General features: G+C 38.1%; 2 protein-coding genes and 1 long non-coding RNA gene across 8 annotated transcripts; all 3 read left to right on the top strand.

Annotated features, from left to right (window-relative positions):
• The first annotated feature begins 9,793 nt into the window (after window positions 1-9,793).
• SH3RF1 (SH3 domain containing ring finger 1) lies at window positions 9,794-76,401 on the top strand. Of its 2 annotated transcripts, none has more exons than XM_015861026.2 (12): window positions 9,794-9,879; window positions 10,752-11,241; window positions 48,454-48,729; window positions 50,084-50,179; window positions 55,642-55,944; window positions 56,732-56,842; window positions 62,625-62,776; window positions 64,377-64,547; window positions 64,688-64,947; window positions 67,909-68,267; window positions 69,843-70,177; window positions 73,704-76,401. In XM_015861026.2, the coding sequence occupies exons 2-12, from the start codon at window positions 10,855-10,857 to the stop codon at window positions 73,870-73,872; spliced, it is 2,619 nt and encodes an 872-aa protein (XP_015716512.1). In that variant the 5' UTR covers window positions 9,794-9,879; window positions 10,752-10,854; the 3' UTR covers window positions 73,873-76,401. The 2 variants fall into 2 exon arrangements, with proteins under 2 accessions (XP_015716512.1, XP_015716513.1); XM_015861027.1 differs by lacking the exon at window positions 9,794-9,879 and adding an exon at window positions 10,018-10,062.
• Window positions 76,402-81,546: 5,145 nt separating this feature from the next.
• CBR4 (carbonyl reductase 4) lies at window positions 81,547-102,786 on the top strand. Of its 5 annotated transcripts, none has more exons than XM_015861025.2 (7): window positions 81,547-81,660; window positions 97,627-97,769; window positions 98,294-98,414; window positions 98,872-99,008; window positions 99,672-99,806; window positions 100,769-102,280; window positions 102,507-102,786. In XM_015861025.2, exons 2-6 carry the CDS (start codon window positions 97,628-97,630, stop codon window positions 100,945-100,947), a joined length of 714 nt encoding a protein of 237 aa, XP_015716511.1. In that variant the 5' UTR covers window positions 81,547-81,660; window position 97,627; the 3' UTR covers window positions 100,948-102,280; window positions 102,507-102,786. The 5 variants fall into 5 exon arrangements, with proteins under 5 accessions (XP_015716511.1, XP_015716507.1, XP_015716510.1 ...); XM_015861021.1 differs by lacking the exon at window positions 81,547-81,660 and adding an exon at window positions 95,079-95,197; XM_015861024.2 differs by lacking the exon at window positions 81,547-81,660 and adding an exon at window positions 95,209-95,339.
• Window positions 102,787-104,381: 1,595 nt separating this feature from the next.
• On the top strand, window positions 104,382-121,943 carry LOC107313079. Its single transcript, XR_004307169.1, has 3 exons — window positions 104,382-107,056; window positions 118,121-119,720; window positions 121,759-121,943. It is a non-coding gene; the product is annotated as an uncharacterized LOC107313079 (long non-coding RNA).
• The last annotated feature ends 16,315 nt before the right edge of the window (window positions 121,944-138,258 follow it).

A 138,258-nucleotide genomic window follows, 5' to 3' on the forward strand; every position in this document is an offset into this window, starting at 1 on the left:
CAGAGAAAATATGTTTGGATGATAGAGAGCTTAACTCCAGTAAACAGCATCACAAATGACAGTATGACTTTAGGGTAGCTGTACGTGGCCCCAGTATGCCTGTACTGTATTTCAGAAGGCAAAATGCTAATGAAGACCCTGTGCTACCTTCCTTCAACTGATCTCTTTCAAGGTTAAGGAGTTACAAACTTAAGTGATATTCAGGCAAGATGAGACTTGCAAAAGCATTGAGGCTGAGCTAAGACTTCAAGTTAATTGTTTCACTCCCACTAATATCCCATTAGGTGCCTATAGAATTGCCACCAGTCGTAGCAGCAAAGCTTGGTCATACCTGCTTCGGAAAGCTCTTCCATTCTTGTTTTTTTTTTTTTTTTTTTTTTTTTTTTTTTCCCTTTCTTTTGCCCACACAGTATGAGTACTTTAATTTGTGGATGTGTCCTCAGAATGAAATGCAGTTAAATCAGTAAAGAAATAAAGCTGTTTATAATACAGTGTGGAGGAATAAAAACCTTCTGGGCCTCAATCCAATAAAAACCTGACAGANGTTTATAATACACTGTGGAGGAAGAAAAACCTTCTGGGCCTCAATCCAATAAAAATGCTGATGAAAAATGTGGGTGTACTACTAAAAAAACAAACACAAATACAGAAGTTTTTCCTAAATTCAGTTTTCCCAGGAAGGAAGTAAGGTTAACTTTTTTTCCCGACTACATTAGTTGATTCACTTAATTAAACTGTTGTTGGTAAACAGAATTATTTCATATATTTAAAAAAAAAAGTCCTTGTAATAATCACTGGTAAATGGGCAATTTTGCTCTGATTAGATGTTCAACTCATAATTGCTTATTGGGGACACCTGTAAGAGTCTAATATGATTTAAAAACTACTGTCACATCAGACAAATATGATCAAAGCAATTACCAGATGGCAAGAATCCCACCTTTCATGTACTACACAAAGTATTCTTTCAGCCTTATCTTGGAAGATCTTCTTGTGCTGTTCTGTACTCTAATCCAAATTCTGCAAGTGTAAGATTAATGGAGTATACTTTTAATGCATTGGTACATCTTAATGTAGACTAATAAACTGTATCTTCATGAAGTATTCTCTTTTTAACATATTAAAGAAATAACAGGACTTCTGCCATGCTGTGACATGAGTATATTCAAGTAGCTACCCAACACAAGGAATGATAAAAGCTCCGAAAGCTTCCAATTAGTCTAATTAAATGTCTGACACAGGATGGTAAATGTATTAGCTATCAATCTATTTAAATAAATGCTTTTTTCTGAGTGGGCACTGTGAAGCTGGATTACTTTTAGACAATTACTGATGATGTAAATGACTTTAAGTAACTATTAGTTCAGTTTACACAGTATGATTTCCAGAAAGGAATGGATAATCTGAGCAGCACTAAGGATCAAAATAAGAAAGGTAGTACAGAATACAACAATGAGGACTTAAAGATGCTACTAGTTGAGTTTTCTTATGTATAATTCAAGATTTAAGTTGATATTTTCATGAAAATACACATGAAGTAAGATGCCAGAATTGAACTGAAACTGTAGAAATAGTCTGTTCTTGAGCATCTTCAAGTAAGCTTGGTAACCATTAAGTTTATTGTGTAACAGCAACTCAGGAGCTAGTTAGTTTTCAACACAATTAATAAGCAAGATTAGAAATCAAGTTAGAAGTAGTCTGTGGGCTGAAAAAAAAATCATCATTAATTGGCTATAAGTTGCTACAGCTGGTTCAGATAGGAGTTGCACTCAGTGATGTTTTAGCTAGTTTTCCTTTAACAAGGGATTTCTATGTTAATTAGAGACACAGTGGATAAGTTGCTTAGAAGCAACATTCCCTAGCAATAGGGATCAATACATTACCTTAAGAACCAATGTATTGGATTGGCAAAAGGAATCGATAAGTGATAGTTCTGAAACTTTCCTTTTTTGGCTTCAGTGTTGAACAGTTTTTTCTCTATAGTTTTGCATAGAGGATATAATAGAGTACTTTTATCTTCTACCCCAATGATTTTTGCCTCACAAGAAGTACTGGAGTCACAATAGAATACTTTTATCTTTTGCCTCTAAATGTGCAAGGACCTTTTCCTTGGGTTCCACCTGCAGGAAGTGAATCACTATGGAAATCTTCCAGACTGGGGAGAAGTGGATGGAAGTGGATTGAAGGCCCAGGTGACCCTCTGCGGCTGAAATATTGTGGATGGGAGGACCAGAGAAGACCTCTGCTCAATGTGCACAGTAAGTGATTCTCAGGGAGCTCCCCCTGACCCAGACTCCATCAGGACCAGACACAAGTTCCTTGGAATACAATAAGGTGTTATTTTTTATTGCTTCTGGTAAGGGGTAACAGAAGTCATGTATGGAGAGCCAAGGGTAAAGTGATCCCCAAATTTGTACCCCACACATGAGCAGGGTTATGTCCAGAGTTTGTGGAGGGCTCCATGTTTCCCAGAAGTAACATGGTGAGGAGGTGCTTGTGAGAAGCCCCCCTGAAGAAACTGAATTTGAGTCTCTGTTAAAATGAGTGCTTGAGAGATTCAAGTCCCTCAAGAGAAAATGAAGTGCTTGGTTTATTGGTAATTGTGTTGCATTATGGTTACTGGTGTTGTGATTTTTGTATGTGAACATGGTTATGTGAGTACTACTGTAACAGCACTGAGTTTTTACTTTTTTCTGTCTTTGTGGTGTGTATGTGCTGGACTTGCAGGTTGTGTATAGAGAATAGGGTCTTTGATAGAGAATTTAAGTTTGCTAAACTATAGTGCGTAGTCTTAAAAGGAGAAACAAAACCTGGTGTGGAATCCAAAATGTGGAAGTCCTTTGGAGACCTCAACTTGGAAAGCCACTACTTAAAAGATGTAGCAACTACTGTCTTGTTGATACCGGAGGCTGGAGAATTGTATTTGCCAAAGTCAATTTCAATAACTTCTTGTATTCTCTTTATGGTTACTGCAATACTGAATGAATCAAAAGGGAAGTTATTGGTTATCTCCAAGCAGGATCATGAAGTACCAAGTGGTACTGATGGAACAAGAGGGTATGTAAATGTTTGTGGATGGTAGCAGGTTTGTGTGAGATGGCTTAAGAAGGCCAGGTATGCTGTAACAACCAGAGATGAAGTAACAGAGCCTGAGACTCCAACAATACCACCTCAGCAGAGAAAGCAGAACTCAGTCTTCTTAAGAGCACTGGACCTAGTAAAAAGGGATTGTGCATGGTGCTATCTGGAAAGAGCAGAGGCTATTAACATCTTAGGGAGCACCTGTAAAACATGGAGAAACAATAGTAGAACTGCTATAAACTTGCAATTACCAAAAGAAATAGCTATAATATGCTGTAAAGCTTGCCAATCAAGTGATAATTATATCATTTCGGACAAAAACTGACAATAAAATGCAGCAGAAGGAGTTTTCTTCCAACTAATGCCCCCGAGATCTGAAGAATTGATTAATGAACTTCTGAAATACCAGAAAGAAGATAGAAAAATAACTTCTAATTGTGATTGGAATGGAATATAATCAGAGGTTCACATTTTGTAGCTGGAATTGTTCAAAACCTAGGAAAAAATTTATTGGAATAGCATAAGATTTATGTACTCCATACAGAGCACACTAAACGGAAAGATGGAAAAAATGATTTGAACGTGGCAAAACAAATTATTGAAATCTATTAAGAAACAGACTTGAAATGGCCTGAGGCACCTTACCATGTTATGGTAAAACCACATGCTAAAGAGAAAATTAGTCCTTGTGGAATTGTGTATGGAGGACTATTTCAGGTATAGGCTGGTGGTATTAATGTAAACCAATTAGGCAAACTAAAACCAAGAGAACGTTATCTCCTTAGGGTAAGTTGTATCTTCTATACACAGGTTCATGGCACAGGCAGCACCAACATCTCTGGAAGTCACAGCACTTCCATTCCAAGTCAATGAGTAGGTGTATCTATGGACTTGGAGCTCTAAAGCACCTGGGCCACAGTGGCAAGTAGAAACAACTGAACCATTGAAACTGAATTTTTCATGTAAATGAATGAAGCTTGAAAACAGGGAAATGATGGGGAAAAAAAATCGTATTATGAAATAGAACGTAGTTACTGAGGTGTAGTTACCTTTAGAGTATGTAGTGATCGTTTGCCTTATATTAACTGCATTAATTGATTGCTTATATGTTTGTAGAAAAAATCTTTTGCAGTACTTAAGGGATATGTGTTCTGCTTGTCTAAAATGATAACAATAATTTTAGTGATACTTATGCTTATTGATTACATGGGATCAAAATAAGCACATAAAATTGATTAAAACAAAGGTGTTGGATATGCTCAGAGTTACCAGAATATGAGAGAAGTCCATACCTATGATGCTGGTAACCACTAAAGCAGTTTGGGGATAGTATCTGTTATCAAACCTGTAGGGCACTTTGTAGATGAATAACCAGAATTGCAAACATAGATTGTAGAGGCCCAACCTATGAATAATACATTTTTTCTGATGGACATAGGGACTAGCTAATTAGGAAAGGCTCCAGTAGCAAAATAGCTGCACTGTAAGTGGACAGTACAAATGGGGGAGAAGGAGGATAAATACTGGGAATCAGATAAAGGGTGGCACTTGCTGTGTGGAGGTCAACCTTGGAAGATACCACCCCCATTCTGGACTAGAACCTGTACCCTAGGAGCAGTAATGCCAAAGGTTATAGTAACAGGTAAGGTAACCTAGATAATACAGGCCCAAGCATCCTCAAAAGTCAAGAGAGAAGTGCTCATTCTGCCAATGGAAAGACCTGGCAGATTTCATTCATCAGGTGGTTAATTTCCTTTGTAAGGAGTTGTAGAATTGGAAAAGGCTATAGTGAATGCCTTAGTTATGAAACACCTTGAAACTAAAACTTGAAATGCTATTGTTGCCCTCGAAGTTCAAAGCTTAGCCAGAGTGGTTAAGGGAGTGCAAAATAGAATGGCTTTATATACATTGTTAACTGCACCAGGGGAAATTAACACAGTAGCAAGTACTAGTGGTTGTGTTTATGTAGATCAGAGTGGTAGAACAGAAACAGATGCATATATGGCACCGAACTGGAATACTGCAGAAAGTAAGACAAGGTGATGTAAGCTGAAAACAAAATGATTTCCTGGCTTCCCAAATTCAAATGGTTAAAGAAGTTCTTTGTGGGATAGTGTGTAATCGCTATATGCTTTATTTCTTGCTGTGTGATTGAACATTGGATGCATCTCTAAATTTGAAAGGTCAAGACTGGTGAGTATTAGGATATAAACACTGTAATCCTCAAAAAAGAAAATAGCAATAGGAATTACTACATTAGTTTAAGAACCAATACATTAGGTCAGCAAAAAGATTATTTCTGTAGCAACAGCACAGAGGCCTGACGCCGACCTCTTGCTGGAATCACAATAGACAACACCTGTAAAGGTGATCTTCAGCTTCCCTGTCTTGTTCAGATTGCATAGAGGAAAATAATCAGTATGAACAAGAAGCAAAGCAGTACACTGCTTTCTCTTTTACTAACTTCATGTCAGTTACCTCAATGGCCAGATTAGCTCAGTGCTTTCATTTGGCTTTTGACCACTAATGAGCAGGCTGGCTTGTAAAAATCACATTACTTGTATATTCATTATCACGAATTATGAAACTCTGTATAACCACACTCTTCCTCTCTATACTTTTTTTTTTTTTCTTCCCCTCAGCCTAAGTGTGGCTCCATTTTTCCAAGACCATGGTAGCATGAACAAAGCTGGTTATTATGCACGTCCTAAGAAAAGCTGAGGTTAAACTACTTAAACAGCCTGTTTTGTTAAGCACTCAAAAACAATGATTTGTGCACTCACTGCTTGCCACAGAGAGTTGTGTTTTCTCATTCAGTAACACTGTTTTCTGATTTAAAGAAATCAGTGAGTAGAAATGTAACAGCAAAGCTTTATTACCCTTAAGCAAGGCATTCTTTATTGGCAAGGCTGGGCTAACATCGAGATTATTCTCTAGGAATGTTCCACCAGCTGATCGTTCATAAGCAGGTTACATTTTCATGCTTATTACATCTCATTAAGTTTCCAAATTCATTAATCCATCCACCCCCAATGATTGTCTAACCCTATTTGCCCCTCTTTAGTGTCCTCTAGCATTCTGATGGTCCATTGTTAGTCCTTGGGGGTCGTTTATTTCCTCCCAACACTCCTTTTGTCCCAAAGATTGCCGTGAAATGCAAGGACAGTCAGAGAACTCTCCATAAACATGGATAAGGAAGACAAAGGGGAGCACCTTGATGCTGTCTGTCATATTTTAGTCATTCCATTGTTGCTTCTTTTGCCTTGTCAAAGTTGACCAGCCTTACAGCATATCTCCCCACCTGAAATAATTGATCAAAATTATCACCCACAATATCTAAGGACTACTGTGGTGTTGCAAGCAAGCATTAACAGAATATTTTGTGTAATTACTTCTTCAAATCATTTCCAGTGCCAAAATTATTGCTTATTTCATTACAGCAGAAGTTTTCTGGGTGCAACATTGTATTGAGTATCATATTTCAGCAAATATCTAAGATACAATCAGTAGTTTAGGACAGCAGAGGTCAGGTTCCTTGAACTGCTGTGTTCCAGCCAGCCTCAATCTAGGATGACATGCAGCACTCCTAACAAAAGCAGCCTCCTGTAAGTAGCACTCACATCAAGTTCAGTGAGTACTTACAGTTCATCAGAAATTGCTGCCTAACTGATGAAATTTCCCTAAAGAGTTTGACTCAGTTCCCATCTTCTAGGAACGATTGTATCACTTTGATGTATCAAGCTTACGTCAGCTCAATCACTGTGTAATCAATTATTCCTGGCAAAATTAAATGTATAACAAACCCAAAAAAACCCCTCTGTTTTCTTGCTTGAGCTAATTAGTATAAATGATTTATTATTTTACATGTACATTAACAAAAAACCTTCATAATTTGTCTCACTTGTTTATTTTTAATTATTTTTTATTTTAATTGTATATTTTAAATTTTAATTATATTTAAATGCACGTGGATTACAAAAAACATGCTTTTAAAAACATGAATTAGGGACACAAAATCATGCTATACAAATGCATCTTCTACCTCATAATAGGTGGAATTTGCCTCTTGCTGCAGTTCAAATAGAAACGGATACAAACTTTTCTCCATTTTCTTAAAAGAAGTAGTGACCAAGTAACAACAAATTGCTCAAAAAAATTTGAAGATGTTATGGAAGGCCTAAGGAATCCATTCTGTTTTTTTCACTACAGCTTTCTGTGGCTTTAAATCACCCAGTAGTTTGTAGACACAAAGCTCTAAGAGGAAGCCTCCAGCAACTTCAAGCTTCTTGGTGGGATTCTATAGGCCAGGGTCTCTTACCTTTGAGCAGACATCTGCTTACAGACAGCAGGTTCTGGAAGCAAAGGATGCTTGTAAATAATTCATTTACAAGCCAGCAGTCCTATGCACTAGTGACCAGTGGGTGTAGTTTACAGAGTGTTGCTCACAGATAGGTGCAGCTTAAGCTGTCTATCGTTATCAAGACAGAGGAAGAACTGTGGGTACTTAGAATTGTGTTAGAAAAAAGAATTGCTGCAGGAAGGTTTGGGGGGTAGAGGAATAGCAAATATGACTGCATTGGCAGAGAGGGCTGAAGTCTTGGGAAGGTCTGTAGTGGGAAGCAGAAGCACAGAGGATGCAGGTTCCTAAGAAACCAGGTTTCACCAGTCATGCTTCTAACATCTGGGTTTTTCACGTTCTCTTCTTCCTTCTTCCTTTCACATCCTCCTTTAACCATTGGCTTCCAGATGAAAAGAAATGGCATATACTGAAGAGAAAACTAAGTTTGTACCTGAAAACCAACTTCCAGAGCTCACAACAAATGAGTAAAATAAGTTTTTACAAATATGAAAGAAAAACAGAAAATATAATTGTAGAAATCTAGCTATTTGAGTAACGTGAGGGCCTCTAAACTCAAACTGCGTCTGTTCTCCATGCTACGCAACCTCTTATTTGAATCAATCTGCGTCTGTCACAACATTTGCTAAGTAACAAACTGTACATGGAAACAGAACAGCTTGAAGAATGAGGAGGGGGGTTGTTTCCCTGTGACATATGTGCAGGTGTACAAAGCAGTTCCCTGCTTCTGGCTGCCAGCGAGAATGAATAAACGCTGAACTGCAGAGGGAATTCTGTCGGCCTGTTCTGTCAAGGTGGAGTCTAACACTTCATCCACAAGAGGGCGGTGCTGTACACCGCCATGCGCACCCACTGTTTTTCACACAGGTTGCATTTGTTTGAAAATTAACTACAGCTGCTGCTCAGGAAGTAACGTGTTCATCTGACACTTTTCAGAGTGTTTATTGCTCTGGCCAGTATACTCAAACACATTTAATATTTTACAGACTTTACGTGAAACATTGCCAAAGACCAGCCTTGATAAAGAGCTGATCTTTTTATCCCGCTCCACTGAACTTTCATCTTCCTTCCCTGGTGCACCACCTGCGATTGAAATGCTTTCATTGTTTTATTAGACATTTTACATTCCTTAGGCAACAAACTGAGCTCAGACAACAATAACTGGGTTGTTTACTGAACTACACTGTGCTGGAAAGGCGAGCAGCAAACTGTTACCGTGCAGCCTTGATGAGGTCTTTTGGAAACACCATGGCAGAAAGCTGCACCTACTTGTGAGACGTGTTCCTGTTTTGATGAAGCAAGTCAGCGTTTTAAACTGATAATTCTTTGCGTCATGGCCATGAATGATGGAGGAGTGCAGTGAGACGTGGCAATACTCCAAAGTATCAGCTGTTCATACCCTTCTATTTACGTTACAGTGCTCCCTGAAAAGCACAGACACAGACCAGAGCCCCATCTGTATCAGTTTCCCTAAACTCCAGAACACGTGGGGGAGGAGGCCTTATTTCTTAATGAGCTGTACATATTTATAACTTTTGCTGTTTCTACTAGGAAAAAGAACTCATCACAATCACAGAATGTGATTTCCATAGGAAACAACCCAGAAGCACCACAGGCGGTCTCCCCACTCAGACAGCTTACATGAACTGTGTAACTTGCACATAAAGGCCTTCTATCTGCACATAGAATTCAGTAGAAGCGACAACAGGTGTGTGTGTGGTGAACCCAAACAGCTCAGAGCTGCACACTGGGAAGCTTCCTGATCATTTCCTTCCTGAGTTGCAGCAGAAGAGATGCTTAATGGGACAAACATAGAGTTTGACTGGTCACCACTGTGGACACAGTGCCGCACCCAGCTGCTTCTTGCTGTTTTACGATTAAGATGTATGTACTTTAGGCTTTCTTTGTGCTAAAAGCGAAGTGTAGCGTTTCACAAGGGCTACCTAAAGAGTAAACGCTCATATCTTGGGCGCAGGTGTGTGTCAGGAGAACCGCCTCTCCGGGGCAGCTCCCACCCTTTCCTGGCCGTTCGCCCTCTACCCCCAGGCGGGCACCTTCCGCGGGGCCAGGCCGCTCCCGTGTTCTCAGCAGAAGGCCCGAACGCGGCGACTCTCCCGTCCGCTCTCCACCTCGCCCCGACTCGAAGGCGGCTCCAACCCCCGGCACCTGGCGAGGGGGCGGTGAGAGGAAGGGGCGGCCGTAACGGGGTGGCCCCACCCGCCAGGGAGGCGCAGCCGCTGAGGGGAAGCGGCCCCACGCCGCGCCGGGCCGTGCTGGGCCGGGCCGGAGCCGCCGCAGCCCCCTTGGCGGGGCGGTGCCGGGTGGGGCGGAGCCGCCCCCCGCGTCAGCCCAGCGCGGCGGGCGGGAGGGGCCGGCAGCCTCGGCGCTGGCGGGGTCGGCGACGGTTCCTCGCGGGAACAAAGCGGGGCCGGCGACGTACGGTGAGAGGCCGGAGGGAGGGCGGCTCGGCCGCTGCGGCCGAGGTGGCGTTGACGGCTCCTGCCCCGGGGGCCGCCCCCGTTCGGGCCCGACCCGAGGGGAACGGGGAGGGGGACGGGGAGGGGCGCCGAACAGGGTTGGGGGAAAGAAGCGGCGAGCCAACATGGAGGTGCGGCCCGCCGCAGGTAGGCGCGGGGACGGCGCGGAGTTGGGGCGGGCCGGCGGCTCGCGGGGACTCGCAAGTTCGTGCCGCGGCTTCGCAGCGCTGGCAGCCGCCCCGGGCGCCGCGCCTCTCTCCCGCTGGGCAGCGCGCGGCCGCTTCCTGCCGGGGGCTCGGGCTGCCCGCGGTTCTGTCCGCCCCTCTCCCTGTTTCCAGCCGCGTACGTGCTGCGGTTGTGCGGTCGCTGCCCGCTGCGGGTCTCCTGGTTGAGCGGGGAGCCCCCGGTGGCGCTCGGGGCCGGGCTGTGCGAGGCGCTGCCGTCGCTCCTCGGGGAAGGGATGCAGCACCCCGGGGGTTCCGTGCCGCCCGCTGCTGCGCCGAGTTGTGTGCGATGGAGGGACGCTTCGCTGTCGTCTTCTCGAAAACGCGAATGGCTCATAAAGGTCCGGAGGTACAGGCAGTTTCCGAGGGCTGGAATTCAAACCCCCGGCTGTTATTGTTGGTTGTAGTATTTGTACTAATCGGGTACCTAAGTGTAAGCTGTGGCTATTTTTTAGTGCAGTTCTGAGGTTTATTTGCTATATTGAAAATGCAATATTGAATTAGAGTACAGAGGTGCAATGTTTGGCTCAGTATAGGAATATCCGTAAGGAAATTGGACCCATTGACTCCTTTTCAAGCTTCTTAATGCCTTTCTCCCTCAAAAAATTTCAGAGCGCAGCCAGAAGAGGAATGGATGTAACATGATAGCCCTGGAGTCCTCAAAACACACACAGTCTGTGAAGATTCAGTTTTTTGGTTAAGCACTGCAAAGAAAATGGATGAATCAGCTCTGCTGGATCTGTTGGAGTGCCCTGTGTGCTTGGAGCGCCTCGATGCCTCGGCAAAAGTCTTGCCTTGCCAACACACGTTCTGCAAACGCTGTCTGCTGGGTATCGTGAGCTCTCGGAATGAGCTTCGCTGCCCAGAGTGCAGGACTTTAGTGGACTGCAGTGTTGATGAACTTCCAAGCAACATTTTGCTTGTTAGACTACTGGATGGCATCAAACAGCGTCCACGGAAGCCTAGCACTGCTGGTGGGACGGGGGGCACAAATACTTTAAGGGTCCCCATCACCACTGTCACTAATTGTGGATCTAAGGACCTGCAGAGCTCTCAGGCTGGACAACAGCAAAGGGTGCAAGCGCGGAGCCCTCCTGTTAGGGTAAGTAGGAAGGAATGTGGTATATTTTGTTTCAGTCCTTTTCCTCACAGTTTCAAAATGTTATTTGCCTTTGTTTCAGGATAAGATCGGTCAGGTAGTAAAAGTGGCAAAACCATTTATTTTGGACAGTTGTTGTAGATGTCTAGCATCAGTTCTCTTATCAGTGACGGTTTATTGCTCTGTAAATATCAACAGGTGAGGGATAATACTTTCATACTGGAGGTCTTGCTTTGGCTCTTGCCCTTTCTGGTTATCTGCAAACTTCCTACAGAGTAGGTATGATGAGTATTAAAAATGGGAGGGAAGTTAAGTTTGTGTTGCAGATGATGGAAGTTTTGTCTTTGGCTTCTAAGGAGCTAGGCTTTTACTTTGAAAAAGAAGAGATCCTTTGATTGCCATGGTCTGGTAAGTTTGTTTGTCCTTGAAGTCCTCACCCTGTCAGTTCTTTTATTCTTGAAAGTATTTTTTTTTTTAAGCAATTAGAAAAATCTGTGTGCAGTGATTGGCAAACGTTGTCTTAAGCCTGTTCTCTGGTTCCTTCATGGGATCTATGCGACATGTGAACTTTGTTGTGCCTTATAGTTGAGACTGCAGTGGCCTCATGATTATCCATTCTGGAGCCCTTATCAGGAAATACTCATTTATGAGGCTACTGACCTTGTTCTGTTATATCTGACAGCAAGGCAGATTGGCTTCTCTGAAGGATCCTGTTACCCCCTTGGGGATGTGGCCTATCCCGAATTGCTGTGATGGAAGTGGAATTTCTGAACGATGCAGTGAAATGTCCTATGGAGTTTCAAGGAGAGGGTTTAAATATGTGTTTGGCAAGGCTAGGCTTTATCTTCAAGTACATCTGAATGTTTTTGTTTACTTACCAAATGAGGAAAAGCTTATAAATAGCTCTGGAGACAAATAAGCATTATGACTGGCATCTCTAAAATGTCTTCGATACACCCCTTATGTTTGCATGAGAATTTCAAGCACAGGTGTTCCTTCATTAGATTGTATTGTTTTAGCTGCTGGGTAATCTCATTAGGTTCTTTTCTGTAGAATATAACAACAAGCGTCATGCTGCTTCCTGCTAATGAGTTTTGATCTGTGTGTATATGTTGGTAAGGGAGAGGAGGTGATGTACTTCTGTTTCATAAGATAAGCCTTAAAAAAAGTTCTGTAAAGAAGCTCCAGCAGAATAAAAAGCAATCACCTGGTCTTCTCCATAACCTGAAGGAGTTTGCTATGACATCTTGCATTTTCAGAAGGTCTTCAGCTCAAAATAAAGAAAAATATCTGTGTGATTAGTTTTTGTATGGTCCTGTGTGTTTTCAGAGATGCCTTTTTGGAGACTTGTGGTGTAGCAATGTGCTGCATATGTGAGGGAGTGCACACTGGAGTTTCTCAAAGCTTCACTAGAAAAATAATAAAATGGAATATGGAATGTGTTTTTCTAATGTTGCACAACAGGATATTGTGGAACACTTACATTTCCAGATGTTGTACAGAGTAGAAAGTGATAACGTATGGAATGTTGCTTCAGTTCGTTAGCTGTTTTATACCATGTGCCATTGAAATTGTGACCATGTGGATTTCTCCTGCAATTAATTGATACTCTGTGTATGTTAGTGGTAGACGTCAGTGTTTTACAGTAAGTCTGAATACATCTTTGTTTCTGGAGCTTCAAAGCTGTTTAGAGTAACACAGGCATTCTTGTGTCTTCTTTCCTTTGGGAGATGGGGAAAGATGATCTCTCATCTTCTGTCTGCTTTGTCCAGAGCCTTCTTTTAATGAGGAGGGCAATACTTCTAAGAATGAACCTACTCTGAGGAACGATAACAGGGAGAAAGGAACAGTATTTCCTGTTTCTATATTAGTGTCTATAAAAACAAAGTTTGGAAGACAAAATGCCAGTTTAATGGTCAGTGCTGAAGTGAGTGTTGTACTTCTTTTGTGAACTGTAGCATAAAGATGGTTTCAAATACAGTTGTTCTCTGGGAGCTGGGGAGGAAAATCAGTTTCTAGATGAGTGGCAGAGTCAGATTTCCTGAACTAATTTTGCTGAAGGGGAACTAGTAAATGAAAGTTGCTGTTACGTTAAATGAAGTGAATGTGGATGAAGGCTGTCAAGTCATAAACATTCTGCTTATACCCTGAAGTAATACTAAACTCAAAAATGCCCTTTCAGAGGATGCCATAGCTTAGAGAAAAGGTTAATTCAGCATGTAGTGCAGCGCGATTTCCTGAACTGTATCAATGGCTATGAAACTGCCAGCACTGTTGTTTTAGAGTTCTACCTATATTGCATTCTCTGGGTGAATGTGTTGACACATGGCAATAAACAAACAAATGATTCCTTGTGCCTTAAATGTAATAAAGCTGGGGGTGGTGGGGGTTAATGCATCTTGCACCTCATATTCCTCCCTCTGCAATAACTCTGTTTCTTTCTGTAACCTGTATAATCTCTCACCACTAAACAACTGCAGTTTCTTGTTATGAGTTCTTAACCTCTTTGTGTTCCCTTCTGTCTTGATGCAGAAAGCCTTCTGCACCTTTCCCTGGCTGCCAGTTGGACAAAGGCAGCACAGTGCTGTGCTTGATGGAAGTTGCTTTAGCTGAGTGCCCCGCTCTTCTGCTCTGAGCAGCCACCTTGCCTGGGAGAGCAGGTGGTGGTTGAGCTCACGCTGTAGCTTTCTCTTTGGTGTGGAGAATAATTTGGTGCCTTTTTAAGTGAAAGCTAGATTGACAGTTCAACAGAGCTTTAAGAACTGCATCATGCTGTTAGATCTGCTTGAGTCTGGTCATTAGGAGAAAGCTATTGTGGTCTGCTGTGAGGGGCTGTGTGAACATATCTGCTTTCTTAAAAGGAGTGCGTGAATGTTTGAAGATTACTTTCAAATTTCTGTTCTTGTCATCTTGTCACTTCCATAAAGCATGCCAAACAGGTATTATTGTAAGTTCCTTATGGCAGTTTAATGAGGGCATGCTTATTGCTGGAGGCTTAAGCCTAGCTGTGGGCATAAGTTGGTAGGTGCTGGAGAATGTTCTAGTTGCTGTACCAGAGGATAGGTTTAAGTTGTTAGACGCGTGTCTTGGGCAATACAAATTCAAGGGGAAAAAGGAAGTTATACATTGTCCTGCGAGTTTATGTATGGTCTGAATAGTTAACAAAGTTAGGGTTGTCTTCTGCACAGAATCTAGAATGGAACTGCCTAGATGGTCTGAAATCTTAGCACTGTTGAAAATCTCTTGTTCTTCTTTTGTTTTTCATCAGTTGCCTGGACCAAGTTTAGGCAAAATAGGTTAGTGAGAGATTTAAACATCTAGAAGAGGGTATGAATAGCTCTGAAATTGGCCAAGCCTGATGGAGTTGATGCTTATGCTGAATGAATATTGATGGTGTAATCCGAGTTATATATTCTGTCAGTGAGAAATGTTATAGAGAAATCTTACAGTGTAGGAACTGGAACAGTCTTAAAGCTTTTTCCATTTTTTTTCCCCCTTCATTTTCATCTTAAAAACAGTCTTCACCACAAATGATAATGTTTCCTTGAAACAAGAAGATAAAGGAACATTACAAGCTCATTTAAGGTGCTGATGGGGCTTTCTCATTTCTTTTATAAATTCTTGCACTGTGCATTCCTATAAACTTTTTCTTAACTACTAACATCACAGCTGATTGAGATGTTTTCTTCTAAACTGAGGAGAAAACAAGCCCACAAACGAAGTCTTATTCCACAGGCTTTTACTAATAAATATGTGTCTGTCTGGCATTGAGTTGTAACCTCATGCTTCCCTTCTCATGCAGGCGTACCCCAGACTTAAGTGGCAAGATGTAAGGTTTTAACAGTAAGAGTTTAAACTCCATGTTCTTACTACAACAGCAAACATTGCCTTCTGATATATTTGCTTGGCAACTGCTGAAGCAGCTGTAAGGCCAAGAAGGAGAAGGGAGAGATGCACATTGTCTTTTCCCAGGGGTAGTGCTTGAACTGGGCACAAAGCTTTGGGCAGCAGGTATGATGGGCTGCTTTCTCTGCTATTAGGGCCTGGGGAAGCATGACCCGTTTATCTGTCAGATTTGATGGGTGGCATTGGCAATGAGTTTTCCTTTGTGCTCAAGAGCTCTGAGAAGAGGTCATGCTGGCAGCCTACACAGCTGGACTTTTGTGCAGGATTCATGGACCCACTGGGAGCTAAAGTGAGTGTTGCAGCTGTAAGCATGGTGATCACTGGCCAACTGATACCTTGGCAAGTCTTTGTTTATGTCAGAAGAAAACACTGGAATTGCAAATGTGCTATTCATAGATCTGCAACTTTAACAAAGTACTGAAAATAAACATGGGGTCCAGTTGGGATTTTGACAAAGCATAACAGCAGATGTTGAATGGAACATGTGTTTAAAATCTGCTCTGGACAGGAGTTAGCTGAATGAAACAGTACTGAGAAATGTACCTGACCAGCAGATGTTTACTAATATAATACTTAGAAGAGGCCCATGTTGTGATGATAGATCAGATGTACTTCCCTAAGTGTACCTCTTAGGGAAAAAATCCACTGTTGTAGAAACATGCAGCTGCTAATGCAGTTAGTTTCATGCCTGGTATTCGTGCTGATAGGTTAGCAAGTCATAAACTGGCAGCGCTTAATTTTTGAGGACATTATTTGTACAAAATCTGCTTTTTTTGTTTTTTTTTAAAGTGTAGTTTACTGTTGTCTGTGTAGTTTGAATCATGTTTCTGCATACATTCTTTCTTAGATAAGCAGGAAGAAGCAAGGTGCAACTCAGAGTGATTTGGTGTGACTGCAGGGAGTGGTGCTTATTTGTGTTCAGCAGGCTTGATTAAGAAATATTTTGAGAAGTCTCTCTAAAACCTGTGCATGTACTTCATTTGCCTCTCACACTTTCTGAAACAACAGATTCTGGTTTTACATCTATAATCACTTGTACCATTTTAATTACTTCTTTGTAAGCTTTCTTTATGCTGTGTTAAGCTAGATAAAAATTTAACGGAGATTATAAATATAAAAGGATAACAGACCGTCTCTTGTATTAATGTGTCTGGCTGCTAGATAACTAATTAAGTAGAGAGAAAGAGGACGAGCAATAGGAGAAATTGTCCCTATCTGAAAATACTGGGCTAAGAGTCAGTGCTTCCGGGCTCAGTTCCTGGCTTTCCCACAGATGTCTGTTGTAACCTTGCGCCAAGTCATCCACAGCCCTTTGTGCCTCTGTTTCCCATCTGCAGATATGACTGATAGTACGTCCTTTGTCTGAGTTGCTATTTAAACTGTATACTCTGTAGGGCAAGGATTGACTTTTTATTTTAGATGGATGTGTAGTGTTTTACAATGGGTCCACAGTCTCAGCTGAGGTCAGTAGATACCACAGTGCACTCACTAAATAGTTGACTTACAGATTACTGAAGAGCTGTTGATAATCCATTTCCTGTACCAGAGATGGTCCTGTGCCTAGTGTTGATTTGTTAAAAGGATTTTCTTTTGTATTTGGGTGTTTGATAGTCACGTAAATGTCTCAGTGAAGAAAAGCCAGACACTTAAAAATAGCTGGAAGCTGGTGTTCCATTCTTTATCTTGGGAAATTTGTATCTGACTGCAAGGCTTGTGTGTAGATTTGAGTGTATTTTGGAAGGAATGCAAAGAGAATATCTAATGTGAATGACACCGGTAGTGCTGAAATATTTAATTCCATGCTTTGAACCTTGATAGCAGTCTTTCTCTGCAAGCTAACAGTAATCTGCTTGATGAAATAGGTGAGAAACTACTATGATTCCTTTATTATAACTAATTAGGATTTGAAGTAGCTTGACCTAAAAAAACAAATAAAACGAACAACAAAACAAACTCAAAACCAAATCCACAGTGTTTGTTTGGCACTTAAGTCTTCTGGCTTTGTTGCTGTCTTACATTTTTGCATGTTAATGTTACAGTAGTGTTGTATGAAGGCTGCTCTGAAAGTAATGCCTCCTATTTATGATGTGAGTGCATGACACCAGAGGCAGATATGGGTGGTATGGCAGTAGAGGCTGAACGTTCCCACCAGTGTTCCTTTCATTTTGTTGCTGTGTGACAGACAGCAATAGGACAGCCTAACAGAATGGTGCCTGTCATAGAAGTGCATGTGAAACAAAGGTGTGTCATTGAATTCCTCCACACAGGGAAAAATGGCAGCTAGTGACATCATTGCTGGTGACAAGATGTGGTGTTGCCTCTATGAGATGGGGTCAAAATGGCAGTCTACAGAGTGGTGATGTGTGAATTCCCCATCAGTGGAAAAAGTTCAAGATGCAGCCCTCAGTGGGTAAAGTGATGTGCACTGTCTTGTGGGATTGGGAAGGGGTGAACCTTATAGATTTACTGAAACCTGGACAAACCATGAACTCAGACCTCATCTGATCATGATAGTGATTAAGCTGAAGGCTCAGACTTGAAGAGTCATGCCAGAGAAGAGAACCTTCCTCTTGTAACATGGGAACACCAGGCTCCATAGCAGTTTCAAAACTGTAGTGTACGCTGCCTGTATTGGCTGTTCTGCCCTACCACATCTACCATGTAGTCCAGATTTGGTGCCTTCTGACTTCCAGGCCAATGAAGAATGGACTATGTGAGCAACGTTTTCCCAGCAACAATGCTAGGATAGTGATAGCAGCTATCTCTGCTCTGCTGGTGCAGATTTTTTTTTTAAATTTTTTAAATTTTTTTACAAGTGCAGCATGCAGGCTTTTCTTCACAGCTGGAAAAAATGCATAGCTAATGGTAGTGACTGTGTTTAAATAGTAGTGTTTGTGGCTGAGAATTTGCTCTATCAGATAGTGTTGTTGTGCTCTTTGTGTCTTTTACACTCTAACTTGGCTATTTGCAGGTTGTTACTTTGATCATTCAGGAAAATGTAAACTGAAAAAAAAAAAAGCTTAAAGCCTGGTGGTTTTTTTTTGTTTTTTTTTATTTTTTTAATGGGTTCATGAAGGCATGAAGGGCAGCAGGTTTGTTTTGTTTTGTTTTGTTTTTAAAGGGTATGAAAATATTTTCTTTTTATTACCATAGAAATCAGTATGAATAGAATTATGCAGTTACTTTACATAGGTGGTCCAGGTTCTAGTTTAAAAATAAAAGACACAGTAGTACTATTTTACTGTGTTTCTTTCAGCTTTATGTTGAGCTTTTTATGATTGGTGTCTCTTGTTCTGTGGCTTAATAGATGTGCTGTAAGGTAGGGGAAAGCTAGAGGGGGTGATTAAAACGAGGCTCAGCAAGAAATCTTTCTTCTTCCTTCTCCTTTACCTGAGTGAAGTAGGTTTTAGTTGATCTTTCCTCTTCTTCCTCATTTTATGTGTACATGTAGGCCTGCTGTAGGCCTACCTGAAACTGCAGCTGTAGTAATAAGACTTGGAATTCTTATCTTTATTTGTTTGTCTTTCAGAGGGCTTTCCATTGCAGTGCCTTCTTTGTATGATATTCTTAGCTTCATCCTTTGACTCCATCGTTGTCCTTTATTCAACCATATGATCTCTTGATCTTATGTAGTATACTATCTTCCAAAGAAAAAGAAAACATCTTGCTTCCCGTTCCTGTCCAACTTGCCCTGGCCTATGTCAAACTTAAGGAAAATGAAATAAGCAATGAGGAAAAAAAAAAATGCACTGAAGTGTCTGGACTGCAGAAGTTCATGTGGTGTTTATGATTACCTGCTGAATGAATGAGGACTATAAAGCATAGGTTATTGCTGCTATGTTGATTAGCCTCCTTCAGTTGTGAAAGGAGTGCCTTCTCCTTTATATCGCTGTCTACGTGTATATCTTAGTGTGGGTAGAAACATGTCTCAGTAATTGAAGCTGAAACATCATCTGGTCAGCTTTGTTCACACATGCAACTTCTTACTATGTGCACAAAGGGAAGTGTGCATTCTGTTAAGTCTCAGTCCCAGTCAGATGCCTCTTTTTTTAGGCAGAAAAGCTTCATCTCAGAAATTCAACAGTGAGCTCTTGGGTCAGTTGTACTGTGCTAATTCCTTTTCTTTTCATATTACCTCATTGAAATCTTTTTAAGAGCAGCTCTTTTGGAACAGGAATGTCTGCTTAGAGGTGAGCTGGATTAATTTTAGGAAATAAGCAGCCCTGAAGTGGGAGGATAGTATATGCAGAGAAAGGAGCCTATTCTCAACCTTCTTCACCCACCAAACTTGTGAAGATCACTTAAGCCTTTCTGATATGTCTTGACAAAGCAATAGATACCTTGGCTCTGGTGCATGTTCAGAATACTGAAGAACAGTGATATGGAGTGTGTTATTTATAGATTTCTACCTTCCTATAGATCTGACTGAGGGGAAAAAGCCTGTCTGACAGAAGAGCTTCAAAGTAGCTTGTTAGAAATGATGTATGAGTGCTGTGTTGCAGTTCTGTTATTGGTGGACTTCATTTATGCTTTGATGACTGTGGTGCAAGAAGTGTTAACATAAAGAAACAATAGTTCAACTATCTTAAAAATCCTTTGTTCATTTTTGGTTTCCAAATCTATCACGTTCTGGCCCAGCGATGCTGATAGTTGAAGATAACATCTTGACAGAAGTCTCCTAGGCATTGTGCTGTGTGCAGCCAGGACTGTGGTATGGTTGGAGTTGTCATGTTTGATCATTGGGCTGGGGGCGTCATCCCGCTTACAGCCTTGCTGCACTGTGCTTGAGGAACTGCTTTCATTTGTGCTCATCCTGTAGGTGCTGCTTGTGCCGTGTGTAGGTTGGGTCCCTAGCTGGTTTGGTCAGTACAGAGGCAAACAGTTAAGACCTTTTTTTCCTCTTGTCTATCCTCTTAAATGTCAGGAAATCATCAGGACTCAGGTGCTTTTCTTGAGCATACACATATAATCATTTTCAGTTTTCTGGAAGGTACCTCCTAAGCAGCTAATTAATATTCTGTTGTCTCTTCCATGAGTTAGAAATGTTAGATGGTACTGCGGAGGGGATTAGACTGGGCGAGAGGAGGGAAGCTAAGGACACCATAATCCTGTTTGCACAGATCTCTGTGGCTTCTCTATGGCTTTCTGTTTATAGTGATGAATGTGAGATGTGTACGTTCTACCTGCAAAGGACAGATATGTCTATGTGTCTGTGTCTCAATGGTGTTCTGGTTTGCTGATACTAACATGGAGAGCAAAAAACAAACAAAACAAACAAACAAAAAACTCTACAGTGTTCTATACCTTTCTCTAAAGGAGATGAAATACTTGTCATTATCATTGCAGTGCTAAAATGCCAACAAAAATAAGTGCCTGTTCTAGTCTTTTGTTTAGCAGCTGTACAGAGTTGTATTTTGATATTAACGAATTGCCATGTAATTTCCTGACAGGATGAGTCACTTCCTTGAGAAATAAAGCCAAAACAACAGCAAAACAACAAAAAATCAAAACCAAAACATTTTAGTTCTGCTAAGGTCTGTTTGAGGCTACAGATGTCATTGTTCTGGAGATACTGGTTAATCACTTCAGATAAGCTGAGTCCGCCATTTGGAGTTCTTTGTCTTTGTGATCTAACAGCTGACAACCCTGCTCACTGCAGAGGTGTTGGAACTGGATGGCCTTTAAGGTCCTTTCCAACTCAAACCATTCTGTGATTTCATGATCTGATGCTTGTATGCATATCTTCAAAATGTCATTGAGTTCTGTGGTAACATGCATGTTTGGACTGTAGAATTGAAGGGAAAATGATACATCACAGTTCAACGAAACTCTTTATGTTCCATTTACAGACACTATTGCTAAGGTGTCAGGTAGACTGAGCCAGCTAGGTAGGTGAAAATCAATTGTGGCAAATATGAGCAATCCATTGTGGTAATCATTTACCTGTGTACCTTTGCAAGCTTATGATTGTGACACTCATTTAACACTTACATGACACTCAAGCATGTGATTTTTTTGTTATCCAACACAAGGTTTTTGTAGGATAGGAATATCAACACTTCAGAATTTGAAGTAATTGAATTTATTGGCTGGGTTGTTTTCTCTGTCTTAGGTGACCCTTGATTAATTTTATTTTTCAGTCTGTGCTGTGAATACTTAAACTTGAAAGTATAAAAACAGCCTGGATGAATGTGTGTCTTGTCCTCAAAATGTGTACATGGCTCTCTTTGAGAGCCATTTATAAGCTGTTTCTTTCACGCAGTAATTGTGATTAAAACAGTACTGATCTTCCATGCTGAAGTTTTAAATTTGGTATAAATGTATGGATGTAGTATTCATGTGTTAGCTTTTGAAATGAAAAGTCTTAGAGGGAGAGTTTCACTCTTCTTAGCCCACTTCTTTAGAGCTGAGTGTAGGTTGTCAATTCCTACTTTCTGTAAATATGTGAAGTATAACTTGTCAGTTTCTAGCTGGAAAGTTAACTATTTGTCATAAATGTATTTTGTATTATAGGTAAGCATTTGAAAGATGCTTAACAATTAATACAAATGTCCTCCTCCTCTCAAAAGTGAGTGCCATCAGTGTTGCACAGCACTTGTAGTTTTTGGCAAAAATGAAGTCTGACAGCAGTGAATGTTTTATTGAACTTCCTCACAGCTGAGGCACTCGAAGCAGTGGAACACTTTCCTCATTCTGTAGTGTATTTCATTAATAAAACTAATTTTGTTCATGTCATTGACATTACAGGAAGATGAGGTAACTCTTTTTTTTTTTTTTTTTTTTTTTAATAAAGGAAAGATGTATATATTACCTCTCCTGAATTCCTTTTCAGTAACTAAACTTTGAAAGCATACATGGACATTAAAAAGCTTTTTGAAGAACAAAAGCGCTGTTTTATCTTGTGTGAAGCACAATTTTCCAAGACAAGCATTGGAAAAGCTCTGGTTACAGACAGAAGAACCCAGTCCTACTGGTCTTTCATACTGCTGAACTAAAGGAACATAGTCTTGCTTGCACAGAGATGTAAGAGGATCAATGCCGAATAACTTGAAAAAGGTTTTTGAAATTATTCTTCATTATCATGCTCTATTACTTTAGGTTATATAGCTCATATTTTATTTATAATAAAAATATTGAAAAATGCAGATGGTTCTGACTGATTTATATGTTAGAAGATGATTGGATGACTAGCATGGCACATAGAGAGCATAGCTATTCTTGAAACTTATTTTAAACAGAGTAAAGGTGGAATTGGTGTGTGTTGCAGTAATGCACCTTGGAGAAAAGATGAAGCTTTTATTTTGAAGATTGGAGACTGCTGGAAGAAAACTTCTTGAGGACTTTCACTTGTTTATGTCAGTGCACTGCTGTCTCACGTGATCGTCTTTTTCATGAGCTAGATAAAGATCTGAAAGGAGACTCTTAAATCTTATCCACACTAGCAGAGTTAAGCCATTTTCAAAACCTGTTTAAGTTAACACAGTTTTAAATCCACAGCCTTATTAAGTTAACAAGCCCTCAGCCTTGCCACCAGATTCTGTAATCCTCTTAGATCTTCCGTCTAAGCAGGCCAGGCATAGTCAATAAGCAGATGAATAGATAATCTTTCAAAAGAAGTATAGGTCTTCCAGAAATAAGTCTTGGTATCTACACTGGTTTTTGAAAGTTAAGAAATGCCAATTTGAGCTGCTGTTTAGTATAAGATGTATGGCCACGATAAATAAATGTAAGAGGAAAAGAGTGTGAGAACTATTGCTTATTTACCGGAGGAGGAAGATGAAAAATTTTCCTGTGATTTCATGTATGTTTACAGCACAAAACAGTTATTGCAGTGCAAGAGATTTTAAATACAAAATGGGGTAAATAAAAATAAGATAGTTTCGTTGCCTTTGTCTGTGTGCAAATGAAAAGCTTCTTTGTGGTTATTTCATGAGCTATCTTGTAAATCTTTCAGGCAATCAGTAATCCACTAATCAGAATTCTAGAAACATGAATGCAAATAATGTGGTGCTTGCTACCACCACAATCTGTGCATGTGTACAATTTTGGTTCTTCAAGGTATGTCAGACTTAAGCTGTATCTGTCTCCAGAACAAGGCTGCAGAGGTAGGTAGTGGAGCCAAAGAAAGGGGCTGAGAAAACCACGTGGGGGAAGAAGTCAGCCTAGCTATCTATAGGATCTGTGCCTGAGACATCCACACAATGGAAGCAGGAGCAGAGGAAGTACATGTGGGGTGCAGTCCAGGTCTGGTAGATGCCAAGGGTGACCTTGCACTGGGAGAGCAGAAGAGCTAATTAAGCACATGGAGGGTGTGAGGCACAAAGGCGGTCACTCATCTCATTGAAGGGATGGAGATAACTGATAAGTTATCAATTCCAATGGGTGCTAAAGAGCAGAAAGGTCGCATAACATGGGGTGATTGTGATTTGGGATGAAAGAATATGAGCTACATCAGTATATTTAAAATAAAGCAACGGACACATTGGAGGAGAAATGGAGGGAGGAGACTAGATCACACAGATGACTCTTTACTCACTGTAGTTGAACTTGAGACCTGGGGAGGAGAAAGTGTGCTAGAAACAGACTGTAGAGGTAGCCGTGATGTTTTAGGAAGGTTTTGAAGGGCATCAGAATTGAAAAGTTGCTGTAGAAAACCTGATTAGACAATAGGGAAGAATGGGAGTTATGTTGACTTGTGTGTCCTCTGTATTTCTCTGTTATGTATGTGTTTTAACTTTAAAATAACGTGTTGTTTATTTTGAAATAGCGTCATGTGCTGTGTGGCATTATTAGAACTGAAATATTCTAAATGCTGAAGGTTAAGGGACTTCATACCTGAATAGCAATTGTTAAGACTGTGAGGATTATTTAATACAAATAATAAATAATACATTTAAAATAAAAAACAAATCTAATACAAATAATAAAGTCTCTAAAGCACTCTGAGATTCTTCACAACATTCTGAAAATGAAGGCTTCATTACTAATAAACTATTCTCGCTGTTTTTGTAGATCTAATAAGGCCACAAATTTCAATTATTTGTCTGTTGAACTCAAGAATATTGGGGAAGGTGTGCTTATGTCTTAGGAATTAACAGGGTTGGCAGAAGTTTTCTTGTTTGCTTTGAGAAAAGGAGTCCAAAGAAGGAAGAGTGCATTTCTGGCTTCTGGTTTGGTTGCATTTTCTTTCTCCCTCCTTCCATGTTTCCATATCTTCTGTGTGGTCCTTCTAATAGTGGAGAAGGGTAGGGAGATGACGAACCTTTTGGCAGAATATGGCCTGTTGGCTTAAAAGGGAAACCAAGCTCTACACCAAACAGGATTCACATGGAAGCTGTGCTGCAGCGTTGTGGTGCTCTGGGTTTAGGCCCAGGTTTCAAATATCGAAGCCCAAGCTGAATGTGTTGTTCTGTGAATGAGGTAGCTGGTTGGTGCTATGCTTGGGGAAGAGAAATCTATTGCAGCTTTCTTTCTTCTATTCAGCAAGTTTATTAGAAGAAATGCATCCAAAGTGGTCTTAGGCAAATACTGTGTTTTTATTTCAATAGCTTTAAGACCTTGAGAAATATAAAGGCTGACTTGAACTTTATTATTAAAATATACTTTTAAAATAAACTGTTGGAATACAGAGGAGTGTTAATGGCTTCCATGAAAACAGATCTGGTAAAAATTGACAAATTCAGCAGATACCCTTTAGTAAATGGGCACTGGTGTTGGTGTTCCTGCAGTAGCTGAAAGAACAGCAGCTGCTGCTCAAGGTGCTGATCAGCGCAGTAGATGTACAGCAGAGGGAACTACTCTCTGGTGCCTGATACAAGTGACCGTAAAGATAGTGGGCTGGGTTGTTGAGTAGTGCCTGAGGAGAACCATATTTAGTTGGGAAGGGTGTAGGAAGGGAAAAAGGAAGCAGAGATGCATACAAGCCAGAGAGAACAGGAGGTGCTGATTGAGCCTGCAGCGGTAAGGTGTGTGAGCTGTTGGTTGTACTATGTACAGAGAATCATGATTTTACAAGTGTTGTTGGTAAACAGTGTTTTGAGGTTGTTCTTTTTCATTTTTCTGATGGAGGTACCAATAGCAAGGACTGGCCATTCAGATCTGCACGTAACAAATATGTTGTATTTTAGCTCTGCTTTTTGTTATCTTTGCATGCAGTATTTTCAACAGGCACTGAAAAAAACAGTGGTGCTTACAGAAGTCCTGAGCTTTTTGTGTTGTCATTCTGTCAGGATGCATTAAATCTACCTTAAGTGAATCACCTTAATCAGTGTAATTCAATCTTCAGTTCAGTATTTAACTTCCTGTGCAGATGTATAGTGGAGATTGTAGTAGCCCAGTTATGTGGATTTATGGTGTTGCTTTCTGAAGTTGAAACTGCTCTACTGTGTGAAAATAAAACATCCTTTGGAAAAGGGATTTAAACCCAACTGCCCCCATTCCAAGTGAGTTCTTGGGCCACAGAGCTAGAGAACTGTTCTGTTATCTCTTTGAATGCTGTGATAGAGGTAGTGGGAAATCCTTGTCAGGATATGCACTGGCAGTGGTTTGCTCAGGCAGTTTATCTGGAGTGAAAAGGGAGCAATATGTGAAGTCTCTGCATCCTGGGTGAGTGCACAAACCCTTTTTGTTACCAGGTTAGTCAGAGTGTATTGCAGGTACAGTCTTTATCCAAACTGCATCTTTGTTGCTTTTTCTTAGCCTGCTCCTTTAAGTCCCCAGTGATGTTTTTGCTGAGGTAAAATGATTTTATTTTGTTTAGAAATAAAACAATTGAGTGTGAATGGAATTTTTTATTTTGATTTTTTAGCTATCAAACATAAAATTAGTTAGCTGTGAGAATTCTTATTTTCCTCTGTGTTGTAAAGGTAGGATTGTTTTTGGAGGAAATAGTTTGTTTCTGACTTCTGTGTTAAATGAGAAATGAATATCTCTTGGGATGAACTTTCATATGTTGGAATATTATTGTTTTGAAAGGAACTCATATTTATCAAAGCATAAATTAAGATTTTTTTTCCTAGTCACTCTTAAAAATAGAGTTTTAAAAGCGTGCATAACTTTTAATATCCACTTCAGATCATCTGCATGTCTGTCGTATTGTGAGAATTATATAACTTTTGTTAAATTTGAGAGAGATAGCAAAAAAAATAATTTCAGTATAGCCTTTGTTATTCCTTTAGCAACAACCTGCACATTACACTGAGATGTGTGTGGATCTCATTTTTTTGTATGGTGTTGCAGAGTACATCTAGCCCTTTGCTCTTACAATGCAATGTTCTCGTACAGGAAATCAGTGTGAGGTATTTTCTTTCTAAGTGGTAGAAAAGGGTAATTAAATTTCAGGGGCTTTAAGTTATTGCACGAAGTGTTTGAAAGCCTCGCTAGTGAATATGTATTTAGACTGAATTGCTGAGCAGTGTGATACCATGATATTCTTTTGTTTCCCTTTTAAAAACACAAAATAGAACTGCAGTCTTCTGCCTCCTAGGCAAGGGAGCAACGAGGGCCATACAAATGTAGTGTTATTGAGAATTACAAGTGAGTACTCATCTTACAGCTCCAGGTGAAGTGTAACTGTTGTGCTTTACTCATGCATTTGGGGGCATAATAGTGACTATGCTCTGCTGTATGAAACGTTGCCAATAGAAAGCTGAACTGCTGTTGTGTAAAAATTATCCCTTTATTCTCTTTTCACATTGTTCATTTTCCCTATGCAATATTTTAATTAAAAATCAAAAGTAGAATTTTCGTGGGTTTGTGTCGTTATGTACATAGTTAAGTCTCCCTTGATTATTTTTTTTAAATGTAAATCGTGTTGCCCCAGTTGATTTTCTTAATCTCGTTTGACTTCAAGGTGCTTCAGTGCTGACTCTTCTCAAACTGGTTGCAATTTGTGTTGGTGTCAACTATTTCTTCTAATTTGGCATTTAGAAGGATGGTTGCCAAACAGAATGTGCAGTTAAAAGGCTGTTGGGCTGGCTTTGCACTCCATGGTCTAAGTTCTTCAGGAATAATTAGTACAAGCATTGCTGATTGTTCCAGCCAGGCTGCATTAACACCAAGTTTCTAAGGAACCACTTGCATCTAGTTTTGTTTCATTAGTATTGACAGTGGTAGAAGCAGAGGAGTGTGATGCCAAGGTTATTAACAGTGTATGACCCGAACTTTCTGGGGGTGTGTGAAAGACATTAAAAGAAACTGCTGGAGCCTAGCTTGCATCATTACTCTGCTTCAGAGATAACTTTGGCCAAGGATGGCGAAATCAAGAGATTTTCCCATGAAAAGGAAGGCCAGTACATATTTTTGATCCAGGAAGACCTGACGAGTTGAGTATTGTTCAATGAAAAAAGTCTCTATGTCAGCATGAGGTATACTATACTGTCTTCATTTAACAAAGGGAAAATAAAGGTTTGGTTTTTTTATGCTTGTGGTGAGGTATTACATGACACTGGAGGCTGTACACTAACATCCTGAAATAAGACTCACAAAATAGATGCGAGGTAGTAAAAAGAGAAGCTTTGAATCAGCGCAGACCAGCCCCAGCTCAGGATCCTGTGTAGGCGGAGTACCATGTTGATACATGGTCAGATACAACCCAACTCATTCACAGGGAGAAAAATGATTTTGCTGAGCTTTTAGAGTTTTTTTTGTTTGACAATTTTACTTTTCTAAAAAATATGCCAGTTACACTAGAGGACACAGTTTTATGAAAGCAAACTGTAAATAAATGCTGCTCAGTGCTTACATTAATTTGAATTTTCCAAATGAAAATCAGTCGGATTACTTCAAGTAGAGAAGGAGGAGAGGTGTCAGCATTTTGACTGAGCAAACAAGAATAGCCTCCAGTTACCTTACTATCTTCATTTACCAAGGTGATTTCTGTTTTATTTTTGACACTTTGACGTTTATTCAATTGTGATTTTCAGTTTTGGTATTCAAAGTTGACATGAGTTATTGTATTCAAGTATATATCCTGCATGGATTTTTTTAAACAAATGTTATACAAAATAATGTGAGATTTAATGGAGAAATGCTTTTTTAGATCCTGTTCCCAGCATGGAGAGATGAGATTTATAATTCTAAGCAAGTAAATTTGAGTGGAACAAAGTTAGATTGAGTCCAGTTCACAAGTCCCATAAGCAAGATGCATTTTAAAAACTGTGTGATGTACATTTCTGTTTTGCTGCAGTTTTTGAGTGGTTTATCTTACTGTCAACTGCAGTAACTATGGCAAGCTGTGAAAATAAGGTAGTATTTCCAGAATTCTGATTGAAGCCCATTATTTCCTTTCAGACAAATAATAGGTTGTGTGAGAGAGCTGTTTTCACTTCTGTGTGCATGAATGTAGAAATGCAGACCAAAATATTGGTCTGTGTGTTCAGCAGTGTGTTGCATACAAGGTATGTCATCTCCTCTCCACACTTTTATTTCCTACTATATTGGCACTTCTTCTTCCATGCTTGGGTTTTGTGGACTTGTGGAAACCCTCCATTGTTTTTTGTTGCCTTTTTCTTCCTAGATTTCTTTCACTGCTTTAGATTAACAGTATAATCATCATCTCCCATATTCTTTTTACTGTGGTGAGCTCAAGTATTTGCATCTAGTAAGCATGGCAGGTTTTTGGAACAAAACATGAAATACAAAGTCATGAAGCAAGATAGCTTGGCCTTTTTTTCAGGAAAAAGAAAATTAAACCTTTGATTTCATAGGTGAAAAGAGAAATATGAAGCAAAGTTGATCTCTGATCATGGCTATGGAAAGTTAGCTGTATTTGTTTTCAGCTAAAACTATTGCTTCTTTGGGGGCTTCTATTTCTCAGTTTTCTCCCCTTTCACTGATTGACTCCTGTTTTTGAAAAGAAAGACAAAGGAAACACTACCGTGGAGGGAAATGATCAACTCCAACTGAATTTCCTGGTAATGAGATGACCTTGTGTCACAATTTTAGAGTGAATCCAACTATTTCAATTCAGATTTGTGACATCAGGGTTGCTTCCTAGCCCAGCTCTACAAAATATATGATAGTGTATGAATTAGAAAAAAAATCTGTTTTGCAAGAGATAGCATTCTAGATAAGCTGCAAAGTTTTTTGTAGTTTTCTGTATTTTTTTCCTTGGTCAAAGCTGTCCGTGACAGAATTGAAATGTGGAAGCACTCTAAAAATTGGGGAAGTAGAGGATGAATTCAGAAACTGCATCTTTTACCCTCAGTAATAAAATGTGCTAATGAACAGCATCTTGTAGATAAGGCTAACAAAGAGACTGTGAAGTTCCAGCTCTTAAGCTGAATATGATGCTGGGCAAATTGCTTAGTTGGTATGTGAGCTGAATCAGGATCTTTGACAGGTTTATCTGAGGCAATTTCAGCTGTTATCACTCCTGCCTTCTGCTGAAGGTTGCTGACAAAGTCAGTTGAGGCTAATCTGCAGGTTATGAGCTGGGCCTGCCTATGAGTAAGTTTTTTCCTGTTGTCCTTGCCAAAGGGACAATAGCCCACTGCAGGAAAGTGGGGTAGAAAATAGAGGCAGTGATATCTTAGTTGCTGTAGTGATGTCTTCTAGAGAACAGTGAATTCATTTCTTCCAATGTGAAATGAATATGACACCCTTTCATGCTGTCTCACTTTTAAAAAACTTTATTCACTGCTTGTTTGCCTGGTACATAGGATTGCTGAGGGTGGAGGTGCAGACTGATGGCAAGTCAGAGAAGTTGTGCCTTTGTTTATGCTGTTAAATCTCTCAGTTTTGGTAATCTGCAGAATGCTTGCTGAAATCCATGATGTGTCATTTATTACATACACAAAACTTGCATTCTTTCCTGCTAAATAATTAACCAATAAATACTTATTACCTGATGTTTTGATTCTAGCATATTTTGATCTTTGTGGGTGTAATAGATAAGAAACCTCAAGCGTGGAAGTACTGCATATTGATGGTGTTTACACTAGAATACTGTGTGGTGTTTTTCAGATGATATATCTTGCCCTTGAACTTTAACACAAGAAATTATGGTTGTTTACTTGCAGATGTGTTTTTAACGATTCTGTGTACGTGCTTGTTGAAATGGCATTCATTGTACTGATGAAACAGAATGAATAGAAATTTCCCAATGGCAAGCAGGGTATTAAAAGAACATGTGCAACTCTTGGCAAAATTGGTTACAAAACCCCTGTGGATTATAGCAATATAAATCAGATTTTTTTTAGCATAAATTAGATTAACTGTATAATGTGCTGTGTTTGTGAGCGACTTGATTAATGTTTAAGTGCTCTTTTATCCATTCAGTAAACAGGAGCGTGGTGCATGTCTATCGCTTTACTAGTACATGGTTGTATATTCACTTCAGAAAATTGCTTTTGAACTAGCATGGAGTCTTGTCTTTAGCCTTTTTCACATGGGGTCCTTAATTACTTTCATTATGCCTTCCTTTAATAGGGTTTTTAAAACTTTGGATGTATGTGCGTTTTGATCATTTTCGTTTGTTAGAACCTTAATCCATGTGCAAGAGAGCTGGTGGAGGAGCAGCTCTGTGCTCTGCTGGGCCACAGGGAGATGCATGTGAGGCTGTTTGCTCCTCCTCTGAACTTGATGACATTTTGAGGAGTATGTAGGAGGCTATTTAGTTTTTTTTTCCCCTGGGGACAATAGTTCACATGCTTGCATAGCAGTGGGAAGTGGTGCCCTCTTCCCTGGCTGGCGTCAGTGTTGGTTGCCCTCTGGTAGAAGAGCAGGAGGGTGAACTGGCAGCACCTCGCTGTGTGTATGACTTGGCACTGGGTTCTGCTCTTCCCGATGCTGGTTTTCATGGCTCAGTATTTCAAGCTTTTGGAACTGTAGAACTACAAATAGAAGGAAAAGGGGAGACAAAGACTTCATTTTCCTTGTTAGCACGTACCACAGTCATAGGGAGAGCATCTGGTGAGCTAAAAGAAAGGAACAGAAAGATTTTTCCCTCCAGGGTTGCTCGTTTACAGTAGATAGTTGTAATTTTGGCTACCCAGTGTCTCTTCATCTACATCCTCCAGACAACACCCCTTGTTTTTTTTTGCTGTCTGGATTTAAATTGGGTTTTCCCATTGAACAGCTGTCAATGTGAACAGTGTTGCCTTGTTAATAGCAATGTTTTGTATCATTTTTGTAACAGTAAGTTATTCATAACTGTTCGCATGTAATGCTGATTGTTAGCAAGAGTTATTCACCGTACTTATTTTACTCTGTGTATCTCTGCTTACATTTCTGAGAGTTAGGCTTGATTACTGAGGTACGTTTTAATATGTAGAAGTTTTCAGGAGCATAAAATGTTGAAGTTCTGCAGCTGACATGCTCCAGCAATTTTTGGATGCTGTCATTTTTTATTGCTCATGTCTTCACTTCTCTTAGGCAAAGAGCTGTGGTCAGGGAAAATTGTTAGTCTGTACTGCAGGATGTGAAAATGCCGTTATTATGTACTGGTAGAGGAAATTGAATGGCATTTTTTGTCTTTCAGCTCTTAAGATGAAACAAACTTTTTCAGGTACTTTTTCATAGATATTTTCAAAGAAATGTGGTCCAGTTCAGTCTGCTGGCTCAGCTGCATGAGTGAGCGAGGAGGTGGGAGGTCTGCCTTTGTCCTTTGGCTTCAGAAGGAGCATTAGCAACAATGCTAATATTTTGTGAAAAATGTACTAGTGCAGGCAAGGTTTATGCCTCTACTAAATAAGATTCTTAAGGAAAGGTCTATATTGTGTGAAGGACGTGTGTGGATTGATCTGGGATGACAACACAACTCCTTTTCCATTATCAACTAATGTATGATGAAGTGTTGTCTACAGTTAGTTTTCTGAGTCACTAACTGCACGTGCTTTTGGTAAATGTAGGGTTAAAAAGGCTTCGTAATTACACTGTAACACAATTTGAAAAATTGTCTGGGAGCTCTCACAGGTCCTAATGATTTCCTTTCTCTTTTTTTTTTCTTTTTTCCTTTTTGCCTTCTAAAGACTTGAACAAAAGTGGCAGGAAAAACTAAGGCAATAATGAGTTGCAATGTGCTACAAAGGGATGAATGACATTCCTAAGGGAAACAAAGTAGGAGGGCAAGGCAGAGGTCATTTAAACACTGGACAGTAGCAGCTATTGTCTGCTGGGAAAACTGGGGGCCAACAAAAGGCATATTTCTTCTCAAGAGCTTATATTCCCTGTAACAAACATTCAGGGAAAACAAAACAAATTCTCATCTTCAGCATTCTCGAAGTGCTTCTTCTATAAGAGTCAAGGCTTTTTGCATAGCTGCAAAACTTACACCTATTCCAGAGGAAGTTAAGTTATCTTTGGACAGTGTACATTCATTTATCAAATTAGGGTTTGAGGGATTGGAGTGGAGAATCGTGTTTTCTAAGTTGTGATTTAAAGTAGTCCCTGTTTTGGCTGTATCCAAAATATGCTTTGTGTTCAGACTGTGTAGTAAATTTTTATTGCAGAAAGCTTCTCTTCTGCTTTTATTATCAAGCTACCAGTCAAATAGTTTGTGCAAAAATATGAGTACTAATGCTTTTTCCTCTAGTAGTAAATGTTTAGTATGACTTCAGTAACCCTGGCTAACTTGTAAACTAATCTGATATTTGCCCACAAGTGTAGAGAAACAGAAAAATAATTGATTTTTTTTTTTTTTTAATATGAGTACAAGTATAACAAATGCATAAAAACTGCTATAGTAGGGATGCTGACTGCCACTGTAGTAACAAGCAGTTTTGAAGATGAGTCTGTGTGCATTGTGTGTTTTTAAATCATAGCTTGTTAATTTAGAAAGCCTTTTACAAGCTGTCTTAATGTAGTCAGGAACTATTGAATTAAATATATTTAAGATACTGGTTGATTTTTTTTTTTGGATGTCCTGACATAATTTGTCTCTTTTTTTTTTTTTTTTTTTGGAGTAACTGAAGTCTTGCTGTGCATCTGGAGATAGCTGATTTCTAATTCATAGATCCTTTGAAATGCAAATATACAAACAGTATATAGAAAATAGCTAGCTGATAGGCATTAGCTTTTCCATTTTCAGTTGCCTGCCTCAAATACTGTAATCCTAACTATGAGTCAGACATCAGAATACGCTGTCAGAGTAGGAGAGTATTTCGCACAGTGAATTTAAATGACCCAATTGAATGAGTTTTTTTATAATATTAACTGAGTAGATTTCTTTTTGACTACTGAATGTTGGGAAATACATTTGCAGAGTACAGTTTTTCAGTGATCTTTGCCTTCAAATAGGATGTGGAAGATGAAGGGAGAAATAGGGACATTTGCTTTTTATTTAATCAATGTGAAAGTGTATCACAGTTAAAAAAAAAAATAAATTATGTACTTAATCTTTAAAATTCATATTACACTTGGGTTTGTACTAATGAAGTACAGGTGACAGTGGTTTATAAGGCCGATTCCAGTATTGCAATTCAGTCTCAGTTGTCCTCTCTCCATTTTGAGGAACCAAACAAAAATGAACATCTGATGCTTCTGAAAGGGACGAATGTCCATCACTTCATCAGAGTAATTGCTAAACTCCCTGAGGAGTGGATTTGCTCAGCTAATTTAGGAGGGTATAGGCCTGAGCATGGGATACTTGAGCTGTTGAAGCCTTCTCAGAGGCATCGTGTTCCAGGCTCACAGAAATCACTTAGAATCCTTTCCCACTCCACTTGGTTTGATCTGATGGAAACGAGTGAAGTTTCAAAGGACTGAAGTAATAACTGTAGGTAGTTATTCTGTGTGCCACAGTAGTTATTCTGTGTGCCACAGTAGGAATAATATTTGGAGAGATAGCACTGCAGAAGTACACTGTCTTTGCTTTAAGAATTTGTTCAGGAAATGCTGAAGGAAAAAATAAAGAATCCTTGATCCACTCCATTAAACTAACAGTCTGAGAAGTTTAATGATACCTTTTTTATTATACTACTTTTTTGGAAGCCTTATCAGGACAGGTTGCAAAGAAAAGATGTTCTTGCTAGAAGGTATTGGAAAGAGCTGTTAATATTAAGATAATTAGAGGGTGAAATTGAAGATAGGAGAAACAGAAAGCCCTTACCTTAACCTGTAAGGTCATTAACTCTGCTATGGGATAATCGGTCATATCAATGTCAGGGAAGGGGGAAAAGTAAAGTTTGGCTTGTATTTGGATTCACCATGATTTTACAGCCTCTTAAGTGGAGTTACGTATTAATAACGTTTTTCTTCTACTGCACACCAAACAGCCATGGAAGCAGCATCTTTTTGCTTGTTTGTAGGGTGTTCAAAGTCTTAGGGAAAAAAAATAATTTGTTTGATATTGATTACTATGAGTGTGTAAAAATAAATTAAAAAAAACATGTTGGTAAACTGGCTGGTGGATGTGTGTTCTGTTTTGTGTTATACAGACCAGCTATATTCAAAGTTATTCTGAGTCATTTTTCTTTTGACTTTGTATTTTCATGGTGTAATCTCAAAGGATTAAAGCTGAGAAAATAAAATAGTATTAAATGTATTAGATTAACTTTATTTCTGTATACAACAAAACAAGGCTCGATAATTCAACCTGGAGTCCTTGTTTAACTGGGCTAACTTGGATGTAAAAATTCTAAGCAGAACCCCCCCTCCCCCCCAGATTTTCAGTAGACTTTTAAGTAGCACCTTTGTTAATGCAATATGAAGCATAAGAAGACATCATTAAAGTCTTTTACCCAGCCATTTACCTGCCTGGACGCCTTCCTGTGTGACATGGTGTAGGGAGCCTGCTTTGGCAGGGGGGTTGGACTCGATGATCTCTAGAGGTCCCTTCCAACCCCTACAATTCTGTGATTCTGTGAAAGTGACCTTTTAAGGTGAAATCTAATAATTGTCAGTGCTTACATAAAGTAGCTCAGTACATTCTGTGTTCCAAAGCACAAGCTATAATATATAGCTTTTGAAAAATCCAGACTTTGTATAGTGGATGATGGGCTGGAGGATGGCTTATTTGAAGACTGAGATCTTTTGTCTTTCTCTTTTTGATGTGAGACATTCTGTAAAGTGGCATTTTGAGTATGAGAAAATAGTCAATTCATAGACCTTAAGTGCATGTTTTCTGTAAGATTCTAAATGTAGGTGGTTTTTTTTTTTTTTTGTTTCTTTTTTTTTCCTGTGCTTGTTCTTGAAGTTCATTGGTATGATGAAAAATGATGTGTTAGATAAGGTCATTACAGTCTGTCTGCTATTTCTGAGATGTAAATCTGCTTCCCTGACTGCATGTTAATGTGATGGAAAGTCACAATTCAGAAGAAGCAGTAAATGATTTTCATGGAGTGACTTTTGTACTGCTTTTGAAAGCATAACAAGCTGAAGTCAGTTTAATGTATTCTGTGCCAGAAAGTGAGCTTTTGCATGGCAGGATAACAGGTAGTCCTGATCTGTACTGAGAGCCAGATGAGTAACAAGTGACCTGTGGGACTGCTGGGCCCCTTGGAACTGTGCTGGATGGGCTCTGAAAGCTGTGCAGGTCTCCCGGTCTGAGCAGCATATCAGAAGTTCTTATTCAGAATGGTCACCCTGTTACACATTGCACAGGTTGCCAGTTGAGATTTCCGTTGTTGTTTGTTTGTTTTTTTGTGGCAAATAAGTTATACTGTAAGAAAGAAGAAGCGCCGTTTATCTCATTCATGTAGTAGCGAAGCAGTTAACTACTCTGGCAGCAGTCTGGCCTGAATTTTGGTGGTGGCCTTGTGCATTGGTGACAGCTCCTGCTCTCCTCCTAGCTCAGATACAGTCCCAGTATCATTCCTCTGGGAGCTTTGCTGAGTGAACCTGGTGTGTCCAGCAGCACGGGTCTCATCCTTCTCTAAGAGAGATGGGATGAGCTGCATGCCCTCAGCTGGTGCTTTTTGGAATCTCAAGGTATGCTGTAGTTGTCTCTTTGGTGCCCTACCTGAATGCTTTCAAGCAATTTTCCATTTACTTCCTGATTTGGTTTTTGTTCAGTATGTTGACTGTTAGCTGATGACAAGCCGCAGCAGACACACTGCTCAATAAAAGAAAGTACTGCTTTTATTCTTAGCTATCTATGTTATTTCTCCAATTTGCATGCATGTGACTTTCTGGAATGTTTAAGAGATTTATTTGTACCAACACTGTGGTAAACTCTGATGCCTCCTCGTGTCCTGTGTTAGCTGCTACTGCAGTATTTTGACTCTGATGGCATTCCTTATCACTCCTCGCTTGCCAGCAAGTTGGAGAAGAGACACCTGTGACTGGTGCCCAGCTGTGCCTGTCGGCACCACAGAGCCAGCAGCCATAGGGAGCGTGGCATGAGCACGGCGTTCGGCCCTTCTGCTTGCCTGCTTGCTTTAATGCAGCTCAGTGGAAAGGGGAGCGGAGCCGGCCAAGGCAGCAGGGATTCCTTTTCAAATGTAACCAAGCTCAAAATTGCTTTTGGCTCAACAACAAGCATGGAACGTCTCAAACAAATTGGAATTTTTCATAAAGTCATGATCGGATCATGGAATTTTTGTCCGTGTTATTAAGGTTTATATTCTAGCTTATGCTTACAGCACATGTTAATAATAGCAGTTATTGTTTAGAACAAGTTTCCAAAGTATGTGTGGCTTTTATTATTATTGTCTTTAATGTTTTAAAAGAAAATCAAGAACATGCTTTTGAAATGCATTCTGATTTGTGTTACGAGAATGCTGATTTGTAAAATATGGTTGCTTCATGTATGTTTTAATTCTAACCTCCTCTGTACTGGGATCAAAGACACTGAGCTTAAACAGAAGAGTTGTGTGTAGTTAATTTCAGGGTCAGCTTTACAGATGTAGATTAAATTGGTAAGGAATATTTTTTAACGACTTCTTGTAATTAAATAGCATTTCACACAAGCTTGCATCAGCTGCAAGGAGAACTGAGGAAACCAAATGGTACTGTATGTTGCACATCTGGAAAGGCTTTTACTTGTAACTAGCTAGTGGTCTATTTGCGGAGGCCATTTAAACCAATGCTGTGTTTATGCTCACAAAGCTATTAAGTGAACTCTTAAGAATTTCATACTAGTATAAGGAGCACTGGATTTTCATGTGGAAAGACATACAGTTTTAGAAAATAAGGATTCCTGTGTTAGGACTATTATCACAGAAGACTATTCCTTTGGCCTTTCTTAATTATATAAAGACTGTTAAGGGATCCAGAGAAAACTCATTTAAAACTATTCATAGGAAAGACTGGAGTTTTCCTGAATGGGAGACAAAGTGTGCTTTGAATACATCTGCTAGTATGTGGTTTCTGTCCTGGGCTCCCCATCTCACTTAACAGACATTAAAGAGATTGCTCAGCCTCTGTTACTCGCAGCTCAAAAATTCAGAGTAGAGTTGGAGGGGCCTCCAAACTCATTCAGTAAACCCACCGTTTTGAAATATATATTAAATTTGGAATAGTGAAAATCACAGAAACTGGAGTAATGTGCCGATTTTCATATGCTTCTGTAATTCATTTGCAGTGTTTGGGGTTATTCACATGCTGCTTCTGTGTAAATGCTGCACAGCTTGTACTGGTGTGACTTGATCCTTCCTTTTTTAAAGGAAAAAAATTAATCCCTTATTAAAACTTCCTTTGCAGTACAGCAAAGATAACTATTGATGTTGATGTAACCATTCTGATCTGACAAATCCTAACTTTCAAAATACTTTCTCAGGCTTTGTTACTATTACAGAGAATAGAGGAATTGCCTGCAAATAGCTGCAAACAACAGCTTGTTGCATTGTAAGCACAGTTAGAGCATTTAGGAGTAGACTGTTCTTGCACTCTGGCTCCTGTCTCCTCCAGGTTTCATAACTGATATATATAAAATAAAATAGGATCAGCTTAACTTCGTATTTGAGAGAAGTTATTTTGTTGGGAAATACGAGAAGATCTTAAATAGTATTTGAAGAAATAAGAGAGCAAAGAGAGATTATAAGTAATTAACTGTCAACACTTGTTTTTTAAGAAAGCACCTAAAAGGAAATTAAACTGAAATTTTACAGGATAAGAGTCTTATTCTGAAGACTTTATGTAGCTTGTATTAACTTAATTTTAGTTTCTTAATAATAAAAGTAATTATTTTCCTTCACAGATTATAGGGAATTATATAAAATATGATTGAAATGTAACTTCCTATTCTGAGGCCTCAGTAATTTTTGGCTGTTCAAGACAAGAAGTGGTTGCTTACGAAGAAAATAAATTCTGTAGAGTATAAGCAGCTCCTAATTTGGTAAGTCAAAAGAGATAGTTCTCCATGGCTGGAAAAAAAAATTGAAAGTAGAGTAAAACTAGCAGAGCTCTGGTGGTGGTGGGACCCCAGGCTGCAAGCTGTTCTACCAATATGATTAAACCATGGACAAGAAATCACAAAAGGCTGTGGAGCTTCAGTCAATTTGGGCAACCTGCTCAATAAGTCATCTTGCATCAGATCATGCTAGAGTCTAAATCAGTAATCTCAAAGGCAGCACTAACAACATCTATTTTCCAAATGAATCTTAAGCAGTTTAGTAGCATGAGTAGTTGAGAGAGAATTAAAGAGCCATCAGCCTTTCATTATCCTATCTGATTCTTAACTCTTGGCTCCAAAGCTGTGCTCTCTATTATTATGCATTATGATTGAACCACATGATTAAAATGCTTTTTATCTAAATGAGAGAGTTGTACGTATTCTAAGTTGTTCTTTAGAATTTATTTGTGGGACATAATTATTCTGTGTTCCCTATTAAAGCAAGCAGATGGTTATTTAATTTGCTTACTATGGAGTCTCAAAGGCTGGAGGAGCTTAAACAGCAGAACTTTACAGGCTCCTTAAAGTCTTAGAAGTTAAAATTGCTCAGGAAGTGGCAATGGCCAAGTGCATGGTATTAGCCCATTGGAAGAGCTATCTGTTTCCTACAAAAGAGTTTGTGATATATCTAGTTGGTTCTTACTACTATTTTATCTGAGCAGCTTTACTATCACAGAATTAACTTTTGTGGAATAAACTTCTAGTAGGGTTAACCTGGCTGGAATAAGAAGTAATTTAATTATTTCAAAGAAAACTTGGAGATCATGGCATGTGTCACATCTGAAAATTTGAAGACTGAAACCTTTAGGTTGAGAAAATTTTATTGACATTAGCAAGTCATTTGTAGTGAGAATGGGTCCATAGAGGATAAACAATGGGTGCTGAAGACTGTATAAACTTGTTTTTCATAGATATAGAGACTGATAAGTTGTGATATAAATCCAAGAGTTTTTTTGGACTTCACTTTGGAAAAGACTTTCAAGTTCTTTTAACATTTGGAGAGCTAAAGGACTTTCAGAGAAGTTTGACTGACCATAGGTTAGAGTTGTTGTTAGATTGCTGTTTGAAATAATAAAGTTGTTATATTTTAGAAACGATGGCTTCTTCTAAGGAGAGGCTTTCTGCACATAATACTTAGTGTACCATTTCGTATCTACCAAACACAAAAAACAGTGGGTGAAGATTTCCAGGTGATATAGCCTATAAACGGAGTTGTGATATCTTCTGTGTTGAAACACCATAGTAGTGATTGATTTGTTATTCTTGAATTTCCTTTACTTTCTGTACTGAATGCAAATACAGTTACTGAAAGACAATTCATGTAAATAGTTAAAATATTTCTAATGTCTGTGGTATTGTGAAATGTGTCCTGGTTGTTGTTCCCAAGAAATAATACAATGTCAACAAAGCAAGCAGACTAGAGGAGCAGAACTTGTGTAAGCAAACCCCCCTGGATTAAAGTTCTAGCAGTGTTTCTGTGGTAAAATACTGTGAGATGATCAGATCATCCCTTCAGTATAGGCCTCATTTCCTAGCATTTCTAACTCTTGTACATCTGCAATGTTCAAAATGAAATCTAACAAACCTCTTATATATAAACAAGCGAATTTGAATGCAAAGTGGAAAATCCATTCATGTCTGTACTGAAATACCCAGTTCTGCTTCATGTACCCATTGTGTAACTCTCCCTGCCTTTGTCTGTGGAGATACAGTAATGAGAGATTTTGCTGCATGTGAACTGATTTGGGGAAAGAAAAAGAATAGAAAAAAGAAAAAAGCACTTCTGTGCCATTAAAGACATTGTAGAACTTGACAGTTCGGAACAAAATTTTGCCACATTCCACTGGAGTAATACCTTATTTAGGTATTAGTTCCCTCCTGAAATCAGTGGTGGCTCTCAGTGGAATGAAGGGTTAATAAGCATTCAGAGCTGGATTTTCTGCCATGCTTTCAGAAGTGGTCAGGTACTGCTGGAAATGGGTTGTCTGGCTGAGGGAGCAGGGTAACACCAGGGCCCAGGAAAGCAGGAGACCTGGTCCAGGCTGAGGCAGGGAGTGGGGTGGGCCTGCCAGGAGGCAGAAGGACCCTCCCCAGTGAGCACCATGTCACAATGGAGGCCGTAGAGAGGATGGGAACAGGGTCAGATGGAGTTTGAGGGATTTTGCAGCACTTAGTGTGTAGGTATGGAAATGAGGAAGCCAGAGCCTGGAGACCCGCAGTTGGGGAGGCTGCAGAGAGCAGCAAGAAGGGATTCCCCAAAGGTGCATGAAAAGCAAAAGGGGGGGCGTGTCTAAGAAGTGCCTGTGTACCAATTCAGATTTGATAAACTCCGGACACATTGATTGGTTTTGCATTCCACGCCATTACTTCCATGCTAAAACTGTTCATTTGAGCTGTGTGTTAACATGAAGTGTGGTGCTCTGTTTCAGTATACAGAGAGGATTCAAATCTCTTCTACTGGGACTACACTCTGCAGAAGGCACGTGATAGCTGGGCCATTCATCTACGGTTTACAGTCTGGCTGAAGTGATTGTGAAGTGCAAGCTCCAGCTTGTCAGTGCACAAAAGATAAATGTTAATGTAGCATTTTTCAGGCTCACTCAGCTCTTCTGTTAAAGTAAGGAACATTTCTCTTGTGAAAACTGAGTAATTTGACTAGGATTAGTTGCCTTTTCAAAAGACCAACCAGCTGCTTCAAGGGGAAGGCAAGAAAAAAAGAAAGGATACATAAAATAAATAGCAAATTGAGTTTGTAACTTTCTCTATGCACACAGTGTACATACATTTGCATGTGCAACAGAGAGGTCTAAAATTAGCACAAATCTTTGCTTTTCTGCTGTAGACACAGGGCTGTTGCAAGTCAGAGCATTAAAAGAAATTAAGCTGGTTCCAAAAGAACTTTAAGGAAGTGATAGGGTCTCAGGAGACATTGTATTACTTGCAAATCAAGCTTAGCAGGAGCCTCTCCTGGCAAAAGGTATCTATGTGACACCAGAGAACAACAATGTGTGACAGAAATGTCGAGTTCATCCGGATGATTTGACAGGCTGAACATTTACAAAATACTGAAGGTGACAGGAAATAAACCTTAAAACACTTTCTCATCAGGCAGTAGAATGTCAGATGTTATCTTTTTTAAAATCCAATTCACATAGGATGTCTGCGTGTGATTACTTTATTTCAATTTAATTGGCAGAACAATTTTTAGTCCTTTTGTTTGTTTGTTTTGGCTTTAGAACCTGAACATGATGAAAAATATGCTCAAATAAAGTGACAACCTTGACAGAATTTCATCAAAAAAGATGCAGCAACCTCCTCATTTGCTACTGTTTTTTTTTTTGTTTTTTTTTTTTTTTCCCATAGCCCAATTTTAGGATGTAAAGTACTTTAGAGATTAAAGTTATGTTTCTTCATGCTGAGCTTATCAAGAATGAACTTAGAGAGTCACTCTCTAGTTCAGAGTCACTTGTTGGCTTTACTTCTTCTGTATCATGTTCAGACTCCTTACCTTCAAAGCTCAGTAAAACTTTGCTCTTGGCAATCTAATTTTTTTTTTTTTAATTTTTTTTTTCTTTTTTCTTTTTGTATGTATGTCTTTACATGTGGAATTCCCTTTGCCTTTCTTGGTGCTGTAAGTAAACATACTGGTCTTCATATCAGAGTGAGGAAAGTTTGTTTATACTGGTATTCAAAGTGTAAAACCTTTTAGAACCACACAGAGTGTTACTCTCAAATTTTTACATTGTTGATAAAACCTTTGGGGCTTTTGATTCTTAAGCTGAAACAATAGTTCCTTCAAGCAGGGACAGGGCCCCCTGTGTTTCAGTGCTCTGCTGGTAAATCAATGTTGCAATCTCTTCTGCATTAAGTAGATTAACTTTTTTTTTAATGTGAGCAAATAATGTGTTTTGTGAAGTGGTGTTATAAGGCTTGGATTTGTGAAAGAATTTTAAACGTGCTCATGAAGCTGGCATTCTGAAGACGCTCAGTTATTCATTTTAAAACAAGTTTACAAAAACACTGATATTTCAGAGAACCTGAGTGAAGTGCCTTTGGGAAGCTTTGTAAACATCCCTTTCTAACCTTCTATGCTATTAGTCTGATTGTTTTGGCCCTAAGGCAATATTTTTAAATTCCTTACATTCTCCTGTGTTCCAGTTTTAATTTCAACACTTTTGTGGGAGATAGTTTCTCATACTTAGAGTAAACAACCTTGTATTTATTTCTTGACATCAGACAAGAAGAAGATGCAGAAATATTTTCTTCTGTGTATGCTAAAAACATTTAAGGCTGAGGAAGCAAAAATGTCTTTCATAAACCAATTCTTTTACTTTGAGTTGCCCACTGGTAGTTTACCCCAAAAGAAGATATGAAAATTGTTCAGGTAAGGGGAGGTGCAACCTTTCTAGAAAGTGCAGGGTTTTTCTGATCCTGTCTTGTGGAGTTCTGCTGAAAGTTACCAAGAACAAGGTTAACTGGTAAAGACCTTGCGAAAGTTGAGCCACCAAAGGGCTCTAGCAGTGCATGCAACTCCTAGCTGCTAAGTGATTGAAACCTGACAGTTGTCATCCTTTTCTTTGAGCAGTATTCTGACACATCTAGTACTAGGACTGTCGTCAAGAATCAGGTTAAAACAGAAAGGAAATTACAACTTCTGTGATACTTAGCTGTTAGCAGAGAAACTTTGAAGGTCTGCTAAATAGACTTTGACTGCTGAGTTAAATAGCTGGGAAAAAAAATAAGTGTCTGATTTCTTAATCTTTTTCCTGATTGATTTTTCAGCTTCTCCAGAAGTATAGAAACTATGTTGATGTGATTGTACTTCTTGTCCTTCATCCTGTTTCATTCCTAAATTAAACTTGCTTGTAAGGCACTGCAAATTTGCACAAAGGTGTTGGATTTTAGGGGTGGGTAACCTGGCTAGCTATTTGTGTAAAAAAGCTAGTTTTACTAAAATAAAGAACTATGCTAAGTTATGACAAACAATATTTAGATATGGCGTTTCAAGGCAACTGTAAATCTTTTAACTTTTTAAAATCAAATGTGTAACCACTTTTTTCCAGTTACGTTTTGTAACTGTACTGAGAAGAATGAGAACTAGTACAGCTATCTCATAAACTAATAGAAATGAGTGTAGTCACCAACATTAACATTGCCTTCTTCACTAACCTAGTGAATTGTCATTAGAAAAAAAAGAGTGAACTGTCAGATTTTTCTCATGATGTTCAGCAATAGTAGTTCATATCATGTGAAGGCCATAGGTTTGTTTTTATGGATACTGCAGGATACTGACAACTTGGTAGAACCTCCTGTTGTAGAAATATATCACGTTTTTATCATTTATACTGCAGATAGTGCAGAAGCTCTCTAACTAGTGAACATTTCATTTGCACTCGTGACCTTTGCAGTCTTCCAAAAAAGTTCTGGTGTTATAAGTATGTAAAATTTGTTCCACTATTAATTTAGTGCTGGACTTAATTTAATTTGTAATTTAGTTTATAGTACTTCACTGAGTATCTGACCTTGTTTGTGTCATTCCTTAAATAAGAAAAGTAAAATAAATAAATAAAAAAGAGCTTTTAAGGTTCTTCCTGGACAACGGAAACACTTTGTGTTCTAGAACTCAAAATAAAAGGAGAGATTTAGTTGAGAATGCTCAACGTCTAGGTTTGTGTTTTCTGTAAATCTGGGTGATCGGATAAGATGATTTTGTGGGTAGGACTGAGCAGCTTGGTAAAGAAGGCAAGAAAGGAAAAATGCATGTATAAAAAAAAATGCTATCAAAAGATCTGAGTCAAGATAAAGAAGGAATAAGAAAATTAAAATTAACAGTACTCATTGAAAAGTATTTTTTTCAATAGGAGTCAGAAGGTAAAATCTTGGCTATACCTACATCTGCTGGAGAATGTACATGCAAATAATTTACTTGACCCAAATCTGCCTTCAAAACAACCTAACTGTATGTTTACTGTTTCATGTTAACACTTTTCTTATTTTTATTGGCAACTGAATATGTCTTACAATAGTGACTCTCAAGTGAAAAAAAAAAAAGAGAAGTCACACCAATAAAAGTACCTCTTTAACACTCAAATTGTTGTACTTCCTATTGCTGTGTAATTGGAGATTTTCAATAATCAATTTATCATCTTGTGTTGGATGTTAATGTGACTTAGTTTGGTTTAGAAAACCAAACTGTAGAAAAACAAGAAAAAAGATAGAGGAAGAAAAATGTCATTTTCCTGCCTTTACGAGTAATAAAATTGCAAATAACTGTTGATAATTAAAGATGCTCTTAGAATATATATCAAAATGAGTTTCGCAATGGAAGGGCAGCAGTTATATTGGTAAGCTGGGCTTTTTATAGTGTGTATATATATATATATATAGTATGTATATATATATATATAGCAGTTTTTATAAACAGCTGCTGAGTTGTACGAGCAGACTATCTTTTTTGGAGGCAGATAGTGCTTTGGTTTTGCACCTGGACAGTTCCAAAAAGCTTTTTTGTCTGTCCAGTGTTCTATAAAAAGAAGACAGCCTGCTCCCTTGAAGGTGCTTAGTGTTTGGGAATCTGGGATAGCTGAAAGCTGTGCAGGTATTGTGGGTAAGTTCACCTGGTTCAAAAGGAACTCCCAGGCCAAATTGCAGCCCAGCAGCAGGAAGAATCCTTCTTGGAAAGGGATGACCAGCAGAGCTGCAGCAGAGGCTGTTGAGGAGAACTGCCCGTGGAACGCTTTTCCTTGTGGGGCAGGAGAAGGAGGTCATTCTTGTGCTCCTTCAGCTTATGCTAGTTCTCCAAGTGAAAGAAGTTACACAATGAACTCTGTTTTATGCCAGTGTAAGCATATTTACATTTGGGCTTCTGCCACAGAAACTTCTTTTCGAAAGGAAATTGGATCTCGTGTTTCTGTGGCATAAGTTTATCTTGGCTTAAGCTCATGAAAAATACATACAGTTGCAAACTGTTTGTTAAAAGGGTAAAAGCAAAGTTAGAAATAAGGTGATTGAAGAGAAATTGTAAATCCAAAAAGAGTTGCAAGGGAATTCTGTAGGTTTCTAAGGCAAAATACCTGGATGGGAAGAAATACAAGGATGGATAAGAAATCCTAGCCTCATATAAGTAAATGTATATACACTTCTTGATACTCTTGTTGAGCTGTTTTGATGTCACCATATTTCTTCTGTAAAGGAATCTTGCAAGTGAGAAATTATTTCTATCTGTGTCTACACTAAAACTGAATTTAAACTGTTAGTATGTAAGCATTTTTAATTCTATAAAGATGACCGAGGCAATAATTCTAAGAAACCTGTTTTGCATGGTTTCTTTCTGGGTTTTAACTTCTCGTTTCCTAAAATGCTTCCAGTCTGTACTTTGGTTGCTTTCTCAAAGAGCTCCAGGGTAAATGGCAGCTGTAAACCTCAGGGTAGCCTGCAAAGTTTTTCTTCCAAAGCCTTTCTTTCATGTGTAGCCAAGCGAAAGGCAGGGAGTGAGCTGGAAACTCTGGCTCAGCGTTATCGTGGTGGCTAGCTGGCCTGGTGAGCAGGCTGAGAGGTGGAGGGGAGGCTGAACAGCAAAGCTGTCGGTGCAGCAGGCGGGAGCTGTGGCAGCCTGGTGGGCTGTGTCCTGGGCACGTGTGCCTGTGTGCAACATCTTGTTCCTGCTTCATCCTTTGCCTATTGCAGAAGGCAGTTTGTCTTTCTTTTTCAAATTGTTTCAGCATTTATGCTTAGTTGTTGGCAGCTGGCTGAGAATAAGCTTGTATTTCATTGAATGTTGTTCTTTTGGGAACCATTTTTATTGAATGCTGTGAAAAGGCTTTGGAGAAACTCAGCCTGTTCAACAGTAATTAATTATTTTAGGCTTTGTAGGAAAGTGCTTGCATAAAAAATACATGCAGATATTTGTGTGTTTAAACCTTTGTTCATGTCGGGTTTTGTGATAAACTGTATAAATGCGATATTGAATTTTCTTTGACATAACCTGTTCCACTGGCACTCTATTCTGGTTTCGTTTGTGTATCCAAAAAGGGATTTTTCTTCTGAGCAGTCTTGCAACTTCTTCCCTAAAATAGAGTGACAGGTAACTTTATCCTGGGACAACTCCAGTTATTGTCCTCAGTGCAAGACAGAGACTGTCTTATTGTAGACATGAGTGCTGGGTGCCCTCTTTCTGCCAAGTAGCTCTTGGGATCATAATTTGTGAAGTGCAGCAGGTTTTTTTGTTAGCTTGTTTGTTTTACTGGGAGAGGAAATGGATGAGCAGACAGTGCTTTCTTTGTTATACAGGGGCATGCTGCTTCTGCAGCTGTGAATTTCCATTTCAACCATTTAGAGACCGCAAATTCTCTAGTTGATATCTTTGTCTTATTACCTATCTGGGCTCATATAGGGTATGCTGTTTTTATTGTGTCTCAATGCAGTTAAGTGTGATCATGAAAGCATGTATTGTTTTTATCAGCCTGAAGATCTCCAGATTTTTGTGAACAGTTATATGAGTAGTGATAATATAAAGGATTTACTGCCCATCTAAGCTGCAATAGAATGAAGTGTGGCTTGCCGTATTCCTGTGTAAATCAAGCTGATCTGTACATCTGTTTGTGTATGTATGTATGATAATCCAGTGACATTCATATAGAAAAAAAACTTGAATAAGTTTACAAATAAACAATACCTTTAAAATAATTGCTGTGATTGTAAGGTCATGCACAAAACTTGAGAAAGTCCAAAGAAACTGGATTCCGTTGAAAGATAAAATTTCAAGTGGTAAATATGAAATCAATTATCAAGTACTCTGCCTCCTGTCTAGCGACACAGACTCTGAGAATTCCTTCTGAGAATCCCCTTGCATTGTGTGCTTCTTGAGATAGATTGTAAACTGTAATTGCATGTGCACTGTGCTGGTCCAGGAGAGACATACCACGGTGTAGGCCTTTCTGAGTAATATTTCCAGCAATGAATTTCATTACAATTTGTCTTTTCTTATTATATCTTTAATAAAATTCCATTAAAACAAATAAACAACAACAACAAAAAAACTTGTGCTGTAGTTGACTATGAATGCTATCTTTTGCATGTTAAGGCCGTGTTGGTAATGCACGTTACTGCTGCTTACGTTAGTAGAGGGTTGTACCCTCTTCTAAAAATTTGTAGTTAGAGAGAGAAGAGAGTTTTGAAGGAAGTATCTCTAATGCTAGAGTTCTGTGGTTCACTCTGTAAGAAGGGATTACAGCATTGTTTTGTAATTCGCACATGCATTCAAGAGCAGCACCAATTACCTACAGTTTTCAGATATTATGGAGGGATTGGAAGAAAAGACAAGGATAGTCACTTTTAAGCTCATTTTTTTCGGTAATTCTTTTTAGCTATGTTTGAAAATAAATAAAAGCAGTCATTCGGGATGAAAGCTCTCATCTTTAATAAAGTGAGATTTGTTTTTCAGGCTGGAAAACACCTCCCTTATATCCTCATCCTCATCATTAATAAGCAATCCAGACAGGCAGAAAATGTGCCTCAAAGGTCTCATAGCAGATTTGTTATTCTAATGTTGTATTTTCTTGCAGAATTTTTCTGTCATCTCTCTCAAGTGATCAGAATAGTTTCCAATAGTGCTCCTTCTCCTCCCCCTTCCTCCTTTGTTTGTTTTTTGTTTTTTTGTTTTTTTCAATATTGAACTGATATAGCATAGTGGTCTTGTTTGTAAGCATTTAAGTACAATGGTTTTTATTTTGCTTCTTCACAGTCTTGTAATGCTGCAGTCTTGCTGAAAATAGAACTGAAACTGTTAAGGTAAAATCAGTAGAGTGTACAGTGACATAATTCTATTATAATTTTATATTATATATAAAAATTATTATATATATATGTAAGAATAATAATAATAATAATACACACACACACATATATATATAAAAAAAATTTTACTTAGCAATTTTCTATGTTTACTGTCTTTCATTGTCCCCAAAAGAATGTAATACAAATTCTATTTAGTGATGCTTTACTAACTCTACTGGTCTTTTCTTTTTCTTCTCCTGTAGGGTGTACCTCAGTTACCATGTGCCAAAGCATTGTACAACTATGAGGGAAAAGAACCTGGAGATCTTAAGTTCAGTAAAGGAGACATCATCATTTTGCGTCGACAGGTGGATGAAAATTGGTATCATGGAGAAGTCAATGGTATCCATGGCTTTTTTCCTACCAATTTCGTTCAGATTATTAAACCTTTACCTCAACCTCCGCCTCAGTGCAAAGCACTTTATGACTTCGAAGTAAAAGACAAGGAAGCGGATAAGGACTGTTTACCATTTGCAAAGGTAAAATATGAATAAAATAAATATTTTCTTTGAATAATTTCATTCACTTGGGAAAGAAATAATAAAATGTTTGTAGTCTTGTGTACATTTTTAGTGGGTCCATACAAATATGAAAAGGGCAGATAATTCTGTAGGTGTTTTACTTTCTCTTATGTAAATGAGTTTTGCCTTCCTTTTCTTTCTAATTGCATACAATTTCTCTTAAGATTTTATTTTTGTGGATGGAACTTTCCGTAATTGCAAGCGTTGCATTTTTAATCTCCAATAAATAACCAATGTTATTAATTGTTCCATCTTCTAAGGAAACTCTAGATGTTAATTTTCAGCTATGCATTTTGTGTAATTTTTAGGCTTTAGATACTAAATACAAAGCAGTACTAATCTTTGTCAATTTGTAACATCACTAATTGCCTTTTGGAAGATATTACATTCTTAAATTGTTTCTGTTGTAATGAATTGTCCATCTTTTAAGGCTGTGATTTATTAGAGCTGTTTCTTCCTTGTTTTTGGATCTATATCAGGTTGTACAAAAGTATTTCAGGATCAAATGTGAGCTAATTGCATTTTTGTCCTTGCCTACTGAAAATGGAAAGGATGGCTAAAATTCTAACAGCAAAAGGTTTTATCTCTTTTTGTGAAGTTAGCAGAAGTATGGTTGGTCAGGCAGTGGCTTTTACTACACATAATTATTAGCGTTGAGGATTATTGTCATAAACTTGCATATTTTGATTAGACAGTTGGCAAATTGTTCTTTTTTTGATCTTCAGCTGTGCTTGAATTGGCATCTTATGTTTCAAAATGATTTAACTTACCTACAAAATAAATATGAATCTCAGTATAGCGATGTTTAATATGCACGTGATGCTGTTTTTGTGTCATACTCAAAGCCATATCTAGAAACAATAGCTCGGGATATATCTGAAAGAAATTGTGCCACTTAGCAGTGCTCCTGAATGTTTAAGTAGAAGAGCAATATCTATGGAACATTGGATAATGAGTTAGCTGATATGAAAAAATAAAATAAAAAATAAGTAGAGGTTTTGTGGCTTAATGCCAGTATTTAAAAGGGAAGTTGATAGAGTACAACAAGCTGAGCATGCCTGGATGTTTGTTACGAAGGACAAAATAGAATGACTGAGGTTGGCTGTGGGCAGTTAGTTTACCATTGTCAAAATAAGAGAAGGAACACTTGGAATTGACTTCAGCCCCAAGAATGGCATACTTGTATTACAGAATGCTTTCTGTGTGGTTCTTGCCATGTAGCACCTTCTCTGATTACCCATGCATTGTGGAGGGAAATTTAATTAGAAGTTTAATTAGAGTTGGGAGACATAATCACTGTATGTTCCCACAGGATGATGTTCTAACTGTAATTCGTCGAGTGGATGAAAACTGGGCAGAAGGAATGCTAGCTGACAAGATAGGAATATTTCCAATCTCATACGTTGAGGTGAGTTGTGCTATCAGTAAGGCCGTGCCCACTGTGTACTTAGTCTTCTACAAATGAACTACTGCAATTAACTAATAGCATTTCTAAAATAATACTGTTATACTTTATAAAATAATACTGTGGATTCTAAAGTAACATGAGATAGACTATTCTATGTCTAAAGTTATTTATAAGGTCTGTGTGCTTAGTTTGGGAGAGTTCATGCCTTCAGCAGTTGAATCTGTGTTTTTTACGTAGTAATTTGATACTTGTTTTCAGCAAATGAAATCAGAGTGAAAGTATTGGAAGCAGTCACTGTATTTTCTTATTAATACTGTGAGTCATGTAGTCAATCACAGACCACACTTAACCACAAAATAAAAGCAATCAGCAAGTCAGAAAATAATAAGCATTGCACAGTCCCTCTCAAACAAAATCAGCACAACTAGAAAGTTAGAGATCTTGAAGCCCTTGAAAAACTCATAATTGGCTGTGTTTGTAGACAACTTATTACCTGCATGAATATCCCCAGTTTGCGCTATTCATTTATATGACTGAAACATAGAAAGTCTGTGATAATAATAAAAGCTAAGACTGACAACGATTTGAAAGGTATTTTAATAGTGATTACATTAAGAGAGTAATTTGTTAACTGACTTACATAACATAGTCCTTAATTGTAGACACACGACACTTATTTCTCCAGGTGAAGAATAAATTATGCAAAACATTCCAAAAAAGAATGTCTGTTTTGAAAGCAGGAGAAATGTTAAAACAAAATACTAGAAAAAGACCTCTAGCTGTATTAGAATAAGTCCTAGCTAATATTATCTCAATTACTAAACTTTCGACTGATGGATGGAATTGTAATATATTTGCTTTAAAAGTAGATACAATTCTGAGTATTAATTAGAACATCAAATTTGATATTTTGATGTGGATTAACATTTAGTAAACAGGATCAGAGTCTAAAAGCTATTTATATTATTGCAAGAACTCTTAATAAACAGCTAGAAAGATACAAATGGAAAAAAGAAAGACTGGAAAATCATTATTCTATCAAAATGTCAGTAGAAAATAATGACAGCTTTTGTTTTCCTAAGTTAAGTGAACAACTGGGAAACATCTCTTTATTAATCCATCTCTTCTAGTTGAATCAATAAGTAGTCTTTCAGAAATACAGTGAAGTATTGTTATCCATATCTTGAATACTCATTCATGTTGTAGAACATGAAGTTCACTGTCATTTTAAGCTACTGCATACGTCAACTAACACATTTTCAAAAATGGTAAGATAAGATTTGATGTACCTACTGTGTCAGCATTGTCTTGTTTTTTTCTTTATCAGCATCTTTTCCAGTACTAAACGAGAATGCTTCTCAATATTTTGGTAAATGTGTCTCTACATTTCATACTGTATTTTTAGATTTAGATTTCTAGCATATCTTTTTAAACATCATAGTTACTAGATTCAGCATTCTATCTATCACTGTTAGATGATGTGATTTAATGGAAACACTTCTGTAGCAATACTGACTCAGAAGAATACTTCTTGACTGTTTTGACTGACCAGAACAGAAAATATGAGCAGAAAGTGGATATTGTATATTATGCTTGAAACCAGAGATAGTTAGATTTTAGTAGAAAATGATAGTCTAATTCGCAGTATATTTGAATCTGGTAATCTCAGTGTTGTCATTACAATAACAATTACAAAGTGTTACAATTTTGATCAATTTTCTCTACAAAAACTACAATGCAGAACTACTGAGTTTATTTCAGTAACTCATATAAATGCATCTCTGCTTCTGACAAACAGCTGCTCAAGTTTTGTAAAATGATTCTTCTGCTGGTTTGAACAGAATATATTCTGAAACCTGAATTATGAAGCTGAATTTGGATTTCTAAAGTATTAGCTGTCTTCCAGGGGGATGTTTAGCAAGACCGATAGGGTCAAATAAGGATGATATTTGCCTCTAGTTGCACTTCCTCTTTGTTTGAAAATATATGGGTTAAACTGAAATGCAGCCTAGGAATTTGTGTTTGACCAATAATAGTGTTGGTGATGGGGGGAAAGACAGCTTTTTGATGCATGATAACAGAGTAAAGTTTTGTAAGTAAAAATTCTGGATGAAGAATGTGGGTACTGAGGGAGCAGGCAGTGTTTTGACTTAATTTCACAAAGTGATGATATTTGAATTCCATCTATCTACATGTGAATGAAAAATACCAGAATTCATTTGGTAAATAAGTGCAGTAAAGTATAAGCAGAAGGCTGGCAGTAGCCATTTGTGGTGATCTGTCTGATCATTTCTCCAGGCAGCTGCAAGGATATGGAAGCCCAGAGCTCTGCAGGGCCACTGAGCTGCTTCAGAGCCAGCTGACTGTGCCGTTTCCATCTGGGGAGTTGTTCTGTTTCCTGGGCTTGATAGAGAGGGGGACTGGGTTTCAGGTGACCTGATGCAGCAAAGATTTTATCAATTAAAAATAAAACTATGTGAATGTGAAAGTTAAAGCAGTTTCAATTTAAATGTGTCTCCTCAGGAAAACCTGATAGAAAGCGTGGATACAGATGCAGGGGTATTTGTTGGACAAAGGAATACTGTATTCAAACACTTGATAGCAATGGCTAGCCATTTCTTTGGAAAATGAATGCAAGCTATTGATTTCTCAACTAAGAGATGAAGTGCCCTCTGCAAAATACTGTGCTGTATTGCTGTCCTTAGGTTGTTTCATTGGCAAGGCCAGCCATCCATTCACAGCCATCATTAGGTTGCATGTTATCGTCTTGTGCTTGTTTCTGTCTTTAAGAAAGCTCAGTATGTTGCTTATATCTGAGTCATTCCCATGAGCAGGCTTTAACTTTTATCTAATGTGTTGTTTGCTTTATAGAGTAACCAGATTCTGCAGGCATTTTTAGTTTGAGGAGGTAAACAAACATAATTAGCTGTAACTGTGGTGCCTCGGGATGCTTCTGGCAGTGAGGCATTTTTGTTTTCATTTTGTTTTTTACTCATGGGTGATCCCTTCACTTTTCTGTTAGATAATTCATATTTTATAAATGTGTACTGCCTTTATTTGTCTGATCTACATTATTTGCGAACAAAGTGTTAAGTGATAGAAAATGGATTGGATAAGATTGGTTGTGGCCAGTGTTATAAGACAATGTGGATTACACAACAGGTTCTCAGGTAGCGTGTGAAGAACTCAATTTTGAGTTGAAATAATAGAAAATGACTGACAGTACAAAATATATGAAATTGTTAAGTCTTTGAAAAGCCTGCCTATTCTTCCTTGTTGAAGAGTAAGTATCAGAACAGTCTGTCTTTGGTCTTGTTTTGTTGTTTGTTTCATGTCCTTCAACTTCCTACTGGTGTTTCGTGTTAAAATAATCGTTTTCATTAGTCCATTGAAAATGTATGTACAATCTAAATTTAAAATTTAACAAATAAAGAAAAAAGTAAAAATCCAAAAGATGAATTTGTAAATTAGTTGTAGAAAGCTGTATGGATGCTTCACATACCACATAAATGGTATAAAAATATTTTGTCTATATGATTCATGTCTAGTGGGAGGAAAACACAGTGTTTACACCACTTCTATGAATGTTTATTACTGTGACATTGTTCTCTACTATTCTGCCTTGTGTTTTCAGCTATGTTTTAAAGAACCAGTAGTAGGAACTTGTAGGAATTATTTCTATGTTGTCATCTTTTTCAAATCCTCCTTTGTTTCCCTCTTCTTATGTACTGTATTGTGGGTTCTTTTTCCTTGTTAAAGCCTTTCATAACGTAATTTTTCCTGCCCTTACAACTTCACAGGTTTTTGCATCGGTTCCTCGTTGTTCAGTAATTCCCATTTTGATCCTTATTTCTTCTGTCTATGCATGTCATTTCCTTCCAGATCTTGTCTTTGAAATACTATTTGAAAATAATCTGTTTATTTAACAAATTTGTGTATGGTGTATGTGTGTCTATCTATATCTATCTATCTATAGATATCTATCTATATATATATAAAACCACTTTATGTTATCTACTTTTTTGTCAGAGCTCAGAAAATGTTTAGTATATGAGATACTGATGTTTCTGTGAGACACGCTTAGATGGCTAATGGTTAAAATGGTTAATAATGTGTAACTTGTGTAGTAAAGTTTTTATGGGACAAGATACTTCAAAACTCCTTATCAGCATAGTTTGGTGCCTTAAGACTTTCAGGGAGTTGATTAAAATAAATACAAAAAAATGTCCTGAAAAGCAGAAGTAGTGCTTCTACAGTTGCTAATCTCATTCTTAAATCATGTTGTTCTTGAGATGAGGTTTTTTCCATTCTTCATAATGGATTGAATTACCTGGGTAACACCATTCATACTTAATGGAATGTATTAATGTTAATTTATTTGATCAAAAGATTGGTGCTTGTTTACATCAGCTTATGAATAAATGAAAGTTCTGATGCTATTATTTATAGTACCTTTAAAATATTAATGAGATGAAATCATGGTTTTGTGGGAAATCTAGATTCCCCCCCCCTCCCCTTTCTGTCTAATCTACTTTAACAAGAAAATGTACAGGATTTAATACTTTGTTATCAGAGAGGAAGGATTTGTTTGCATTTTATATCAACTTGTTATAGCAAATCAGCAAATAGGGACTTTTTTTTTTTAAGGCGGGGGGGGAGGAACAATTTCCCCTTAGATAAACTTTAAAAGAAGAATTGATTTTCCACTCTTACGCATAAACATGCTATCGCAGCTTTAGAGAATTAAGAGGCTACAGATTATTAAAAGCTGAGAAGATATTTCCACCAGGTTCTTGATGTATGTTTCTTTTCTTATGCTGTTCTATGCTTGTATGTTACTTTGTCAGGCAGTATAAGAATATAGCTGGATTTGCCCTGCTATGTAATTAAGTTTGTGCTTAGGAAACCTGTTTTTCACTATTGCTACAGTTTAAATAACTGCATAAATTGAAAGGGATGCTAGGAGGGAATGTCTTCAGGAACCTCAATGCAAAGGTTTAGGTCGATGTCATAAACAACAAAAAAGGCTTAAAATGAAACAAAGTTTTTATGTAATACAGATGTTTATATTATAAGGTCAAAGGAAGCTGTTGTGATTTAGTTTGACTATTCTAGATAACACAGGCCATGAATATTACTGAATTAATTCAAATTTGGACCAGTGCATGTCTTCCTTTCTGTGCTGAAATTACACCTCCTGTTGGTAGTCTGCATCAGTCTGAACCTAATCATGCTAAGTTTGTAGTGAAAGACTCATAGATCTGTGTCTACTCATTTGTTGGTCAGTATGGCACATTTTTGAGTTTTTAGTTGCGCAGTTTAAGTTTTACTATAATATGAATAATAAAATTAATTAAGTAGTAAAATAGGAAAATAGATTTTGGTTGTTTGTAGGTGATTTTTATATTATACATTAATTATGTGTGATTTTTTTTTTTTTTAAATTTTTTATTTTTTTGTAGTTTAACACAGCAGCCAAGCAGCTGATAGAATTGGATAAGCCCTCAGGTTCTGCTGTAGACTCTGGAGAAGGTACCTCTGGGGCAGTCCTCAACAATTCAGTCCAAAAGCACACCGATACTAAGAAAAACACCAAAAAACGACACTCTTTTACCTCCCTCACTATGTCCAACAAGTCCTCACAGTCTTCTCAGAATCGCCACTCGATGGAAATTAGTCCTCCTGTCCTCATCAGCTCAAGCAACCCAACTGCAGCAGCACGCATAAGTGAGCTGACGGGACTTTCTTGTAGTGCCCCTTCTCAGGTAATTTACGTGAAATTAAGTATAAATCATGCTTTACTTTTTAAGTAACTAAAAGGCTTCTTGTTGCATTGTTTATTCCAAATTATTTCTAATATGCAATTAATATTACAATGTCACAAAGCTCATCCTCAATGTTTACATTTTAAAGAAAAATATTTTCAGTGGTCCTTATAAAATGATTGGAGATATTTTTGTTCTTGTAATTTTTTTTTTTACTGCTCTCCATTTCTTAAGAATCACAGGTGGTTGTTAAATTTTAGAAATTATGACTTAATTTCTTCATTTTCTTCTAAATTGAATATAATACAGCATATCAATAAAGTGTATGCAAGTAAAATGTAAATTCAGTGTGAAAGCTACTTACATCCCAGAAATGCATCACATTAGTCAGGTGGTGAAAAGTAGTAATCTGGTTTAATTTATTTTTTAATCACATGCTTCTTCCAAACCTTTACTTACAAGCAACAGCAGTTGGAAAGCAATTGTCTGCTTCACATAAAGAATACATTTTGATGGTAGAGATAGTAACATTCAATATGTAGTTCAATACATCTCCAAAATTTCATATATATATATATATGTATGTATGTATATATATTTCCAGTGAGAAGTGTGATCCAGTACCTTTTTCATGAGTTTCTAACCCAAAATTATTTCTATTGTAGAATTTTGTGTGGTTGAATGCTGGTGATTTTGACAATGAAGCTTACAGCTTTGTGAAAAAAAAAAACAACTGTTCCCATAAAGATAATCAGAACTGACTCTGCTTTTGATTTTTTTTCAACAGGTTCATATCGGTACTACAGGGCTGATTGTGACTCCACCCCCTAGCAGCCCAGTCACAACAGGGCCCTCATTTACCTTCCCATCAGAAGTTACCTACCAAGCTGCTCTTGGTGTAAGTACTGTTTAAGGAAACCCAGCCTTCTCGTATGTCTTTGGTCTGTACAGTCCTTCTGTACTTCTTTCTGGAGTTCTGATACACTGATTTGAGATGATGGTAATCTGTGTAATAGATGATAGTATTGAACTACCACAGAAACATTTTTTTATAAAATAATTCTTGCATCATGTTATCCCTATCAGTTTCTCTAGTTTTCCTCAATCTGTTAGATTTCTTTGATCCCATCCTTCAGTAAGTACTTGCAAATACTGGCAAACAAATTCATTGTTGATACCCTTGTTAGGCAGAATACAGTTGTAGTTAATGTATTTGCTGCAAGCATAAGATATTGATTTAATTTGTGAGCAAGATGGTCAGTTTTGGAAAGGATGGGTTAGAAGGATTTAAAGCATCATTTCAAATTTTCTATCAGAAGGTCTTCTTTATTCTTAGTGACCCTTGTTATTAAGAATCAGTAGTTCTTAATTTGATACCAGTGTGGAAAAACACTTTATTTTGGTTTTGGTGCAAAGTCATTAAACCACCTTGGGTGCTTTAGTTGCATAAGCTTGTTCAAAAGCAATCTCACCATCAGTACCCATAGGAATTAAATTACAGTGCTAAATGCAACATGGAGCGAACCTTTGCCACATGATTGTCCTGTATCCAACAGTGATGCTTTCTCTTTGTGATAACTAGGTTCCTGGTTATGTTTCCAATTAGGCATATAATTCCCATTGAGAATCTAAATTATTCTCTGCCACCCTCTTTAAAAGTCAATAACCTTCTGTACATAATGTTCCATTTCTTAACTTGTTTTCTGCACGGTTAAAATACAAGCTGACAGCTCAGGCTATGGTCAGGTGGTTCTTTTCCTATAGGTGATATTAGATGATTTGTAGTCACAGACTGAAATTCATCTTTAGATTCCACTTTTCCACTTGCTTTAGAAATGTATTTTTATTTTAGAACTATGCAGAACAGCTCTGATAGCAGAGAAGGTGACAGTCTTTTCCCTCTCTATATTTTTTCCCTTCTGGAAATACCCTACTTAATATTCTGAGCATTAATTTTAAGCTAAGGAACAATTGTGCTGTTTGATACAATATACCAGTGACTGGCCTGGGTTTTGTTTTGTTTTGGCTTGAGTCTAAACTCTTGCAGTTCTCAAAGCTTCCCTCCTTAGCTTTTCTCCTCATTTATGAATACTATTCAAATAGAATAAATGGAGGGCTGGGATGGAACAAGGAGCATGAATATGATTTAATTGGACATTGTACCTGTTGATTATTTTGGTGTTTATGACACTGTTTAAAGTAATTGATTGTTCTTTGAGAACAAGCCGTTTGATACAATTTGTTTTGCTTCGTGCTGAGCTCAGATAAAGGGAGAAGGAAGAAATAAGGTATCATATGTGTAATTCATAATCAGTTGATGGACAGGAAGCTATATTCCTTTGCTGTAATTAAACTAGATTTGATTAGAAAAGGGATGTACTTCTGTGTGACAGAAGAGCCAGTGAGTACTGTCACTTTAGGGAAGTAGCAGGGAAGAACCTCAAATTGGTCCCAGAGGAATTTGGGAAGTCTAATGCAAGAACATAATGTGGCTTACAGCCCAGCTGAAGTGCCTCTGTACCAGTGCACACAGCATGGTAAATAAGCTAGAGGATATGGGCACCATGGTGCAATTAGAAAACTATGACGTAACTGCTGTCATAGAAACATGATGGGAAGAATCACACAGCTGGAATACTATGATTGAAGGCTGCAAGCATTTCAGAAGGGATAGGCAGGGTAGGAGGTGCGGGGGATTTGACCTCTATCTTAAATGGCAGATAGACTGCAAAGAGCTGCCTCAGAGAAAGCCACAACCAGGTTGAGAGCTTGTGGGTTAAAATTAGGGTCTGCGCCAGTAAAGAACTCTCATGGTTGAGATCCACTACACATTTATCACATTTATCTACATTCTGTTTATGAATCTATAAGTGAAGAGAAGTTACAGCCTGCTCTTACCTTCTGTAAGACAGATGTGAATTTTTTAGAAATGTTTTTACCTGTCTTGTTTAGGTAAAAAGTCACTCATAAAATGACTTCCTAGCTTCCAAATCTGTGACTCTTGTATCTGCATACAATTATAGGATGACACTTTAGTTTATTGCATTGCTTTTTACAGTAGTACAGAAGATGCCAACTGCATTCATTTTATTTTGTTCTCTTTTGTAGATAATATTTGGTACCATAAGTTTTATGAGTTGTGTGTTACAAATTTGTAGCCAAAACTGACACAAATAAGAATTGAGTGCTTGTGTTGAATGGCCACATACGCTATCTGCTTCATGTATCTCATCAGCAAATTTTTATTTGCATCAAGAAAGCCTGTGGTAATTGGAGTTTTATTTTACAGCTTTAAACTAGTTCTTTTGCCAGCAGCATGAAACCTCATTTTGAGGTTTGGTTCTTTGAAATTGAAGAAGCTGTGAACTGAGACAAACTTCTCATAGCTAGGCTTTTGACTGATACTATCACTTGCAGTGTTCTCTGGAACTTCAGACGACAGCTTTGTCCCTAATAGGGGGATTAACTGATCTTCTCTTCTTGGCTACTTGTGTTTTTGAACTTTGTAGACATTTAGTATATTTGAAGTTCTTTATAAAATATGAATAGCAGAGGTCAGGTTCAATAGTTGCTGGGTGAAAATGGGCACATACAATTATGTAAGCCACATTTAGTTTGGAGGGAGCTCTTGGATGTAGTTTATAAGGCAGTTATCTAATGGAGGAGATCTAGTTGCCATCATCTTTGCCAAAAAAGAAAAAAAAAAAAAAAAAAAAGAGTTAGAGGAAGTATGCAACACAAGCCATGATACAGAAGAAAGGTGAAATTAACCACAGCTAAGTTCATTACATTCATAAGCAGCATAAGAAAAACAGACTAACAACAACGGATAGCTTACCATCCTTTCATTCTGTCTTTATATTCTCTTGAGATGTGGAGTGTGTTTTGGACTGCAGTTGCCCAGATATCTATATTCCTACCTATTCAAGTTAAGTATGTTGTATTTGAAATAGTGGTGTATGTAAAATAGATGGTCTATATTTGGATTATTTACATTAGTTTACATACTGACGGTTTCAAAAATGAAAAAAAAATCCTTCTTTCTGGTTCTGTTTGTTCTCTCACCCACCCACGCAAAAATTGCCCTTCTGTGCTAAAGTACATAAGATAGTGTGATCTGTTACTGATGAGACACAAGCTGTGAGAGTTACGGTATACTGATGACTTACAACTCTCTTTCGTGTTGTTCTGGCTGATTCAGTAGTGTGCATCAGGAGGAGGTTTAAACAAGAACTGAATTTAAATCAACAGCTATTCAAATTAACTTTGGCTGGTAAGAAGAAACAGCTGAAAGAAATGGTGAGGTTTTATGTGAGAGGCCTGCTCTTGATAATCAGGGATTTTGCTAAACGTGAACCTTAATTTGTTAGCTCTGAAGGGGATTTTGTGAGTTGTATATTTTTTCCAAGGCCTTGTAGTAATGAAGATAGTTATTTTTTTTTCACTGCTTTGCTTCTTGTTTTCCTTTGGGTGAGCTCATGGCTGGTCTGCAGCTGACTGATACAGGATTGAAGCCTCTATATACTTAAGATCAGCAATATATGCGAGTTTCTGGAACATACTTAAAAGCACGTTTTGAAATTCTTTATATAAATATCAAAATGTTTGGTGCTCCATCTTTCAATTAAGAAACAGTCGCCATGCTTCAGAGATGCATGTAAGATGCCATTTGATGCTGAAAGTACATTTGCTTTGTGATGAGTAGTTCCAGAAAGCTTCATTTTTTTTTAACAACTCAACTGCGTGATATTAAAAATACTTAAAATTATTTTGATATGTGTATTTTATTAAATCATTTGGGACTTGCATATATTCTTTCACAAAATGCTGACTATGGAGACCGTCAAAACTAGCTTGTGCTAAAGATAGATATGTTTTCTAAATAGCTACAATGGTAGCTAAGTGTTGGAAAACTTACTGAAAATTTGTCTAGAGCATTTGGGGCCATTTTATTAAATCATAGCAGTGCTAGCAGAGAAGCAGTTGCCTTCTAAAGCATATCAGGTAGATTGTTTAGATTTATGAGTATTTGCTAAGTCTTTAGGGGTTTAATTGGGCTGTGGCTCGCTGCAGGTTTCATTACCATAGTAATAGGTATGGGTAGGGGAGCAGAACCTGAATGGAGCAAAATAAAATAGAGCTGGGAATGTGCCTGTATTGCTGCTAAAAATTCAATCTATATTAAGTGATTTGATAAGTACAACACCCAACACTTATGGCTTTAGAGCTGCAGGAAGTACAAAATAGTGATGCCTTGGTGCATGGATGTCTACAAAGATTTCCAGCTGATCATCTCTAATGTGAATTTACAGATTCAACAATATTTAGCTGAATCTGCATTCCCCCAGAAACATTTGAATTTATATTATTTAGAGCAGTTGTCTGAAAGTAGTTGCTTACATTCAACTTGCAGTTGCAGTTTACCTTTCTGTTCATATCGAATTAAGCATAAGAAGTTTGATAGAAATTATGATTGCTGTGAGAGACTATCAGTTTTCTCCAGGTTTTGTACTGCTTAATACTTCACTGTGTCTTGATTGACTGAACTAGCCTTACATTGTCATCTTTTTATTAACACTCACGAAATGCAGTGAGGTACTAATCCCACAGTGCAAGACTACTTTGTCTGTACCTTTTTGTTTAGGAAAACAACAGGCTTTTAGGAGTAGGCTGTTTGAGGGGAATTAAAATTACTTTCAATGCATTTATATGCAGATGTACTGAGCGAGCCAGGCAGCGTTTCAGTACATTTTGTTAATTTCTATTTCTGTGGTTTCTTTTAGATCTCAGTCGCCATGAGTTTGAGTATTAAAGATTGATTTTAGTCTGAGATCATGTATGAAATGAATTCTGTTTTACATTTTGAAGTATGTGAGGTTTGTTATTTGTTTGTTGTAATACAAATAATTATTTTTGGAAGGAGGAAAGAAAAGTTCTGCTTTTCTGAGACAATTTTCCCAGGAGTGTCAGTACACAAGCTCCTAAAGGATTGTCTGAGGCTTTATAGAGCAGAAGGTAACAATTGCTCCATTGAATCTCAAAAGGCATAGAATCCTGTAGGCAGAACCCCTGTTAATATCTGCCTGTAAAGGAACTTTGCCTTTTTACTGGAGTGTTTGTTAAAGATTACCAATCTTGATAATACTGAATTTCAAAAGCTAACCCTTTAAACTAGAAGAATAAGTGAAAGCAGTAACAATAGCTCAGTGGCTATGATCTCATATTGTGCTTGCTTTTTGTTACCCATACATCAAAAGAAATTTTCCCCCAAAAGAGGGGTGGTTTGGGGTGCACTGCTTTCAAATAGTATATTATGTTTCAGCTTCAGGTTACAAAACCTATAATGTTTTGAAGTACAGTCAGCAGTAGGATGCAGAATCAGCCTCCTGGAAGGCTTCTGAATTTCCATTGAGTCCTATCCTAAAGATGTTATAGTTAGAAACAATGCCATCAGTTTTTCCTTCAAGATTATTTGTCCTTTGCTTAATTAGCTTCCAAGACTTCAAGATCTAAACTTGAAAAAGCAAAATACAGGCAATCCAACCTGTGTATTCACCAGAAGGTAGTGGAATGTTGAACTTTACTGGGTTTTTTTGTTTACTTGCTTCCTTAGCATATCATTTGTTTGATTAGTTGAAAAAAATATTGATGGTTTTTTGTTTTCCCTCTCAAAATGTCAGAATATGAATCCCCCACTTCCACCACCACCACTCTCTGCTGCAATTGTTGCATCAGCCTCTTCTGGACCTCAGCCTACAGGTGTAATTCAAAGGTCTGCATCAGGATCAGCTGACCAAATGGCACATTTAAGACCACAAACTCGTCCAAGTGTGTAAGTAAAATTGAAACATTCTGCCATCAGAAAGACACTATGTGATCAGGAACTTCATTTTGTAATTACTTCATGTCAGCTGGTTATGTTCTGCTAAAATTCCCAGGAAGTCACATGTACTATTTTAAACAAAAGCAGCAAGGCATACATAATGATAATATCCTCAGATGGCCTTAGTACTGAGTGTTATTTATGTCTTAAGTAAATATAATCAGCTGATGCCATTTGTTTAAAAAAAACCAACTCACTTCAAAAATATAAAGCATCTGTCAGGCAGAATATGAATGAATCCTGAAGTTAGTGATGAAGACTGTATAGCCTGCAAATGGCAAACAGTGGAGTGAATTTATTCAGTGTTTTCTGTTATGAGTGGAATGAAAAGACTGTTCTCATATGGAATAATTCATGCTAAAATATAGGAATGCTGTTCCTCATTTAGTCTGTTATATTTGCATGTCATTGTCAACCTGCTTGTGTAAGTTGCAATTGAAATTTGATTGAGGATTCTACAGTTCAGTTAATTACTGGGTGTCAGTTTGAAATGAAGGCAGAAAGCTGCTAGTTAGTGTTTTCACGCTTATACAAGCAAATGTGCATGATCCTTCTGGTTGAAAATATTTTGTATATTAACATGTACTTGTGACAACATCTTTTTTTGAAACTTCATTATATGCAGTTTGGAGAATAAGAAAGGGGGGGAAAAAGCAACAACAAAATTAAGGAGTCGTTGAGCCATTTGATAGGACACATTTGAATTATACAAGGACCATTATTGTCCTGTCTTTGTATTTATTGTTGCGTCAGGTTTCCTTCCTCTCAAAAGAGTACCAATCTTGTGTAGCAGGTGCATCTGGATTTGGGCTGTTTCTTTGGTGTCAAGCATTTTTAGCATTGCTTCTTGTGGATCATTATTGCTTAGTGCCATTAACCAAGTTCTATCTCATTTATTCCCATCCTCCATCTTCAAAGGATTGCTTTATTTGAGGATGCTAATGAAATTTGGAATGATTTAACTAAAAGGGAAGTTAATGAACACCAATTAAAGCGCATCATTTGCTTTCCTGCAGAGGTTTGTTACAGGACTGGGGACACACACAGTTTTCCACAAGTATCTTTTTTAAAAAAGAAAAAAAAAAGAGTAAAACATTTCTCAACTCTCAACGTAATTTGTGTATTATATAATAATGCTGCATTGCAAGGAAGAAACTTTAATAGGCTAATAACTGCTAGTTAACTTACCTGTGAATGTCAAGTCCTCCTAAAACTTGGCGTGTCATATATTAGAAGCAGGGTAGTGAGAGAGGTGGGTTTTGGTGGGATCTGCAGCTCATCAACACCTATTTAATTAAAAGCAGTGAATTAAGAAAGTGGTCATTCTTACTGGAAGTAATGTACTCTAAAGTGAAGTGTAATTAGGAGAATATTTTTTAATGGTTATTGTGATATTGCCAAATTTATGCTTTAATATTGCAACAATGTGATGGGCCTTTTCTACCACATCTTCTCATTTTTGGCTCTGAACACTCTCTGGTTCAGAAATGCAAGTGATGTTTTTAACTGTTTTAGTTTTAACAACTACATCTGCTTTCTTGTCTTTCAGATATGTTGCTATATACCCTTATACTCCTCGAAAAGAAGATGAACTGGAACTGCGGAAGGGAGAAATGTTCTTAGTGTTTGAACGCTGCCAAGATGGCTGGTTCAAGGGGACTTCCATGCATACAAGCAAGATTGGTGTTTTTCCTGGCAATTATGTTGCTCCAGCTACAAGGTATATTTTTAAATGGGTATCTAAATAGGTTGTCTAGTTTGAGGTCCAAAATGATTGTATATTTAAGTCTAAAGCTAGGTACTGGAAGATGAGTGTCAGTATGCATTGTGTTTCAGCATTTTGTTGTTAAATTTTGACAGGACAGTGACAAGTGCATCGCAAACGAAAGTTCCCATGTCTACTGCTGGTCAAACAGGACGAGTGGTAACTGTGGTCAGCCCTTCCACTGCTAGTGGGACATCTCAAAAGCTCCAGGGGAATGGCGTGGCAGTGAACTCTAGCACTGTACCCACAGCTGTGGTTTCTGCAGCACATATCCAAACTAGCCCACAAACCAAGGTTCTTATGCACGTGACAGGACAAATGACAGTCAACCAGGCTCGCAACGCAGTTAGAACAGGTAAAAGAAAATAATTGAACAAAATATCTTTGTATGTGCAGTAGTATCTTCGTGGTAGAAAAACTGTGTGGTCTGTCTGAGCAGGTGAAATGAGACAGGATATGTACAAATACATTGGGTTTCTTAAGCGTTTTTTAAGTGGTCTTCTAGAGCTGAATACTATTATAGAATTCCAGTGTAACTCTCTGAATTGCTGAATCTTTTATTATTCCCCTCCAATCAATTGCATGCACATACATACTGCTCCTGTAGGAAACTTATATATGGGTGCTTTAGTGTTGGATTTACTTTTTTATTCCAACAGTACCTAGAATGGGAGCATTCAGTGATCTCCCCAGCTCAAGCAGAATTCAGATGGTAATAAAAAACAACAGGAGGAAAAGTGCTAGCTTGTTTTTTCATGTTAACAGCATACAGATAATTGCATAACTTCAGATTACTGTACATCAGCAGTTACTTTTAAATTATCTCTTATCTTTGAAGATTTCTAGAATTCATTCTTTTTTTTTCTTTTTTTTTTTTTTTTTTACCTTTTAGAAAAGGAATTGCAAATGGTATTATCTGTTATTAGTTTAAGGATGATTGCTCCTTATTCTCTCAATATCCATGGACTTGTGGAGCCTGTCCTTCCTTCAGAGTTGTGCACCTTCCCAAACATTTTACATTAGCTCAGATATCAGCACTGGGTCTGGTTTTGAAGGCAGGATCCGTGTATATGTCTTTAGATACCGTGTTTCCTTAATTGGCCTGTCTTCCTACAGTCTGATCTTAGGCTGAAACAGATGCAATAATCCTTTGTTAGAACTTCATTATTTACTTTTAGATTTTAAAAAAAGAGAGAATAACACCAGGTGCTATTGGCAGGTGGTAAGAGAAACTAAGCAAAACATGTGTACTTTCTTGCCTCTCAGGCACAGGTGGTTCCTACTTTAAATCCTTTTGAGCTGTCTAGAAGCTTGCAAGTGACTGTGCAAAGGAGAAAGCACCTGTGGGTTCCAAAGGCTTTTCTGTCTCTGCACCTCTATTATTTTGCCAGGATGAATAAGCTCTTGTTGTTTACTTAGCTGGAAAACATGACAGCATGCTGCCCACCAACTTCTCAGGTCCCAAATGGTAAATTCAGAGCAGCAGGACTCTCTTCACTGGGAGCTTAACATTGGATTGTGGTGTAAAAGTAACTGTTCAGTCACATCTGTAGATCTGTTCCTTGTAAGTGCCTCTTAAACTAGAAGCAATAATGGCTGCTTTATATTCAAATGTTAAAGAGAACTGTGTAGTCAGTATCTAAAATGTGATCATCTTGAGATTTTGCTTTCTGAGTATTACTCTCTTGATGAGGCTTCACAGGCTAATGCTGCAATTTGTAGGGCTCTTTTTCAGTTTCTGTTTAACTTAGGACTTTGAGGATCATTCTTCAAATTATCTTAGTGCCAGCAAAGACAACTGGTATCTGAGGAGTTTGTGTTCCTTAACTGAACTGAACTGGGAAGGAAATATATATTATACCCCTTCCATTAAGGATGAACTGTATGGAAATAAAGGGACTTAAGGTTCCTACCTGCAGTTACAGTTCAGAAAACAAAGCCAGAAAGCAATCCCGTACTTGCACTCCATTGATTGCATGCAAGCATAGACATAACTTGAAAAAGAGCAGGTACTTGCAAGAAAACTGGCTTTATCTCGTGAACAAAAGGCAGTTAATAATTGTTGGATTTTTTGTTGGTTTTTTGTTCCGTGCTTTTTTTTTTTTTTTAATAAAAAGCTTGCTGCTTTTGGTTTTTGGCTAGCTTGCATTCTTGTCATCTTTTTTCAAATGTTTGTGATACTTAGAAAGATCTGATATGGTGGGAGACATCACGTGTCAAAAAGTATATGTAGCATTTAGTACTGCTTTCTTTTTAATTAAGAGCTTGTGTTTCTTATCTCCGAGACTGTAATTGGATATAATGCTTACTGTAGTATTGTTATATCAAACTTATGAACTGTGTCAGTCTTCTCTAAATACACTGTTGGTACAGTCTACCAGGGGAATTTGTAGAGGGGAGACTGAGGAGAGGAAAGCACTAGAGGCTTGATTTCAGGATATTACTTCTGTAACAAGCCTGGAACTCTAAATTGTATCTGAAAAATCAAAATTAATCGATGTATTTGAGAAGTGCATGCACCATACCAGTGGTACAGAGATACCCAACCTGTTTAAGTGAGCTAGAGCATATATTGTTGACAGTATTACTGTAACAGCAGTGTTGCTTCTTGGAAAAGATAAATTCATGTAGAGATCTGTGCTTTGCAGCTGGGCTGCAGCCTGGGTGGATATATTCATTGCTATGCCGCTCTCTGACTTCCAGTGTAAATGTTCCTTTTATTTCACCAGGGATATGAGGAAATCTATTTCTATATTTAAACATCCCAAGAGACAATAGCATATGTTTTCAGAAATCCACTCATAGCAGTAATTGCTGCTGTACTTACTGTTTGAAAGGCCCACTAAGTCTGTTGTGGATTTTGTTTAGGGAAAACAGTCCAATTATATTTTTAGCAGCTTCTGTAAAGGAGTATTTCTTTCTGCATTGTTTTATGTGCACTGGAAACTATATAATAAGGAACAAACAAATTCCAGGCAGTATTTATCTAGCTCTTGTGAACTAAAATGAAAGCTTTGCATCACTCTTTGCATGTGAAGTACTTTGCTTAGTGGCTTGGACATCTCCACAATACCTGCAGTGCTGTTAGTCTTCCTGTTGCATATTGGTTCAAGTACATTACTACACATATGCTCCTCTGTTACTAGACTGAGATAGATTTGATGCTGTGTAAGATGTTGTTATGGTAATATAAATGGAAGTGATACAGTAGGAAGAAAACTTCTTCAAAATCAACTAGTTGCAAGACAGTGACAGTGCCTCATATTTTGCATGCCTTGTGCAAAGTTAATTCTCTCATATTATCCTTTTGTTCTAGTTGCTGTACACAATCAAGACCGGCCTACAGCAGCAGTCACACCCATACAAGCACAAAGTCAAACATGCCTTATTCCTGCAGCTGTGATTATTCCCCACCATCCTGTTGCCTCCCAGCAGCTCCAGTCCCAGCTTCCAAATACTGCTGCTTATGTCACAGCTGTGAATGTGAACCGTTCAGCCATCCCACTGGCATGTGCAGCAGCTTCTTTGAATTCTCCCAACATTGCTGCTTCATCTTTGGAGGGAGATACAAATGGGAGAACTGTGAACACTCACCCCATAGCTCCTGTGGCTCCAGAGAGCTCTCTAGCAGCTGGTGGAAGTGCTGCTGTCAGTAAAACAGACAAGGATGTCAAGGTGCGTAGAGAATCAAATCACTCCCTTGGATGCTCCAATTTTCTTCATGCACACTTCTTAGAGATCTGTACTTTTTTCTTACCTTTGCTGAGTAGCAGCTCTGTAAGGTTTACAAGGCTTAGCCTGAAACTCAGGCAGCCATTTTATGACTACAGCTGTGGGCAAGCCATGGCCATTCAAGAATAAGGACTTCCCATTTGAAGTACTTTGTGTCCACATTCATTTTTACCGTCCAACAGTGTCACTATGTTACGTTGTTGGCAGAAACATTCCAACAAATTTCTGACCGTTTTTGTTTTACAGTTGTGGAGTATTTGAAACCCTTCCCCCACACACACAGCTTTTTCTTTCACAACTTCCTTTAGATCTCAAAGTTTTTAGGCATTACCTTGCTACTTTTCACCCACATACTCTTCTTAATAAAGTTTATGAGGTTTTTAATGATTATAGGCTGTAACAGTAATCTCACCCACTTTTTAATTATTTTTGTTGGTTATTGTTAAAGGTAGAACTTTTTTTAAACGACTTTCAGCTGTAACCTCTGAAAATAGACCAAGGTGCCTGTAGGAAGGGCTTTTAAAGAATAGATTTAGAGTTCAAGGTGAGAGATGCTAATGTATTTGGACTTTGCCAATTCCTTTGAGTTTCTCTTTTTCTTTTCCATTTCGTACACAGCAGATCTTTGCTGAAATAGCTTGAAGTTATTGGAGACTTGGAAAAAAGACAGAGGATTTTTCATTCACAGTTCACCAATTTCACTGCATCCTAAGCTGTAATAAAAGTCTCACATTTCTTAGCTTTACTCTTTCTGTGGTTAGTTTATAGCTTATTTTTGTCTTCGAGGCTTAAAATCTGGCACTTCTCATAAGCACTAAATTCATTTAGTCAAAGAGTTGGTGAGACGATAGCTGCCACACCCCTTAAAGAAAAAAACAACAACACACAAGAAACACAAAAGCAGCTTAAATAATTCTCTTCAGGGTGAGTCCTAGACTTCAGGGATTCCTGTCTGGACAAGTGAAAAGAATGTTTAGAATTCTTCTAGCAGAGCAGCAAAACACAGTACGTTCCCCGTGTGTCAAATTTTTGCTAAATCATGAAGGCCTTCCCTTACTGAAGGAAAATGAATAAAAGACACTTACTGAAGCAGCAGCCTCCAGGGCAGACTTTTCTCTCTGCTTGGTCTGAGCTAACATGGAAGTTTCCAGGAAGGAATAGAGAGTTAGCTATTTTACTTCCTGGATTCCCCTTTGTGGGTCTCTAATGACTTCCTCCTTTTTGTAGACAATTTTTTGGTCCACTGACATTGGCTTTTAAGGTTAGCATTAACTTACCTTAACTAAGCAAAAGCGCTTAGCTGGTTTATGATCTGAATGAGTTTCTGTCCTTCTCTTCAGAGTTTTAGTAATTCTCTTTTATGAATTTCATAATTGTCTCTTGTAATGATTTCTACAATATCAAGCATTTCTTCATTACTAAGTCTCCTCTGGACAAGGTGGCATCTGTAAGAGGGAAGTGCTTAGCTCTTTGTAGAAAACCTTTGTTCTGAAATGAGGCACTGCCCTTTGCTTACAGAAAGAAAAAAAGGGTTTGCTGAAACTGCTTTCTGGAGCATCCACTAAACGCAAGCCACGGTTGTCACCTCCATCGTCTCCAACTCTGGAAGTCGAGCAAGGAGCCACAGAGTTAGTTCTGCAAGGTGCAGTTGGGCCAGAGCTTCCATCAGCAGGAGGTCATAGCAGAGCTGGAACCTGTCCGACTGACTGCGAGATCTCTGGGCCGACACAGGAGATGTTGCAGCGGAAAACAAGTTCCCTGGATTCTGCTGTTCCAATAGCACCACCACCACGGCTGCCTTGCTCATCCCTGGGTCCAGTCTTGAATGAGTCCAGGCCTCTTGTCTGTGAAAGGTGAGTTATCCTCAGCCCCAAAACTTAGGAAAATCAATAAAAAATTGCACTCTGTGCTGTTCTCTATAAGAACTGCTAGCACTCTAATGTTTATATTTGTTTGCTTTCAGTTACTTTAAAGTTTTGGTGTAAATAGATAGTAAAATACAGTGATCTAGCCTTGGAATGAAAACTGAAGTAGGTCTCTTTTGCAAAACATTAACGTTACAGTTTTGTGCATAGGATTATCAAGTTAGACCTCCAGAATTATTAGCAGTATTTAACTACCAACCCAAATTGATGCTGAATAGGTAATTTATCTCTGTGTAACTTCTTAAACTGTTGCAGAGGTGCTTTTCCTACATGATTTCCTTGTTACTATGCACTCCGTATAGGAATTGTTAGGATAACCTCTACATCTTGACAAGTGAGACTAAAAAGCGCACAGTTGTTTCGTCCCTGAAGCAGCCAGGCAGTTACTTTAAAGTTCAATCACCTTCCTTTAGTGTCCACACAATATGTTCAGATTTCAAGGCCTTGGTAGGTTGCAGGAACTGAGAAGGAAGAGGCAGTTTTCTAACTACTGTTTCTTATTATTACCCCTGAAAATAGACAAGCAGGATGAAGACTGTTGAAGGATTTTTTTTTTTTTTTTTTTTTTCATGGTAGCTAAACACAGGGGGGAAAAAAACAGTAGGGTTGCAGTTTAATTGTTCTAAACTGAATCCTGCTGATGTGTAGTTTGTTCTAGTGCTACTAACTCATGATATGTGGACATAGCAGTGTACTTCGAGTCTCACTGATCTTAAGCTACATCTGTGTATTCAGAGCCAGACAGTATATACATCACTTTCTTTTATTTGACTTCTGTCATACTTTTAACATTATTTAAAAGTTTATTACTGTTTCTATGCAGTTTTCATTGAGGATACTTCTATCGTGTACTGAATTTCTGAAGTAGATTACTTGTAGATGGAAAATAAGAAAAGATTTTTCTTGAAAAATAATTATTTTCTCAGAATCATGATTCAGTTTGGCACAGTAGCATGTTCTTATGCTTTGAATACAACAATAATATCAAATTAATTATGATATGGCAATTGAGTATTTGTATAAAGCTATCTGCATCTTCACAGTCTTCCATGATGGAGACTCATTTCTTGGAACTACTTGTTGAGAATAATGCTGTGTACTTCTGTTAATCTAATAATAACATATATGGAGAAAATCCTTTTAATATAACTGTATTCTTCATATTTAGGGAAGTGATAATCACTACCAGAGAAGTACTACCACAAATTCGTTCTCTCTGCCACTTACACAGAGTTACTATATTTTATGTCAGTGTCTGTAAACAGAATTTCATAGGGATTCTCTTTGTGCTTTTCAGGGCAGGTTTAATACTTTTCTTGTTGATGTGCTCTTGTCTCTTTTTCTGTTTCCCTAGGCTGCATTACTTGTGTTGCTTAATAGAACTGTATACTTGTGGCTTACGCTGTACTCTGTTTTCAGAGAAAATTGTGAACATGAATCAGTGTTATTAGTTCTCGGGAGGGATGTGTAGAAAACTCACCATATCTTCAGTTAAAATTTTGGGGAAGGGGTGGAAAATATTAATGAAAGAAACCTCAAAAAGAGCTAGAGAGCAGAGAAATCTCCTGCTAATACTGTTCTGCTCTTACATATCACAATTCCAATCAGAAGCTACAGCCTGTCTGGGAAAAAACCACAACAGTACTCTATTCTGACTTTGGAGAATAATTATTAGTGTTCAAGTTCTGTTTTCAAAGTTGACAAGAGGATTTAGGAGTTATGTTCTGCATGAATAAGAAGCAAAAGTGCCTGAATCAACTCTGAAAAGCACTTGAAAATATTTCTCTGATTCTGAGTTTTCCCCAGAGTCTTGCCTTCGTTTAAAATATGGGAACGCATTCTTCATTGTAATCCCACTGTTTTTCCATTCAGTAAAATTGCCAAGTTCTCTTACAGTATATTTAATGTGTGTTCTGTAGAAATTTGAAGTAAAACTCAAACCACTAAAGAGCTTGTTTGCATTCATACAGAATAAATGGATTAACAGATTTGAGAGTACACAGGTTTTTTGTGGCATGGATTTGCAAATATATACTTCCATACCTGTAGGCATTTCTTAAAAGGAAGGGAAGATGGTGGCATTCCCTTCTATCTTCTTTGTAGCAAACCAGAAGTTTGCTTCCCATAACTATACTTAGTCTTCTCCAGTGAGCTAAGTTGTCTGGCTGTTGGCATCCACTCTCCTTCATATCTTCATTGAGTCCTGATTAGAGAACTGGTTATATCCCAGTATGATTTGGTATACATAGATCTCCCAAGATACTTTAACTATTTACACATTGCTGCTACCCTTTTCTGAACACTTTTAGAGATGCAGACAGACTTCATTTCTGTTACACTATGTCCTTAAGAAGCATGCAGTACTTTAATCTTTCTGTGTTTCAGTATCACAGAATTAACTGGTGTTATTAGGGGTGTATTGAGCTATAGTCAGTATTTTGTCTTCAACCGATTTTAAATTTGTTGTTTTTCTCTTAAACAACAGAAGCAAGAACCTTAATGAGCGTAGTGTTCTGATTTTAATCAGAAACTAGATTTTGTCCAACACATCTCATAGCACTGCACTGACGGCCCTCTAACCTTAGAAGCTTTTGAATTCTGCTGTTACCCATTGATTGTATTCAGCTTCAGCATGTAGCCATTACTGATTATGTAGCTAGAAACTCAGCTATGATAATTGTCTATAGAGCTATAACATGTAAATTTTAGGGTTATGTGAACTCAAGTCATCACAGAAGAGCCTAAATATAGAAGAGTATTAGAAGCCTGTACTAAATGTGTAATGTACGTCGTATTTGAAAAGTGATTTTTACTGTGGAAAAACTGGAAAAATACATTGTTATCAGCTGAGTGCTAAAGGAAATCGTTGGGCTGAACGCTTCTAAAAATGTTTATTTTTAATGAAGTAGTACACAAATTGTGCAGCTGTTTATTCAAGACGACACGCATTCTCTTCCTGAAAAGCTCCAAGATAAACAAAAATAATTAAAACCAAAAGCAAATTAGTAGATTTTATTTGTTGCTTCTTTCTGTTCTTTGCACGCTTCCTTAAGAGCACTCCCTGGGATAACATCATGTTAAACATATAGTTATAAAATTATGTTCAATTTCTGTTCTGAATGCTTTGATTATAGTTGAATTGTTCTTGCTGGAAGAGTCTCAAGCTTATCTTCAAAAAAATGCTTATGGTTTTCTCCCGTTACTTGCCTTTTTTGTTTAGTTTTACAGGAGTCGTAGTTACAAAAAAATCCTGATAGGAGATGCATACTTTTAACTTAGATTCATTACATTATTATTATTTTATGTTTAAGATATATTTAACAGTTCTAGACAGTTTCTTGATAAGCTTGAACACACATAGGGATATTTTGAAAGCATTCGTTTAAAAAAAAACAAAACAGAACTACCAAGGTTTTTTACTGTTGTTTTTGGGTTTTTTCTCCCTATCAAACAGGTACAGAGTTGTGGTATCCTACCCTCCTCAGAGTGAAGCAGAACTTGAACTTAAAGAAGGTGACATTGTATTTGTACATAAAAAACGCGAGGATGGCTGGTTCAAAGGCACTCTGCAACGGAATGGAAAAACTGGCCTTTTCCCCGGCAGCTTTGTAGAGAACATTTGAGAGAATTGATTCCAAGAGCTTCAAATCATACTGTACTGTAAAGTAGCACAAGTATTTTACCGGAAAAAGCACAGTCATGAAATGTTTTCAAATGACTGTAATGTAAACAAAAATATACATATTTTTACAGTGTCTATAGCACAATTACACCAGCAAACAAAGAAGATGAAGGCATCTGCTGGTTTTATCACTTTCGATTCTTGAGTGTAATGTGTGCCTTGTACTGTCTGATTTATTATATAGAACTTTTCTCCCCACGTATGTTACATAAATGAACAATTGTTTACAAGGCTGTAACTAATTTATTGTTGTTTTTTTTTTTAAACTTGAATTTTGTGTAATAGTTAAAAATCTTGTGACTATGATTTTAACAAATTATTAATTTATGAAAGAATAGCTAAGGGGAAGCTGGATTCTCTCCTTATGAGCAAGCAATTATATCTGATAAAGAGCCTCCTCTTTATCCTCTGGACATTTTTCCCCTGCAGTGTTTAACAGTGGAGTAAGTCTCTTGTATGAGTTAATATTGAATGGTGGTGATGTGGTGTCAAATAGAATTTGCCAAGTGGGGGAAAAATTGCATTTTGTTCTTTGGATAGAGGAAAAGAAAGTCAGTGGTGTTCTTGAGCCTAGTTCTACTCTTTCATAAATCACACAAGTGGAGTAATGTTTCCAGGAGGCAAAGACGTATATGAAAAAATGATTGAAATTGAACCATCACAAGGTTAGAGCCTTCTCAAGGTTAGGAAGGAAGAAATTTAAGAGTGTTGATGACAATTTCCCTCTACCTTTTGATTTTTTAATAACTGGGCTGTTCAAACAAAGCTTAGCTTTGTATATTTGGCCTTTTTTTTGGGGGGGTGGGGGTGTTTTGTGCTCAGGATCCAACAAAATTGGAGGGAATTTTAAAGCCCAGTACTTAGAATAATAATATCTTGAAAACACCTGTTTGATAAAACAGAATATGAAAATAAAATTATAAGTTGTACTTGCTGTCTAAAAACGCCTAAGAAGCGTAATTTGCTGTTTTCTTCTCAAACTGATCTGCATGGCCAAGAGGTGTTTTACAGTGTCTGAGCAATAGTGGTGGTAAGTGATACACGCGTGTTAAAGTAAAGGCTGTATGAAACACTGTGAAAATTTTACTAATGTCTTAACGTCATTTCTACTTTGGTATGTTCTGACCTTTTCTTTGTCTTGCATGTGTTACTCAGTTCGTGCAGTAAAATAGCTGTGCATGATTGGCATTTTCCTTTTCAATTACCTGTTACTGGGTTATTTTGCTCTGAAAGTTTCCCTAAAGCCACTTGACCAAAACTAGTGATCAGCTCACTTTCAACCAGAGAAGGTGTCCAGTGTTTGAATTGTTAATATAACATTTTTATTTCCTTGCAGCTGGTGGATATAAAGAACGCAGCCTGCAAGGAAAATGTTTGTCTTTCAGGGTTCTGATTTGACACTTTTATTTTTTGATTGTTGAAGTTCAGTTGTGATTTTTTGCAAGACGACTGAGCACCATCATCTCCAGTTAAATTTGATGTAATTTGGCTGTTACTTGGCACTTTACAAAGGGAAGCCAGTAGTGTGATTCGGTATCACACAGTATGTAGAAAGCGATGAACAAATACACAGCAATGTGTTAAATCCTTACTTTATTTTTTTGAAGTTATACGTTGAAAAATATCAAATGTTAATGACAAGGATTCTTTGCCATTATCATGTAGTATCATTGTGATGGTCTTAAAGATAAGAAAAAATATATATCTATAAATATATCTAGTTGAACATGACAGCATTCCCAAATTAACTGTCTCTCTGAAACACTGTATAAATCAGTTTTTGTGCTTTTTAATATTTTTAAATAGTTTACTTGAATATTCATGTAATATATAAAGGTTTTGTGAAACAAATTTTTAGTTAGAAAGGAGCTGATATCAGCTTTTGTCAGCATAAATTGGCACTAGTGTGTCATAATATCCTTATTTTGAAAAATGTAGTGCATTTTATATTAAAGACTACTAAAGGTTAATTTTTTTCTATTTCTGCTCTCCATATTTTAAACTAAGTGACTAAGTTACCTCTGTTAATAGATTTTCATGGTGTAAAGTCAGTAAAAAATCAGCTGTTAACCCAATAGTTCTGTTAGATGGCATATGGTTTTAATTTTTTTTAACAATAAATGTTTGTAGAAAGGGCTTATTACATAGCAGTGCAATGACAAAATGCAGTTATCCTGCCTTTTTTGTGATCTTTTAGGAGTTATCTTTTTGGTATTGGCTTGGGATGAATTCAGTGTCGAAACAGACAAACCCTGTGCATTTGCTTTGTGTAATTCCATACAAGAAAATTTTTGTAAGGTATTTTATATCTATGTTTGAAGTTCAGTGAATGTTAAGTGTTTGATTTACTATGTTAAACTTCCAATCGTAATAAATATTTTCTTAGCAAACGACTGAATCAAAATGTGTATGCAAACATTGAACATCAATTTCTTGTACAGAATTTGACAATAAAATTACCAGAACTTAATTTTAGAATTTATAGGAGGGTATTTCTGCTCATAGAGGAAGTTTACAGATTCCATAATGTTGGAAGCTTGGGATGATTAATATTATGCAAAAATTCTAGAGAGAACTGATGGCTGATCTTTTCCATTTCCTTATTTCTGCAGGCAACTTCAGAACATGTAGGTAAATTCCATCTCAATCTGATCATGACTGACTCATTTGCTCTAGCTCTTATGTCAGGCACAGAGGAGTTAAGAAGTGTTTTCCCAAGAGGATGAAGTGCCTAGTGTAGTGTGTGCATTGAAGGAGAGTCCCCAGCTCTATGGTTAAAGCAGCTACAGTAAATTTCTCTGAGGGCAGAGGTGTTGGGTGGTAAGAGGCTCCTTTCCCCTGAAGAAGTTTGCAGTCAAACAGTAAAGCCTAACTAGACCTTTTTGTTTCAGATGAGTTCACTGTTCACTGATGGGGGAAAATATCTAGGGGGTTTGGAAGTGAAGCCAAGAAGAAACAGCATTGCTAGAAATGGAGAATAGAGATTATTGATTAACAGCTTTTTTTTCCTACAGAATTGTGATCAGACATCAGTGTGTCCACAGGAAGAAAAAAAACCAAAAACAAACCCACAAAAAAACATGGTAAGAAGTAAAACTGTTTCTTTGGATTTGAGGGATTTTATTGTTGCTTTGCTTTTGTGTTGTAATTATTGAGTAATTCTAACATGTACAACGTTTGGATTACCAGAGGTGCGTGAAATCCTATTCATCCTCACTTCATTATCTCTGCCTTTAGTGGTGCCAGTAGCTTTGCCTAGGCTCAAGAATGTGGCTTCTTAGCATCCTAGCTTTTTTGGTAGAGCTGGCAAAGTGTTTTAACTGGATAGCTCTGTCCAGTAGCTTTAAGCAAGAGTGTTCAAAGGTGAATATTGACTTGAACTAAACAGAAGAAGACATTTGTCTATTTCAAAACCTTTATTTTTAAGAACTGTGACACTATGGTCCCTCTTATGTATTTGTACTATAGTGATGTTTTTATAGGACATGCCAATGCACCCATCTTTTGGGGATTCTTTCCAGGGTGATTCTCAAATACACATATGCCTCAGATCGCTGTAAAGTGCTTTTTTCCTGCATTATGGTAGACAGTTAATGGTAAATCTTCAACTGTCTGGAACTTGGCTTGAACAGAACCAGTGTTGCCTTTCTTTTGAATGATTTATTAATCATTTATCAGCTGGTGTATTCAAAATACAGTTATATAAAGAATAATTGCTGAGAATGGTGATGGTGGAAGATGAGGACCCAGGCATTAAGTGTGAGGAAGGAGTTAGAAGACCTGTAAATGGCACCTGCCTCTTACCTGACTTGTTTGTGTTGACATCTGACATCTGTTATCAGGATCCAGCTCTGTGAAAGGAACTAAGAGGCACTTGAAAGTTTAAGGCTGAAAATACATCTCTTGATCTTTACATAGTCTCTTAAGCTTGTGTTTGTTTGCCTGTGTCTAAAACTACTACTATTTTGGTTGGCCTGAACTGCATAATCGTTCTTATGTAAAAACACATTTGAAATCCCAAACTAGGTATCTGTATTCCTAAATTATCTGAAAGACATCTGGTGGATGTGCTTTGAGAGTAAGTATTGCACTGAGTACTGACTTAAGTTTAAAAAATAAAAATCTAGCCGCAAAAAACACAAGAGTTACAGGTTGTTGTTAATATACAGTGGTAGTATTTGCTTACAGTGTAGTCTATAGGGTATGCTGATATTTGAGGGTTGCCTTTGGAAGTGGTATGGATATGATGAAGTCATTGTCCACAGTGTTATCCAAATTCCTCTTACTTTCTAGAGGACAAACTTGTTGAGACCCGTGAAGTTGGCAGCTGCTCTTCAAAACCTGAGGTCTCATATTTTGAACCTCAGTTTCTTCATGTACCAAACTGACAGTTCCAGTTCTTGTGAGGTCTGTGATGCTGAGCCTGTTTTGAATGTAAATGCTCACATTTCAGTTAACTTGGTGATAAATTCTAAACGATTATGTGTGCCTCCAAACATGATCATCAGCTAGAACATTTAAACCCTTCTCCTAGAGAAGTCTCCTACAGGCTTATTATGCGAGTGAGAGTCTTAGCTGATTTACTGGACATTTGAAGAGCAGTTTGGAATCAGCCTGCTACAAGGAACAAAAGTATGTATTTAAAATAAATAATCTTCCATGTGCAGAAGCCATTGAGTGTTTAACATATTTTATGTGTGCCTATCACATCATGGGAATTACACTGAATATAATGTTAGCAGATATCAGAAAATATGATTTATCTGATCTTTCTACTGTTTTCTTTCCTCCCAGCTGTATTATTTTGCTCAAAATGAAGCAGCAAAATCATCTCTTCTGTTCCTACTCAGTGGATAAAAACAACTTAAACACAGTAACATTACCCCCAGATTTCAATTACTCACAGTTATAACTAGCTTGTAAAAATTCCTCTTAGCACACCTAAATGAATAGTACTCAGCTGCCCTCTGCAACTGACTCAAATGCCTGTATTATGGTCCTGTTTATATGGCACACAGAACACAAAGGCTTTCAAATGTTTGCATCTGGTAGTTAAATCAAAACTGATTCAGGAGATGTGCCCAAACTATAGCTACATTTTAATTTCAGAGTGCTGGGAACAGTGTGTACAGACCAAGGAGTAGAAATTGGGCACAGAAAGAAAAGAAAAAAAAAAAAAACCACTGTATTACAAAGGCAGAAAGATGAATGTCAGGATTTTAATATATCTGTGCAGGTGTTTAACATCCCTGCTGTCTTAGATGCAACCCCATTCCACAAATCAAGTGGACTTTGATTCCTCCTGCTTCAGGCCCCCTACCCCCACCCTCTTACACATGCTTCCCAGAAAGGAAAGCTGTATAAGCCTTTAAAACATCCAAATTCTTTGGCACTGGAATACATGGTTGTACTCTCAATTACTGCTAATCAGTGCTACTTCATTGATTTCATTAAATTTTGCTGGCATACACTGAATATACCCCCTGCTGTTAAATAGTTGTGGAAAATATCTTCCCTGAAGAAATGGCTATATCTGAAAGAAACGAAGCTTGTTGATCATCATACTTGGAAAATAAGAGCTACTAGGGCTGTGTTATCCTTTTCTCAAAAACTGTTCATCTCATTTGTAAGGATAAGGCACTAGATCAAAGTTGATGCCATGTAGCTGCTCTATAGAGCGTAGGAGAGTCGGTTACTTTTCAGTCAAATTATAGACTTTTAAGATCCACAATTACAAAGTAGGATTTGGTCTGCACACAGCTGCTAGCCCCAGAATCTTTTGTGGTTGGCTTGTGCTGTATTTTCTCATGGTATATCTGTGGATGTTTGGAAGAGAAAGATGAGTCAGCAACTGAGTGACTTTAAAGTGGTCACTGACATTGTTTTCCACAGAAGGGATGTGACCTAGGTCAAATATCTTATTTCAGCTGGTTGAACTTCTCAATAAGCTGAAGAATGCTAGCTCTTAAAAGTTTACAGTTCAAAGAAGTTTTCCCCACTCTGGCAGTCAACCCCAGTGTGACTTCTGAATGCATGCAGATCAGGAAAATCTGCTGGTTTTCTGCTCCATTTTCAAAGCTTTCCTCTGTGCATCTGTCCAACTTCTAAGTTAGTCGTACACAAATAACTGTTGTCCTGCCTAGCACTGAAATTCTTTGCATATAGTAATGTACCTCTGATATGCATGATTTATTTATTTTTTTTCCTACAAAATAAAATTTCATAATGCTGATCTGTGCGAAGGTCAGACTTTTCAGGAAGGATGAGAAAGCATGCAAATAGATGAATACTTTATAACTCTTTTTAAAAATAATTTAAAAAAGAAGGTACTCACTCTGGCTATGCATTCAGTATTCTCACATTCTCATATTCCTTAACACTGAGTAGGTGGTCTTTGCTAAAGACTGCTAGGCATAACTCTTAGAAAGCTGGAGTGCTTCTTTTGAGAATGTCTTCAGTAAGCAAGAGGGAGATCAAGAGTGATGTGGTGTCTGATTCCTCTCCTGTGAACCAAAAAGAGGTTCTGAACCAACTGTTACCATCCCAGTTGTGTGTGCCACAACCACATTTCTATGTGGAGGCCTGCTATAGCTTTGCTTAAGAAAATAGAAAATATTGATTTCTACCTGTTCAGATGCAGGATAATCCTTGATAAGGAAATCAATGTTAACTTGGTATTAAATGCTAGTGAGGTTTGGCCATATAAAAGAAAAACAATTGTAGTTTGTTTCCTCTCATTTGATGTAGTATTAATAAGCACGTAAAATACTTGAAAGAGACCTGGAAAATGATTACCGAGTCCAAGAAAATTTAAATACTAAAATATCCATTTCTGTAGGTAGCATTTCTTAGGTGTTCTGGCAGCACAGGATCCATTGGGCTTAAAATCCGTGTTGAGTTTGGGAAAGTTGCGTCAGTTCTCTTGGCATGGCAAGATGGGCCTGTCAGCAGTGTGTGAGTGGGGGATGAGTGAGAGGAGAACAGCCTGGTAATTAAAGAGATCCATGATACATTGTCTGGTTTAACCACAATTGTTTCTTTTTTTGTCACTAAGGTATCTCTTCATAAATGATTCAAGTACTCCTCTCCCACCACCGGGCAGTGTGGTTCCTTACTGGATATGACCTTATGTTTGGATGTCTGAGATCTAAGGGCCACAGCAGAGCTTGACTGCTGTCCTATCTGTGAGGCCCCTGCCATAATCCCCCAAGTGCTGGCACAGGTTAGGCTGAATTGGTGGTGTAGCTGCACGACATCCTTGGATGGCCATGAACTGTGCCATGAAAGCTGTCTGCTCCCAGAGCAGTTGCATTTCTTCAGAGGTTGGGCTGGTGAGAAAAGATCAGTCAGCAGGCTGTGTCTGTCCTCACACCATAGTGTGTTTACGTTGGCAACCCTTTGTTGTGTAGACTCAGCTGAGGCACGTTACTGATGAACAGGATGATGTGGGAATTTTTCCATCTGCTGTCTTCCTACTTTTGCTGATCTATGTAACAAGTTTGGTTTTAACTGTGAAGTGTCACACTCTCATAGCTGATAGTAATAGAGCATGCTCACACAGCTGTGGTTTGATTACACTACAGCCCTGCTAAATCCACCAGAACAAAAGGTATCTTCTGCCAAGCACAAGAACTAACGTAGAGAAAAACTGTACTGAGCTTTTTGAACTTTAACATCAGATAACGCTGGCAGAAGCTGGATCTCTTCCTAATTGTGTGCAAGTCTGAAGGTCAGTCTGCATTTATCTGCATGTTTTTTGTTTTAAAATCAAAAGCAACATTTTTATGGATATAGTTGAAAATTGAAGTAATTTTTGTTAGGGCAAATACTAGATTCTAGTTCACTTCTGGTTGATGTTTTCCCATAAAAGCTGCCAATGCATCAGGCATTGTAAAATAAATAAATAACTAACATGCGTTCTTGCAGCTAAAAGCTCTATTGATGAATTTACAATAGCTTATAGCTGCATTATGCTATCTTTTGTTTTGTATTTAGTAACACATTGTAATGTTCTGGGAACAGATTTTATATGTGGAAATATTGATTCCAAATATATAAGAGGGCCCTAAGGCACAAATGTGATTTCTTGCCTCTAAGTTACTTTTCTGTAATTAGAGCTAGTATGTCTAATGGCTGATTGTGAAGTAGCCTGATGTTGTGCCCAGCTGCCTTTCTTACACACGCTTTTCTGTTAACTTCCTAGGCTTTTTTTGTCATGAAGTATTAAATGCATTGGATTCATTGGAACAAAAAAGCAAACAAAAATATTAAGCACTTTACAGAACAGAAATATATTTAACATGTTTTTAGAAGTTAAATCTGTGTAAAGGTGTTTTGCTAAATCAGTTTTTCTCTGTTTTGAACCATCCCATTTGAGATGTAATGGTCATGGTTCACTGAATTGGCCCAGAATGCTTTCTCTTTTCCTCCCACATTATGCATTAGTCACTGTGGCTGCATTTGGTATAATCCTTTGATGTACACACTGAAGCTGTACTGATTTCAGTGGCAGTTTTGGGTACTTGTGAGTTTTGCTCAGTCAGAGACTTAAATGATGTCTTGGGCCACACATAAGCAAATAATCCCAGGGACTTCTCCAACTGGGTGTTTTTGGACCCAGAGACTTTTCTAACTGAATCTACATGAATAGTAAGAGTATTGTGTCTCCACACAAAGCAAGTTGGGAGCGAAGCCCTTCAGTGCTGTAATCAAGCAGCTCAGCACGCGGATTGAGACTTGTTCCAAGAAATCCTAGCAATGCTGACAATAAATTTGATCTGTTTATACATGTCCAACATTAATCATGTGAAGTCTCTCCTCTGTCACTAGTGCTGGAAAACTGTTGAAGCATGTGATGAGACGTTTTGTAGGCACAGAGTTAGAAATTAAGAGTGCAAATACTTTCTTAAGGAGGAAAGGCAATGAAGTCCTAGATGTAAGTTAGACATTGGCTCAGGCATTTGTTGTATAGGTATACAGCTTTGGTTTTGGTGGCAGGAGAAACACCTGTGGTACCTGGGAGAACTGCTTACTGTGGAGAAGTTGAATATTGTGTATGCTGATAACTTGAATATGTAGAGTTGGGAGAGAAGGGCCTTTTTCTAGAGCAGATGTGGGAAGCTCCTTAATTTCAGGGTAATCAACAGCTTTTATCTTCTGTGTTTTTGGAGCAATTTATGGCTTGTCACATTCAGTAAGTCCAATGGGCTGGATGTATGTGCTCTTCTGTTGTCCAAAAGATTGAGACAAATGATTCCTCACCTTACAAGTGAAGTTACTGAGGTGCACAAAGGGAATAAGATCTAAGAAAGAACTGGAATTGAGTCCGTGAGGGGGAGCAGTAATTCTGGGATTGGTACTGGTGCTTGGTATCAGCTGCAGGAAGGGCTGGAAATAATCTGACAAAATTGCTGTACCTAGAAATTGAACAGCTGAGCACATTGCTAACTAAAAGATTTATGCTTACGTAATGTGCTAAAGGTATGAAAATTATTACAAATGTGTAGCCTTGGTCTGCAAAAAAGAGCTGCCTTTCAAATGATGCTATAAAACGAAATCAGGACCTGTAGCATTGCAACACTTTGTTCTCAAAAGGAAGCTGCATGGACAAATGGTGCACCATTAGTATTTGTATGGCTCTAGTTGTTTTACCTCAATATTTCCGTGCTAATGTGAGTGCTTTTCTGAAAGAACTGAATCACGCTGTATCAGAATAAATTGTAATAATTACAGGAAATAGGGCTGTAGAGTAAAGCTGTGATCCATGCGGATGATCTTTGCTTAGATATTATTTTGTCTACTTGTTTATACTTTGCGTAACATATATCTGCTGGAAAAACAATCTTATTTACAAAACGATTATGTTTAGAGACATGGGAAGTACAAAGTAATGTTACAGTCAGAGAGCTTTAGCCAGATGGTTGAACTGGGCTTTGTGTTTTCCATTTATCAGTCCCATGTGAGTGTAATTCTCCCAAGTTTGGAAATAGTTGGGATGCAGATACTGATAGGGAGAGTACTATCCTGTGTTGTTTTTATTTTTGACAGAAGAAATGAACTAGTAATGTAGTGGGCTGATAAAATACATGGAAATGGTTAGTATTAGTGACACTTGTGGTTTCTCAGCTGGTGTGAAGATCTTTAAATTTATGCTGCTTTTTGAGTTTCTGCAGGTGGAATACCTAACTATGTCGTGCTCTTCCCAGCGTATCCATTTCATCATAAAATGAATCTCTGCATGGCTGCCCTGCACATGCCTGGAGATGTTCATCAGGAACCCAGCAGAGGCTTGTCTCTTTTTAACATAAATTTGCTAGCACAGACATTGCATGCTAATTCCACATACATGGGATTTCTCATCCCTCAGGGAGCAGTCTGTCTTATCAGAAACAGAATGACCCTCCTGTCAGCATTACGGATTTATTAACTTCCAAGAATCTTGTTTTGGAACCTCCTGCTGTGTTGTGAAGTTCCAGATGGCAAAGCACAAGAGCATGGCAGCAATTGTATTTGTCTGTGAGCTCCCCCCACATCCATTAACTGACTTGTCTTTGTTATAGTTTCTCAGTGTCCAGGTACAGAAGCTTTGCAGCAAAATGCTTCCTTTTACAGCTAAATAATAGTGATCACTGCCTTATTTATTTTTCAGTCTTTTTTTTAAGCCCCCCCGTCCCCCCCCAACTGCTTAACAAAATAGGCAGCTGTCACGGGTTACTTAGATTTACCTATGCCCGTGACAGGGGAAGCCACCCCACGCCCCCCCCCGGGGCCCGGAAAGGAGGGGGAAAAGGGGAGTGGGATAAAACAGCGACAATCTAAGGAGGAAAAACTTATTTTACTAAATATGATATCGGAAATACAAGATAACACAATAAATATATAATTAAGGCTAACAAAATGCGAACGAAAACACGAGAGAGAGAGTCTCCGAAAACCGAGAGGCCTACTGTGAACTCTAGGCGACACGCGGCTGGAACGCTTCCCACTCTCCGAGAAGTCGGAGAGACAGAAGGAGGGCACTCCAGCCTGGGAACGAGATTATATAGAGTCCTGGTCCCGTGACTTCATTGTTACTCCTGTTGTTCTCTGGGATATGTAGTCTTCTTCTGTGGACTGCACATTCAACAGAAGTATCCATACTTGACATGATGTTATGATGTGGAATACTGATAGCAAAATTGCAAAATTATAAAACCATGATATTCCACCCCTTGTTCTACATCATTACACTCATGGTTAATATGTACATATATATACATATAATATACAACGTATGTAAAAGTGTGATAGCTAAATAGTACAGAATTGCATGTAACATAACTAAATGTACAACTATAATAACTAAAATACACTACACATGCAAATATATATTATATATATAGATACATAAATTATTGACTGCATTCCCCCAGCATCAAATTCCCTTGTGGCACACATGAACATCCCATACCTTCTGCATTACGCACCACAAGTGCACCCAGTCCCTGGCCAAAGACAGTTTCCACCGGATAGGTTTGCCCTCTTCCAGAAGCTGGAAGGACCAACAGCTTTTTCCCAACATGTTCTTTACCATGTATAACGACCTTATCTCCTTCTACAGTGTGTAGGGGGCTAGATTGACTAGGACCATCACGATTGACAGATCCTCTAGTATTGACCAACCAAGTGGCTTCTGCCAGATTCTTCTCCCAGTGCTTAAATGTTCCACCACCCATTGCTTTCAACATAGTTTTCAACAACCCATATATCGTTCAATTTTACCAGAAGCTGGTGCATGGTAGGGAATATGATAAATCCACTCAATGCCATGATCTTTGGCCCAAGTATTTATAAGAGAATTTTTGAAATGTGTCCCATTATCAGATTCAATTCTTTCTGGGTGCCATGTCGCCACAGGACTTGTTTCTCAAGACCTAATATGGTGTTTCGAGCAGTAGCATGGGGTACTGCGTATGTTTCAAGCCACCCAGTGGTTGCCTCTACCATAGTGAGTACATAACACTTACCACTGCGAGATCGTGGCAAGGTGATATATATCAACCTGCCATATCTCCCCATAGTTATACTTTTGCCATCGCCCTTCCTCCCAGAGAGATTTTATCATGTCTTGTTTAATTATGGCACATGTTTTCACAATCATGAATAATCTGCGCAATAGCGTCCATGGTTAAGTCCACCGCCCTCGGTCTCTGGCCCACTTATATGTCGCGTCTCTCCTTGATGACCTGAGGTCTCATGAGCCCATCGAGCTAGAAATAATTCACCCTTATTCTGCCAGTCCAAGTCAATTTGAGCCACCTCAATTTTGGCAGCTTTATCTACCTGATGGTTGTTTTGTTGTTCTTCAGTAGCCCGACTTTTGGGCACATGTGCATCCACATGACGCACCTTTACAACCATATTCTTTGTTCGGGAAGCAATGTCCTTCCATAGTTCAGCGGCCCAAACAGATTTTCCCCTCCGTTGCCAGTTATTTTGTTCCCACCGCTGTAACCACCCCCATAAGGCATTTGCCACCATCCATGAGTCAGTATAAAGATACAGCATTGGCACTCTCCCGTTCAGCAACATCTAAGGCCAGCTGGACAGCTTTTACCTCTGCAAACTGACTTGATTCTCCCTTACCTTCAGTGGCCTCTGCAACCTGTCGTGTGGGGCTCCACACAGCAGCTTTCCATTTGCGATGCTTCCCTACAATACGACATGATCCTCAGTCTGAATAGGGCATATTCTTTTCATTTTCTGGTAATTCGTTGTATGGGGCCTCTTTAGACACGTGATACCTCTTTTGCTGGTGATGTTCCAAACTTTTTATCTTCAGGCCAGTCTATGATTTACCTCTAGGATTCCTGGACGATTGAGGTTTCCCATTCGCGGCTTCGCTGTGTAATCAGCGTAATCCACTTGCTCCAGGTGACATCGGTAGCATGATGGGTGGAGGAACCTGTCCTTTGAACATCCAGTTCAGCACTGGCAGTCGAGGTGCAAAAGGAGCTGTGTTTCAGTCCCAACTACTTCGGAAGCAGCCCGAACCCCTCATACGCGGCTAAGATCTCCTTCTCAGTTGGAGTGTAGCACTCTTCAGCCCCTTATATGATCGACTCCAGAATCCCAGGGGTCGGCCTCGGGTCTCTCCTGAGGCTCTTATGCACCAAACTCCAAGTGGGGCCTTTCTCTCCAGCAGCAGTATAGAGGATGTTCTTTACATCCTGTCCAGTCCGTACTGGCCCCAGGGCTACAGCACGGGCTATCTCTTGTTTAATCTGTTCAAAGCCTGCTGCTGCTCAGGGCCCCATGCAAAATCATTCTTCTTCCGCGTATACCTGATAAAGGGGCTTACAATGAGGCTGTAGTTTGGAATGTGCATCCTCCAAAAGCCCACTGCACCCAGGAAAGTTGTGTCCTCTTTCTTGCTAGTTGGTGGAGACATGGCAGTGATTTTTGTCGATCACATCTGCTGGGATGTGACGACGTCCATCCTGCCACTTTATACCTAAGAACTGAATTTCCTGGGCAGGTCCTTTTACTTTGCTTCGCTTAATAGCAAAGCCAGCTTGTAGAAGAATTGGATTATCTGCTCTCCTTTTGTGAAAACTTCTTCTGCTGTATCGCCCCACACAACAATGTCATCAATGTACTGCAGGTGTTCAGGAGCACCACCCTGTTCCAGTACAGTTTGGACCAACCCATGGCAAATGGTTGGCTGTGTTTTCCCCCTGGGCAAACGGTTCCAAGTATACTGAATGCCCCTCCAGTGAAGGCAAACTGTGGCTTGCATTCTGCGGCCAAAGGAATAGAGAAGAAGCATTGGCAATGTCAATGGTGGCATACATTTTGGCTGCTTTGACTCCAGCTCGTACTGGAGTTCCAACATGTCCGGCACAGCAGCGCTCAATGGGGGTGTGACCTCATTCAGGCCACGGTAGTCTACTGTCAGCCTCCATTCTCCACTGGCTTTACGCACTGGCCATATGGGACTGTTAAAAGGTGAGTGAGTTTTACTGATCACTCCCTGATTCTCCAACTGGCGAATCAAATCATGAATGGGGAGCAAGGAATCCCTGTTGGTGCGATACTGCCGTCTGTGCACTGTCTTTGTAGCAATCGGTACCTGCTGCTCCTCTTTACTCGTAGCAGCCTCACAACAAGACGGGTCCTCTGACAGGCCAGGCAAAACAGACAGCTGCTTAATGTTGTCCATGTCTACAGCAGCATATCCCAAAGGCCCATCGATACCCTTAGGATCCTTGAAATCCCCCTTCTGAGGTAATCAAATACCCAGTATACATGGAGCCCCTGGGCCAGTCACAATAGGATGTTTTTGCCAGTCTTTGCCAGTGAGCTTATTTCAGCCTCCAGCACAGTCAATTCTTGAGAAGCCCCCAGTCACTCCAGAAATATGGACTGATTTCTGTCCTTCATGACTGGAGGGCATTAGAGGGTGCACTGTGCACCGGTATCCACCAGTGCCTTATATTTCTGTGGTTCTGATGTGCCAGGCCATCGAATCCACACAGTCCAATAACTCTATTATCCCTTTCCCTCCCTGACTGAGGGCAGGGCCCCTCTATTGGTTACCTGTGATGACTGGAGCAACTCCACTGGTGGTTGGTATGTCTAGTAGTTCTTTCACCCGTGCTCGTAGTGCAGACGTGGGCTGATCATGCCACTTCCTCATGTCTTCTCCACGGTCACGTAGGTAGCGCCACATGGAAACACGCGGTGCAATCGTACTGTTGTTCTTTGCTCGAGCTGGGAAGCGTGTGCGTTTAACAGCTGAGACTTTTGATGATGCAGGTGGGGAGTAGGACTGGACTAGTTTGATCAGATCCTTCATTAGACCTGGTGGCCCGTACGAGGATTGACCCCGCGACCTTGGCGTTATCAGCAATCTGTCACGGGTTACTTAGATTTACCTATGCCCGTGACAGGGAAGCCACCCACGCCCCCCCGGCCCGGAAAGGAGGGGGAAAAGGGGAGTGGGATAAAACAGCGACAATCTAAGGAGGAGAAAACTTATTTTACTAAATATGATATCGAAATACAAGATAACACAATATAATATAATTAAGGCTAACAAAATCGAACGAAACAGAGAGAGAGAGTCTCCGAAAACCGAGAGGCCTACTGTGAACTCTAGGCGACACGGTGTGAACGCTTCCCACTCTCCGAGAAGTTCGAGAGAAGAAGGAGGGCACTCCAGCCGGAACGAGATTATTAGAGTCCTGGTCCCGTGACTTATTGTCTATCCTGTTGTTCTCTGGGATATGTAGTGTCTTCTGTGGACTGCACATTCAACAGAAGTATCCATACTTGACATGATGTTATGATGTGTAATACTGATAGCAAGATTACAAAATTATAAAACCATGACAGCAGCCTAGATTGGTTAGAGAAATGAAGGATGTTGCAAGTGGATGTAGCGATGCAGCCAAAATGGGTTATAAAAACATTATGCAGAGTTCTGCTGCTAAAAATAGGTATGCATTGAGTTGGGGAAAATGCAGAGAGGCTGTATAAGGTCAGTCAACACAACCTTACTCAGCTCTCAAAACAGAGAAAATCTACCCACTGTGTCCACATGTTTTTCAGAAGTGCTGTCCTGCTGTATTGGGTGAAGCTTTTCTGATTTTTCCCTTCTCAGTCCATTTGGTTTTCTGCTGTATTTCCCTGTTCTCCCCAGGCTGTTTCTGGCAGATTCTCAGCTTGTTCTTTTCTCTTGCATCATTGTTATCAGGCAGTGTACCAAAATGTCATAAATAGAATTGCCTAACACATATTTAGCACATTGTTTATTTATACACATTCAACAGCAGTTTAACCTAGGTACACATTACCAGAAAAGCTCCATTTTTTAATTTTTTTTAAGAACATGCTTCTTCCAAAAAAATGGAAGTCTAGAAGTGTTTAGTAAATAGGATCAATCTTACTTCAAAAATCAGAGAAAACACAAAGTTACCAAACTTTTATTACATGGTCATTTCTTGGTAAACTCCCTTACCCTTGATTTAGTAGAGGGTTGTTAGAGTTAGGGCACTATGGTTAGGCTGAGGTTGGACTTGATGATCTTTGAGGTCTTTTCCAGCCTGAGTAATTCTATGATTCGTTAATGAATTTGGTTTTGTTTCCTATGAAAAAAATCAGTTACTTTTTAAATAAAAGATAATGCCTTTCCAAATGGGGCTTAAAGTCTGTATCTGGTGATTCAGGTTTTTTTTACAGATGCATTTCTATTTCTACATTAAATCCTAGAAGTGTTTCTTCAAAACAGAGAAACAAAAAAACCCCAACCCTTTACACCGAGATCTTTCCCCAGGGTTGTGACAGTGAGAGCTAACAACCATTTCCTTCAATTAAAGATGGGAGAACATTCAGAGGGGAAAAACATTAAGTGGTATGGCAAGTTGAAGAAACAAAACTTGTAGCATGTCTTCTGAATTGCACCCCTCCTGTCAGCAACCTGGAGCTTTTGCTTCCCATTCCTCTGCTAGTTATTCTTCCTTCTTCATTTCACTTGAAAAATAAAATTGGACTGCAGGCTTCTGCAAATCAGAGCAGCCATCCTGCTTTGTTCTTTGAAATGGCTTTTTATATTTGGAGTTGTGAGAAATTGAAATATAAAAAAACAAAGCTATTTCCTTTTTTTTCTTGCTCTTTTCATTGGTAAATACATATGTTTGTAAGTGGTGGTTGTCGTGTGATTGTAGCTTCCTTAAAACTTCATATTCTGGTGGGTTTAATGAGCGTATTGGAGCCAGATGGCATACCATATTTTTTTTTCAGAAACATTTTAGAGCACATGGCAGACAACCGATGTTGACAGGAGTGCTTCACTGAGGTGTCTGCAAAGCAAATGTGTGACTTGTTGCTATTAGAGCAGAATAATTGTTTGTGAAAGGCATCCTCAAATTGAACAATGATTTGATAAAGTAAACAGGAATGAGTATGCTATGTAAACATTGCACACTGCAGAAATGTTATCTGCTTGCATGGAATGCCTAAAATAATTGAGATCTGAGTGGAAATGGATGATGCAGAGTTGTAATGTACAGTGGTAGTCAGTCCTGACTTAGGCAATTTTGCTTGAAAATCTTCAATCTGTAGGCAATATTATGGGGGGACAAATAATTGTGGATATTAAAGATAACTGTTTCATTTTCCTTTGAGACAGAAAAAGAGAAGCACTCTTTTTCCTTCTGTCTAGCAGGAAGAGGGAAGGAAAGATAGAAAAGCAATGGACTTTCACTGTGCCAGTTAAGGTGGGTTGGGGCTGCAGACACATCATGCCTGATGTTCCTCTTGTTGCAGAGAGTAAGCTGGGAGGAGAAGCCAGCTGTCTGTTTTGAGGAGATAGCAGGATAAATGTCTAGTCCTTGCTTATGTATCTTCTCTGGCATAGCAGTTAAACAGAGACAGTAGAGAATCACTAGCTTTTACTCAGAATTTTACTCTAATTTTACTCAGGATATGCATAATTTCAGCTAAGTAATTATGCAGTGGTATTTGAATGTTGTGTCTGTTGAAAGAAATAGGATGGGCAGGGGGAAAACATCTCCTGTGTTCAAGAATAAAGAAAATGATGTGAAGAAACTAGATGATGAGGAGAGATGAACTTTGGCAGAGTTTATCCACAGAGGGCTGGGGATAATCTTATCTCTGTATCATGTGGAATACACTATATTCTGCATGTTCAGTATAAAAACAATACAGAACCTTACAGAGACATTTTAGACAAGCGAGGATAAAAACAAAAAAGCACTTAAATACAGGAATGAAATTGTTCTGTTCCGGAAGAGCAGCTCAGACTCCTGTAGCACCCAACAGGTGTATCAACTTGCATCACATTTTCACAGCCAGCAGTAAGCATAGTGTGGTAAAGACATACCTTCTTGACTGATCTTCTAAGTTGCTCTTTTCTTTTCCCCCTTTGCAGTTAATATTTTCTATACAATGAGTAACTGTACATATATGTTATTTACAACATTTCCTTCTGGGATTTCAGGGTAGTAGTTTGTGCCATCCTAGGTTTCTGTAAGCCGGAGATTAATTGTGTGGATGGGCAGTTGTGGTTACCTGACTTATAACTGGAAAAACCTAGAAAAACATGTTGGACTTTTAGGAGAATTTTGCAATGAAGTGAGCTCTTGAAAATCCATACCTATGAGAAGTAATTAAAACTGCTGAAATAAGGTATGTGTTTTATATGAACAACAATCACTTCATCTGATATGAAGTGTCTAGAGTGAGCAATAGATCATTCTTTTCAAGGATGCTAATTGTTTATGTGTTTTTTGTTGTTTTTTTAAGGAAAATATTCATTATAATAGGTAAATTAAAAATTTGGGCCAGTAGTCATCTAAAAATAGCTCTTATCATCTTTAATAACCTACTTTCTACCTCATTAAGCCAGCTGATTGTGTATTATTATGCTTTACTACTCTAATGCTCAGTCACTGGAAGGAGCTACAACTGCACTGGCTTCTGTGTCTCTCACAAGGAGAAGTCGTCTTCAGCTGCTTAGTGAAATGCATGAACAGGATGAAATGACAACAGCGTGTTTCTGTGAGGAGATGAGATATGAAACTAGATTTATTTGGGACAATCTGATAGAGAAAATTGAATGTCAGGAATTGAGTTCCTTGTAAGCTTTCCAGATATTACTGCATGTGTTTCAGTCTGTAAAATGAGTAACAGCTGTAAAGAATATTGTCTTTGACATTTCCTGTAATACTGGTGAAGATAAAGGAGGTGAGCGGTCTGTGAGATATGAACGATTGTTGCTGTCACCATCACAGTTGCTATTTATTATGGACCGTGTTCAACACTCACTGCTGGCAGATCATCAGCTGAAGTTCTGCCAGTGTAAGTCCTGGTCAGGATCACAGCTATGTGCAGTTATGGGGGAATGGCTGCATAGTCCCCTGACTTGCTGTTTTCTGTCAGTAAGTAGATGTGCCACCTCAAACCAGGTATTCCTGTGCTCAATAAATCCATGCCTCATTAGTGCTGATCTTGCAAATGTTTTCATGATCCTACACTGAACAATCCTGCAAAATAACTGAAGCTATAAAAAATGGCTTAATGCCATTATGCCTTCAGTTTCCTGATTGAAACAGCCTGTGGTCTCTTCCAATTTGTGCATGTTACAGATTTCTAAGTAGATACTAGGAGAAATCATGAAAGTATTTCACTTTCATGTCCTATTTAATTCAGTCTTGATCATCAGTTAATTTTTTTCCATGTTTATTAACTTCTTTTTTTTTTGCTCCCTTCTCCTTGTTGACATCTCTCAACATCCCAGTTTTTTCCCTTTTCCCAACAAAACAAACTTGAAGATATAGTTAATACAGAGCACTAAATAGAAATATGAAGAGATGCAGAAATGAATTTTGAACTTATCCTGCCCCTGTGCTTGGCACTGCTGAGGCCTCACCTCAAGCACTGTGTTCAGTTTTGGGCACCTCAGTACAGAAAGGACATGGAGGTGCTGAAGCAAGTCCAGAGAAGGGTAGCAAGGCTTGTGAAGGGCTTGGAAAATATGCCTGACGAGAAGTGACTGAAGGAACTGGGGCTGTTTAGTCTGGGGAAAAGGAGGCTGAGGTAAGACATTGCTTTCTTCCAATACCTGAAAGGTGCTTAAAGCAAGTGCAGGGTTGGTCTTTCCACTGGTGACAGGACGAGGGGAAATGGCCTCAAGTTGCACCAGGCTAAGTTTAGGCTGGATATCTGGAAACACTTCTTTACAGAAAGGGTGGTTAAGCACTGGAATAGGCTTCCCAGGGAGGTGGTTGAGTCACCAACCCTGGATGTGTTTAAAAACTGTTTTGGTGCTCAGGGACATGATTTAGCAGAGGGTTGTTAGTTAGGGTTATGGTTAAGTTGTGACTGCACTCGATGATGGAGTCTTTACCAACCTGAGTGATTCTATCATTCTCTGTCAGGGTAGCAATAACTCAACATCATAGTGTGATGGAAATGCTGTCTGTTCATAACATTTTGCTGTTAGTCTTAATTCTGACAGCAATTTTTGGTATGCGTATGAACTAAAACCCAGTTGTGTTTCTGGATAAATATTTATCAAAAATACTAATTGTGCCAGCGATTGGAGTGATATCCAAAGAGGTTGTTGCAGGATAAATTCTTGACATGATTGCCATAGATCTTATCTTGCAGCTGATATAAATATCTAGTGAATATGAGTAGGGATGAGGTAGAATGAGGAAGTTGAGGCTGTGCTGTGATACATGGTGAAGGAGACTGATGTGCTGGCACTGCACTTCTCAAGTGAGGAGCTGATGTATTGAGGAAGGCACAGTGAGATGTCATCTCTGCAATGCTTCCTGAATACCTGCTTTTAAGACTGGGTGTGGTGGTGGGGATTGTTTTTATTTAACGTGTAACATGCTGCATGACAGCCCTGGGAGCAGGGTGCTGGCTGCAAACAGCAGCTGGAGCAAAAGGGATACACCTCCTCAGTGCATGGGTGGAACCTCAGCACAGGCCTCATGCTCAGGTGTGAAATCAGCTTGGGTGTGAAATCATCAGGTTTCAGTGGGGAAACCTGTTTGGTCAGGAGAGCGTGTAAATGGCAGTGACTTGCTAGAGACTCTCATGACTTTGTTCTGAGTGTACATGTTTCGCTTAAGATGTAAGACTTCACAGAATTGTGGCAAATAAGGGGAAAGTATGCTTGTGTATATATTGAAAATGTGCATCTAATTGTGCAAAGCCATCTAATTTTGGCATGATAAAGGCCACTCGTAGAACACAATGAAAAAGTCACAGAGGTTTTTGGATGATCTATACAAGAGCCAAAGGAAACTTCAGTAGTAAAGATGACTTAGGACCAAAAGCAAGGTAATTTGGTCACTCAAACAGCTCAACTGCTGCGGCTGGCACAAATCCCGCGACGAGTGTTTCTCTCCTGTCCTGCTCATTTGCTCCTCTCTGCAAAGCTCCTTTGTGGCACTGCCTAAAGGCCGCCGCCCCGCCGCAGGGCTGTGGGAAGGTGAGCATTGCAACCTGGCGGCTGTACAAGCGACTATAACGCGTGTCTCTGAATATACCGGCAGTGACCACGGCCGCTTTACCGCAGCGCCCCGCACCGTCAGCCCGGCCCAGCGCCGCTACTACCGGCGCTCGGTGCCGCCTCCTCGGGTAGTGGGACGGCTCGTCCCGGCGTGCCCCGCGGCCCCGGGGCGGGCAGCGCTCGCGGTGCCATCTTGAGCCCGACCGCCGCTCCGTGCAGCGGAGCTCCGCCCCGCGAGGTGAGCGGGTCGGTCCGAAGGAATGGGACCGAGAAGTGAGGGGGGAGCGGGCACTGCAACGGGCTGCGTGGTGGCCTTGAGAAGGCGCTGTTGCTCGGGGGAAGCTTTGTTTTCCGTGCCGTTTTTTGATCAGGGAGTTAAGGTTTGTTCTACCGACTGTCCCAATTCGCAACTCCGAAGAATCTTAATGGTGTTTTTGTGTCAAAACGTAAGTTGTAACGGCAGGAGCCTTACGCACGCCCCCTGCAAATACCTGGTTAGTGCACGAGGACGTGGAACATTCCTTCCGAAAGCACGTGGTCGCTGTGCCTTTTGCTTTCCCACGGACAGCAGGAAGGGCAGAATGACGCAGCCGAAGAGGCTGTTTTCCTAATGCTGGAAAAAGCCACGGGAACAGCGGCCCTGGGGGCCCGTACAAACGGGCATCCTCGGAGGGTTTTAGGAAAGAAAATACGTATAGGTCTGCCTGCATCCATCAGCAGTGTAATGCACCTTGCTGTAGTTTATCCTAGCACTGATTCTGGAGACTTGCGGGTACCTCACACTGAGTAAGGTGACCGTCCTTTATTATGGGTATCTTTTGGATATTCAGAACTGACCTGGACACGGCTCAGAGTGGTGAGACACCAACTTGGCGTTGCTTTGGGCAGGGCAGTTAGATGAGACGGCTTCCAGAGGTTCTTTCCAACCTGTTTTGGTCCAGGTTTCATGTGAGTGTAACAGAGTAGGTACAGCGGGTACTGGTGAGAGGAGAACATGGAGGGAGAGATAACATTGTTGCAACAAAAGGACAAGAACTTCCCAGGGTCTGTGTTCATCCTGTGGAAGAATAGATCCCTTGTGGTGGGAAAGGCAGACTGAGACTTCGTTTCTACCAAAATATGTCAACACAATACAACTTGGTTGTGCCTCTATTCTGCTGAGTCAGCAAGAGCTTCAGTTCTTCTGTGCAAAACCTCTCGATTAGTCTGTTGCAGACTAGCTACCTAATGTGAGTATTCAAAGGGTTAGCCTTCCTAATGAGGCTGTAGTACCTGTTTTTCTGACTCAAAAGTTGTCTTCACACAGCACATCTTTTTGTATGTGTTCTTTTGAAAGGATGCCCATCTGAGATAGAAGCATCTATCTTCTTCCTGCTCCTTCTCATCCAGTGTGTTAGCTGGGAAGCGGCCACACAGATTGATTTCAGGCACTTGTGTTCATTTTCTAGTCTGTTACACGGATGGGCTGCTCCCTCTGGCAGATTTTGGTCTTCTGCAACCAGTCATTTTCAAGTCTTCTGTGATTAAACTCATTGCACAGTTATAGGAATTGATAGTGTCTGTGTGTGTGTGTGTGTGTGTGTGCAGTGTTAGGTAAAACACATCAAAAGGGGCATAATAGAACTAAATAATGAAAAGGGACAGAATCCCTACAGTCTTTAGTAGGATATAGAATGGCTTCCAGATGTCTGAGAGTAACTAATTAGACCCGGAAGAGGATACAGGGCATATGGTAAAATGCTGAAGTGTTGTCTCTGAAGTTATGAGCAGAAAGGGGAAGATACAAGGTGAAAAGTGTAGCGTTTTCTAATCAGAAAGCAATTGAAACACAAAATTTTCCACAAATAATGAAACTCTTTGCCTCAAGATTTTATAAAGGCAAAGTGTAATTGGGTCAAAAAGGATTTATTTAGGTGTATGGAAAAGAAGTTTGTTGCTATTTCTTGTATCCTTCCTTTGGCTCAAGAAGTCCCCAGGCAGCTGGTGATTGGTTTGTAGGGATTACAAGTAAAATCACAAATAAAAGCATGTTTTGCAGTCATGCCTATACATCTAAGCTAGCTATTTCTGAGTCCTTTCAGATTTTAAAAAGCATTTTCTTTCTTCAAATGTAGAAAATCAAGCAAACTAACTCTGAGGCTAGCGGTAAAACATAGTATTATGTAGTGAAACTTAGTTTTAACCTACTGCAAATACAGTAGTTTCAAGTCATGTTCCATGCAGTTTGAGCATTCAGCACCAATACGTAGGATGGAGAGAGACCTTGAGGCTAAATTTAGTACTAGAATAGTGTGGAAACAGTATAATTACATCTACCGTGTTGGCACTGAATAAACAGCTGAGTGATACATTATGGGTTTCGGATGCATAAATCACATGTTGTCTCAAATAAATAGGAGTTATTGTAGCACTCATACTGAAGTTCTAGAATAAGTGCATATATATATATGTGTGTATTTTTTCCTAGTTCAGAAATTGTTGAAGTGGTGTCTAATTTACTTCAGCTATTTATTTTTCCACAAATAAAATAAAAAAAATTACAACTTATGTAATCCTGCATTACAGAATGCTGCAAACAAGTAAGGATCATGATATTGAAAAGAGCAGTGGTTGTTCTCTGCAGTGTTTGCTCTGAAATTCATGCTTTATTTGCAACTTGTTTTTTAGGATGGGCAAGGTTTGTGCCATTTTTGGAGGATCCCGAGGAATAGGAAAAGCTGTTGCAGAATTATTGGAACGGAAAGGCTGCCACGTGGCAATTGTTGCTAGAAATCTTGAAGTAGCCCAAAATACTGCACACAGTCTTGGTGGTATGTGTACTGGTTTGCAATGATTTCTTCACTGTCAAATGCGTAGGTAACTTGTGAAAATAGTAAGTCATTAAATGAACCATGTTTAAATAGACAAGGAAACTGGGAGCATAGGGGAAGTTATTTCATTGCACCTTTGTTTTCGCAGTGCTCTTTGGGAAAAATGAATATGTTGCAATTCATATCATGCAGATAGAATAGATTCAAGGAGTTGTTCAAGGTTGCAGCAGGGATTTGGTAGGAATTGAGTCATCCATGGCTCATGACCAAGCTAGAACAGAGGCCAGTCAGATCATGCTGAAGTTCTGACTTCAAAAGGCTGAAAGTATGATGAGAGTTGTCATGTAACAAATTAGTGCAGTTCTTGAAAACTGTGCTGATTTAATTCTCTGGAGATGAAATGGATTCCTCAAGTTATGACAAGTTCAACATCTGTTCTTTCAGTTGAGTTTATAAATTCTTAAGATTTATGAATTACAAACTTCTTTCTACTGTTATCATCACGTGCCTTTATTTCAATGCAGCTGGCCACCTGGCGCTTAGCTGTGATATATCTAGAGAACAAGAAGTCCAACATGCTTTTGAGGAGATACAGAGGAAATTAGGTCCTATTAACTACCTGGTTAATGCAGCTGGGATCAACAAGTAAGTTATAAGATACAAGGCAGTAAGTAATTTGAGACTGCACCATATTGTCATGAGGTGCTAAGTGTGCTGTTAATGAGAGCATCTGAGAACAATATCAAGTGTTCACTGGTATATTATTTCTGTTAGAAGTAAAATTTTAATGAATTAAAACAGCTTTCACTGTAGATTCTGAATTCTGAGTTTATAAGTTCCACCTCTATTTTCTTTCTTCTAATTGCTCTTCCTGAAGTAGTCCAAAGTAGTATTTCTGGCAAATGAAACTTTGTTCTTGGAATAGCAGCGCACTTCTCCTGCTGTGTGTCATCCTGGCAATCTCAAAATTTTTAATGCTGGAATGTATAGAACAACAGAAATCCCCTTTAATATTCTGCTCATTGGTCATGTCTAATTATGAGTAAATGTGATCATTAAGGTGGTGCAGTGAGCTCTTGTGTGTTTTTGGTCTGTTTGTCAGGGATGGCTTGTTACTGAGAACCAAGACTGAAGATATGGTATCCCAGATTCACACGAACCTTTTAGGAACAATGTTTACATGCAAAGCTGCTGTAAAAAGTATGATTCATCATCAAGGAGGTGCTATTGTTAATATAGGTAAATTGCTTGTCTAATCCTGTGGAATTATATGGAAAGTACTTTTTTAGAATGGTTTGGCATATGTAATGTTGAAATGTTGCTTTTTGCAACTGACTGTTTTCTTTATATTTCTTTCTATTCTATGTTGAGCATTTCTTTATGAGTTCTCATTCCTTTATCTAATATCAGCAACTTCTGAATGTTGCTTGACTGCTTGTTTCAGTAATAAACAGCTAACAGTTTAAATATTTCTGGAAAAAGCAAAAAAAAAAAACCACCACCACCAACAAAAACAAAAACAAAACAACAGCAAAAAACAAACAAACAAAAAAAAACAACAAAAAACCCACAATTTTACCATTCCTTATCAGCTACTTTCAGTAGCTAAATCTACCAGCTGCTGGTTATAAGAATTAGATTGGTGTGGTGGTTCCTTTTTTATTTTCAGTGCAATGATATTTTTCCACTTTCCTGGTACATGTTCCTCAGCATAGATATCATAATCTATAATGTAATTATCATAAGAATTACAGAGGGATTTACCTATTGCAATAGACTGTAATGTGCATTGAGTAATATACTTTGATCTACTTTTCCTTTAATCTCATCTTCTATTAAAAATTTTAAACTGAAACAATACAGCTATTAGCATCTAACCTCTTCAATGTTTCTTTATTTTAGGAAGTGTTGTAGGACTTAAAGGCAACTCTGGTCAAAGCATATACAGTGCTAGCAAAGCAGGAATAGTTGGATTTTCACGTTCTCTTGCTAAAGAAGTTGCAAGAAAGCAAATTCGAGTCAATGTGGTTGCTCCAGGTTAGTTCGTGGGAACTTCATAAATCCTCAACTATTGCAGTAAGTGGTCTTCAGGTCTACCTTTGTGTAAAGAATGCTTCTAAAGAACGTTTATTTGTTATTAGAGAAGCACTGAAGACCATAAGAAACTGTCTTGAAAACATCCCTGTCTTTCCTTTTAGTAAACAGAGATGATCTGGAAAGAAATTTCATGAGGATGGTTTCACAAGACAGTCTGTTCCATGCAAACCACCACCCCTAAGAAAAAGCCTTGTATGTCTTTTCTGACATTCTGTGCTCTGAGTTATGTGTGTACTCTGCTGCTCGCCTTGTGCTGCTGTGTCTTTCAGACTTCCATGTGAACCAGTTCTGCTCATGAACTACCTTTTCTTGGTTAGTGAGTTGAACAGCTCATAGAGGAGATTTGTACAGCAGAATGTAAAGCTGAGACTTCTTAGTGGCAGATAGGCATTAGATCAGATCTTTATGAAGCTGCAGCGTATGCGAGGGGAGGTGCAACAGTGGGAAAATTAAATCTCAGGAAATTGAAATTATGAAGGGTTTTCCTTCTAAATTATAAAGAAATATTCCTCAGGGAAATCTGAAAGTGCTGGAATGAGCTCTGAAATTCAGCGAAAGCACTTGCAAGCAGTATATGTATCTAGTTAATTTTTCACACCCATGCCTTTTTATTGTGCATGTTTTGGTGGTGTGTTTATTTTTTGTCTTACAGAGAATATTTTTTGAGCACAATTTTAGAGTTACTTTGTTTTGTTAATACAGATCTCTATTATATCAGTGCTTCCAAAACTGTTTGGTTGGTTAGGTAAAAATTTTTTTCTTTTCTACAAAATGATGCAGACTGACTTCTAAGACTTTGGAGAATTGTTGCTGGGGGTGGGAATGTTGGAGGTTTCAAGGGAAACTCCACTGGGAAAATTTAATTGGAAATTAGGTTACTCTTCATATTTTTCCTTTCTTAGGCTTTATTCACACAGAGATGACTGCTCACTTGGAAGAAGATGAGTTGAAGAAAGCAATTCCCCTTGGAAGATTTGGAGACCCTCATGAAGTTGCAAAAGCTGTTTTATTTCTTCTTGAGTCCCCATATGTTACAGGGAGTACTCTAATTGTGGATGGAGGCTTGCAGCTTTCGATTTAGTTGTTACCTTGAATATGTACCTGCTTACATGTAATGATGGTAATATATAAATACATGCTAATTAAGGAGGGGGAAATCTGTCTAAGATTCATGTATATAATTGGCTTCATATTCTTTAATCAGATGAGTAATTCGTTGCAGTAGAGTCCAACAGGTATGTTTAGCTACCTGAAAGAGTCCATTTGGTAGTATGACGTCTGCATATGTAACAATTCTTAAAGAGAAAAATACGTCTGCCTTTGGTATGGTGAGAGTTACAAATAATTTCCTGATGGATTTTTAAAGCACTGTTTTTATAAAGTCATGTTTTCCAGTTTGGAAAGAGAGTAGAGATTTTAATCTGAATTATTGTGTTACACAAAGGTGAATAAAATGCAGGGCATGTTTATTTGCTGTCAGTTATGATTGCATCAAATTTTTCATGTGTGTTGAAGATTGTGAACTGTATGGTTTTCTTTATTTCTATCATTCTGTTCCTACAAAGTGGCAAAGAGTTTCCTTTGTTTTTTTGTTTATAGCAGAAATTGCAAAGGTGGAAACTTCTTGGTCTCCAGCATACCTGAATTGCCTTTACAAGATGTTATTATATGCAATATATTTTTATGAAAACAAAAACTCAGCAGTTCCACTCTTAAATATATGTACAGTGATTAATTAATTCAGTAGCACTTGATTAGATTAAAAGGCCAATGATTGGTCACTAGAGTTGCTAAGTCTGTAATTTTCTGTGTTCCAGCTACACAAACAATGGTCACTGGTGAATGGTATGGTTGCAGGCCTTGCTGCTGCATGGAAGTCTTTTCACAGACTCAGTACATGCTGAGAAGAAAAGTATTGCTTTTGAAGTGCAAAGTACTGTTGTGTGTCTTCTTCAGCTCAGTCCGACTGTGTTTGGTTGATGTTCTTTAGTATGAATATGTAGTCAATAAAATAGCCATTTATTTTACTCAAAGCAGCTTTTGAAGCAAGGTAATTATTCAGCTGTAAATGATCTTGGATGTTCCTTTCTTACTGTAAAATTACCAAGAGGCTGACCTCAGGCTTTTCCATTGAGATCAAGTAATTTTTGGTATTTGATGTTTCTATCTTCTCTGAAGAAAACTGTGAATGTGGTTTAGGATTTTCTCTTAGCTCCAGTGTTCTTTGCATCATGATCCAGATGTTGATTCAGCTTTTGAAATTTCTTCCCATCTTGGCACAAACTGAAGTACAGAAAGAAGAGATCTCACTGATGATAACTTTGAGTCTTTAAAGTCTGAGATTTTCTTCATTTGTGTGGTTGGGAAGTTTTGTCTTTGTGCCAGAAGACACCAAATTTTCAAGCTTCTCCCAGGTATGTATTAAGAAATAATAGAAGGAATGGTTGTATTTTCAGGGAGTTTTACAGTTGTTTGTCTTTCTTGCTTTTGGAATGTAAAATACCAGTAAACATAGACCTTTTAGGAGGCCTTATCTTACTGATATCTCTGATGAGAGGTGGTGTTACTTGCTGTGAGAAGTTGTGTTGTATGTGTCCTTGTTCAAAAAATTTAACTGCTAATTGTGTTTCTCTTTGATAGGAGGAGCTGGCCAGAAAATAGTAGAATTTCTTCAGAGAGCACTGAAGGTGAAGGGCAGCTGGTCCTCCTACTTTTACTAGTCAAGCAATCAGTCATATGTTGGTAACTTGGCTGCTGCCCATACCTGCCCTTCGTTTTTTACTAGCAAAATCTGTCCGGTGGATCTTGACCAGAAACCAAACATAAGAGACTAAAAATAATTTCCTGTTAGTGAGCTTTCACCCTAATTATTGTTACTGTCTATTCTTTTGTTTAATAAAGGAAATGTTAAGTAAGCTAATAGCAATAGCATTTCTAGTGTTTGATTAAAACCTGGATTAATACCTTTAGAAGAATCTCAGTATGCAGCTAAACAATTTCCTAAAAACACACCAATTCTTCTCTTGTTTTAAAATACGATATAGGACCAGGCTGAAGTGTTGGTAGCCTTTTTAAAATGTGTTTTTTCTCTTCAAACCTGGAAATCAGAACTGAAAGCCATTTAAGAACAAGAATCCATTTCCTAGTTTACTTTGTACAGCTACTCTGAAAAGTAGTGATTATACTTGTCAGGCTAAGTTTCTGTCTGGCCTGGTGTGTTTTTCAGACAGCAGAACTAATGAACGTGTAAGGTAGGTAACAGATGAAGTATGTGGTGATGTTTCTTTAGAACTCTCTTGTGGATGTCTAGAATGGATATTCGAATTTCCCATTTTAGGCATCTAGTATTTATGCCAAACTGTATAAAAATAGTTTGGTTTATCTTTTGTGTGAGCAGTTCTTAAAAAGGACAGTGTGCTTGATCAACTTAGCATGATTTCTCATTTGAATTTGGAAAACTTAATTCTATTCTCTTAATAGTAATACAAAGTTTCCCGGATTCCATTCCTAATGGAAATGAATGATTTATACTCTGATTCATGTGGTGTTTCTTCACTTACTGTATTGCTTAGAACTCTTCATAATCTTTTCATGAAATCATTAAGGTTGTAAAAGACCTCTAAAATCATCTAGTCCAACTGTCTACCTAACACCAAAGTTGACCCCAATTATTACTATTGTTAAGTAGCAGTATTCTGCTACCTTGTTGGTTTACAATGAACTCTTTTAGAAATTCCTGCTGTTCCAACAGTTTCTGCAGTATTCCTAGAAATTTCTTGTTTTTTTCAGGCATGTGCTGAAGCTTTGCCTCAGCATCTGATTTTGGGAGTGTACTTTCAAAGTATCTTGACTACATTATCATCTGCAGTTAAAACATATATTACAGTGATCCTGCCTGAAGTCAGAACTCTGCTAAAGTCTCAGAGCATGTTGTATTTTCATCACATTATGCTCAGCTTCAGACTATAGGCTTTATTGAAGGTTCCTTTTTGCTGTAGATGGTAACAAAGTAACAGAGGTTACCAGAGCTTTGACTGCCATCTTTAAGTGAGTGACTATGACCACGACAACTATTGCAGTATCATGTGCTTGTATTTTTCCTATTAACAAGTCATATCTGGGCCTGGGATATTTTTTGTTCATTTCAAAGTTTGCTCTTTTTTTTTTTTTTTTTTTTTTTCTTCACCACTCTTAAAAAAATTGAAAGATAAAATGCTGAGATCTTTTTCTTTAGTGTACTTTGCCACCATAGTCTCATATTTTGCAATATAAACTAGCATTCCTGTCTTAGCTGTTAAAACCACAAACTCTTACTTGGTATTGATGTTCCCATATCAGGACCTTTAGGCACTGCATGCCAGTAACTCCCATACTTAAATTCTCAGTTTGATGAAAGTCAGCCCCTTAAGAAAGTTCTGGTGTAGTTTTTGACATGCTTTCATAGATCACAGTTATTCTTTTTTTTTTTTTTTTTGTTACAACAGGACAGGATTTGTTATAACTTTCCATTAGATAATGCAGTTGAATGTCTCATTTTCTAAATCCTCCCACTACAAAGGAGTGATACCTATTGGTCTTGTTCCTTGTTATCTGCACAATATGGCAAGAGCTGAAATTTTGATGATCACAAAACATGTAACTGATGTCCATTGTGCAGTGAGTTTGTGAGTGAGTGAGACCACATTTCAGAAGAGGAAGGATAGAATGATTAGAGGGAAAATCCAGATAATTAGAATTGTTTGAATTCATCTTTGTGCATGTTTAGTGAGAGTAATGGGAAGGGAATTGCATTGGGCAGATGTCACAGAGTGAATGTGAACTCAGCAACTGAATGTGAACTCAGCAAGTGGAGTGTAGTTCTGCTGAAAGCTTCCTTCAGTCTTACAGAAAGGAATCATTGCATGTGTTTTATACAGATGGCATGCTTGGTTTTCGGCCATGAAATGGCTCTGCCAGCAGTGAACTGGAACTGCATGTTCTTGTAGCTCATGTTGGAAAGGCACATTGAATGGAGGCCCCCTGTAGTTTTATAGTTCACCGTGATCTTTTGGGGGCACTAGAATGGAGATCTCGTTAAGCTTACTATGCAGTGGAGCTCCGTTCAATTTATTGGTAAATATTAGTTATTAAAGTACTGCATGTTTCTGCAAAGATGCTCACAATGTGTTCTGAAAAATCTTTGTTTTCTTTTAGCATTACAGTGAATTCTTCCTAATAACCATTTCTGCACTATCTGGCTTCCAATAATGCTTATCACGTCTGTACCTCTCATGAATTAATTAAGGTGGTGTCCTTCTATTTGTGCAAGAATCTCGTGTTCTAGATGATTAACATGCAGTGAGTTTTATTCATAAGACGTGGTTTATTCAGTAGTATTTAGCTGAAGCTGTCCAGGAAGAGCTGTTTGCATTGCAGAAGTAATAAGCTTAGTTTTCACCTTAAAAGGACGTTGCGTTTGAGCTCCCCCTACTGTGTTATTTTTTGTAAGCAGGAACTGCATTTCTGCGTTTCTTCAGACATGGCTCTGCTCTGTCAGGTTTCTCGACTAACAAATCGAGCTTAACGCCACCTGCAGGAGTTTGGTTCAGAAAAAGGTGAGTTTGAGATGTTAGGGCTTGTGATCTGCTGAGACAGATGGGTGCTGGCACGAGAACACCCCTCTCAGAGATCCAGAAAGACAGATTCCAGTGTTAGCGCTGGAAGCCTTGGGGGGGGGGGGTTGAAATTGAAACGTGTTAGTTAAGTATTTAAATTGGCAACAACTGGGGACTTTGGACTGGTCAGACTTTTTGTGCACAAAAATGTGCACAAAAAAAACCACACTTCAGTTATTTTCAGTATGATAAAATTACCTTGGGCTGCATTCTGGTAGACTGGTGAAACATAGCTGGGGAGCCAGGGGGTACAATGAGTAAAAAGATGCTCATTAAATATTGTAATCAGTGGTGGTCTCTGTTTAAATTAGAGAGAGGGGAGAAATGGCCTATTAAGGTGCTCTGAATTGTAGCACTCTTTTGCAATTAATGTTATTCCTGAGAAGGGAACATAAATGGGATGGAGTGGAGTACACAGATATATTCTTTACCCTTAAAAAGCACTCTGAGTGGCAGCAGGAATGTGGGCTGGGACCTCCCCAGGACCCTGTAATTTTAGCCCTGGAAAATGAAAACAAAAGAGAAGGTTTTGGCCAGCTCAAGTGATGGTGCTCTGTGTACAATACAGGACAAGGGTGTATAAAATCAGAGAAAGTGAGGAGCCCTGAGGAATTGCCAGAACATTATTATCTTCCCAGTGAGAGTTAAACAGAAGGATGAAGAGAGTGACCAAGAGGTGGGGACCCTTCCTGACAGTCGTTAACTAGGGGTCATTGAAAGATAACTCAGGCTCCATTGTGGAAAACAGTGGGACCAGAGGGGAACCCCCATTAATTTTTTAATGTTTTCCTCCTTTTATCTGGAAACGTGGAAAAAAAGTGGAAAAAAACCACATCAAAATGATACCATTAATGTAAACCACCACTTTCAGTTTTTGATTAAGTAACATAATCCTGGCAGGCTGACATCCAATTGTTATTAGATCAAATGACAGAAACAGAGAAACAGTTAATTTTAAAAACATCACAGGGTTTTGCCAGCGACAGCCTGAAGGAAGAAGGGCAGGATATTAAGGGTCATTTCCCTTTGAAGGACCCACATTGGGTCTTAATTGGGCTGCTGGATGTGATCTTCTGCTAGCTTAATAGGGGATGGATTGTGAAGGGAAAGGAAAGGGCCTTTCTGAAGATGATCAACTGGTCAGCCCTGTATGCAATAAGATAAAGTCCAAAGGAATCCCCATCTGAGTTTTTGTACAAACTGTGATATACCATGAGAAGGCATACCGAGGGTCAGAAATAGGGATGCAACAATTAATTTCCCTGTTCATCATCCAAGCTGCAAATGACATCTGATGAAAGCTGCAGAAATTGAAATTATTACACAACAGGAACTTGGAAAGTTTTCTAGATGAAGCACGGAGAATGTATAGTAATAGGGAGGAGGAAGATGGGAAAAGAGATAAAAGGATGCTGGTGGTGGCTGTGTGAGAACTAGGGAAATGAGAGCTATTGGACAGAGGAAGCCCTTGGAGAAGGACCAGTGCGCCATCTGTCGACAGCGAGGACACTGGAAGAACCAGCGTATGGCAAAAAGGTAAGGATGAAGGGAGGGAGGGTGATCGGGCTCAACTGCAAGCCCCCATTAATGAGGAGTGATGGGAACCTGGGGAGTCTAACCTGCAGATCCACTGGTTAGAATAAGGGCAGGGAAAAACAACAAAGTATGGATTTTTTTGTAGATACAGGAGTGACCTTTTTAGTTTTGAATAATAAAAATTATAACTGTGGATGACAATTTTGTAATGGTTAGGGGAGCTACTGGCTAAAGTCAATAGTCCTCAAGCTCTTGAAATTTGAACTAGGAAAGCAGGTAGGGATACATAAATTTCTGTATATGCCCAATTCACCAAAACCCCTGTTGGGGTGAGATTTATTGGAACAACTAGGATTTGAGATAAAATTTGAGTCAGGAAAGATAGAGTTCAGAGAGGAAGGAGAACCAATCATTGAAATACTTATCCTGGCATTGATCACCAGCCCTGTTGGAATGGGAGTCCCTGTAGAAATATAGAACTAGGTTTACCAGGGGTATGGGCAGCAGAAGCTCCGGGGCAAGCAAAGGCTGCCCTCCGAGTGAGTGGGAACCCAACTGCTGTGGATTAAACAGTATCTCCTAAGACTTAAGGAAAGGAGGGGAATCCAACCTGTAATTGACTGTTTTATGAAATCTGGGTTATTAGTAGAATGTGAATCAAGATATAATACAGCTATCCTGCCAGTTAAGAAGCTTGATGACAGTTACTTGATAGTACAGGATTTAAGGGCTATGAGCAGAATAGTGGAGGATTTGTACTGGTTGACAGCAAATCCTACACCTTGGTCACTAAATTATCAAGTGAATTGGCTTCATTTACCAAACTGGTCTTAAAGGATGTTGTCTTTTGCCTACCTTTGAGCCCTGAAAGTCAGCAGTTATTTGCATTTGAATGGGGAAAATCCCAATTTAGAGAGAAAGACACAACTTATCCTGACAGTGCTTCCCCAAGGGTTCAAGAATAGCCCAACTATTTTTGGGAATCAGCTAGCCAAGGATTTGGAACAATGGGAACGCCCATCTGAGAAAGGAGTTCTGTTACAGTATGTAGATGATCTTTTAATAGCTACTGAAACGGAAGAAGAGTGTGTAACATGGACTATCAGTTTGTTGAAGTTCATGGACTTAATGGGTATCGAGTCTCCCCACAGAATCCCCAGGTGGCCCAGCAACAAGTATTCTATTTGGGATATGAAATCACTGCTGGGCTAGGAACCCTAGGGGCAATGAGGAAGGAAGCTATCTGCCAGACCCCTGAAACATGAATGGCTAAGCAGCTCTGTGCATCCCTGGGAATGACAGGATGGTGTTGTCTACAGATATACAACTATGATATATTGCTAAAAGCACTCTTTACACTTTTGAAATCCTGTCCAAATGACCTCACCTGGAATGAGGAGGCTAGGAGAGCCTTTTGACTGTTAAAACAGGAAGTCATGAGGGCTCCTTCCCTTGTGTTACCAGATACAAATAAAACCTTCTGGGTGTTCTCTCATGAGAAGCAGGGAATAGCTTTAGGAATCCATGCCCAAAATTTAGGGCATATTTTTCTAAGCATCCTGGCGAAGTAAGCGAAGCTTGGCCAAGTTGTCTGAGAGCAGTGGCTGCGTTAGTGCCCAGTTTGAAAGTTTGAAGTTCAGTGCTGTTGTAGAAGAGCACCAATGCTTAAGTTCCTTGTTTGCTCCAGGCTTCTCTTGCTTCAGTGCTGAAAACGTCTAACACCAACTGCAAGCCTGACATGCAGCTGGACATAAGTGATAAGAGGAGCTCTGCTGAGAGGGACCTGGGCGTCCTGGTGGACGACAGATTGACCATGAGCCAGCAGTGCACCCTTGTAGCCAAAAAGGCCAATGGCATACTGGGGTGTATTAAAAAGAGCGTGTCCAGCAGGTTGAGAGAGGCGATCCTCCCCCTTTACTCTGCCCTGGTGAGGCCTCATCTGGAATATTGTGTCCAGTTCTGGGCTCCCCAGTACAAAAAAGACAGGGATCTCTTGGAAAGAGTCCAGCAGAGGGCCACAAAGGTGGTGAAGGGCCTGGAGCATCTCCCCTATGAGGAGAGACTTAGGGAACTGGGTCTGTTTAGCCTTGAGAAAAGAAGGCTGAGAGGGGACATGATCCAGGTTTATAAATACCTGAGGTGTGGGAGCCATAGTGGTGAGGCTGGTCTCTTTTCAGTAGTGCGTGGGGATAGGACTAGGGGTAATGGGATGAAACTACAGCATAGGAAGTTCCTCACAAATGTGTGGAAGAACTTCTTTATGGTGAGGGTGACAGAGCACTGGAACAGGCTGCCCAGGGAGGTGGTGGAGTCTCCTTCTCTGGAGACATTCAAGACCCACCTGGATGCCTACCTGTGTGACATGGTGTAGGGAGCCTGCTTTGGCAGGGGGGTTGGACTTGATCTTTAGAGGTCCCTTCCAACCCCTACAATTCTGTGATTCTGTGATGTGCCCTACAATTTGTTCAGAGCCTCGTGTATGGTAACACTATTGTTTCTTTGAAACTACAAATCTGTTTGTTTGTTTTTAATTTTTGATGGATTATGTTTCTGAGAATTGTCAAATCTCTTTATATTGAGGGTTTTTTTTGTGTGTTTTTGTTTTCTTTGAGAACATGAATGCAGTTTGCTGGGGGTTTTTTCTTTTTTCTTTTTCTCTTGGTAGTATATAAGTTTTTCTTTGTGTGTGAACTTTGTGTGTGTGTGTTGTTCACACACTGATTGAGAATGCTATTAGTTGAACTGTTCTGGAGAACGAATTGCTCATGGAAATACTACAGACTATATGCTATGCTTGTCCTATATGCTAATTATACTATTTCTTTTACGTTGTGGCTCCCCTAAGGCCAGTGAAGTCACATAATTCAGAACTACTAGGACATCCTAAGCGTTCTTCAGGTTCTGAATGAGTAGGCCAGCTTCTGAAAGTCCTTTTCACAGGGGACTTATGAGAAAACTCTATGGGGAGAACTGCTGGTAGTTGCTAATGCCTGGGAAATGGGTTATTTAATACATGGCAGAATATAAAGAGCCCAAGGAGAGCATTTTGATAAGAGTAGGAATAAGCTCGTAGGAATGCTGAGGAACTGGAGGTAGGAAGCGTTCCCAGTTCTCGAAATGTTTTGTTATATTTCTGACTGTAATTCTTTTCTCAGGAGGAAAGGTGGAATGGTTGGACAGGTGTTTGTCTGTAGCTTGCCTGCTCTTATCTAAAACAACTTTTCTACTTATACATTCTTTTGGAGCAATTCTTTTGAAGTTATCATGTATTAATAATTATATTAGCAATTATAGTGAATTTTTTAGTTTGTAATGCTTTGAAAGCTAAGTAAAATCATCTCTAGGACATCAATGGTAATGCTTCCACACATACATAACAGTACTTTGCTGATACAACCTATCTGAGTAAGGTGAAATAATTCTTCTTTTGCAGTGTTTAGGGTGCAACTTAATCAGCCTGTATTTCTAAGCTTAATCTTCAAGACAGGAACAAGCGTTTTTTCTGGTTTGTTTTATTTTCTTGAGCTAAAGCTTTTGTTTCTGGTATGACCACTATTGTCCCAGATGTTTTACAGCACTGTCACTGTGGTTAATTAAACTGTTAAAAGCATAGCAGTGGATTGCTGCTTATGGCATGCTGGCGTGTAGCACAGATCTGTAACGATTACTCAGTTACTGAAATGTTGGTAAGTATACCAATGTGGTAACCCAAGTGTAATGTAAAAGCAGCAGAATGATAGGAATCTTGAGAAAACAAATAATGTCTGCGTCCTGCTAAGTGTGCTGGTCAATTCAGGCTTATAAGATGATGGATACTTTTCTCCTTTTCATCATTGCAGCAGTGAAAGCAATTGTTTTGCTACTTACACGTGTAGTAGTTTTGTATTACAATTTCAATTACTTTAGTTTTAATAACCTATTAAATTTTAATGGCAGATACAATCCAAATAACAAAAAAAAAAAAAAAAAAAAAAAAAAGGAACTTCAAGGCACGTTTTCAGACACTTGTGTTCTTAAATTGGGGAAATAATTTCTCTGTTCCTGATCTTCTGTGGAGAAGCTCCTGCACAAGAGGTAGTGGATTGAGTTTCCCCAAGTTCAGTGCTAGAGTTAACTGGAAGCCCAGAGACACAGGTCTGTCACTGCTTTTGAAACTGTTCTTCTATCTATTCTATTTTCTCATTCACTGTGTTCTGTTGTGAGAATGCTGATCCTGAAATAGAATATGAGCTTGAAAGTGCTATAATTTAAAATTACAGTTGACGTAATGGATATATTTCTGTTGCATACATAGTGTTTAAGACTAACAGGCTTGGTTGGTTTGTTTTTCCTACCCACGAGAGTAAGATAATTCAGCAGAAACTTTTAATTAGCTCTTATATTCTACTCCAACGCTGCTGTTGTCTGTAGGGCAGTAGAAATAAGCTGTTTTATGTAGTTGTTATCTGTGTTTATCACAGTTGCTATCTGTGGTATTGGATCTGCAGAATTTAATGAAATTCTAAATTCTAAGCTGTCTCGCTGTCAAGCTTCTTATTTTTTCCCTACATCTTAGTAAATACTTGAGCAGTTGAATCCAAATGCAGAGTTGAATAGTTAACCTCTATTATCTGGGAACTGATCAGACTGAATGACCCAGCAAACGAAAGTCCTGAGTTTGAGGAATGAAATATATACCTGAAAACTTCAGCTTGTTGCGGTAATTTTATCTTGAGATCGTCTGTAAACCTGCAATAGCATGTTTAATGCCTGCGAATTTAAAGACGAAGGTCAAGACTCTACTTTAGCCCATGTTATGCCGTTGCTGGTGAAGAACTTCCGGAGTTGTCGTCTGAAAACTTCCTCCGATTGCGCTCCGAAAGTCCTTGTTTTGTACGCCTCCTGCCACTAGGTGGAGGAAGACGCCAAGCAAAGCTCTGTCCTGGCACTATGAGACCAGTTACCCGTAATCGCATCCACTCCTCGTCTTCTTGAACAGCGTAGTGCCTAATTTGCCACGAATAAAATTTAATATTGTTCTTTCACGCTATCCAAGCCTTTTCTAAAGTGGACTTCGTTGCAAGTAATTACAGTGCATTTATAATGATACTATTGAAATTGGATAGTTAGCCTGTATTTCTTGTACTGATAATTCCTTCATTTTGCTGTCAGTGAGTGCTTTGGTTTACTATCTTGTCTCTGAACAGTGCTTCAGCAAAAAGCCCTAGGAAGTGCTTTAAGCCTAATTACAGAGCCTTTATTGACACTGGTTGTATAAACAGCTATGCTCCATACTCCTACAAATAGTCCCAGTGGGATCAATGCAACTGTTAACACAAGAAAGTGAATCACAGTCTCATCTCTTTTCCAGTTAGTTTTCTACCTCTTGAAATCAGAATATGTGTGTTATCGTGTTATCCAGGGAATCCATTTCTAGAGGCTAGTTCTATATTAGCATAATGCTGGGCGCTGTTTTTTTTTTTTTATAAATTTTTTTTTTTTCTTTTTTTTTCTCCCCTTGTCTAAAGCAAGGAAAACACCTTGGCTGCAGTGTCCATGGAAGGGTTTTAAGTGGTGATGCCAGTGGAGGGGGCAATAGGGTGAAGTATTTAAGTTCAGGAAGTGTAGCATTGTGTATTTAAACGCACTTCTGGCTCCTCTGTGTGAAAAGGATGAGTTAGCATAGGAAAAGGTTCACAGAAGTGCTAGGACAATGGTCAAAGAGAGAGCTCTTTGGAGAGCACTTGCTGGTTAGGTTAGCCTGGTCTCCCACCTGGTAAACAGGTGGGGTGAGGATGTGGTAGAGGGCTACAGAGTGCTGGGTGGTTTAGACCAATGCAAGCTGTGTGGAGAAGTTGGGTGGGGGTTACTTCTGCTTTGAAGGTGGACCATCTATGAAGCCAGTGAGTGACTGCCACACTCAAAAGAGAGAAATCTGGCACTTTTCTTAACTAATGGCCAGAAATAGCATATGAGAATTTTCTGTTGTTTCAGTGGGAGATGAAAAGGGTATTGGATCCTTAAAAAAATAAAAGAAAATAGAATTCTCACAGCAGAAAATAATTGGAAGTAAGGAGTGTAGTAGAGCAAGCATATGCTTTACTTTCTATTCTCATTCCTCCTTAAGCATCTACTTATGGATAAAATCCTCTGTGCTAGGTGGCTCATTGGTCTGAAACATAGTAGCTGTTATCTCTGGAAAAAAAGAGCAGAAGGAATTGTTATTTAATTCCCTGCAGTTGTTTCTCATTACTTACAAATTATGCTAGAAGTGCACATTACAACCAAGGGACAAAGACACTGCTCTTGTTGATGATCTCAAAAATCTCCTGCTGAACTAAGGTAACAAGAAATGAAAAGAGCACTAGAGCAGTAGTGGTGGAATGTGGCTTGTGGTTGATTTACATCTATGGAATGCCACAAAAGGATTTTTGTTCATTCTTCTTCACACAAAATGACTTTCTTTAATTGACAGTTGTTGTGTGTTTCTTGTCATAAGCTACTTCAGGATGGAAAGTGTATAATTTGAATAGTTGATAAGAGCTTTATTGTTTGTCACCTAATTCTCTGCAGAATAATCTGTTACGCAAATTTGTTTTTTTATAAGACTTCCAGACCATGAGTCACTTATATCCTGCCTTTAGAGGCTTCATTTAATTCATCTTGTGATTATTCCTTCTTAGATGGCATCATCATTTTGTAAATTATCAAAAGGTGGTTATAGATTTGTGTTAATGGTATTTGTTAATAGCATCTACCTGCAGATGTGCATGTGGTGTGTCATACAACCATCCATACTTCACCCTTCAGTTATTGTAGCTCAGCTGTTACTGAATATGGTTTCTGTTTCAAGACAGAGAGCACTTCTGCACCTGAGCTACTTAATAGCAATTCCATCCATTCATTACAATTTTTATCTTTCTTCTGGATATTCTTCCCAGCTGCTGCAGTGAATGGAGATGTCTGCTTGGTAACAGGCTTATTCCCAGCATGCTGTTCATCATGTGAAAGGTGGATTAGTTAAATGTAGTTCACGTGATATGTGTACTGTTCAATATGGTGTGTGATTTTATGGTCACACACCTGAAACTAAAAGCTACTAAATATTAGCGCTGCTCTGAAAATAATGCCTTTTATATTATCCTGTTGGGCCCACAATCTCAGCCCCCCAGAAACCCACAGACCAAACCCCTAAAGAAAAGTAAATTTGTAAGCTGAGTGAATGAGTGAAATAAAAGGGACACAGACATCAGGCTGAAGAAGGAGAGCACTGCAGGCATTTCCTTCTTTGGTGATAGATTTTTTATTTTGTGCCCGAGGATCCTTCAGATGAGTCTGTTTCCATACACTGAGTATTTGTGTTGTCAAACTTAGTGAGATTTAGCAGTCAGGACTGAACAGAGTATCTGAGATAATGAGAAGTGGAAATCCATTTCTTAAATTTTTGCACCTACTTAGTTGATTTCAATAGGGAAGTAGATGGACAAATGGACTGCTTTTCATCTCATTTAATGTGTGGATTTGTTGGGTGAGGCTCTTCAGATTGATTATCAGCATCAGCAAATGATACAGTAATCAGATTCTGCATGTGTCGGTGTCACAGTGCCAAGACTTCCTTTTCAGCCTCACCAGTCCGCTGCACCTGAAGTGAGCTACTTTTAAGATGTGTATTTTGTCTTTTAAAATGAAGATGATTGCACAGATTGTCATAAGTGTTGACTATTTCTCCTAATGTGATGTTCACTGTAATGTAAAATTCTGAATTCCTCTTTGGGTTTTTTCTTCTTCTTTATTTTATAATTATCTTCCTACTCCATGGTTTTTGAATGTGTTCTGAAATACCTGGGTGGTTTCCAACAATGTCTGTTTTTCTACCAAGATCTTTCTTTTTTTTTTTTAATTTTTTTTTTATTTTTTTCCAGATCATCAAGGCTGGAATAACACAACTTTAACTAGAACTTCGTCCAAAACCTCTGTGTGAATTTTCGCTCTTGTTTAGGTTGTGTATCAGCATCAGTAACTCAAGACATTGGTTTAAATGTAACAATGGAGTTTAGTTCAGAAAAGTTGTCTACGGTGATTTTAAACTTAGAAAAACCTACTCTGTATTATTTCTCATTGAATGATGAGTTTTTAAAGAACAGATAGTGCTAACTTTAAAATGTCATGATCCTATTTTACATATACTGTTATTGAAATTTGGCATTTACATGGACAAGTTCATAGCTAGATTATTAGAACTCCTCCTAATTGTATGGCTTTTGCCTGCAGCTATATTGTAACCAATCTTGATCGTAAGAACTTTGTTTGTTTATTTATTTATTTATTTATTGTTAAATTCCAAGGATTATATAAAATGCCTTTTATCAGATTTTGACCTGAAGGTTTTTATTTATTTATTTATTTAGACACTTGTTATCTTTTCTAACTTCTTTTTTAGTTGTAATGTTCCCTAAAACAATAATAATTGCTAATAGAATATGAGGGCTGCTCCAGAAGTAATGCCTCCTATTTTATTTTTCTGGCCTGTGGTATCAGAGGCAGATGTTGGTGGTATGGCAGCCAGTACTGACGCTTCCTGCCAATATTTTGTTACATGTCATTGCCATATGACAGATGGCAGCAGAGGGGCAGTCTCACAAAATTTCATTTGACATGGAAGTACAGGTGGTGCAAAGGTGTGTTTCTGATCTCTTCCATGCAAGAAAAAAATGGCACCCATCGACGTTCATCAATGCTTAGTGAATATTTATAAGGACTGTGCAGTGACTGTGAGCACAGTGAGGCGGTGAGTAGTGTTTTTCAGCAGCAATGACAACAGTGGATCACCTCATTTAGTGCAGATTTTTAAGAGAGCAACATGCAGACTCCTGTTCATTGCCGGTGAAAATGCAATGCTAATGCTAATACAAAACAGTAGCTGAGAATATGCTTTACCAAATAGTGCTTTTGTTCTCTTAGTATCTGTTGTAGGTTCTGTGGAAATAAATAAGATGTATTACTTTCAGATTGACCTATGCAGCTGTGGTCTGTTGTCTCTCAGCATCTAATCTTATAGCATACTAATTACAAGATGTTCTGTAAAACCTACTTTGCAGTGTATGGATATTCCACATTCACTTGATGCACATCCACATGAGTCCTTCAAACTGCACTAGAGATCACTTGAGGATCTTATGCCTTGTTAGAAGAGTGACACTTACAGAGGGTGTAACTGATGTTGCACTCTGAGCTGAGTATGTCATCTGTTTTGCACAGATGCAGACAACAGGAATATGTTCATTTTTGATGAAAAGTTAACTGCTTCTTTCCCTCTGTGTCATCAGCTTTCAGCAAAGTCTACAAGTTTGCTTTTGACATTTTAGGAGTACTTTGGAAGCAGAAGCTGTACTCTTTGATTACACTCCATTAGCACTGATAATGATTATTTTAAAATCTAATGCTTACAAGGTGGCAAAACCTGATGTGCAGTGTGGGTCTAGAAGGCTGAGCGTTAAGAAACATTATGCACTGGAAGAGCTATGCTGAATGAAGAAATAATCTGTTGGCATCTATTACCCATTCTTATTTGATTAGATATGTTGAGCTATAAATTGTAATGAGTTGATATTACACAGCCCCAGAATGCCTATTAGGAATTAAATAGTCATAAGTGCAAACATGTTGGAGAACATGACAGAAAACTCACACCGCAAGTGATACTGTGAAAAAAAATATCAGATTTGTTTGCAATTTTATATGTCCTTTCCAGCCATGTTAAATCAATTCTGTTGCTCTCAGAAATCGTGTTGGAATTTCCTTACAAAAATTATTTTCTTGGTTGGATTTAAAGTGTTTAAGCATAACCATAACACTAGTGTTCAATTCTGAGATTTGCTGAGCAGCATCTGTAAGACTGTCATTAATAAGAAGTCCAGAAGTCCAGTGTAGTATTCCAGGTGTGGTGGATGTTTCCTTTCTGACAGAATTGTCAGCAACAATATCAGAACTGTGTCATTTGGAACAAAACCGCACACCCCACCCCTTACACCCTTCCCCCCCACCTCCCCGACGCCATTCCCCCCCCCCCCCAAAAAAAAAACAAAAAAAAACCCCACACAAACCCAAAACAACCCCACACCACAAATACTTAGTTTTGTAGTGCTTAGTTTTTTATACTTTAATTTTTGGTGCTCTCTTTGTCCTTTTTGCCCTCTGATGCTTATCCAAATAAAAATATAGCTTCTACCTGAAATGTGTATGCACAAGTAGTTTGGCCAATATGCTGGGTACCTGCATCAGTTGACTGATTAGCTGGTTCTTATTAAACAAAATACAAACATCTGGAAATTGTACTCCTCTTTACTTCAGAAGAGCAACTGAATCTTCTGTCTACTTAGTCTTATGTGCAAAATGGTAAAAATTTGTTAATGTGTTCATACTTTCCCTCCTGTGTAGGTAAGATTTATCTGTGAATTTCTGACAAGACCAAGGGAAAAACTAGAAGAAGGGAGATTTAGATTGGATACAAGGAAAGAGGGTTTTTTTACAGTAATTGTGATGAGGCACTGGAACAGGTTGCCCAGGGAGGTGGTGGAAGCCTCATCCTTGGATAAATTTAAGGTCAGGCTGGATGGGGCTCTAAACAACCTGATCAAGCTGTAGGTGTCCTGATCGTTGCAAGTGGGTTGGGGGGGGACCTTAAAGGTCATCCAATCCAACTCAGAAATGATTCTGTGATTTAAAAGTAATCAGAACAGGGAGGATAGGAAAGTTCTTTGCCAGTTATAGATGGAGTGAGAAATTAATAAAGGAATGCAAACATCTGGTTCTTCAAATTGTTTCCATGCCTAGTAATTAAATTCAGAGAAAGAAAAAAACGTTAGCTGATGAGGTTTCGACTTATACTTTGTGTGTCTCTGCATAACTTAAATGTGGATTCTGTTTTCATTTGTAACTACTGTAAACCGTTTGCATGAAGATAAAAGCCCATTGTCTTGAAAATGTGTGACTGCATACTTACAAGTGGTCTTCAATACTGATGAGAAACTGGAACAGAAGAGTCAAGTTACTGTCTAACGATGTTACTTTTCTGTCTATCTGCAGGATCATGAACACCTTTAGGAATACAATGTAAACAAGACTGAACTTTGCTGTTCTGAGATAAAGATAAGTATGTTTTGTCATCTACCACTTTCTGTTCTAATCAGTAGTGCTTGCGTTGCTGCAGGTATTGTAACACCTAATCATGCTATAAACAAGGCTGAAGAGAAATTTTTTTCTGGTATGACTTGATTTTTTTTATACTTATCTGCAGTTAGATAAAGTGGTTGGACAACTTCAAAATTATCCTTTTATACTTAATGAGTCTCTGATAAAGCTGCAGAGGATATGACTAGTGTATCATAAAAGCAGAAGCGCTTAACTGCAGGTGCTAGGCAGACACACATGAAATCACATTTAACTGATTTTTAACCTTATGAAATCCCTTCACTTGTGACATCTAACATTGAAATCTTGTGTGCTGTCTTAAATTATTTCAGTATTGGTATCATTGTTCTTTGCCAAAAACTGAGAAATATGAACTTTGTTTCAATACAGATACTCCAGTGTGGGAGAAAACTAGGCTGCTGTAGTGTATAGGATAAATCAGCAAGTGACTAGGTGAGCTAATTCTAGCCTCACTACACCTTAATTATGAAGATGAAACAGGTTGATTTGGATAGGAAAAGGAAATCACAGGTTCTGGGAATGATGAGAAATGAAGGGTTTTGTTGAGATCAGTGCTTAGTAGAAGTACAACAGACTGTATAGAAATTTAAGATAAAAGCTATAGAATTAGATAATTAATAGACTTTCTAATCTTATGATGAATGGCACCTTTCTGTTAAATCTCTCAGAAGAATAAGAAATGCTGTATTTTTAAACACAAGTAGAACCCATTAAGAGGGGAGAGCACGTGATAGTACTGCTGATGCATACGATGTGCAATAGCAGGAGAAACTATTGTAAGAAACAGAAATACTCCTGCATTTAAAAGTAACAGACTGCCAGTCTCATAAAGGAAGAACAAGTATATTATTGTAATTAGGCATGTAAAAGCCGCTGCATTTTCTATGAGGTCCCTTTTTTGGTTATTTTAGATTCCTGTCAATGTTACTTGTTAACGTTGGCTGGATTTCAAAGATGTCATCTTGAAATTTTACCAATACCATTCTGATAGAGAGACTCAATCAACTCTCCAAAGAACAGTCCCATTGCCACAGTAGAGTTAAAACATTCTTGTCTGATTTCAAAATTGCCATACACACTCTATTATAATTAAAATGAACATATAGGAACTAATTTATACTGTTACAACCATGCTGAAATGAAAAATAGATTGTTTTCAAATTCAGCTTATGCTTTAAAGATGAAAGAATCACAAAGTACTTTGATAGGCCTGTACTTTTCAGTGTGCATATAAATTCATGAAGGATGTAGGACTGGCATATATAAATAATGGGAATTTTTGAATACTATCAATGCAATATATTGCACTGTAAGATAATAGAGATCCATTTAACAACATCTGTAAATGTTTTGATTTTTTAATTTTTTTTAATTTTTTTTATTTTTTATTTTTTATTTTTTGATGAAGGAATGATTGTACATTCAATCTTTCAGTCAGATGCATCAGAGCAGTATGGGGCATGACCTGCTGGAGGTGAGCTCTGAGAGAAGGACTTGGGGATCCTGATGGACAACAGTTTGGCTTTGGCAGGGGGGTTGGACTCAATGATCTCTAGAGGTCCCTTCCAACCCCTACAATTCTGTGATTCTGTGATCTTCAAGATACATTCAGTCATAGATCTTGAAGTCTTTTAAAAAGATTCTATGAAATTCCTTATAGTGCTATTTATTAATTGTAAGTTTAGGAACTTTAAATGAAAAAGTGCTTTCTTTACAGAGTGTTATTAACAAGAGGGATTCTGGATTAATTTAGCAGCCAGGTTTGTTCTTTCAGCCATAAGCCATGCTGTCAGGGAAACTTAATTATACTTTAAGTGGGATGCAAATGAGTTGTGACACTACATCATTTCACATGAAAGCTTCATTACTTACATTAACTGCACAATGCTCTCTCCTAAGCATTGGGCTCATTACAGTTTTTCTGTTTCTCTAACATGGCTACATCTGAGCTGGGCTTTTACTTTTAATATGTCTTTTCTCACTGCACATCCTTTCTTTAATCATTTAAGCTTTAAGCTGGTGAGTTTGTTAAATGAGTTGAACCTGAGTTGCATAGAAGATACTAAAATGAAATGAGACTTTATAGGTTTCTGAGATTATCACTTTGATTTCATTTTCCCTCTTGTAAATTTTCATATGCAGAGCTTTTCTATTTGATATGAGTATATGTACTTTGATATGAGACATGTCCCCCCCCCCCCCCCCCTTTTTTTTTTTTTGCAGAAAAAATATTCTTGTTTTGTCATTTTTGCTGAATCATGAATAAAAATAATCATAAAAATAATGGCTCCTTTATAATGGAATGTAGGTATTGAGGATGACTCAAAGTTAAGGAATTCTGGTTTATTCCTGGTCACTCTCTTAAATGAGAAGATAACTTTTGATGAGTCTTATACTCTTTAGACCAACTACACAGACCTCTGTTGGGTTTTTGTCAAAAAAAGAAAGCACTGGTGAAATAGTTCAAAGGAATTTTTAGGATCTCCTAAGTTCTATTTTTAACTTAGTGCAAGCAGTTGAAAGCACTGTGGAAAAATTTGCCCATTCTTAGGAGTTCCTGCATGTGTTTAATCAGAAAATAAATATTTGGACTTGTTTTTATTATGAATAGACTGGTTTTGTTTGCAAGTTCATGCTGTATGGGATTCTAGTTAAACTGTTGCTGCTTAGGTGAGGTGTTGAAGGCAAGTCTCTCAGTGTTTATCCCTACTAGCAATTTCATAGTTCGTTAAGATAGTAGGACCCATTCCATTTCACTGAATTCAGTGCCCTTGGAAATTGCCAACAGGACACCCTTGGAAATATCTGGCAACATAAGACCAGCATTTATTGAATCTCTTTTGTTCAAAGAGCAGCTTTATTGCCAGTTCTCGTGTTCTTCAGGAACATGTTGTAACCCTGGCTACAGAGGATGAAATGATTCTTTGCCACTGCCTCCTTGGTCAGTTCTCAGGTGTGGAGTTTGTGCTTTTAACTGCAACAATAGTCCTGAATTCAGTGGGGTCACTTTGGAATTGAATGTGACTGTCCCTTGAAATCAATAGGCCTTCCCTAAATAAAAATTATATCTGAAAAACAGCACTGAAAAAATTACTAGGTTATCAGCCTCCCATCAGCCCTAATATTATGCATCTCTGAAGTATGTGTATGGATGGCTCATTAACTACAAAACCACAATTTTAGGCATGATATCCAAGTTCCTAAGTTATGTTTGACACACTGCTTCAGACCTATGCAACAAAATAACTTCTTTTTCCTGAGAGGCTATTTGGTTATCATATCACCAAGCTGTTTCATACGTTGGCCCCTAATTAGATTAGAACACCCAAAAGTTGATGTCATGAACTTCCCACTGTTTGAAGCAACATGTGAGATAGTTATGTGAAACCTATCAGAACTATTACCAAAACCTAATGTGCAACGTAGCTTTTAAGTATAAATGTATTTATAACTATTTGCTAGACTAAAAGTTGGCTTATATATTGCCATGGTTTTTTGGTTTTTGTTATCAGTATTCCACACCATAACGTTATGTAATGCACTAGGAGTTAAAGAGTTAATGCTGCAGCTCCATGGATCATCTGTAGTTCTGGGCAGACCTGTCTTAGTGGGAAAGAAGAACTACATACCCTGGAGAATTGTGCTTCTGTTTTCTTCTCAGAGAGAGGTAAAATCTGTCTGCAGATTACAAGATACCCTTTTCCCTTTCTGCTCATCTCAGTATTGTGTGTTCCCTAGATGGCTCACCTTCAGCAAGTAAGGCCTTTGGTTTTGGAAATACTCTCTCGTTTTATTTGATTTATTAGTCTCAATTCTAATGATATTGTATTATACTGTATCTTGCATTCTGATATTATATTTAGTAAATTAGCTTTCCTCCTCAGGTTGTTGCTGCTGTTTTGTTTTTAGGCCCATCTCCCTACTCTTTCCCCTTTCCTGGGGCACGTGTCTCTGAGTCCCCCCACCCCGCTGGTCATGGAACCAGGCTGAACCAGCCCATAAGCCATGACAACCATGAATATCTCTGTAGCAGTAACTAAATTCACTACGAATAGAGGTTTTTCTTAAAATAAGTCTTCAGAAAATGAAAACAAAGCTTTTTGATTAGATTACTCCCAAAAACGTTTTATATATATTTTAAGGTAATGTTATATACCCTGAATTTTCTAAAGGCTGTGTGAACAAGCTGACTACAATTACATTCTAGATAAATAGTTTACAAGCTACAATGTGTACATGCCTCGTTTAATGAAAAAATCACAAAAACTCAGATATTTCACTGGTTCTTCTCTAAGGCAGAACAGGTTCACTGAAGAAGAAAGGAGAAACTTGTGCCATGCTGCTTGTTTGTGGATATTAGTATCCTTATAGCCAGCAAGAGGTGACTTCAGTTTAACAGAGTGAAGGCTGTATGACTTAGAACTATTCATGCACTATGTCACTGAAATCACATGTAGTGCAGTCATGTGAGTTAGGCAGGACAAGAGAAAAGCTGTGCCAGAAACACTACTGGAATTTTCTACGGGTTTTATTCTGATCGTTGAACAAACAGAGACTTCCAGGTACTGTCATCTAAAGCTTAGGACTTCTGACTAGATAAGTCCTACAGTGGAGGAAAACAGATCTCATATAGAGTCATTGAGCAAAGCCTATCAAGAAATGGGGAAACTTGTTCTTTATGAGCTAATAAACCAAAGATGGAAAGACATTTTTGGTGGACTGCAAAGCAGGCAGGGTCAGGAAGCCTGCCCTGTTCTAGAGTGGAGGAGAGAATAGTTATTTTGAAAATGTGTGTTTTGGTTTCTGGAAGAAATTTGAATGGCTGGTACATAGGAATTTGGGCTGCAAGGGAGTGTGGACAGCATTTATTTCTTTTCTTTGTAGTAAGAGAGAAATTAGAAAAGAACAGAGATGTAAGGAATAATAATAATAAATAATTAAAATACTTTTGGGAGCATAATTACTTTTTTCATTTTGGTCTCTACAGGGTTTATTTGCTATATATATATATTTATATATATATAACCCTCCCCACCATCCCCACAGGTTTATCTCATAATAAGTGTAGATCAAAGAAATGAGACCATGCTGTGTGTTAAGGAAATTGAATTAAAATTGAAATTGTTACAGAAGATCTTACAGGATAAAGAGAGAAGTAGTGTGATTGAACAAGTGCAGGCAAATACACAAACTAACAGATGTAGCTAAAGAGATACTATATTAATGTAGCAATTATATTTAGGATTGTTCTTTTAAACAGTTTGCAAAGAGCAATGTTACTTAAACATGTCTCTTCTGAAGGAGCAATTGTGCTGGTAGTCAAACAAGGAGAATTAAAGGAAGGAAACTGTTAAATGCTGTAGAAGTGACTCCAGGTTTCTGCTGGAAGCTTGAGGATTTTGACCTTACCGTGAATTTTAAGATTTCTGCTTCAGCTTAGTACTTGTCTATTTAATGGGAGGTTAGTCTCAGGACAAGTCTATTTCATTTATGCCTACAGAAATGCTATTAGGAAAGATATTCTGTATATACTCTAAATAACGTTTGAGGGAAAAGATCTTGTGGTATTTTGCACTTTTTTATTTCTTTTTCTTTTTCTTTTTCTTTTTTTTTTTCTTTCTTTTTTTTTTTTTTTTTCACCTGTTAACAGTGAAAGTAGTTCAGTTTTGAATTCTGCTTTGTAATAAGCATTTATTTGTTACTTAACTATCAGATAATTAATTTGAGCTGAAGTGGAAAAAAGCCTCTACAGTATTAGAACAGAATGACTCTGGGCAGTACAGCTTGTCTGGTGTGTTCACCACATTTGGATTTCAAATACCTCATTATATCTTGTGTAATATTTAGAGGTGCTGAGGACTGGTTTTATCTGTTATGAAAGGGGCTGATTTCAGGATTTTGAAATCAGCCTTCACACATTGTAATAAAGCAACTCTAAAAAACTACTGCGGTATGCTGTAAGCAATTAAATATTTATAGCGCTATTGTTCAGGTAGAATTTCATATAGAATTAGAAATTTGGTACAGTTACAGTAAAGATTAGAAAGTATTAAAAAAAATCACTTTTCGGTGTAGGTGATAGAATATGGCATCATTTTCAATCAGCTGAATCAAGGATGGTACAGAACAGCTTACTCAAACAGTATGAACTTGCCAGAATATTCAGCATTGGCTTCTATGATTGTAGTAGCCAGAACACTTGAGTGAATGGGGGTTATGTCATCTTCAGTGTACTCTTCCACATAGTGGGTTTTGTCTCTTCCCCATTTCTGCTCCATTCTGTGAATATCTCTTTTTCTGTTAGAGGTGAGTTGAGAAAAATGAGGAATAGACAACACTTACATTTTTGAATCTGCTGGCTTTGTATTGGAGCATGGGGAGCAGATGGGAGCTGTGAAGAACAAACCAAATATTGCAAGGAAAAAGAGATAAATATTTCTAAGTTCCTTCCATCATCTTCTGAGACAAAAAACTCATAAACTCTCCACTGAACTTGTACAGTACTTTTGTAATTAATTTTTTTTTTTCCTGGATTTTTGTAACTTTTGAAAACGGTGTCATGATATTTAATAGCAGTAGCAATAACAACATCTGTGCAACATTTGAATGGCAATGGTTATAGCTGGTACTAATGGAAGAAAATATTTACATTTGTAAGGAAGCACAAGAGTACTTCAGTGTCTGCATGCCCAATGGTCTGTAACCAGAAACACTATTTTAAAGTAGCCTTTATAAGCATTTTTCTGCCATAAAATTGTGCAGAAGGCAGTGATCATTATAGATTTAAAGTAAATTACAGGATACATTTGAGACTAGATGTTACCTTTATATTGGGTGTTATTTTATGGTGTATCAATTTAAATGAGACTGTCTTGGGTGTTTTGGCATGTGAAGGGAGTGGCACTATACCCAGAGGTGGCTGCTATTTCTCTTTTTTACCTTTGTGATTTGACTGGGACTTCTTGTAATCTTTGGTGCCATGGATATTCTGCCTTTGTTTGGGGAATCTGACCCCTTTGTTGTTATTGGGTGAAAATTATAAATGACACCTTTTTGGTTACTACAGTCTCATGCAGGGTTTTATAAAGCAAGGTTATGGGAGTACTAACTTCTTAAGTATTGTTTTCACTCAGCTTCATGTGATAAGGAAGAGGCTGTCTGGTTTAAAGGTGTCAGAAATTGTGATTTGGTATACACACTGATGGCCTGAACCCCTTTATTCCTTGTATGTTATCTGTTACAACAGCAGTGTAAACTATAGCAAAACTGTTGCTGCACTTTGGGATGAAAAAATAAATAAATAAGACAAGGCTTAGTTGGAAAAAAAGGTGTATTGACAATACAATGTGGTCAATGGAGTGTATAAGTGATGTTATGAACATGTATGCCTGAAAGCTTGAAAGGTCCTTCTTACCCTTTAATCAAGATGACAAAACCAGCCTGATATAGTCAGTATTTCATTTTCTGTTACCCTTTGGGACATGGAACACACATCTTATTGTGCATCTGTGTTGTGGGGCCTCTGCTAATATTATTCCCCTCATGTATATGCAAGTGGAAGCATAAGAAAACATTTAAATCAATGAAGCTAACAAATAAACAGTATGTGGCTGATGCATAGCCTGTCAGTTAGAAAATACCATGTGTAGGTCATATTGATGTCTTCTGGTGTAGAACTGTACTGATTATTGACAGCAGAAGTCTGTGTGTGATGAACATCTAATTGGGATTATGTTTACATGGAACTGCAGCCAGATACCAACAGTAAGAAAAATGTGATCCATCCTCCTGCTATGAAAAATTTTATCTACTGTATTATAACCATAGTGGAGTTGATAATGCGTTCTAGAAACATGATATAAAACTTGATTTCAGAAATATGACCTATATGAGTATTTTATTTGACAGTTCTCTATGAAAAGTTGATGTGAATTATAGAAAATCATCTAAGGAATTTTCAGTTTTATCACTAATTTGGCCAATTTAATCTCCTTTCATCTTAATTTTAGGTTTCCCCTGATTATGAATATTGTTTTGTGCATAAATCTTGTATTGTAAATATTATGTATTGTTATTGTATGTAAATATTATGTATTTACATAAACTTGTAGAGAGCAAACAGAAGAACAAAGAAAAATGATCAAAAAGTCCTCCTTGCTTCCTGAACAGGGTTTGTTACAGCATGCCTTTTTGAAGGTGTTCCCAGGAAATTTGTCCAAGGTCCCAGAATAGCTGAATGTTTCAGCTGAGGCTACTGTAGAAGAATTTACCTGGCAGCTGAGTCTTTACTGAGAGCAGCGCTTTTATCATGGTAAAATTTATTTATCTGTACAGGAATATTGATACATTCTATACTGTTTTCTGAATTTTGGGTTAAGTCTTGTTGTTCTACATAAAAGCATTGCACTAAAGCTAATGAAGCTTCTTAAATTCCATAATAAATTATTTCTACTGTGTACAAATAAATAAATAGCTACTTCAAGCTCTGTTCAGCTTGAAAAGCAAGTGAATTCCCTCCAAAATAGAAGTAATCATACCTTTTGGATTCCAAAGGTAAAGTGTAGTTCAATATTATTGTAAACACAGCCAACACCTATCCTATTCTATGCATTTTTTTTAGCTCTGGTATGCTTGTAATAATCTTACTGCAGGAAATCAATGAAACTCATATTGCTCTGCTATCCACTTTTTCTGGCAAGATTATAACTGAGTGCTTTAGGAGAACTTAGTGTGTGCGTGCTTCATCCTGTGCAACCTTAGTTAAAATGAAACATTTGGTGTAAGAGATTGGATTGACATACATCTTAAAGCCAATTACATTTATAACATTGATATTCTTCCAGCTATTTATTTAGTGAAGACAGAGTCAAATAGCTTATCCTATGTATATCTTGATTTATTTTTTTTTTTGGCAAGTTACTTCATCTTTAATGTGGAAAGAAGTTACTATGTTTGCTTGATGATCTTTGAGGATTTTTCCAACCTGAGTAATTCTATGATTCCATAATTCTAATTATATAAGATCTTAAGGTACATTGAACTCACTGGGTTTTAGTCTTAATCTTATGGCAAGTTTTTTCTTGAGTCTAATATGCACAACTATGCACTGTGAGATTTAACACTTTTTTTTTTTTTTTTTAAATGAGTTCCTTAATAATATTTATTATTCCATGTACTTCAACTTAATTTTCTCATGAATAAAAGAGGACAAAGGTTGCCACTGCTACTCATTCCAGAGGATTTTGATCCTTTGCTTCATCTGCACTCATTGCCTGTTTCTAAGGGGTCAGTAGTCTGCCTTGAGTACCCTACATAGTTAAATTCCAAACCTGTGGAATAATTTCTTCTAAGAACAGTTTACTTTGCTTTCCCCAAATGATGCAGAATAACAATCACAAATGAATCCACTGGAATAAAATATGCTATAAATATCTTTTTAAAGCCTTACATCTGTAATTTAGCATTATGTTAATTAGGCTATTATTTTAAAGCACCACTTTACTTTCCTAACAAGTAGCCTGCAGCATCTGCATCTGTAAGCCATCTTGACACTCATGCTTGCCAGTGTTGTTTGCAAACAGACTTCTGGTGGATTTATTAATGAAGCCAAAACCATGATTACCATCTGAAATATTGTACCTCAGAGCAAAGTTACTTTTAGTTGATTACAGGTTTTTTAAGCTTTTCGTTATAACCACAGTATCCTGGTGGTGGCAGCAAAGTACATACAAGGAAAGGAATATGAGGTAAAATGAACATTAATGCATAAACTAGCAAGAGATTAATGATGCTCCGCAGTACTGATGACTGACTGAATGCATCAGCCTTTTCTAGCTTGAAATGACAGTGTAGGTAAATAGAGGGGTAATGTGTTTGTCTGTTGTTTTTTTAATTATACTGGGTTTGATCTGAATGCACTGAATTGCTTAGCAGCAGATGGGGGTTTTCTTTCGTTTTTCTCTCCCAGTATTTTATGAAAAAGAAACAAACAGAAATAGCTTTTTTTTTTTTTTCCTTCGGAATAAAACATGACTCTGAATAAATGTTTTATCCCATTGCACATAATGAATGGCAGTGAATGTGATTTTTTTTTCCCTCCCCATTGTTTTGCCCCTATGTAACAAAGTTCAAAACCTGTCTTTGCTAGTCTCCCTGTATTTTCAAATAGCTTTTCATCATTTGGGAACACCCACTTTTCAATCCCACTTGGTTTTCATGTCTTCTGCATTCTTAATGGTATGATTAACTGGCAAGGTGATTCATACTTCAGTAACAGATTACAAAGGACACCATATTAGACAGCCTAAGAGCCCTCTTTATTCCAAAGTATACATACAGTAATGACCCAGCAGACATGAGTTATAGCTTCTGTACCTTGAATAGCAAGAACAATGAGCACTGGAAGAAACATTATTAAAATGAAAGGGAGAAAACTCCTGGCTGCCAAATTGCAACTGTTGGTTTCAATGTTGAGCTTGTTTGTCAAAATACTGTTGGGTAGAATCAATAAAATGCCGCAGTCAGAATGTGCTGCAGGTTAGCAGTCTAATGCAGGAAAGTTCACTTCAGATCGATCTAAATGGGGATGTTTTTGTAAAGAATATAATATAACCTTTTGAAAATGTATAGCTGGCTTTGTTGGTTAAAAGAGAAGGCCTTGAGCATGGAGCCATTTATTTGCAGACACTCTGTGTAGGCGGTAATGGAACAGTTTCTCCATTCCCACTTTACCTGTATGCCTAAATCCCAGCTTGTGCAAAGGCTTCGGGGAATCAAGGAAGATTTCATGTTCAAGAGAAACTCAATATTTAGCCTCTCTGAAACAGTAAGCATAATAAGATTTTGCATGACGTGCTTACTGGGAGAAGGGATACATCTGGCAGGAAAGAGAAAACAAGCTTTAAGATCTTGCTTCCATCTTCTGGCTTTAGTAGTGAGAGTGGTAGGCAGCCATACCATCCAGCTACACCTGTAGGCCTTGTGGGGGTGACAAGAGGCCTTGCAGAAGGATCTAGCTAGGCTGGAGCAATGGCTGATCAACCATTGCATGAAGTTCAATAAAGGAAAATGCCAGGTTCTGCACTGGGATGGAGAAATGTTGGACACTGAATACTGTGAGCAGTTCTGGGCTCCACTATATAAAAGGTATGTTAAGGTGCTTGAACACATCCAGAGGAAGGTAACAAAGCTAGTAACAGAGCCGGAGGGCGTGTCCTGTGAGGAGAGACTGAGGACAGTGCTCATCAGTGTTCAAGGGCAGCGGGTAGTGCCCTTGCTAATCTGTTTTAACTGTTGGTTAACCCTGAAGTGGTCAGGCAGTCGATGTTCCTTTCCATACTCTGTTACTCCTCCATCTGAGTTTTTGCATGCTTTACACTTTTATCTAAGCACTGTTTTATTCATGCCTTTTTGTCAAATAAATGTATCAATGAATGTTATCAAGACTGTTTCTAAATATATTTACGACAGCATAATTATGGTAGTTTAACAGGCAGTTATGTTATGGCTAATGAGCACAAACAATAATGAACCTGTATGTTCTAAGCCTTTGTAATATTTTAGCTTACTTTAGGAGATGGTCATTGTCAGTGAAGTACTGAAAGCTATCACAGGCAGCTTGTTTGCAATCACTGACTACATATTTATTCCAAAGATAGGGGTGAATTGCAACATTCAGATAATTCTTATGTCTATAAAGGAGAGCCTTTGTTGTTCAGTCTCTTTCACAAAAAAAGTGCTAATCTGTGTAGGAAACATTACATGGATTTATTCTGAGACAAGTATTTCAACCAGAGCATTCACTTCAGGGAGGCCTGACAATCTTGTGAACTCCATTTTTAATTAATAAACATTTAGTTTAGCTTATGTGAAGCTTAACCTGGACTTGTATACTCTGTCAGTTTTGCAGCACTTTTACTTAAACTACTTCAAAATATGATTTGGTTTAATCCTAGACAATGTTTTGCTGACTAAATGGCCATAAATAACAGGATTTTGATCCCAAGTTTTTATATTCCAACAGGTTTCTAGTTGAGTATAAGTGTTTATTTTAGGAAGACATCTACACTTTTCCATCATTTAAAATGTTTACAAAATCAACTGCATCTTGTCCCAAGAGCTAACAATGATTACTGCTGGGGCGGGGGGGGGGGGGGGGGGGGGGAGAGGGGAAGAATAAAAAACAGAAAAGCATCTTTAATAGCATTTTTCAGCTTTGTCTTCAATCTCTGAATTTGTGCATTAGTCTGTTAGATTGAGTTGAGGCTTTTGTGGTTCTAGCTACAGTACAAAGTATTTGATCTGAATACTGATATGACAGTGTGCCTTGCAGCATGCCAATTATTTGATTGAATTTTACATATACATTTTGTGTCCCACAAAAATAAAAATAATATTATCCACTGCTAATCATGCAGTCTCAGACTTTTTTTCTGCTCTTATGCTATTCATCCTTTTGAACTAGGTTGCTGTCTTTTTCCTTAAGAGCTCAGATATTTAGTTTGATAACTCTGCATGTGTCTTCCCAAGTGTAGCAATGGGCTCTCTATGCACTGAAGGCTGTATCTGTATTCTACTGAAGATATCTTTGAACTAATGGTTTTCATAGCAGCTGGCCAAAATTACGCATGTAAATTGTGGCTGTAGATCTATTGATTACTTATTCATTAAGTGACAGGAACATATCTGTCTTTTGTCTTTAAATTTAAGACTGATATCTATACCTCTTTTTGCTCTGCTTTGGGCCTTCTTTTTGCACTGAGCAGCTCACGCTCCTAAATATGAATAACTAATAAGTGAAGGTTTTTTCCTTTTTTCTTTTTTTATTCCCCCACCCCTAAAGCTCAATCTAAAGATTCCCTTTTCTATTTATTCTGCATCTGTTTTTCTCACTGGGACTGATGAATCAGACGTGACAGCAGGAATGATTGTTAGAGGTTAGCAGGATGGTTAGAGCTAATACAATGAGCTGAGATAATGTCAGGCTGTACCAGTTATGGTCTTCCTAACAGACTGTTTTGTATAGGTAACTATTTAACTTGTGAATGACGATTTAGAGAAGCTAGAAGAAAGCAGTAAGTTGAGAAGCAAATAGAATGACCTGTCAGTTGAACAGATAGAATGGCAGACCACTAATACAGGCTGAAAGGAAGACTACAAATTCTTTGCAACTCATTTGCAGCTTTCAGAAACTTTGAAGCATTAATCTTCTGAACCTCAATCCTCTGACAAATAGGGCTGTCTTAAAGAAAATAAAATTTTTAATTCAATGAAAATAATTTTGATAATAGATACCACAATAGCAGTGGACAATAGCACAATCTTTATACCATTTTTTACAGGTTGCTCTCACTGCAGTCTTTTTATAGCATTATGATGATAATACTGTTGTGACATTCCTTGGATAATGAATGAATTTCTGCTGTTGTACTCTTGTTTAAATCCATGCACATCTTTTTGGTAAGTCATGCAGTTGAGTTTTCTACACTTTTATTATATCCACATTATTTCTCTCAACAATTTCTGTAACAGGGAAGAATCGGAAGAAATCTATATTATCAAGAAGGCAAAAGAAGATGTATACTTTAAGAAGGAAGGCTTGTATTAGGAGTGTAATTGTTATCACTCAATACATTCATGGCTTGCAACTTAGAAAGTCCCCAGGTGAAGGGTGAAACTGCAGCTGGTGGCTGATGACAGAGCCCTGTGGTGGTCTGTTTCTTAGCCAGGGTTAAACCCCTGGGGAGTCTCATGGATTCCAAAGACTGAGAAGCCTACTTTGAAATTGAAGGTGCTACAGCTTGGAAGCACACCCACACCCACTGCCAGCCAGTGAGAGTGTTACACAATTTAGATTCTGATGACATAGGTGAATTAAATGTGAAGAACTTGTGTGCCATCGGTGTCAATGGTCAATAAGTCTGGTTTGTAGCTTGCTGCTGAAACAACAGATTTCAGTCACATTCTTGGTGGACCACAGCTTGACTCTACTGTTCGTGTTTCCATCACTGCTTGTTTACAGTTTTCTATTTTTGTATTGTACCTTCAGTACTTAAGATATCCTACCCAGACTAAAAACTGCAGCAAAAAAATAGTAATTGCAATGGATCTCAGCTGTACAGAGCATTGAACTTAGTCCTCTTATGGCTTTCTGCAGTTTTTGAGTGAAAACACTTCTTTCTTATCTTGTTGGATGCCATGCATGAATTCAGGATGCCTGAGAGATTTCTTAAACCTTTAGAGTAAAGAACTCTGCCAGTATTTATGTAAAGGTAAAGACTGTCTTTAAGAGAGACAACTTCTGCAGTAGTGACTATGAACCATGAAATGAATTGAATGTGACTTCTACCTTTCCCCATGGATAGTCACATCTCTTTGAACTTCCCTATTTTTTTTTTTTCCTGAGTTCTAACAGATCCCCTTTACTGCAAGATTTATCACAGAAATTTATAATGCATTTCTTGTCTATCCTTCAGAAGAAGGAAGGAGAAAATTTGGCTCAGATGTAAAGTCATGACATGTAATGCATTAGTAAAAGGAAATCCAATATAAATTTTCATCACATTAGGAACTTTGCTGGGGTGTTTATTATAAGTAGCTACTGATGCTTGGTCTGTATGAATTTCTATTTTCTTAAAGGTGAAATTAATTGTGGATTTCAACTTGAGATGAACCCATTGAGGTAAATTGCATCTCTAGTTTTGAAGTGGATTTGTTTGTTTGTTTATTTGCTGTTTTTAAATTATTCTAAATAAAAATAAAGTTTTCTCAATTCTCTTGAACAGTAAACCTCAGGGATATCCAGGCTGGAATTTGAGATAAAACCCGTGAAGGTACTTTAAGTGCCACGTTCATCTGCATAGAGTAAGATCTTATGACATTGCTTCCTGCTGATATAAACAGAGGTTGTCACTTCAGTGGAATTTCTCTACTTGATGCTAACACAATCTAATATTTCTGTTCAACTCTAAATACATTTCATTGACATGGAAAAACATTTGGTACAATTTTACTTCAGAAAAAGAAAATACAAATGCATTGAGAACAGAGCCAATCGCTTACTTTTCCTATCACTCCCTTCTCATATAAATAAACGATCAATCTCTCCTCAAGTACAAGTGCCTAGGGGCTTTTACAAGATTATTGTGTAGCTGTTGCTTTTCCTTTTATATTAGCAGGTGTACCAGGCTGTTGTCGAAGACATGCTGACGTTACTTCAAAAATCAGAAATAATACAACTGTTAGTGCATGAAACAAAAGTGATAGTATCCCAGAATCAGTAATCAAGGCAGAAAGATAAATATTACTATAAAGTGTTTGTGAGCTCTAATAATAAGAAAAAAGGAAATGAACCTAACCAGTGTGCTGATATGAGATTTAGCAGGTTCTTCCAGGCATGCTATATGGTCTCCAGTTGTTTCTCCATGTAATCTACAAGGCTCTACCTTGTTTGATAAAGCACAAGTGCTGAGGCTGTCATCCAAGGCAATTAGATATTTATGTTTTATGGTACGATAGTCCTCACATAACCAGTGTTACCTTATGTATGCATATATGGGAAATAATGTTTTCCAGTGATGACCCATAGAGACTTTTCAGCTGTTTTTGCCCTTTTACCATCACTGATGCTTCTGTCATCATCTCATCATTATACTGAAAACATGGGATTCATTTTCTGTCTTTATTTCTTAGTTGTGAAGGTTGCTTCACTACTAGTTTTATTGCTATGGATTTTCAGCTGTTGCATCATACCACTAAGGAATCTAAAGTAATATTGACAATGTGAGACACCCTAGGGAAAGCAAGATCATTAAGAAATTGAGGTGGTTGCAGCAATTGTTCTTGTTTCTGGTGGTCTATCCCATTTTTGAGTAACACTGGCATGGAGTGAAAATGTCTCTGTCATAGTCTGGAACATCACCTAGAGCTTCCCTTCAATGAGATTTACTCAAAGGTTTTCTCTTCTGGTTTTCATGACGGCAACTATCAATCAAAGTCACTTCCTGTTCATTATCTTTGTGCCCTTTGAATAGACTAGAGAAATCTTTAATTAGTATTAAATGCTTGCCAAGAGTGGACATAAGGGGAAAAAAATCTGTCAGTCAAGGTGCAAGTTTAGTGTAGACAGTGACTTATAATGAGAGGACACTTGAAAGAATCAAATAAAATGAATTGGAAAAGCAGAAGTAATTCACAGAGGAAAAAGTTTGAATGAAGAGCAAAAACTGTATGTTCCTTTCCATTCTGTGATCTAATGTAAATTACACTGATTGCATTGGAGGTAGGGAGATTACAAAGAGAGGACATTGTGGCTTACTTTATTTTGGGGCTTTTTGGTTATAAACAAATGGATATGGCTTTTTACCTTTGATTTTTATTACCTCTTTTTCTTCCTTTTTTTTCTTTGATTGAAACATTAGGCTGGATTCTTCTGGTAATAAGCCTAAGCTGGTTGCACTTCTTGCTTTCTCACCCTCCCCCCCTTTTAAAAAAGTAACGTATTTTTATTTATTTATTGTAAGAAAACTACTGAGATGATCAGAAAATACCTGAATCCTGGTATTTAAGATTCTCGTTTGCACTGCAGTTTCTTATCCAGGGAATGTATCAATTCAGTTAATTGTATTTCACATACAGAAATTAGATTTTTGAACTTTATTTCTTCTTTGTGTTTTCCATGTCTTTAATTGTGTCTTTTAACTCAGATTGGATCAATAGATGCTCAAAAGGAATGGAAATATATAAACTAAATGAGGTTATCGGGTAAAAGCAAAATGCAGAGTAAGATATTAATTGATCACCTGATTCCTGGAGTTCTGCTGATGTACGATTGCTTATAAGTTATAAATAGAAGGTTACTACTGAGTGCTACAAGGAGCTAAGTTATGCAACTTGGCCGGAAAGGTATGAAATGTAATGGGAGCCAGCTTGAAAGCTATTTGAGGTTTTGCTCCTTTGCAGTTTGGAGTGAAAGCAAATTCTCAGTTGTAAAGGAGCTCCATAAACATAATTCACTGAAATAAGAGGGTGATAAAAGAACTTTTCTTTCTTTTTTTTCCCCCTTAGGATAAATTACACTGAAATCTACAGAAATGTTCTTTTCTAGTTTGAGAGTAAGTGGGCTTCTATAATAAACATTTCTGTAACATACAGCTATTTTAGCCCAGACAGCTCAATTAGGGTTGTGCAATAAAATGCAACTTCTGTGCACTTGGTGAGCACTTAATGTGACTGAAAGCCTGTTAGCAAGAAATCTCATAGAAAATAGGTCCTGTCGAGTGTTTAAGGAAATTGAATTGGCATATATTTAACTCACAGGTCTGAAAAGCAAGAGATTTCTGGCTGCTGAGTAATTTAATTATATTGTCATATTTGACTTTTCCTGTTTGAGCCTCCTTTATTCATTATGTTTAATACATTGAGAGCTGTGCAAAGTGGATGGAAGTTTCTCATGCAAGATGATAAAAGTGGAAAACATAAAATTAAGCCTGACAACATTTTTCTCGTTTCATAGTTATCCATAAAAATCCAACCTTCTCATGTAAGCAATAGGCTAATATTTGTGACCTGTGTGTTCATTGGAAAATAAAGGTTTTTTTTTTGTTTTTTTTTTTCCTATTTTACTCTTCAAAGATAGCCTCTGATAACAGAGAAAACAACATCCAGTTTGTATAGTTTATATAGTTCCTATCTAAACTATTATGTAATTATCTTTAACATGTCTTTAACTAATTATAACATTCTTTGTTCTCTTAAACTTTTGCTTCTTTCCCACAGTTACAGTCCAAGAATCCCTGGCTGGTTATAGCCCACTGTGTAATGAATGTCATTTCTGGTTTGCTCTTGCTGAGTTGTGTGCCACCTTGGACATACTACTCTCTAAGAGGAGTTACTCATCCAGTGTTAGATATCTATAAAAAGCAAGAATTTCTTTATTGAGTACTTTTCAGGGAGGTGACAGTGATTTAGCTGTATCAAAACATTTATTTGGGGATGGGAAGAATACCTGCTTTTTTCTAATGACTCTAAGGACAGCGTAGAGGGCTTGCTTAGCCTACCAGTGTAACAGGCAGAGTATATATATAATATACTCGAAGAAAGACATATCAAATCTCTCCAATTACTTATTCTCAAGACAAACTAGAGGTTTGGCCCTTTATTTGTGGAATAAATATTTCTAAGGTGTCAGGTCGAATCTTAAAAAAAATAATTCTGCTAATTCAATGAGGAGGTCTCTACATAGTTTTTGCATAAAGAAGATGGTCATAATTCTGCACTGTGTTTGTGTCTGTTAGATGGGATCCATCAAATGAGGTGACTTGCAATCTTGAGAATTCCATCTTGTTTCACTAAATATACGTTTAATTTCAAAGAAAAGTGTGGGCAGGCAGGCTGCTGTTTCGTCTTTAGACAAGATTTATTCTGAATGTTTTGAATGATCAAAATTGAAATGACATTTTTTGGCATCTTTATCACCATTTATAACTGATGATTTACTCTCGAGTGTCTCTATAGTTAGATAAGGTATCTGTTATCTGTCTCCTACTCAGGACAGATTTTACACCAGTGACAATAAACAGTGAGGAGACTCATTTTTATTATGGATCAAATAACCATCTGCAGGCAGCCAATGTTACTTTGGTAATTGCTATTGTAGCATAAACACTTAAGAAACTGTATACAATGTGAGATGGATGCTCAGCAAGTACTGATGATAGTTCACGCTGGTATAGCTTGTGGCTGCCAGATTCATCTTGTCACAGTGAGAAATTGCTATTTTCTTAAGGGCAGAAAACAGATAGAAAAAAAAACAAAGTTTGGGATGCTATTTTGAGACAGTAACACTTGCAAATGTATTTGTAAGTTTACTCTTTCTGATGCACAAATAATAGAAAGACAGACAATGTTTTGGCAAATATTATTTTTTAAAAGGAACACCAAGTGATTATGAAAGCTCTTCTAATTTTCCTCTTATTTCTCGGCAGGGAAATTATCAACACTTCTGAGTAAATATTGAAATGCTGCAATTTTCTTTAGAAGAGCCAGTCAAATATTTACTGTTGTATATAGCGCCCGGTTTTCCATTACTTGCCAGGGTATCTTGTTTATTGAATGTTTTAGTTGTACATTGAGGAAGGTGATTTTGTGCTATGGTAAGTAGTTTAAACATTGTATTTTTGAAAATAGTTTAAGACTAATAGAAACAGATTTTAAAATGAATCAAATAAGCCAGTCTGCTGCCTGCTAGTGCCTCTGTGACTCACAAATGCTGCTGTTGTGCTTATGAAGCTTGGCTGACTTAAAATAGCGATTCTATTTCTTAACAAGAGATTAGGCACATCACCACTTTTTCTTCTTAGTGAGTTCACTTTACTGTAAACATCAGGTGACACCGTAGGCTGCAAAGGTTTCATTAAATGATCTACATTTGATCTTGTTCAGCACATTTCTGAAGAAAAACTTTGGTGGGCATCACTATTTTTACTTGCAAACCTATGTATTTTTGAGTGTGAACAAGGACGTATTACTGTTGGGCAGTTACATCCAGATATAGAGATATAAAGTAGAGTTAGGAATGAATGCATAATGTGAGAATTGTTATGAGAAGCTCTACAGGGGATATGTGAGCTCTAAATGAATTTAGGATAGACACTTGCTGGCTGCTGTACTGTCTGTAGCTCAATTACACGGAAGAGATATTGTTCAAAGGAGTAGGATCCTTATTTTTAGTCCCTTCATTCTAACCAGTATTTGATTTGAGAAGAGAAACATGTGCACCGTGTTACTTTCATCTAGTGTAACAGTACAGTTGAAAACAGCTTGGACCTTTCAGCCACTCAACTGTTAGTTCTGTACTGATATGCCTGAAATAAGAACTTTGTTGCCTCAGGCTGCCTCAGCAGCCACTGAAAGGAGATATGCACACTCCAAAATTCAGTCATGCTGTTGAAGATCTGAATTGCTTTGTGAAGGTGTCCTTCTTTAACGATTATAGAGGATGTGTAAGGTAATTA

The sequence above is a fragment of the Coturnix japonica genome, chromosome 4 (assembly GCF_001577835.2).
Source record: "Coturnix japonica isolate 7356 chromosome 4, Coturnix japonica 2.1, whole genome shotgun sequence".
Taxonomy (NCBI): Eukaryota; Metazoa; Chordata; class Aves; order Galliformes; family Phasianidae; genus Coturnix; species Coturnix japonica.

Bases quoted from the DNA above. Each gene is read 5' to 3' on its own strand.
- SH3RF1 (XM_015861026.2), top strand. From the start codon at position 10,855: ATGGATGAATCAGCTCTGCTGGATCTGTTGGAGTGCCCTGTGTGCTTG. The intron at 11,242-48,453 runs GTAAGTAGGAAG...CTTCTCCTGTAG, and splicing joins CGCGGAGCCCTCCTGTTAGG to GGTGTACCTCAGTTACCATG. The intron at 64,548-64,687 runs GTATATTTTTAA...AAATTTTGACAG, and splicing joins TATGTTGCTCCAGCTACAAG to GACAGTGACAAGTGCATCGC.
- CBR4 (XM_015861020.2), top strand. The intron at 98,415-98,871 runs GTAAGTTATAAG...TCTGTTTGTCAG, and splicing joins AATGCAGCTGGGATCAACAA to GGATGGCTTGTTACTGAGAA. The intron at 99,009-99,671 runs GTAAATTGCTTG...TCTTTATTTTAG, and splicing joins AGGTGCTATTGTTAATATAG to GAAGTGTTGTAGGACTTAAA.